We start from the raw sequence: 130,728 nt of genomic DNA, 5'->3' as shown, positions 1-130,728 counted from the left end.
TCGGATCCTCTATATTCGGAACCTGCCGTATAAAATCACAGCGGAGGAAATGTACGATATGTTTGGGAAATACGGACCTATTCGACAAATCAGAGTTGGAAACACTCCTGAAACAAGAGGAACAGCTTAAGCTTCTCAAGGAAAAATACGGAATTGATTACAAACCCACCCCCCCCAAAAAAAAAAAAGTGCTTCAGATGTCCTCTACAAGAAATGGGTTTCTGCCTTGAACTAGCAAACATCTCTGTGTTTAAAATTAAGCCTTTTTGCCTTGATGGAGATAATTTATTCTGTATTCTGTATTTATGCTGTATTCTGAATGTGGAAATTGGTTGGGACTAGGAGGCTGGCTTAAAGGCATTTTGCAAACGGGATTATTATTTTTGATCATTATTGTAATAATAGTTTTTTGATCAAAGCCAGCCAAAATTATTTGTAAGCATTAGGCATATCTGAAGAGAATGCCTTTATTTGAATCAGCAGTTAAGGTGTAGTTTAGTCTGATGCTGTGGTTTTATCTGCTACTGGTGAATTTTTGAAGTGATGGAATCAGAGATACAAGGTATACTAAGAGTTACAAGGTAATAAGGTAATAAGCTAAGTAAGGGTGCTGGCTTTTATATCTACAAGTGCAATATGCTTTTATGTAGCAGAGAGAAACTTTAACAATAATGTTGCTTGAGCGAGATGTGCATGTGACAACTTGGGAAAAGGGATATCACAACTGGAGTGCAACAGTGTTTCTATGTCTGGCAGAGTGAAATCTTTCAAGACCTGAGTTTAGACAGTCTAAAATAAATTGTTAGTATTCAGAAAACCCGTCTTAAGCCTCTTTTGCTTCCATAGTGTTATGGAAGTCAACTGCTATTGTAGAGAATTAATGATTTTTTAATACATATTAACAAATACTACTATTTTAACTTGAGGCAGTTAAGTGAGAAATACTCACGTGTAGCATTTGAGGGAATGTCAGCATAAATCGCACTTACAGTAAGACTGCATTTTTAATTACTGTACTCGTTAAGATTTGATGATGCCATAAGGCTAAGGCCTTTTATCACGGATTGGTTCTGAACTAAAAGGTGTGTGCACACGTAGATATGCACATTTGTGTTATTTTCCTTAATTGGCTACAAAATAATATAATTAGGTTGGGGACTAGATCTTGGGAATTTGTCTATTATACTTCTGTTTGTTAAGCAACGTGCATAACATACAGCACCCATGTAGGCTTGGCTTGTGGCATAGTTGTCAAATTTAGCATAGACATTCAGACAGATAAGCAAGGTACTCTTCTTGTGTGTATCACCTACAAGCCATTATGGCTTAGTGTGTAAATCTGTATGTAACTGTTGAAAAATCCACTTATGAATGTATATAGCTTAGAACTAATTTTTTCCCTTTGTTAATTCTTTGATATCAATGAGGTATTCTTCAGAAAATGTATGGACTGGTTGGTTGCATAAGGGCAGTTGTTATTTGGACAGAAAATTGTTAATGGTCAGGGATTTTCCACTAAAATATTTGCAAATATTCCTAGTCAAACACCAGTTTGGTTTCTTTTTGGGTTTTGAGCTTGCATTAGTCCATGTTCAGAACTTTAAAATTACCTTTGAATTTTTTAAACTTTTTATATCACTGGAACAGAAAGAGCATCTAAATTAAAGCTTCAAGCTAACTTTATTTTTCAAGTATTTCTGGAATTATCCTTCTGAACTGAGATTTTATAAGTTGGCTGTGTATTTTCCTGTGTTAAAACACTGTTATTGAAAATGGTCAACCAAGCCTATGTCGCCCAAAATAAAAACGGGGGAATTGTGGATAACTGGCTAGCTGAAAAGGGTCACATAGCCATAGTCCAGCTGGCTGGACAAAAATGCACATCACTCTCAGCTTATCTGAAGTAAAGCAAAATACACTGTCTTTGGCTGTTCTTGTTACACAATAACAGGAAGATTTCGGTGGGAAAAGAATGTTGCAGGTGGGAACAGAAAACTACAGAAGAGAAACTAGGGGCGGACTTGGTATTTAGGCAACTAACCAATAATAACAATAACTCCGTCGTGACAACTGACATCTACAGCACAGCAGGGAGACTCTTGAGTAGGGAATGTTAAAGACTCCGCTACCTATGTTTCAAAGTGGCCACTATACATGATAAATCTTCACAGGAGAACTAGTCGGCACTTCAGCTGATTGTGTCATGAGGCTATTGATAATGAAGCACAGAATGCTTCTTTTAGTGCTTGAACGCTTTGCAGACATTGTTTCTATTTTTTTTTTCCTTAATCTAAAATATCTGGCGAGAGAATCAAATTCAGGATGGGTATAAGATAATTTTTAGATGGTGCTTCTTTGCTAATTTTTACAGGAATAAGTTAATATAAAATATTAACGTAATTCCCGATGTCTGTTACAGCTAGCATTAAGAAGGGTCAGTTGCTTTCCTGAGTAGTTTGACAGACTTTACTCACTGTTTTATCCTAGTGAGCTGCCAGATTTGGGATGCCATAATAAGAGTAATGCAATTAGGTTTTCTGCACGTTGTCTGGTTGACTTCTTAGTTAAGAGTTTCTTTCCCTTTGGGAATAAGACTAGACAGCCTGTCATTTGCTATTACTAATTCTGCTTAAGATTATCACTGGAGCTTTTTTTGTAATTAGCTGTCTTAGTTGGCTCTTAAATTTTAATAGCCAATTGAAGCTACATTTTAGCCAAGTTCCATACCTAAATTGCATTCAGTCCATTAACAAAGTTGGTTAAAAGGCTCTTAAAAGAAAAGCCAATAGATGGTGGTTAGCACTTCCATGTTTGCAGCAGTAGCAGTACCAGCCTCCAGTGAACATTCTCAAGAAATGGCACTTCCTTCTAGCAAAGGAAGAGAACAAAGAATGACCAAAATTTGTTTTGGGAACAAAGGCTGATTATGCAGAATACTTGTAGAAAAAAAATAAAATTGAAGTGCGTCTTTTCTGGAAGAAGGTGGGGGAGATGCAGAAGGGAGAAATGAATGGTTCTGCTCAGACTTGACAGGTTCTGGAAAAGCCAAATAAATGAAGTTATGTTTTTCTCCATTTCAGCTGATCAAAATTATTAGCAAAACCATCTGAAGCACCTTGTGGTGGAATCGTCACCTTGCTGAGTTTAGTTTGTAAAACATCCTGCCAGACATTAAAAAAACTGTAAGCATGCCAGCACATAGGCTCAGAGCACCGCTTCTCTAGTTGATAGACCCTATGATTTTCTTTTATACTGAAGACCATGGCTGGATACCTCAGCCTCCCAAATAATTTAATGTAACATCAGTCTGAATTTTTTTTCCCTAATAACACTTGTTTAAATTAGATTTTTCTCCTCTTTTCTTTCTTTAAGGTGTAGACAGGAGATTAACAGCCTTTGGATCATCCCGTGACAAATAATGGCTTTCTTAGACTTTTCTGCTTTTTAAAAAATAAATAAATCTTTACTGCTGTGAAGACATCAAATATTAATACTACTACAGTTTTAATACAGAGTCTACTAGTTGCTGATGAGTTGTTTCATGGATGGTTTGCAATGCCCTGTATGTGTGACGATAGGTAAGTATCAGTGGCTTCATTGCAGGAGGTGTGAGGCAAACCCCAGATTATGTCTGAATAATCAGTGTGTGTGTGTATCTATCTATCTATCTATCTATCTATCTATCTATCTATCTATCTATCTATCTATCTGCTTTTACCAGCATATATAGTGGGACTTCTAAATTAGAGTTTCCAGAGTGCACCACTTCCATTGTTCAATAAGACGTAGAGCTGGAGAGCTCTTTGAACATGAGTTGGATCCTGTTGCTTGTAGCTGACCTGCAGTATCAAACCGACTGGAAATGCTCTGTGGCAGTAAGTGCCGGTTCCTTCATCTCTCTTGCTGTTCTGGGGGTGCTGGGCTCTCTGTGACGATGCAGTACTCAAAGGGGGAAGGAATCTTATCTGTCTGAAGGTTGATTTTCACGATGTCCTTTCTCACAGGTAGGGAGAAAGCAGATGTGGTGGGATCAACTTCTTTGGAAATTCCTAGAGTCCTAGTTGATCTCATGGATAGCTTTATGCAACCGCATGCTAACTCACATGCATTTCAGTTTTCTTCCCCCATATTTTCAAGACTGAGCAGCTGAAGATTTAGAAAGGTGATTCTATGAATTCTTGCTTCATTTTAGGCCTTCTTTATCTCTATAGATGATATCTCTATAGCAACAGTTTTGGGGTTTTGCGTGTTTTGTTGTTTGTTTTTTTTTTCCTTTTCTCAAGTGATACATAAAAAAGGGAATATACTATTTCTGTGACCTGTTCTTCCTGGATGCAGAGTAAGCCGGACAGCTTAGAAAAATGCAGCAGCTCTAATTGGATGCTACAGACTAGTTTTTCTCTGCACTGATGGGCCATGTTTTTAAACGTGAAGTCAACCAGCAGTATTGCACTTGTACTTCTTTCTAGTTGTCTGTGTTTCATTTTATCTCAATCCAAACCTGTCTTCTTTCAGACTAGAGCATATCCTGCTCATATAGGCTTTCATGCCAGATTTTAATGCCCTTGCATCTAGGTCTACTGCATACAAATAACTGAAGCATTTTCAAATGGACCTCAAGTTCCACAACTGCCTAAGCTGCTGACAAGTGAATCCTGACAGCTTTTTCTCCATCATTGTGAATGCTGCAACAAGCCAAAATTGAGGTTTTGCATTTTCTCAGGGATATCCCAAACAGTAAAAGAGTTGTGGAGGAACTGTTATTTGATGGGAGAAAGATTGCCTCCCGTATTTCTGCCCCTTGTGTTGGAAGGTCAGCTTTCCAACCCTGCAGACCTCAGCTGCTGTGATGGGTTTTCATAAGTATACTCGAAAGAAAAGTGACAAGAGCACAGTGAGACAGCTGTGAAGTGTAGTAGAAGTGAAAAGAAAATAGACGTTTATGAACTTTCCTGAACTAATTCCTTTTGCCAAACCACTCCAGACAGGAAGAAGCTGGCACAGTGGTAATCTGCATCTGCAGCTCCTGAGAGAAGGAAAATGCTGCTTTGGCAAATGGAGCAAGAAACCTAGAAAATCAAGAATTAATATGTTCATTTATAGAGAAGCAGTGAGAACACAGTAAGATGAAATACAACCAAGGAGGATGCATTTAGAAGACAAAAGAGCCCTGGAAGGGAAGGTACTTAGCTTTGTTCAGAATGCAAACTATAACACGCAGTTCTTGGAACTGGTGAGTTGCACAGCTGAATGTTAAAAGAAATTAGTTCATACCACAAGAAATACACAGTCTGTGCCTTGAAAACCTGAAGGTACTTTTCTTTTCTGCCAGGAGGGGAGTGGAACACCGGATCTACTTGAAAGTAAGTAACCCTCCAGCTAATTTTATCGATCTGCTGCTAAACTTCAACAAAAATAGTTTTATTAATAAACTGAATTCCTTTCTGAAAACAGATATATCTATAAAAAATAAAAATGCCTTTATTCCTGCTTTCTCACTAATCTGTCATTATGGAATTGTTTCCTTTGGAATGGTGAAGGTGGATCTGCACTAGCACATGTGCAGTCCCTGACTCGCTTCTAATAACGCTTGGTGATAGCCATAGTGACAGGTATAGAGCAAACGGCACCACATTCAGAAGACAATATGATGCTGAAAATATCTGGACATGGTCTAACAACTAGTTCCTTTTGTCACCTTTTCCTTATTCGCCAGCCCAGATATTTCCAAGGGGGAAACTTCTGGACCTTTTCTGGTGCTATAGAGAGACCTGCCGAATTCACGGCATCTGTGACAAGGGCTACAGCTTTCTCCATGACTTCGTGATGTTGTGCTGCCACTAAAAGGTCATCCATATCATGATACAATAACACAGTAGGCATAGCATTTCGGACAGGACTGAGTATTTTTGCAACGTACCATTGACACATTGTAGGGCTATTTTTCATACCTTGTGGCAGTCCAACCCACTGATATCCCTGCAACGGAGCTTGCATGGTGATGCTTGGAATTGACAAGGCAAATTTCGGGGCATCATCTGGATGTAACGGGATACTGAAAAAACAATCTTTAAGATCTAGGACAGTTAGATGCCAATGTCGAGGGATCATAGTTGGGGACGGGAGCCCGGGTTGGAGGGCTCCCATATCTTCCATAGCATCATTAATTTTTCTGAGATCATGGAGCAAGCGCCACTTGCCAGTTTGTTTTTTAATAACAAAAACAGGTGAATTCCATGGGCTAGTAGAAGGTACAATGTGTCCTTGGGACAGTTGTTCTGAGACTAAGTTTTGAAGTGCGCGAAGTTTTTCCAAAGGAAGGGGCCATTGATCCACCCAAATAGGAACATCAGTTTTCCAGGTTATTTTTAGGGTATTGCGCACTTCAATGGCCCCATCTAAAAATGTGTACGGATGGACATTCCCCATTGTGACAATATATCACATCCCCACAAAACCATAGGGACAGGCAGCACAAAAGGTTTAACAGAAGCCACATGTCCCTCTGGTCCTTGAATTCGAATTAGTTCCAAACTCTGACGACTGTTACCGGTCCCCCCTATCCCAGCCAGTGTCTGAGAGACATTAGTCAGTGGCCATTGCGGAGGCCATTTGGCTTGAGAAATTACTGTGACATCAGCTCCAGTGTCAATGATCCCATTCAGTGCTATTTGTTGGTCATTGTAAATAAGGGTACACTGATACATAGGTTGCTGTGGAGAAATGGATTGTACCCACAAAATGTGAGGTAACCCTGTGGATCCAAAACCTCCTCTCCTCTGCGGAGGATGGTCAGTGATAAGAGAGTTTACCCTTGCTGGAATCAGAATCAATTGCACTATTTGACTACCCTGAGGTATCGTACAAGGTGGAAATGGAGTCCGTGCCATGATTTTGATTTCGTCCACCCTGTCAGAGTCAATAACACCTGGTAAAACAAAGAGACCAGACAATGTTGTGGAAGATCTACCAATTAACAGAGCTTGTGTATCGGAGGGTAATGGTCCTTTGACATTTGTTGATAATAAATGAACCAAGGAATTGAGCAGTGTTACTGTGTGTGAGGTTGCCAGGTCCAATCTGGCGCTGCCTGAGGTTGCTGGACAGAGACTTGAGGTGTCGGTGCTTCTCTCCAAGGATGTTGAAATGTCAGCTGTGGCATTTGTGTCTGCGCGTGTCGCTGCCCCGCGCTCCGTGGTCGGTTTCCCTGTATCGGTTGTCCCTGGAAGTCATACTTGATGGAGTGTGAGTCAGCAAAGTCCCGCTCAGCTAGAAATGCATCAGTAGCATGGTCAGGATGTGCAGAGCACCTTGCAAAGCCCTTGGCCAAGAGGCAGGCTTTGGGAAATGGTTCTGTAAAGCCACCTGCGCTGGGCTTGCAGTTGCTTGCCTGCAGAGTATCTGTGTTAGTTGTGGAAGGCTCAGGAGTGCTGCCTTTGAACAACCCCTACATCCCTGATGCTGCACGATCCACAGGGACTGTGGGTAACCCAGTGAACTGGGATGCGGGTCTTCCTGATGGGGAGTTGGTTTGTATAATTCTCTTGCTTTGAATCTGTTCTTCCCTGGAGTAAGTCTGACTTCAGTGAAGTCACTCCTGATTGAAAGGAGTAAAATTGTGGCTAAGCCCTAAGTAATCGGGCCATGTGAGTTGTTAGTGGCTGAAATGCCACGTAGCGCTTTCTTGGAAAATGAGCAGTTTCCTACTGTCTCGCAGTCATTTGGGAATGTGCCACGTGCTCAGACTGTCAGAAAAGAAATAGCTGGTGTGCCTCTTGGTTTATTGGCACTTGTGTTATAAATGAACTGCTAATTTTTTCTGCTGGGTAACATTTCCAATTTGTTACTCTTGCTGCTTCTGATTTGCACGTTTCTGTTTTATGGCTCCAGTTGTACAGCGTGGGTGTTCTCGTGCCAGCCCACGTTCCCGTGTGTTCTTGCGTTATGGTCTGATGGCCTCTGCTGAATTGGGAACCACTGTGGCACTGACTGGCAGATAAACAACAGACAGAAATACTTCCATTTGTGCGTCCTACAGGCTTATTAATAGTTTATTGTAAAGGAAGAAGGAAGTAAGAAGCACATAAAAACATAGCAGAGCTTATTCTGTGTTGTCCTCTTGCTCTATTCACTGTAGCAGTACACTGTTTTCAGGCAATGCCAGCTCAGTCTGTGAGGTTTGTGAAATTCATTACTGATGCTCGGTGGAGACTGAATTAATGCTCATTGATTACTATGGAATACGACAGGACAGCGAGTTATTGCATTACTGAAATGAAGTCCTTTAAAATTCAGCCCAGCCCTGTTAGATGTTTTGTTGTGCACAGAAGCTATTCCACAAATACTTTTAAGATGACTCTTGTGAGGAGGAAAGGGGCAGAAGACCAAGGCAAATGGCCCAGCGCCACATGAACATGAAGCCAAGTGACTCATTTCAAAGACTCCTGCGAACCGGCAGGTGAGGGGGGCAGGCGCAGGGGCACCCCCTCTGCTGCAAACAGATCTTCATCCTCTGGTCTCTCCTCTGTTGTCACGGCCCTTATTTTCCAGCCTTTCTGATACCAGGGTTTCAGCGGGAGCTTTCCCTGCTTGGCTTGCCGTGTTACCTCATGCTACAAGGATCTTTTCTGTGCAGGTTGGCTGCTGCAAGGACTTCAGTGAAGCATTTGGGATAGGTTATGTAGGGAAACTGACATCTGAGTTTGGGGTTCTGGGCAGTTAGGGTTGATATTGGTGTGACAGTAATTACTGTTAGCCTGAGTTTACAAAGAGCCTGAAACAGCACCGAAGACGAGCAGCTGCTTCAGTCTCAGTGGGTGCCAGTTCAGATGCCAGTGGTGATACCTGGAAGGCCAGAGCTTGTAATTTACTGCTTGTCACAGGGGAGCACGAGAAGGGGAACCATCGTACGACTGTCTGTATCTTTCTTGAAATTGAGAGGGGAGTTGTATGAAGGATGAAGTCGTATTTGCATGAAAACCTATAGCTTGAAGCTGTGTCTAAACACAACAAACTTTAAAGCATAGATGGGATGCAACCCCTCTGTCATCCAGGCACGTTTATTTAGAAACCTGGTCTTAAACAGTCTGCTAAGGGTTTGCAGTTGCAAAGCAGAACAACATTTTGCACTGGTCTCAACTGTGCCCCTAGGCTGCAAGCAAGGGCGTAGCAGAGTTAGCGCCCTGGTAACACGAGGCGGTGCTGCAGTAGAGACTTTGCAACCTCTTACCCCCAAGGGAGGGCAATTCAGCTTTCAAAAGCTTAAGGGACCGTAGGTTCACAGTGGCACAAACAGCCAGCTTCTGCCTAGCACCCCTCTTGCCTTGGCCTTCCCCCTGTTTGGGCTGACGCTGCATTCAGCCTGGTGCAAGGTCCCACTTTGGTGGGGTGGTAGAGCGTGGCTGAAGGGTCAGCCCGCTCTGAAGTGCTGAGTCAAGCCTTGCACGGGATGCCATGTCCCACGGTGTCCCTGGAGAGGGGGCTTGGAGCATAATGTGCATCTGCAGGAATGGCGAGAGGCAGCTTTCTCTCTCGAGGTTGTGGTTGTCTCTGTGAAACCAAATCCTTGCTGCTTTAGCCTTGCCCTCAGGTCCATGGAGAAAGAATTCCCTTTCCTTGTTCATTGCTGTGCAGGTGGTCCCAGTGCCCCTCACCAGCAAGGGAGCTGGGAAGGCTGCCAGTGCTTGCTTTTGGGGGGGAATTATTTCTTGGGCTGTTAATTGCATTGATGTTGATTCATTTGCTCCTTAGCAATGACAACGACTTGACAATTACTTCCTTTTATTTCCTTCAAGTAGCTCCAGTTGTTGAAGTTCCTTTTTTCTTTATCCTCCTGCTGATCTGAACTTGCATCCTCCCCTGCCTACCCAGCACCTGAAAGAGGGAGCTAAGTAAATATGGCATGCCAAGACTTAATAAGGCAGGTAGCTTTCAATTGGCTTTGCAATGCCTTTGTTACAGTAGTGTGGCCAAAAGAACAACAACAACAAAAGCAAATAACATTCTTCATTTGCTAATGAGTTTCTGAGGATCTAAACAGTGCAGGACGTGAAGTGCCCAGATAACAGGTGCTTTAAATTCATATGGGCTGCCCACAGCTTTTATTTTAAAGGGCTTAGCTGCAAGATTGAGTACAAAATCGCTAATTCAGAACGACTTGCTGAAGATGAAACCCTTTCCTGAAATGCGGTATTATGCTTGCTGCAGTTCCCTTCCTAGTGTTTTACCTTCCAAATAGGAAAATCAAAAGCCCTTGTGCAGTTTCTAGGGTGAATATTTGAGATGTCTAGAAAAAGAGATTATTCTTTTTGTCTTGGATGGGGCAGCATCTGTGTTGACAACCTTAAACCCCAGCTGAGCAGGTGGTAGGCGAGGTGCTGGGTGGCGGGTGAGGCGCTGGCTGTCAGCGCCTGTGTTAGAGCAATAGGTACGTGTCTGTGCCTGGGCTGGCTGCCTTAGGGCCCTTCCAGGAGGGGATGGGGATGGGAGCAGAAATCCCAGCCGTGGAGGAGTCTGGATCAGTTCTGCTGAAGGGAGTTTGCTGCTGTATGCAATTCCTAAATCAAAGTGCTTGCTGCTTCAACAATGATAAAAATATCAAATTAATTAAAAGCACTGAGGAAAAAATCAGGGCAGCCAGTGAGTGATGAGAAGCAGAGCTTTTATCAGCTCATCAACAAGAGCGCTGCTGGGGGTAATGGCTCCTGGCCCTATGGCAGCAGTTTTACCACTGATTTCAATGGGGGCAAGGTGATAGTTCCAGCGCAGCGATGCCACGCCATACATCTGGAGACTGCTCTGCTCATCTCTACAGTAACATGATTTTGGTAATTTGATTTGCCTTCCTGCTGCTAAACGCCAGGCAGCCGGGGTGGGGGGGGATTGCCTGGCTCTGTTCTGCAGAAGGCAGTGGCTGGGAATGCACAGCCGGCTTTGCTCTGGTGGGGTGTCTGAGTGTCCCCCGTGTGCAGCTCCCGATGCCGCCTGCCTGGGGTGGGTGTGCTAACCAGGCACCCCGTCACTTACTCCTCTAGAACAGACCTTACAGAGGGGTGTGATTAAGGCATCAGCCAGAGCTGTCTCTGTGTCCCCTGGGGCTGGGGTGAGATGTAAAGGGAAACGGAGTTCAGACACAGGAAGAACTAACACCCTTTAACTCTAGCGCAGAGGTGGCGTAGGCTGCTGAGGGCAGGGGTGGAACTGTTAGTGCTTTTAAGTACTTGTGAAACCTCTTGCAAAAACAGTTTGGGTCTGGAGCTGAGCCAGCTCTGGTGTGGGGAGATGGGTCAGATGGCTTTTGAAGGGTGCGTGTCCCCAGCCTTGGCCCTATAACGCTGTGAGAAGGGGCAGGAAATACAGCCGTACCCTACACTGCCCTGACACTGCCGCAATTGTCTAATTCCGTACGTCACCAGCTTGTGAAGTATTTCACCAAAGACTGACCGTTGCTCACATATGTGGTGAAGTCCTTTTGAAAGTGCACCTGAGCATCGCCTGCCGAGCTTCAACGAGGTCGCCGCGTTGCTGGCACTGGAGTTAGTGCTGTGGCACAGCTGGGTTCTCAGTGGTGCTTCCAGTAGTCTGCGGTGGCGATCGAAGCAGGTTGCGTTAGTGCTGTGATCCCTTGCGTGAAGCGACTCTGTTTTGGTGCCTCGGAATCAAAGCATCAGGTAATTGTGGTGCTGCCAGCTTGCTGCGAAAGCGGGTGAATCAGTGAGCTTGTTTCTTTGCAAGTTAACAACCCTGTGCAAGTCATGCTACTGGAATGAAAGGTCATGAAGGTAAAAGGTACTGTTGCGTTACTGAATGATACTGCTACAGTCCTAGAAAACAGCAGTTTTCCTTCTGCCGTGGGAATGGTGCTAAAAGCATTGTGCTGAGATTGTTTCTTTCCCTGCAGGATTATTTCCACGAGCTCATCTGCATCACAGAAAGGGAGAAGTTTGTTGTGCCTATCCGAGCTATAGGTGCCCGAGCTATCCTGGACTTCCCCGACCAGGTGAACTTCTCAGCCTGTCCCGTCAAGTACAGCACCCAGAAAACGCTGCTGGTTTGCAACATTGGTAACCAGGTGGCCCGCTACTGCATCAGCACTCAGAGGTAGGGAGCTCATCTTTTTTTGTGCAAAACACTGTTCTGTGATAATATAGTTGGGAAACAGCGACAAAAAGGAACCAGAGCATGTGAGCTGCCGTGCTGCTGCCGTGGCTGGAGATGGGCAGGGCACGTGGGGTTTGCTGTTGATTATAGTGTTTGAAGCATGGCGCAACCTCTGCTAAAACTCTGCAAGCTGCAGAGTGGAGTTTTATAGTGCAACGGTGTCTTCAGAGCACAGTCGTGCAAGGCTGATTCTGTTAGATTGAAAGAGCAATTGTAAGAAGGCAGCTGGACTGCCCTTGGGCTGTGGAAGATCCTGCGGGGCAGACGACAGCTCTAGGAGCTCAGTTCCTGCAGACCAAGGGCAGTGTTAAGAAATGGGCAAGCTCTGAGCTGGTGGAAGGGACATTTAAGAATTTATCAGCAGCTTTACCAGCAGTTTGTCTATAGTAGCAAGTGCAATCAGAGATGATAGATCAAAGCAATTGGTATTGAGACCCTGACAAAAACCCTGTGGGGTCCAGAACCTGGTTTTCCAGTAGGTTTGATCTGGTCCCTGGGATCCAATATTCTTCATTAGAATGAGCTCTTAAGCGGAGATGAGCTGGCAGTGGCTTCAAAGCTGCACTACAGCCCCAAAGAGGAATGCCTTACAGCGGGGGCACAGGCCAAAGATGCAGCAAATACCTGGTGTGTGGGTTGGGAGCCTCTTGTAGAGCTTTGTCTCTCTCAGATCTCCTGGAAAGTGCTCTAGCACTTTGCAGTAGCTACCGGCAAGCTCCTTGATCTTCAGTGCCTTCTGAAATGGGTATGTGGCCCTGTTGGCCAAATATACACGTTCCTTGGGAGGCCACAAGCACGTGGTATTTGGGCAGTCTCCTGGTCAGGTGCCTGACATGTGCGGCGTTGTGGACAGCCTGTACTGTTCCTGTTGGTCTCAGAAGACAGTCACTGGTTTTCCAGTTTGCTGAACTGGAGAGGGTAGTGCCTTTTTGACACTGCACCTGCAAGGAAACCAGTTCAGCTGGCTGGTAGTTAGCTCCGAGTTGCTTGGTCCCAGAGGTCTTGGTGCAGGAGCTGACGTCCAGAATGCAGCAAAGACCTGCTGTCTGCCTTAGTGCACCTGAGTTGCTTCAGTTTCTTCCCCAGGAAAACAGGGGTCAAGAGCTCTTTGCTCTTTCTCCTGGGAAGCGTGAGGGTCCAAGAGGCTCCTACCAAAGCCTGGCAAGGCTGTTGAAGCAGGCTTCCAGGATGCTATTCAAGCAGGCTGCTGCTTGTCACTGTGGAAATACACAGGCAGGGCCTTGTAAATCCCTGTGCAGCTTCCCTCTGGGATTTCCAGATCTAGTCGTCACCACCAAAACAGATACCCAGTCGTGTCTGGCATCTCTTGGCAACGTCCTTGCCAACTCTTCTATTGAGTGATCCAGCGTATGTTGAATCCTGCTTGATACGATTTTTATGCTGAACTTCAGCAATTGAATGTTTCAGTCCTGATTTGCAACAAAGGGATGGGAAGCGTTACGAAAGCTTTATTTCAAACTACACAAGAAAGTACAATTCTGAATAACTGGATTGCATGTGCGCAGAGATCAAAAGCTGGTAAGATTTCCCATGTCAGCCAAAGGCATCGGTCATCTCTTCCATTTCGTTATGAACTTTTGAAAGCCAGTTTGAAATTTCAAACTGATGATCTTTGAATATAAGCAGCGTTTTACTTTTTTATTCTAATTAGGTCACCCCCACTTTCCTTCAGATTTCTTTTTAAATACTCTGAGGTTCCTGTCTTTTTGCTCGGGTTTTTTTGGTTTGGTTGGTTTGTTTTTTTTTTTTTTGGCTTTAAGTGTTCAGCAAAATGTCATAATGAATTCCTCATTGGGAACTTTCTTAAAGGTTGAGTTCCTCTAATGCCTGTCTGTCTACCATCTGCCTATATATATGCACAGGTGTATAGGAAATATTGGAAATTTGGGGAACATGTGAAATGGAATTGGGCTGATGGAGAAGATAAAATCATAGAATAACTTTGGAAGAGACCTCTGGAGATCATCTGAGCAAACACACTGCTCAAAGCAAGTGTCAAAGTTTGATCAGGTGTGCACACAACACGAAAAGTAAGACCAAGTGATACCAACCTTCGTCTTTCCTTCTCAAGGCTGTGCAAAGCCATTTATCCCAGCATCTCCCTGTACGTCCTGTGCTGCAGCCCCTAAGCTCCCTTTCCATAGAAAGGTTTTCGTGCCCACCAGCCTGTACTGCCAGGGATTCTTCCACCCCAAATACAGGTGTTTGCATTTCCCATCCCTCGGCTGCATGCAGTTCTGCTGTGTCCCCTGAATAGCAGCCCAGCAGTCCGGTATCTCGACTGTACTCCCCCAAGCTTGCCTGGAAGCAGATCTCAGTGCAGCACTGCCTTTTCCTGATGTTACATTGTGCTATGCTGTGCTACGGGGTTAGAGAGGATCTGTCTGAGAAGGTCCATTTAGGAATGTCCCATCAAGCTCTGGAAGCTCAGGAAATGATCCTACATGGCACAGTGCTAGGAGCCGCCTTGCATCCCTCCCTGCAGTGCCCATTATACTACATGGAGGCGTGGGATTGGAGAGTTACCATGGGGTGTACAGGGATGTGACAACAGAGCCTATGTGCAGGGAAAGAGGGAAAGAGAGAGCTTGTCAGATGCTGGCTCTGTGCAGGATTTTTTCAGTATGGAGATGGAGTCTTGGATGCTTTGACCTAACAGACTGTGTTTACTGGAATGGTTACAGTGCTCGACTTTGGCTTTTATACCATTACCAAAAAATTCTGTATGCCAAGATTAAATGATCTTTGGGTTTTTTTCCTGCAATAGGTCTTAGTTGACAGATGAGGCAATTCAAACCAGTAATTTTACTGTCAGTCTTGGGGTTGGAGGCAGCTTTTAATGAAATCAATTCTCACAAACTCAGATGATTTATAATGCAAATTAAGGCACCAATGGACTAAAGGGGTTGTGGTTGTAGAAGAGAAACATACCATGGGACGAAGTATGTTGCAGCCTCCTTGCACACTGCACTGACTAAACGTATGGTTGCAGGAGAAAAGGCAGCGCGGTAGTCGGGAAATCCTGAGCCACAGAATTGTCAGCGTTGTTCACTTGTCAGTTGTGTTTCTGACTTGTCAGGAGTATTTTGCCCGTGGTATCCTCATGGGATTTAACTTTTGCCCGGCTTTGTCAAGATGGGGAGCTGATGCCTGGTGAAAGCAAGCAAGATGTAAACACCAAGATAGATCACAACGAAATTGCTTACTAACCTGGTGTTGTTCCCTTTCTGAAGGGCAATTACGGGCAAGATCTCAGCAGGTTGTGCTGGGAAGGTCTCCCTCAGATTGGTGCAGCTAGATGAGTTTATACAAGCTGGGGATTGCAAGGCACCGCTGGGAGATCTGGACCTGTGACAGTTTAGATGTTGTACAACAAAGCAAACATACAAATGGGCATAGTTAAAAAGGATGTCAGAAGAAGAGCTATTAATAAACCTCCAAACCTTATCTTTCCTGTCTTTTCAGGAGCAGTAGTGATTCACTAACAGGGTAGATCTAACAGGACAAGAATTATCCTAAAGAGCAGCTCACAATTAATGGCTAAAAGGCCAGAGTTTAGCCTGCCAGCTTCATCTCTTGGCAGTGGCTTTCATGTGGCTATTAGTGTGTCAGGGACGTTTCCTTAGCATCTCTTATTTGTAGGCTGCAGGGAACAGCTTAGTGACGTGCACTGGAGTTCAGAGTTGAGGTTAAGCATGGACATTGCATCCCTCTGGGTCTTTGAGAACCAGGTCTACGTGAGGGATAACAAGCTCTTGCTACAGCAGGAACCAAGTTGTCCTGTGGGTACAGCGTGGGGTGGGAGGCAGGAGGTGCGGTGTCTGACTTGCGCTCTGTTTCTCAGTCCTGAGAATGAGTCCTGACCTCGGTGGGATCCTCTTCTCTGGTAATTTGAAGATGTGAAGGTATCTACTTTCTTGGGCATCCCCTGAAGTCATCCTCGGGAGTGTCATTCCCATCCCAGCTATCTGAGGGCAGGGGTATGCAGACAAGGGGATGGAGTAGGAAGGGGATGGGATGGGAGGTAGTGCTGAAGTGTGGCCCTTAACCAGCAACTTTTCTGTTCCAGCAATGTTTCTGGTAAAAACAACAAAATAAAAGAGGTGGGGGGGAATTTTTCTGTGCCTTTCCCCCAGCAGGCAGTGATCCCAGCCAAGCACCAGCAGAGCCCTGCCCAGTATAACCAGGCACAACCCCCAGTGCAGGTGCAGGGCCATGCAGAGCAGCCCGGTTCTGAGGCTGGCGGCGCCTTGGCTTTCCTCCTCCCTCTCAAAAGTCTCAGGTCCAGCACGTGAACATTGCAGGCCCAGTGCTTCCCCATTAGTCACTGGTGATGTTCTTGCTAGTTGTAATGGGAGCAGGTCGGGCCCCTAATTGCAGCAATACCTCCTTAATGAGCAGGAACTCCAGCAATTTCATCAGCTGTCACTGCTTACATGAACGAAGCTCAGCTTGCACATGGCTCCAGTTTTTCACATTATTTTTGTGGGCTGCATTCCCTAATCACTGGGAAACTCTGCAGAACATATTTTTAAGGTTAATTGACCACCAGCAAAGCGCTAAACCAAATAACTTTTGCTTTCTAAGTGAGGCTGTACAAGAGCCACAAAGCCCAGCTGCTGTTGTGCAGGAGCATGTTGCATCTGACTTTTCCCTGAGCATTAAAGGACTGAATTATGTGTCTGTCAGCTGAGAGCTGTTTACCTGGCCACAAATCATAATTGCTCTTGTTAAATCCAAAGTACACCAAAACCCTTTTCATCATTATTTCCAACGCATTGCACAGAATTTCTCCAGCGGGCCAAGCAAACAGTTACCAAGCCTGGATCACAACCCAGAGCCCCAGATTGCATTGCTTGTGAATACACCGAAAACCTCCTGTTAAACTTGCCTCGATATGCTCCTGGTAATGGTGCTTCATTTAGCTAGAGATTTAATTGTTCAGACTGTAAATGGGTACTCCTTTTGTGTCTTGTTTTCTTGTTTCTGTATCACTCTAATGTGCCTTTGCACTCCTACAGATTTGTCTTGGCTTAGGGCAGCTTTCATTGAAACACTGATAAAATGTGCCCTTTCTTAGGCAAAACCAGGATGCTTTCAAGGTAAAAAAAAAAAAAAAAGAGTTGAATTCTGCAACTTAAACTCCAGTTATTCTCTGGTCTTCAAGAAGAAATTCTCTTCTCCCTGTCTGATTTCCAGGCTGCAATCTCACTGGGACAGGCATTGTCTTGACATTTGTATCTCTTGAGGTGTATAGGTGGCAGGAAAAGACGGATTCCTGAGGAACTCAGTGTCAAGTTGTGCATGCAAATAACTCTTGCCATCTCTGTGCCCTTCAAAAACCCTCCTCCGATCGTACCGCTAGCAGTCAGACTCTTGAGCCTTGCTGCAGAGAACTGGATGCAGGGTATGGGGGAGATGAGGTCATTTTATAGCTTAGGGTCTTTATAGCTTAGGCTGGAGCTCTTCAGGAGTTGGGTCGGTGGCTCAGTTCCTGGCCCTGTATGTTCTCTTTTTCTGCTGCTGACTGTGGTTTCTTGGCCCCTTGCTAATACAGGTGAGCTGGAGTGAGCTAGACGGCAGAAGGAACGTAGTCCCCAAATGTCCCACAGTAATCCTGATGTGCCTCTCCGTGTTGCAGCCCTTTCTCTGTTGATCGCTCTGCTGGGACTCTTGGGATTGGCGATGCCGTGCAAGTAACAGTGGACTTCCACCCAGAGAAGACTGGTGATTATTCCAGACCCCTGACAGTTCACTATGACACAGGTAAGGTCTGGGCACTGCATGGTGCCCAGTCTCTGCGTCCTTCAGAACAGAGAAACAGAGACCTTTCAAAGCAGAAAAATGTTAAGTGCTTTGCAGACTACTTCTACAACCTTTTATTTCAAAACCTCTGTATGTTTCGGTGCTTGAGTGAGCAGGTAAGGGACAAAGGCTGAGTGTGCCCTTGTTCTGTGTGGCTGTGTGCCGGCCTCTCCCTGGGGGATGCTTGTGTCGGCTGGGTGCTCTCCACCCAGCCCCCCCATGACTGTCATCTGCCATCATTCCCTGTTGTCCTGGTCACCTTAACTCCCTCTCCAGGTGTATCTCCCCTGTCCCGGCTTTGCCTCAAAGAAAAGTGACAAATAGTTGGTGTTTAGGGGGGCTTTTAAAGTGCATCCCCTCAAGCAGGAATGAGGTTTTTTGGAATCCGGTTTTGCTGGGAGTTGCTGAGTCGGAGGCGGGAGGAACCTTGATTCTCCGTTACGGTGTGCATACGCACGTGTGAAGCTTCATTCCTTGGCGGTGCTATGTTTGAAGCACAACGTGGGAATGCGTGCCTCTGTCAGACTCGCTGCAATGCCGCTGTCTCTTACACATCTGTCCCCTGCACTGCTTCTACATTGTTTTGCCGCAGACCCTTGTTCTTTCTTTTTGCCCTCTACCCACCTGCGTCCCACAGCTCACGACATCAGGACTAATGCAGCCAGGACTTGAGGGCTCTTGGGATATGGGAGGAAGAGCTCGCTGCCTCCCGAGATAGGTGTAAAATTTATGTTAGGCTAGGAGAAGCTGAGATCAGGCCACAGAAACACCATCAGCTTTAAGCTTCACTCAAGAGTAAGTGGGGAATATCTTTAGGAAAAGGCGTCATGTTAAAATGCTTCTGTCGGCCTTGGCTCAGCAGGGGTACGTTGTGGTGCCGAACGAGACGCTTCCTCAGTTGCATGAAGGCACTTGGCGTGTGTTTCCTCTCGCCTGAGAGGGAGGTTTGGTTTGTCCCTGTTCCTCAGCGTTGGTCCTTGGAAGCGTGGTGTCCTAACCGAGGTGATACTGTGTGCTGCTTTAGCCCGGCAAAGAGCATTTTAGTTGTCTTGGGTTTGTGGAGTTACAAATGCTCCTGTATCTTCCAAACGCTTATGTAGCCTTACGACTTATTTCAGCTTTGTCTAATGTTTTCCAGTTATTGACATATTCACGGAGAATGGTTTATGCTCACTCAGAGGAGCTTATTGTTTTGGGTAACAGTTTCTAGGAAGAATAAATGAAATATCAGCTAGGGAAGCACAAAAAAGTGCCTTATTTGTATGCCTATACAGAATCTATAGGATGAAATTGAGAGGGATAGAATTTCTCTGGGGCAGATGAGCAGTGACAGTGGAGACTAGGGCCGTGGGGTTTATACTTTGTGACGGAACAGAGTGAGTAAATAATTAGGGCCAGGATCTTTGTGGCTTGCTTTGAAAAACCTGAGAGTCTTGTTCTTACTGAAACAGCTGGTTCCTCCGTAGTCAATCTTTGCAAAAGTGATTTGTGTGGGTAGGCCATGGAGATAAACTCTCTGCTGGCTCTGAGATGGGTGTTTTCCCAGGAACACGTGCAGCTCCCTGGGAGAAGAACCCAGGTTTTCATTCCTGCCTGCCAGTACAATGTGGCAGTTATTTTGAAATAAACTACGAATTGCGAAGGAGAGCAAGGGGATAATGAAGGGATTATCTCTCTCTAGGTTTGAAGCACACAGGTAAGTGAAAGGCTGCTGAGATTAATTGCTAAAGTGAAGCAGAAACGTTTAATCAATCAGTCTTTCGAGGTGTGGTGCAGAGCTTATTGCAGGAGTAGTGCAGAGCACCAGACAGCGTTCCCTGACCTCGCGCGGCGAGCCCTGGCTAATGTGTCCGGCACCACGGCAGGCTCCCTGTGACGCGCGTACAGAAAGCAGCTGGATTGCTCTTTCGGAGCCACCAACAGAGTGTTTATTAAGAAACAGAAGTGCTAAGAGCAAAACAGCAGTTTAAGGTGTTGGGAGGCGTTTCCCTCGCTTGGCTGTGTATCGGTACTGACTTGCTCGCAGGCAGCAGTAGTTCTCAATGGATCACACCCTTCTTAGGGTGACTTACGCAGGATCAGGTGAACATTGCTTAAATTTCTGCTGAAGCTGGGTCAGATCTGTCCCTAGCATTGCTTAAGCAAGCATGGAGCTCTTCCATGTGAACAAGTCACAATTTTTCCCTTAGCATATGATTTGGTTGCTTTAAATTGTGTGTCCTTTGGGCTGCTTAGGAGCACAGGTACTGTCCCCTGGATAGACTGTGTGTGTGGTGGCGGTTCTGTTGCTACAAATTTATGGATGAGTGTGGAGAAAATGTTTGCTGCTACGAGCGTAATGATTTACAATGAAAACTTGTCCTTCAGTGCTTTACATGCCTAAACTCCTTCTTTTCACCTGTGTACATGTGTCTGGGTGTGAAAAATCCCAGCTCGTACTGAAATGAGGGTGACTTGGGATGTTCTGGGCTCCAGCATATCCCTGCCCAGCACCTTAACATCAGATTATGGTACTTGAAAGGGTTTCTGAAACCTGCGTGCGAAGCACTCGTACAGCTTTGGAAAAGGTTTCAATTCCACTGAAAGTCCTGTTGGTCACTTGGCCTTTCCCAGATGACGTTCAGCCCACCCTGTGTGGACTGTGTGGATGTGGGAAAATAAGTTTATGGAGGTAAGTCCTGGTCTCAACCAAGTCAGTATTCATAAAGTTTCGATATTTTTTCAGCTGTCAAGTCCTGCTCAAGTGAGATGATGCCCAAGCTGCTTGCCCTGAGTGCTGCTGATTGTACACCAAACCCAGTTTGCTGCAGTAACAACATTTATTGCAACCTGGCAGCGTAGCACCAGCTTGGTGTTGGAAGGTGAGCTTTGTTCAGGGACACGTGGCTGAGGAGATGCATGACGGGTTCCCAGAGGTGTGACAGAGGTGCAAAGCAAATCCACCAGTCCAGTGCCATCCAGAAACAATAACGTCTACGGCAGGTGCTCCATGCAGGTGCAGAAGGCTGCCAGAGACAGGAGGTGCCGGAGAGATGCTTGGAGTTGTGAAAGGAGAATTGCTTCTCTACTCAGAGCTCCCTAAATGCTGACTCACATTAGACTCCTGTCTCCAAAGAGTACCTAGTATAGTATGATGGGTGGTCTTCAAGGTGTAGGACCAGATCCTGTGCCTGTATGTGGGTGCCTGCAGTGCCCACTGGCCCTTGTGGCAAGGTGCTACAACACGCTTCTAGCCCAGGGGATCTGTGGTGCGGCACTGAAATTCCTCTGTGCAGTTTTTCCCCATTGGTTGCTGCATCCCTTGGCATCTCTTTGTCAGCACAGAAAACTTCAGTAATTAGCAAAGCACCACTGAGCTTGTGCATGGCTGACAGACACTATGTATTGAGATGCTTTTATTGCTGTCAGTAATAAAAGTAATGATGCAGATGGCTCTCTTTCAGTAGCTCTGTGAGTCTAATGCAGAAGCAAAAGCCTGGGGGCAGAATCTCACCCTCTTTGAGGAGGGAGATCAGAACCCATACCCATAGGAGTATTTTAGAAGACAGCATACCCAAGAGGAGGCAGCCCTCAAGCAGGACTGTCTATTCCATTACTCTTCTGTCTCCCCTTGGTTCAGAGCCCCAAAAAGCGGTTTCCCCAAAAGAGAGGTAACGTGTGTGGCTCAGGAGTAGTTCTCGGTGGTTTTAGTCCTGCTGGAAGCCTCCAGCCTTGTGCTAAAAGCCTGCTGAGGAACCATCTAGGTGTTCGGCAGATGAATACCCTGTTTTCCCTCAACTTCCCACACAGCTTGCAGGAGGGCTGACAGCTGCTGAGCAGGAGCTGTGCTAAAGCAAATCTTGGCTTGTTTGCTGTGGATGGCAGACCCAGGCTCAGAGCATCCTTTGTGGTTCTGCACGCCCAGGGCACAGTTGGGGGAGTTCAGCCTCGGCTCCTTAATTACTTGCTTCAAGGGCAGGTAGAAAGTGCGAGCAGGGTCTGATTCTGGCTCCGTGGTTGTTAATCAGAGTGAGTTTTCCTGCGCTGGCTCAGTTCCTGTCCCCATAGGAAGTGGGTGAAGTCATGTCTCCCCTCCTGAGCCCTGGGCAGCAAAACTTGCTCTGTGCCAGATTCAGGTTATTCCTGTATGGCAGGAGAGAGCAGCTAAATAGGCTTCTTCAGTGCAGCACGCTGGGAGCTGGAGATGATGTGGAGCAGAGCTTGCCTTTCCCTGGGTCAGGGAGGGCTCTGGCTGCCTTGTTCCCCTGCCCCTGAGCTTTGCTGCCTGGCCCTGACAGCAGGGGGTCCCCAGCACCGTTTCCTCCCCATTGCTGCTTGCTAGGCGTGGGGCAAATGCCATCAGCCTCGTAGAATCATAGAATGATTGAGGCTGGAAAAGACCTTGAAGATGACCAAGTCCAACTTAACCCGGATTGCCAAGCCCACCGCTAAACCGTGTCCCGAAGCACCACATCTGTGTGTTTGTCGAACACGTCAGGGGTGGTGATTCCAGCCTGCAGCGTGGAGAAGCAAGCCCTGCCGGAGCCGTCTCCTCCCTGGCAGGGTCCCGCCAGCCCCCCAGTCCCGAAGGCTGGCCGGCAGCTGCTGCTTAGGCTGTCCGCACGCGGGGGGCTGCTGCAGGGGGGTTTGGTACTGAGCACTGGAGAGCTACTGGGATGTGTGGTTTGGGTTGGTCAGTAAGCGTGACGAGCTGGCCTCAGATCTTCCCCTTCCTCTAAGCCAGCACCAACACTTGCACGATAGACAAGATCTCCTTAGGGCAGAATGGCTGCAGAAGCGTGGCCATAGAATCCCTAAAGATCTGCACAATCCAGGCCTGGAATTAGAATTGTGCTGAAGTTGTTGCGCTGAAGTTAACAAGAAAGTGGCCTTGATCTATTCTTGAATCCTGAGACCAAGTAACTTTGTTGTACTAACAGGCCGTGGCTGTAACAAGCTGCAGCTGTCAGGGAAGACAGGCGCAAGGCCAAGGGAGATAGGGAGCGGGATGGGAATAAAGGGAGTAGCAAACCGCAAGGCTAAAACATGGCTAACGCAAGTAGCTGCATGGATAGAATGCTTGTTCTAATCATGATAATTAGTGGTGTGAGAGCAGCACGTGCTTAGGGGCTAATAACCAATTATATGTTTGCTTTGGGAACATGCTTGTGTATTGAGGCTGTATAAGAAGTATTAGAAGCCAATAAAGATGAGCAAGATGCATAACTCGTATTGAGTAATTTCTTGACTCTGGCAGACCCCTCTCCCAACAGTAGATCTGGAAGAACTGGCTGAGGATCACTGTATTTAGTGTGGCAGCAGTGCTCAGGGTGGCAGGGGATGTCAGAAGAGGATCTGGGTCTTCTGCCCTACACAGGACGGCCTGAGCCACTGCCCTGAGGTGCCTCAGCCCTTCTCGGTCCAACCACAGGCAGCTTCTCTGTGCTGCGGCAGCCTCTGGAGCTGTGAGTGATAACCGCCAGCTTGAGAAAACACCGAGGTTTCATCACAAATGGGGGGAAATGAGGCATGAGATCACAGGAAAAATCAAGGCATATGAAACACGATTAATTAGGGAGCTGATGTGGAGCTCTTCAGTCACCTGTGGCACGACAGAGAGTTTGATGTGGTGTGTTAGAGCCATTTGGGTTTGGTGAAGATGACGGTAACTACAGAACCAGGTGTGCTCGGCTGGCAGGAGGGCAAGCACAGCCTGTGCATCTCGGCCACGGTGGGAAACTGCAGTAGGGGCTGCATCGCGTTGCGTATGGGCCGAGGGGAATTGTCAGGGGCGTTACCGACTGCTCAGCTCCTGCACAGATCAGCATGGGGTTCCCAGCCGGAAATGTCGATGTGTTGGGATGCTGAATCCCTTTCTTCAGCTGAAATTGATGCTGGACTTAGCTGAATCGGCTTACTTTGGTAAATGAGGCCACCTCCGCAAGGGCTTGGCGGTGTGTTAGTGGCCACTGTACACACGCAGGAAGCTCATTAAATCCCAGCCCTACGTGTTTATTGATGTTTGAGGCTGAACAAGTAACGGCAGCATGGGTGTGCCATCACCTCTGGGCATCTCAGCTACTCGCAAGAGTAAAACATTACCTCGCTGTGATATTAGTCTGTGGTTTTGTGCAGACTTTGGAGAAGACAACCATCTCTGCATGCCTCTCTTCTCTTTCCTTTAAGAACCCCCTTTCTACCAAAGGTCCTGTCATCTTGCCAGGCTGGCACTGCCATCAGTAGCTTCTGGGAACTTGTTTGAAAACAAAATGAAAATCCTATTGACTTAGCCTTTAGATCAAGCCTTTTCCTTTGTCTTTTTTCTCTGCAAACCCACTGATGGATGTGGATAGGCAGCAGGGTTTAGCTGAGGTTCAGCCCTCGCTCTGTTGTGTTTCACGTTCCTGAGATCACTCAGGTTGCTGAGCCCTCGCGGTTTTTACCGACTCCAGCCGGAGCGGAGTAGGCTCAGGACTTGCCTGAGCAAACCCTCTGCCTCGCTGCATATTGACCTGAGCTGTGCCTGTGTCGTGCGGGATACCAGGGTGGGAATGCCAAAACCATTTCTGGTTTTAACCTTACTCTGGTGTGAGCGTTCACAGGGGCTCTGATGTCGCAGTGTGTTCGGTTGCTATCGAGCTAAATTCACGGCAACAGCCCCATAGCTTCTGGTGGCCACCGCTGTGTGCCGCTGCTGGTCAGGTCTGTAGCTCTTCATCGCCGCGCAATTCTCCGACCCTTCAACACCAGGCAGGCTGGTAGTGGCTTCTTACCAGTGCTGAGAGGTGGGGAAACCTTCTGCTTCCCTAAGCAGCAGCCTCTTGGCTCCAGAGCTTTACTGTAGTGCGTGAAGTGATGTAATTATTTCCGTTTGTGTTTAGTGCTAGCAGATGCAGACAAACTTGTTTTGTTTGGTGAGTTTTTAAAGATCTTGTTTCCCATGTTATCCAAAGGTGTAAGCCAGGCTCTGATGCCGTGGTTATTACAAGAGGCTGCTCTAGCTTTCCCTTGGACTGCCAGGCATTTAAGAACTTTGCAAAGGGATTTTCCTTTCTGCTTGTCTCGGGTCGTGAGTGCATGTTGTGCTTTTCTTCCTTCACTTGTGAGAATTCCCAGCAGGATTGGCTAGCTTCTGTCAGACTTTTATGTTCTTGTATGTCTGCTTCAAAGCAAGTGCAGGGTGGCATATACTGTAGGCAAAAAAAGGTGTAAATAGGAGTTCGTGCAATTATATGTTGACTTTGCATCAATCACAGCAGCACTGCAATGGACTGAGGATTGGTAACTAATACTTTATACAAATAATTGGTTATATAGGCTTTTATAGTTCAAATCAATTAGAATGATGGGCGGGTATAATTGGTCTCCAAAGTGTTCCTTTATGTCAGATCAGCTAACAGTTAACAACAGTTTCCTGTCTTTGTTCCCCTTTTCCACAACTGCTTGTAACAATGATTTTTCTTTATATATACTGTTTTAGATAAGGTTGTTAAATTTCTTGCAAACAGAGTATGGCCTTCGCCCCTCTCTAGGGCCTTGTGTTTCAAAGCCGATGGTCTGTCGCTTTGAGGGTAGAAGAAGAGAAATTAGGTTTGTGCTTCATTTGCTTGATTTTTTTTTTTTTTCCCCCATGGCTTTATATCTTCAAAACTACGTAACACCCCTTCTGACAAAAATGCTGCTAAAGCAACCTGTGGAGTTGACTGCAGGAGCACGGCTGGGGGGTGGGTGCTAAGAGGGCTATTTGGAGGTTAAAAGTCCCCTTTTGGCTGTTTTGTTCATCCCCAGAAGCAGACTTCCATGTGACGCCGCCTCTCCCGTTCTTAGCCTGTGAAGGATTTCTGGAAGAATGTAGTTCTCATCTCTTTGCAGGGCATCCTGGACTGCAGCTTGTCTCTTCTATCATCAATGGAAATCACTAGTACGTTCTTAGGTGCCATGAACCCTGGATGCATTTCAGGGCAGAACTGACCATTCATTAGTCTCCTTTCCTCGTGGATCAATCAGCGTTTGCTGAGAAGCAGAGGAGTAGCTTGACGGGTGATTGATTTATGAAGTGGCGTATTAAACATGCCTTTGCCAGGCAATCAGAATGAAGATTCCTGCTCTGTTTTTCCCCGTGGGCCAAAAGCAATGTTTCAGTTGATCAGGGACCCCAGCGTACCATGGCTGTAGTACCAATAATGATTAAAAATAGCCCACGGCATCCTGGATATGCGGCAGCGCTGTCTTGCGTTATCCAACAGTTTCATTGTCCTTTCAATCCATTCTGCGAGGGTCCTTCACGCTGGGCAGCACAAAGCCTCTGTGCTGGCTGCCAGATATTCCTGCGCTGGAGTATTTCATCCTGTAACAAAGCCAACAGCCCTTCCTAAGCACGGTGCGGAGGAGGTAATGGGTAATACTTTGGGTGCTCCATTACAGGAGGATGCACAACAAGGAGCCTGGTGGAAAGCAAAGTGACTCCTAAGTGCAGGAGAGCTGTCTGAAGAGCCTGCGACCTGTCCCGTAGACGCTGTGGCTGGTCATTGCTCTCCATCTCCCTTTTCCTGCCCATCTGTTGTCTCACGGTGGCTTGCAATGCCCTGGGGTAGCAGATCCTTTCCTTGCGATGGGCTGCATGGGCTCAGAGGGGGCTTTGCTGGGGACTTTAGCTGTTGACAGCATCACCTGTGGCAGCAGTGATGATTAGGGTGCCCTGAGCTTTGTTGTAGCCTGGGCAATGGTCCTGTAGAAACCCCTGTGTTGGCAGCAGTTATTTAATGGTGAGGTTTATAAACAAGCTGCTCCTAGGGCTGGAGTAACCAGCACGATGGTTTTAATGATGTCTGAAGGTAGCTCATGAACACTGCCTCAGAGGAACACTTAAAAATGACTGTCACTGCCCTGTGTTTTGCTCTAGTGCTGGAAATACAAACGTGGGGACTGACAGGTGGCCTTTGTCAGAGATCCAGCACACTTTGAAGATGATGCCATTAGCTTCCTGACAGCAAAACAGCTCAGAGCAGCGCTCCTGACTCTGATCGAGGTAGCTCTATGGGAGGTGCAGCAAAAAGCATATGGTGGGGAGGGCTGGATCCAGCTGCAGGGGACTCCTCTCGCTTTCCAGAGATTGCTAGCCTGGTGAAATGACTCCCGTCTCCGGTGGTGAAGTGGTACCAGTAGACCTTTGCATGCTGTTTGAAAAACCAGAATATGCTGGTGATGGTGAGGCAGTTGGGTATCGTGATAGTAGCAGGAGCAAAAGAGCTGCTCAGAGGGTCGATGTGGAGGTACAATGACACTCTTCTGAGTGAAGAGCTTGGCTTTCGTTGCTTGATTGTATTTTCAGTGAAAAAGCAGCAGGACCTGCCTCTTTTAGAAGAGGTGAGAGCCAGGCATAGTTTTCTGACAAACTGGGCAAATTAACTTAAACTTGCTTTCCCTGTTACCCAAATATTCTGAACCTGATTGTCATGCACTCCTAAGAAGGTTTAAAATCCAAATTCAGCAAGGAGAGAGTTACAGGGATAGAAGAAGAATATTATGGTGAGGACGAAAGGCAGCAGAGTGCTGTTTTGTTTCTCTTCAGCCGTATCCATCTGGCTACCAGATTCCTAATATTTAGAGCAGTAATCGATGGAGGAAGGTACTGGCTGTTGAATGCTAGGAACACATTCTTCATAAAACCTGAAATTTGTTTTGAAATCGTGTTCAAGGGTTTGCTTTGATCAAGGGAAAGATATTTTAGCTCTTCTGTAAATTCCCTCTCCTCCTGCACAACAGGCCCCACAGAGGATGGCCCAGTGCTGGATTTCTTACTTTCAGATAGTTAAAAGTTACCATGATGTGCTAAGATACCGGTGTCCATAGCCATGCAGATGGATGCTGGAATAAAACACGGTGGTGTTCCTGCTGTCTCAAAAAGCATCGTTCAGGAGTGCACAGCCGAAAGCATCTGCTCTACTGCTGTATAAGAAGCCTCTCTTTTAATTTCAAGTTCAGGTGTCGCTTTGTTCAGGTTGCAGTGAGCTGTGTCCTGCTCATGTAAGAATGTAAGAATGAGAGAGCTGACAGCCTGTAATAAGATCGTGTTGTGTAAGTAACGATAGGGCAGGTACGTCTGGCTTCAGTAAACGTGCTTTCATGGCAGCAAAGCATCCCAAACCACAGACCCATGGACATTACCCCGTCAAGTGAAATACCTAGGGCTACATTGCTGTTACAGTACAGAGATTGTTTTGTTGTGGTGGGTTTTTTTTTTTCCTCCAGACTTATATATTAAACAACCAAGAGTCTTAAATAAATGTCACATCTAATTTGGCACCCAGGACATGAAGCCTGCAGCTGCCCTGGGCCAACCCTGACAGCTCTGCTCTGTGTCAGTTTATCTGCCTGGCAGAAAGACCTGCTGCTCCCTCCTGACTCGCTGGCATCCGCACGCTCTCGTCTGTACCGGGGGGTTTGTGGGTTTACACAGTCAGCACGATGCCAGATCCTTCTCTCTGTGGTAGAAGGTGCTCCGGCAAAGCCCTCCAGCCTTCGGAAGCATCCTCGGTGCCTGCAGCCAGGAGTGTAAGTGCTCTCCAGGAGAGCAGCAGTAGGGGATGCTCAGCAAAGCGTGTAGAAGCAGGCAGTGCATGTGCTTTCTCCCTCGTGGGCCTTGGAGGCAGCATTTTTCTGTGCTGGAGGCTTTATTCACGTCTTTGTTTAATCGCTGCTGATGGTTTTACCTGCCAAGCCTTTGTCCAGTTGCTTTGTGGATTTATAGCGATGAGTGTCTGTAGGCACCTATGGCAGTACGTTCCAAAGGAAGGAATATTCCTTGGAAAAGTACTAGTACTACTTTTCTCTTAATTTTGACTAATACTATTTCAGGCCCTCGGGTTCCTGTTTTACAACAAATTGTGACAATTTTTTCCGCGTTAAGTTTTTCCCAGGCCATTCATATTTCTACAAACCTACCTATCTCCTATGTGGTTTCTAGGTTGAGGAATCCTGTTCAGTCTTCGTATAGAAGCTGCTCTGTACTTTGGAGAAGGGCAGAAAGAACAATTAAATTTCAAAGGCTTCAGCTTGGCTTTGAAGATCAAAACTATACCCATTATTTCAAGACCCACGTGGCCATGGGTTTAGAAGTGAGACCATGATAGTTTTCGTGGAGTTTATTTTGCCGTAGTTAGTTGTCCCGTAGAGCATTAGGTCATGTTTCCATGAACCGGAGTTGTACATGCTCAAAGCACTGTGCACGTCTCCCATTTCTTGGGTCCTGCTTCCTCTGCTTGCCAACGTATGCCGAGGATTCAGCGGAGGGGGAAGGCAAGGCTTATAAAGCACGCCTGCCTCTGTAACGCTTCTGAACCTCGGTTATTTTTGTACGCTGAGTTGTCTGTTATAGAAAGCAGGCTGTCCAGTCATGGAGACATTGTTGTTTCTCGCAACATAACTCATCTCTGGCCACGAATCCCTCCCACTCCTCCTGGGCTCCCTTAAGAGCAGAGAGGTTGAGGTTATACAGGCACGAAGGCTGAACTCTCCATGTGTGGAGGTGAAGGAATGGCTGCAGAGATCTGTTTGAAGGGTGATTCATTCCCAACCTCCCTCCAAGAGAGGGGCTCTCTTTCTCCTGGCACGACTGTGATTCGCCGCATTGTGTCCGGCTTAGGGTTTAAGGAGTCCACCCAGAAGGCAGCCAGCTCTCCCCCGTGCTGTTGTGTGGCAGCCTTGGAAAGGCAGGTCCATCCCCTGGCTGCCTTGCTGTAACCCGTGCAGCGAGGAGAAGGCTCTGCCTCGGCAGGGGGATGCTCTCCAGGGCTGGCCGGGTCGCTGCCTTTCTCAGCTGGGGCTGCCTCTGAGGCTTTAAACACGCTCCACAGAAGTGCCATTTCAATGGAGAATGTCTCGTGTTTGTGGTTTGCTTCTCACCTGGAAACCCTCACCTGCAACAGGCAGAGTAGGCTCGGTGCTCAAGTTTGAGCTTAGTTGACTCCCGGGAGTTGCTTGGTTGGGAAGAATGAAGGTTTGGAAGCTCTGGCAGCGAGGGCGCTTTGGTGGGGGTCTCTTCTGGAGGGTGAAGGGCTGGCAGGTGCTCCAGCAAGACTCCAGGCGTTCATCGGCTGCTGTGCGCAGCCAGGGGCTCTCTCCTCTTCGGTCTGAGGCGGAAAGCAAAGGTGTGCTCGCTCGGGTTGTGGGACAGCTTGGGAATGCTCGGTGTAGACTTGCACGCTCGGGCACAGGCACCGACAGGCTCCAGGCAGAAGAAATGGACTTGCAGGGCTGTGATGGGCAGGTGGGTGTGGGCCGTGCCCCACCGGTCTTGTTCCGACCTATCTTCACAGACCCACAGCAAGTGAGGGCACTGCTGCTCCAACACAGTGAAGTTCTCATCTGCGTCCCATCCTGCTGTGGACTGTCGCTTTGCCTGTTTCTCTTCACCTCCCTCGTCTGCCTACGTGCCCCAGGCATCTTGTCATGTTGGCAACAAGGGATCAGGAAAGACACAACCCTGGTGGCGTGCTTGCAGGAGACTCTGGGCGAGCCGTGACCGAGGTGGGGTCTCCTCAGTCACCTGAACGACTCAGATGCAGAATTCCCTGTGACCCGCATGGGATCACAACCCAAAGGCCACCTGGGCACATCTGAAAAAGTCTCCCTGTAGATAGTGTCACCTTGGGGATAAATCTTTACAAGCCCACCCAGAAATAAGGTGCTTAAGGTGGTGTCCAGGACATCCTTATGCTGTACACGTGCAGCTATCAGGATGTGATAAATGTATTGATCTGTGGAACTGCTAATATAGCTAAAGGCTGTGACACTTCTGTTCCTTGTGGCTTCCTCTGTTCCTTGTACTCCCATCAGCAAGGGTGATGAGCAAAGTCTCCCTTTTGCTTTATTCCAGGTGAAGATATTCATGCAAGCCTTCATGGAGCAGCTGAAGATGTCAACATCAGGCTAGACAGGAACTCTTTGACAGCTGGGAAGACCTACATCACGCTGTCAAACCACAAATCCATCGTCATCCACACTCGGAGTAAAGTCATAGCCCACTCCAGTGGAAGGCTTTTCTTACTCAAGAGGAGGAGGATCAGGAGAAGCTGAGGTTCGCTGGGAAGATTCCTTTCAGTAACACACACTGCCCAAGGGTAAAACTAATGTACAGCTTCAGAGGGATGTTGGTGCTTTTTTGAATGGCATAGGACAAGTAAACCATCCACGACATCAGGGTGTCCCCCCTGGGCTTCAGGGTAATGGAGCTCGGTGCTTCCCATTCCGGTTCCATCCATGTTCCAGCTGATGTTTTGGGGAGGAAAGGTTGATTGCAATGGCTGCATTTCCTCGGAGAGCAAATTCCCGTCTGTGGGAGCCCTAAATCAGTGAGGCCTGGTCCTTGGGCTCGCAGGGGGTCTGTGAGGCTGAGGAAAGTGTCGGCACTCCTTACCTGGGACGGCGTTGAGCAGTAGCACCTAACAGCTGCAGGCAGCGTACCTGCTGTGATATTCACTGCAGTTTCTTCCCCTCCAGCTCTGGTAGGACAGCAACCTCCTTCAGCCTGCTTTTGCAGTAGTGCGCAGGGCAGGGTGCTTTGCTGGCCCCGAACGTTGAGGCCATCCGGCTGTAGGATGCTGAATTGCCTCGCGCTGTCCCGGCTTCCAGCACAACGAGGTATCCCTGCCCCTTCTCCAGGGCTGGGGAGAGTTTGGAGGTGGAGGGTTCTGCGGGAAAGTCAGGGACAGGACTTGGAAGTGCCTTTGGGCGTCAGCACCTGTGTCTTCGTGGTGCTGAGAGGTGGGGCAGGCTCTCCAAAGGGTGTCTCTGAAGCTTTGAAATTCCGTTTGGGGCAGCAAGGAAACGCTTCTGGCCCAGGGGGAGGCACTGGAAACGACACTTCAAAGCTGGGGTGATTTAGGGAGTCCTTGTGTGACTTTTCAGAGTTGGACGGCTGTAGGTGTATAGGAGTTAGTCTGAACCCAGAGCTGATCAGGAAACTGCCTTCAACTGGAGCACTTTTTAAGGGCTTCTGAGCAAATACAGTTCAATGTAATTAGGTCAGAAATGCCTTGAAGGCCAAACCTAGTTTCCCACTGTTCTCTGTTTTTAATTGCACAGTGCATGACTTCTCTGCAAGATCAGTGTGTTAATAGAAAAAGTCTGTAGTTACAGAAAAAGTTTGTAGTCCCTGCATGCACAGGCTATCTGCCCTGGCTGAAACCTGACAGGATAACAAACGGTGATTGCTTCAGGCAGCTTCCCTATGCAGATGTCCCCGGAACCCCTTTGGAAGAGTAACCCAGAGAGGGTGCTTCAGGGAAACCACAGGCACTTCCAAAGCGTGGAACTAATGAGCAGGACATGCACGGGAGAGTCTGTGTTTAGTAGCCACCTTATAGCTTGAAGTGAGCGATTCTTATTTGCTTTCCAAATCCATTTTCCTCCTGCCTAACCCAATTGGAAGAGTGAGTTCCACCGCATTTTTTTGTGATGTACTGAATGTATTCTTTTTTAAAAGCAGGTGCCACCTTCTTGGCTTTGCTTCACGCTTTGTGCTGTCCCTTTTTTCTATGTACAAGAAACCCCACTGAAGACAGAGTGTTGATGGTTCTATTCAGCTGCAGGGGAACTGCCATGGCGGCTGTAAGAGAGGGGCAGGGCCGGGCGCAGGCCGGGGGGTTTATCCATTCTGAGCCCCTCGACCCCAGCTGCGCATATCTGACAGCCCTGCCTCGCTCACAGCCGCTGTCCCAGAGGGAACAAAGCCCAGGAGAGAAAGTTCTCTGTCGGCTCAGGGGAAGCACCATGCAGGGGTGCAGCACCCTCGTGTTGCAGCCAAAGTGATAAACGGGCCTTGCTTAGCGCAGCTCTCCGTGCAAAAACCTCCGTGGCTGCAAGGATCTCAAGCCTCGACTCTGAGCGCTCGATGGAGCTCCCTCCCAGCCAGCCGAGATTCCCGACCGTCCTGACGTGGCGCTTTCCCTCCCAGCAGCGCCCATGCCCATTGAGTGCCTTTCGCTTGCAGCCGGCTCTAATGCCGGCATCAACCCTGCACTCCAGTTTTTGGCCTCTCTGAGTGTTGCTCACTAGGATAGCCCCGAGAGTGACACCCCCCCACACCCACCCCCCCACCCCCATGCCGGCTGCCCCCATTGTGTCCATAGGGATAGCGGTTTGCCTGCGGGCATGGTGGGATGGTGTTTCTTCCAGGAACCACATGGGTGGCAGGGTGAGCCCTGGGGGGGCTTGCGCCGCCCGGGCTCACAGCTGGGGAGGCGGATTCCCCGCTCGCAGGGGCTGGGGGCCAGAGGGGAAGTGTTTTAGGGACGGACCGTGGGGGCCGGAGGGAGGGATTTGAGGGACGGACGCCGAGGAAGGCCTCATCCCTGCAGAGATGGCTCAGGCCCAGGGCAGGGCTCTTCTCTGGATGCCACGGGGTCGGTTGCAAAGGACCAGGCTGCCCCATGCAGGGAGCAGGTGCGTGCCGGGGCTGCCAGGGGCCCTGCCTGCCTGTTCCCAGCCCAGCCCCAGCTGGGGCCAGCCCTGCGCTGCAGCCCTGGGGCCGAGGCGCACGGAGCCGGGCATTGCTGAGGGTGCTGCACCCTGACGGGCCCCGCCACCAGCTGCCGGCTGCCCTGGGCTGCCCCTCGCTCTCCCCAGCTCTGCCTGCTGCCAGCGCCGGGGGCACCGCCACGGGGCTTGCCCCCTGCCCACAGCTGCCCTGACCCACATCTGCAGCTGTACGTGGTGCCCACATCGCACAGCTGGGGCGGGGGTGGCAGGTCTCTCTGGTGGCAGCCTGGGGCTGGGGCCAAAGCCAAGCCCATCCCTCGCTTGTGATCTTTGTCCCCAGGGAGAGCCAGTGCAGACGTGTGCTGCGCTGGGGAGTGTCCCGCGGGGAGGTGACGGCCGACTGCAGAGCAGCACTGAGACCCGCGCGACAGCAACGGCAGCCGGTGGCTGCAGAGCAGCCCAGGGGAGCTGGTTCCCTCGACGGGCCCCAAAGCAGCCTTCCTCAGCCCCAGCTTTTGGTGACATGTGGAGCAGCGCAGAGATGTCTCTCAGGCTTCCAGGCCTGAGGAGGCTTTCCTCCCCAGGGGCACTGTTAGAAATCCTGCTCCCAGGATTAAAGCACCCCTCCCCCCCATGGATCCGAGGCTGTGTATCCAGCCCCCTGGAGCTGGGTACAGGTGCCCTGAGCGGGCTCTCAGGGAGGATGGGGCCACCTGCCTGGTGGCTCTGACACAGAAATGATGAGCTGAAGCCCTGTGATGGTGGCTGGCCGGCTCAAAGCCTCCGAGTGCCTCAGCCTCTGTCCCCAGGAGCGTTTATCCCAGGCACTGTTTCAGGGTGTGAAAATGGGTGCCGGTGATGTCCTGGTGCCTCCGTCTGGCTCCCACTTCAAGGTTGTGATGCCTGAGGTCAGGGACCACCTGAAGGCCTTGGCAGAGATCTCAAGGGACTTTGTGTTCCATCTAGTGTTGCCTTAGGGCTACAATGTGCTGTGGTTTGGGGGCAACAAGGTTATGGTATGCCAGAGGTCAGGCGAGTTAGTGTCAAAGTGTGTTATTGTTATGGACAGAATCTGTGTTTGTTGGCCCTGCGTTCCTGGGGTTATGGCATTTTTATCTTGTCTTGTGATCTGTGTGGTGGGTTTCTTTGTGGAGAGTGCCTTTTTTCACCTCTATTGCCTTTGTGGGGTTTGGATGGGTGCCTTTGGTTTGCGTACAGAGTTTCTTCTGGTTGTTTTTCTGCTGTACTGTTGGATGGTGGTGTTTTTTCTGTCTTGAAACCATCGTTACTGGTCTAATATATCTCCTGCAGGTCAGGCAGTGTCACTTCTGGCGTGGTCTGACTCATTTCTGGTGAGTTGGTAGGTAGGTATGGAGGACTTGTGGTCCCTCCATGGAGGATGACTGCTAGAGGACTAAGAGGCAGATCTGTGCAGGGGTGAGAGGACTGCTGGCCCATAAGCAGTGACTGTCAGAGGACTAAGTGTACTTGAATTTACGTGGGCTTCCAAAGTCATGGTTGTTTCTCCTGCCTTGCGGAAGAGCCATGGGAAGTCACCAGCCACACGGAAGGATAAAGGGTTTCCCACGGCTACGTGGCTTTTTGGGTTTTGCTTTTGAATAAGAAAGTCCTGTCTCTACATGAGTAGAACTATAAACGGTCATTTTGCCAACTTTAGAAAGCAGGGAGCAGTATTTTTCTGCTGTGCCTCACATGGCGGCCAGGGCATGGTGAGAAACAGCAAGTGAGTTTCTTCCTGGAACCTTCTCCAGGGGAGCAGTGCTGCACTTGTCAAGGTGAGGGGTTTTTTGGCTCTATGTGATTGCAAATGTGAGGGGTTAATTTTCAGAACACAGATACTAGGGAGCAGAACATTTGTGCTGTGCCTCACATGGCTGCAAGGACAGAGTGAGAAACAGCAAGAGAGTTCCTGCCTGACACCTTCTCCAGGGGAGCACTGCTGCACTTACCCACAGTGAGGGGTTTTTTTGGCTCTGCGTGATCGCAAATGTGAGAGGTCCATTTTCTCACCACAGGAAGCAGGGAGCAGAACTTTTGTTCTGTGCCTCACATGGCTGCTGGGGCAGGGTGAGAAGTAGCAAGAGAATTCCTTCCTGGCACTTTTTTCAGGGGAGCAGTGCTGCACTTTCCCAAGCCATGTTTTTTGGTTCTGTATGGGTGTTAATGTGCTGTGTCAATTTCCTCACCAGAGAAAGCAGGGAGCAGAACTCTTGTGCTGTGCCTCACATGGCTACCATGCACGGTGGGAAGCAGCGAGAGAATTCCTTCCTGGTACCTTCTCCAGGGGAATTTCCCAGTTCCCGAGAGACTCCTGGCACTGGCTGCAAGGGGGCTCCCAGCCGAAGGGTGGGCCTGGGTGTTGTTGGGGTGGGAATTGGTGATGTCTCCTTTCCTTAGTCACGTTAACACTTTGGAATAACAATTGGATGCTTCGCTCCTATTGCTCTTTTATCATATCGCTCACAGTAACTGCTACTGGTTCCTTTTATCATATTGCATGCTATTTGCTTTTATTGCAATATAAGAAACTGCATTTGATATATTCCATTATTTGATATACTTGATAGATTTGATTATATTTGATGTGGAGTTCAGCTTTGCTGTGTATCCAGTCAGCCAGCAAAACATAATTCGGCGTAGTCGGCAGCGTACGAAGTAAAACTCTCTCTATTTAGGAAAAAAAAAATGTTCCTCGACTTGCTATTGTCAGGTGGGAACCATTGCCTTATGGTGTTTGGGCCAGAGTGGTCTGGTGGTGCTGGGCAGTTGGGCCATGCCAGGGACAGAGGGACGGGGGCAGGGGAGGGGGCGGGGGGAAGGGGTTTAGGGACGGGTGGGTGGGAATGGATGAAGGTGTTTAGGGATGGACCGGGGTGTGTGAGGGTGGGGCAAGGATGTGTGTTTGTGGGAGTGGGTGTATGGGGGGTGGGGTGTGGGGGGAGGTGGGGTGGGGGAGTGGGGGAGGTGGGGGTATGTGGGGGGGTGCGTATTGATACACGGGGGGGGAGGTGTTGAGGCTGTGTGTGTTATTTAGAGAACAGAGTGGGGAGTCTGGGGGAAGGGTTTTAGGGACGGATGGGCGAGGTTGATGAAGGCCTTTAGGGAAGGACGGGAGGGGAGGTGTTGGGGTTGGGGGAAGGACTTTAGGGACGGACCGAGGGTGGGGGAGGGACTTTAGGGCCGGACCAGGGTCTGGGGGAGAAGTTTTAGGGCCAGGGCAGGGAGGTGGAGGTGGGGGATGATTTCAGGAACAGCCAGGGTGGAGGAGGGTGTCAAGGGAAGTCTTTCAGGGTTGTTTGGGGGGAAGGATTTTAGGGACGGATGTGGTGTCTGGCGGGACGTTTGATGCCACCATATAGATTCCACCGTATATACATTTATGTCCAGGGATTCTGCTAAGGGGAAGCTGCTGGCTCGGCAAAGGGACAAGATGTCTGAGCTCCCCAGTTGCCACGCTCTGATTTGGTGTGTAGCTCTACGTTAAACACACCTGCGCACAAAGGTTAGGCCAAGCTGACTCTCTAAAGCTGTTAGAAGTGACGAATTAAGGGACCTCTCATCCAGGGAGTCAGCCTTGGGAGGGATGGGGAACAAAGAATGGGTGGGGAAAAGATCTGCGTTCTCTTCGGTGATGCAGAAAGAGCCTCCGGGTGAGGACGTTGTGGTCGCAGGAGGAGACAAGCCGATAGAGCGCTGCGATCCGCAGAATGTTGGTTGGAATTCGGACAAAGGTAATTGTTGTGGGGGGAGATCGTGACCTCTGACTCAGATAGCCCCCCGAGAGAGGGCAAGGCCCCGCCTGGGGAGCACAGGGAGCTAGTAAAAAACCTCAGCAGTGCTGTCTGAGGGTGTGTGCTCGTTTGCATTAAAGCAAGCAACTTGTAACCCATCCCGTGCCTGACTGAAAATGCGTGTGTAATGCGCTATGAGTGTGCAAGTGCTCTGCTGTCCATAGTGCGTACCCTCGAGGAACTGGGTGAGCACGCTCAGAGGAAACATTCCCCCGTGCTCCCAGCACTGCCATAAAGAATGCCGGCCTTCTGAAACTTGCAAGCAAGGCTTAGAGGGTTTTTCTCCCTGACCGACTTTATGGTATCATTCCCACCATACTGGAGAGAGCAAATCTTTTTCTCTTTGGTGGTGAAAGCAGCTTGGGGAGCGTCACTGAAGTGCAGCACTTTTTTAACCTCAGGTCTAAAGTGCCACTGGTCCTACCGGGGAATACATCCTTCCTCAGGCTTTCAGCAAACGGAAAGGATGCATCAAACCCACCCCACAAACATGTCCTGCGCTTTTTTTATTTTTCCTGGAACGTGGGGACATGACCCTGCTGGGCCATCAGGGCCACCTGCCTGGGAGCCAAGATGGTGCCTTTACATTCCAGGCTAAGAACTTACCTTCTTTTTTTCCTTTTCAGTGACTTTAGAGCCATCCTTAGGGAGGCTGTGTTAAGCTGGTTTACTGCACAGCTGGTCGCCAGTGGAGGGAAGCGGTAAGCTCTGCTAACGCCTTTGGTGTTTACTTGTTACTGTGTTGCTCATTTGAGTGATCTTCTCATGCCCTGGCAAGCAGAAGCTATCACTCCACTTTAGGCCTTGGTCTAAAAGCCATGCAAAGCAATATTGAAAGTCATTCTGAGATGTGGAACAGGCCCCAGTATACATTTTATAAAAGTGCATCTTGGCTGCTCTTTATCTTTGTATGGTTGTTTTTCCCTTTTCTCCAGACTGTTGAAGCTCTGAAAGGCGCCAATGAGCTGTTCTCCCTCAGTTTGCTCCTTTGCCTTTGGGGAGTGCTGTTCATGTTTTCTTCATGGCTTTGCAGAGGAGAAGATCCATGAATACACAGCCTTGCTTGAATTGATCTTGCTGGAAAGTGGTTGAAAGCTTATTGCTGCCCCATCTTGCAAATGGCATACATTCTGGTTCTCATTTGATGGGCAGCGTGTAGGCTTGTCGGATAACTGTAGAACGATTCAATTGCTCAAAGCAGCAATGCTGATAGGGAGAGTTTACGTACTTCCTTGCACAAAGCAGTTCTGGGCTTTTTTCCCTCTGCGTGTGTTTCTGTGCAGACATGTGTATGAAACACAGGTGTCTCTCTGTGCCACAGGTGGGACTGATGACAGCTTTTCATTTCATTTCAACTAGAATTTAAACAAAGATTGTGCCTGCAAAAGAATTTGAGCAGCTGTCCTTGTTTCCCAGAGCAAGCATCCAAGCACTGGGGAGCAGTTTGCAGGATCAGAACCTGAGCCTGCTCTGGGTGGTAAATCCTCAGGAGAGGAAAGAGAAACCCCAATTTTTTCAATACAGATCTAGTTCTCTTAATATTTTGAGCAGCAGAGGGGGGTGAGATGGGGCGGTGTGGTGACAGGAGAGGGACAGGAGAGGGACAGAGGAATGAAGAGAACAGGGGTGGATCTGGCCAGGGAGTGGAGGAAGGAAACCCCTGCTGAAGAGTCAGCAAACCATGAAGTATTCCTATGTGCTAAATTTCATCACACTAGCCTGTTTCCACAGCAAAGACTCCAAAGTTACCCAAAGAAACAAGGAAAAGAGCAATTGGTACTAGTGATGGCAAACACCATGGAGTTCTTGGCAGCATGAGGAAATAGATAACTACTGTAGGAAGTTCAATGACCTAAACTGATGGAAATAAATCTCTGAAACATTTAGGGCAGCTATTGCATAATTTTTATGTCTGTCTGACTATAAATCGATCGATCGATCGATCTTGCAGAAGACCCAGTTGCAAGACCCTACAGTAATATACCTCTGTTCCTGGTAATAATACTTAGCCCTAAGACTCAATATTAAAACTCAACCTTAAGACCTAACCCTGAGACCTAAATTTAAGACTTAAGCTAAGACTTAACCCTAAGACATAATCCTAATACCTAACCCTAACACCTAACCTAAAGACCTAACCCTAGAGACTGAACTCTAAGACTTAACCCTAAGACTTAACCTTAACACTAAACCTTAACACTTAAACCTAAGACTTAACCCTAAGACCGAACCTAAAGACTTAACCTGAAGACATAACCTTAATACATAACCTTAAGAATTAACCATAAGACTGAACCCTAAAGACTCAACCTTAAGACGTAACCCTAAGACTTAACCCTATAGACTTAACACCAAGACTTAACCCTAAGAACTAACCCTAAGACTTAGCCCTCAGACTTAACCTTAAGCCTTAAATCTAAGACTTAACCCTAAGACTTTATCCTGACTCAGTTCTAAGACTTAACCATAAGAATTAACCTTAAGAATTAACCTAAAACTTAACCATTAGGCCTATCCCTAAGACTTAAACCTAAGAACTAACCCTAAGACCTCACCATAAGAATTAACTCTAAGATTTATCCTTAAGACTTAATGCTAGGACTTAACCTTAAGATTTAATCTTAAAACAGCCAGAAGACATAATCCTAATACCTAACCATAAGGCCTAACTCTAAGACTTAAGCCTAAGACTTAACTCTAAGACTGAACTCTATAAACTTATCCCAAAGACTTAACCCTAAGACTAAATCTTAAGACTTAACCCTAACACCTAAACTTAAGACTTAAGCTAAGACTTAACCCTAAGACTTAATCCTAATACCTAACCCTAAGAGCTAACCTAAAGACCTAACCCTAGAGACTGAACTCTAAGTCTTAACCCTAAGACTCAACCTTAAGACTTAACCCTTTGAATCTATCCCTAAGACCTAACCCTAATACCTAGCCTAATGACTTAACCGTAAGACTGAACCCTACAACTTAACCTAAAGACTTAACCATAAAACTTAACCTTAAGACTTAACCCTAAGACTAAATTGTAAGACTTAGCCCTAAAACTTAACCCTACATATAACCTTAAGACTTAACCCTAAATCTTGACCCTAAGACTCAACATTAAGACTTAACACTAAGACCTAACCCTAAGACCTAAAATAATGACCTAACCAGAAGACTGAACCCTAAGACTTAACATTGAGACTTAACCATAAGACTTAACGCTAAGACTTAACCCTAAGACCTAAACGTAAGACTTAGCCTTGAATCTTAATCCTACGACTTAATCCTACGACTTAAGCCTAAGACTTATACTTAAGACTTAAACCTAAGACTCAATCTGTAAGACTTAACCTTAAGACTTAACCCTGAGGCTTAAGCTTAAACTTAACCCTGAGACTTAATTCTAAAACATATCCCCAAGACAACTCTAAGACTTAAACCTAAGACTCAATCCATAAGATTAAACTTAAAAATTAACCTTAAGACTTAAACTTAAGAATTAAACATAAATCTTAACGCTGACACTTAACCCTAAGACGTATCCCAAAGACTTAAACTTAAGACTTAACCCTAAGACTCAAAGCCTAGGACTTAAGATTTAACCTTAAGACTGAACACAAAGACTTAACCCTAAAACTTAAATTTATGAGTTAACCTTAAGACTTAACACTAAGACTTAACCTTAAGACATAACCAGAACACTTAAATTTAAGACTTAACCTTAACACTTAACCGTACGACTTAACCTTAAGATTTAACCCTAAGACTTAAATTTAAGACTTATCCTTAAGACTTAACCCTAAGACTTAAATTTAGGTCTTAACCTTAACAGTTAACCCTAAGACATAACCCTGAGACTTAAACCTAATACTTAATCTTAGAGACTTAACCCTTAGACTTAACCTTAAGACTTAACACTAACACTTATAATTAAGACTTGAGCTTAAGACTTAACCTTGTGACTCAACCTTAAAAACTGAACCTGAGACTTAACCCTAAGACTTAACATTAAGACATAACCTTAAGACTTAACCGTAAGACTTAACTCTTAAGATTAACCTTAATTCTTACCCTTAAAACTTAACCCTAAGACTGAACTCTAAGCCTTAAGCCTTACACTTAAACTTAAGACTTTATCTTAAGTCTTTACTCTAAGGCTTAACCCTAAGACTTCATCCTATCTTAACTTAAGACTTACCCCTGAGACTTAAAGATTTTAACACTAAGAATTGACCCTAGGTCTTAAATTTAAGACATAACATTAAGACTTAACCCTAAGACTTAACCTTAAAACTTAACCCTGAGACCTAACCCTAAGACTTAACATTAAGACTTAACCTTAAGACTTAACCAAAAGATTTAACCTTAAAAATCAACCCTAAGACTCAACCTTAAGACTTAACCCTAGGACTTAACCCTAACACTTAACCCTGAGACTTAGCCTTAAGAAGTAACCCTAGGACTTAACCCTGAAACTGAACCTTAAAACTTTAACATTAAAATTTAAGACTTAACCTTAAGACTTAACCCTGAGATTTAACCTTGTACGACTTAACCCTAGGACTTAAATTTTAGACTTCACCCTAAGACTTAACCCTAAAAGTTAACCTTAAGACTTAACCCAAAGACACAACACTGATACTTAATGTTAAGACTTCACCTTAAAACTTACCCCTAAGACTTAACCCTGAGACTTAATCTTAAAGATTTTAACCCTAAGAATTATACCTAGGTCTTAAATTTAAGACTTAACCCTAAGACTTAAACATAAGACTTAACCCTAAGACATAACCCTGAGACTTAACCCTAAGACTGAACCCTAAGACTTAACCTTAAGACTTAACCCTAAATCTTAACCCTGAGATTAACCTTGAGACTTAACCTTAAGACTTATCCCCAAGACTTAAAATTAAGACTTAAACTTATGACTTAACCATAAGACCTAACCCTGAGATTAAATCTTAAGACTTTAACCCTAAGACTTAATAGTAATACTTAACCTTAAGACAAAACCCTAAGACTTAACCCTAAGACATAAACCTAAGACGTAAACTTAAAGATGTAACTATAAGTCTTATCCTTAAGACTTAACCCTAAGACATAACTCTAAGACTTAATCTTAAGTCTTAACCCTAAAACTTAACCCTAAGACTTAACCCTAAGATTTAACCATAAGACTTCACCTTAAGACTTAACCTTAAGATTTAACCTTAAGACTTAACCCTAAGACATAACCCTGAGACTTAACATTGAAACTTAGCCTTGAAACTTAACCCTGAGACTTAACCCTAAGAATTATCCCCTGTTGCGACGGAGGGAAGACACAGTCACTCAATATGAGTGATCAGCAGACTTCATTTATTGTCCCTTACAGTCACCTTTTATGCCTTCTTATAATTAGCTCATACATATTACAAAAGTTAAGCTCATTATTGGTTAGTTGCCTAAATACCAAGCCCGCCCCTAGTTTCTCTTCTGTAGTTATCTGTTCCCACCTGCAACATACTTTTCCCACCGCAATCTTCCTGTTATTGTGTAACTTTTGCTTTACTTCAGATAAGCTGAGCGCGATGTGCATTTTTGTCCAGCCAGCTGGACTATGTCTATGAGACCTTTTTCAGCTAGCCAGTTATCCACAATTCCCCCTTTTTTATTTTGGGCGACATGGGCTTGGTTGACCATTTTCAATAACAGTGTTTTAACACAGGAAAATACACAGCCAACTTATAAAATCTCAGTTCAGAAGGATAATTCCAGAAATACTTGAAAAATAAAGTTAGCTTGAAGCTTTAATTTAGATGCTCTTTCTGTTCCAGTGATATAAAAAGTTTAAAAAATTCAAAGGTAATTTTAAAGTTCTGAACATGGACTAATGCAAGCTCAAAACCCAAAAAGAAACCAAACTGGTGTTTGACTAGGAATATTTGCAAATATTTTAGTGGAAAATCCCTGACCATTAACAATTTTCTGTCCAAATAACAACTGCCCTTATGCAACCAACCAGTCCATACATTTTCTGAAGAATACCTCATTGATATCAAAGAATTAACAAAGGGAAAAAAATAGTTCTAAGCTATATACATTCATAAGTGGATTTTTCAACAGTTACATACAGATTTACACACTAAGCCATAATGGCTTGTAGGTGATACACACAAGAAGAGTACCTTGCTTATCTGTCTGAATGTCTATGCTAAATTTGACAACTATGCCACAAGCCAAGCCTACATGGGTGCTGTATGTTATGCACGTTGCTTAACAAACAGAAGTATAATAGACAAATTCCCAAGATCTAGTCCCCAACCTAATTATATTATTTTGTAGCCAATTAAGGAAAATAACACAAATGTGCATATCTACGTGTGCACACACCTTTTAGTTCAGAACCAATCCGTGATAAAAGGCCTTAGCCTTATGGCATCATCGAATCTTAATGAGTACAGTAATTAAAAATGCAGTCTTACTGTAAGTGCGATTTATGCTGACATTCCCTCAAATGCTACACGTGAGTATTTCTCACTCAACTGCCTCAAGTTAAAATAGTAGTATTTGTTAATATGTATTAAAAAATCATTAATTCTCTACAATAGCAGTTGACTTCCATAACACTATGGAAGCAAAAGAGGCTTAAGACGGGTTTTCTGAATACTAACAATTTATTTTAGACTGTCTAAACTCAGGTCTTGAAAGATTTCACTCTGCCAGACATAGAAACACTGTTGCACTCCAGTTGTGATATCCCTTTTCCCAAGTTGTCACATGCACATCTCGCTCAAGCAACATTATTGTTAAAGTTTCTCTTTGCTACATAAATGCATATTGCACTTGTAGATATAAAAGACAGCACCCTTACTTAGATTATTATCTTATTACCTCATAACTCTTAGTATACCTTGTATCTCTGATTTCATCACTTCAAAAATTCACCAGTAGCAGATAAAACCACAGCATCAGACTAAACTACACCTTAACTGCTGATTCAAATAAAGGCATTCTCTTCAGATATGCTTAATGTTTACAAATAATTTTGGCTGGTTTTGATCAAAAAATTATTATTACAATAATGATCAAAAATAATAATCCTGTTTGCAAAATGCCTTTAAGCCAGCCTCCTAGTCCCAACCAATTTCCACATTCAGAATACAGCATAAATACAGAATACAGAATAAATTATCTCCATCAAGGCAAAAAGGCTTAATTTTAAACACAGAGATGTTTGCTAGTTCAAGGCAGAAACCCATTTCTTGTAGAGGACATCTGAAGCACTTTTTTTTTTTTTGGGGGGGTGGGTTTGTAATCAATTCCGTATTTTTCCTTGAGAAGCTTAAGCTGTTCCTCTTGTTTCAGGAGTGTTTCCAACTCTGATTTGTCGAATAGGTCCGTATTTCCCAAACATATCGTACATTTCCTCCGCTGTGATTTTATACGGCAGGTTCCGAATATAGAGGATCCGATTGACCTCTGGGGGCAGCCAGATGTTAGCTCGCTTGGCCGCTTGCATCGCCATGGTGCCGATCGGAGGGGGGGGGGGGCGGGGGGGGGTGCCGCCTTGGAGAGAAACCGCAACCGGGAAGGGGCCTGCCGGGCTGCGCCGCCGCTCGCCGCTGCCGCGGGGTCCCGGATGCTATCCCATACGCTAATAACCCGGGTAATTCCTTTTTACAATCTATGTCCTGCACGCTCCGCTTTTCTAAAAAGCATATGAGTACGTTACTTGTCTCTCCATACCTTCGTCAGCGCTGTTGCAGCCTTTGCGAGACTTCGGCGACGCGTGGCCGGCGGGACCCTCTGTAGGTGCTCCCGGGCGCGGGGACTGTGCCCTTCCGCCTCCTGCACTGCTTTCAGGACTGGTACCCGAATCTCCGTCGAACCGTGGCTCGCAGGTTCAGACCTCTCTAGGGTCCCTGTTCGGGTGCCATTTGTTGCGACGGAGGGAAGACACAGTCACTCAATATGAGTGATCAGCAGACTTCATTTATTGTCCCTTACAGTCACCTTTTATGCCTTCTTATAATTAGCTCATACATATTACCAAGCCCGCCCCTAGTTTCTCTTCTGTAGTTATCTGTTCCCACCTGCAACATTCTTTTCCCACTGGAGTCTTCCTGTTATTGTGTAACTTTTGCTTTACTTCAGATAAGCTGAGCGCGATGTGCATTTTTGTCCAGCCAGCTGGACTATGTCTATGTGAACTTTTTCAGCTAGCCAGTTATCCACAATCCCCAAGACTTAAACTACGGACTTAACCTTTAAGACCTAACCCTGACTCAACCTAAAGATTCAACCTTAAGTCTTAACCCTGAGATTAACCTTGAGACTTAAACCTGAGATTAAACCGTAAGACTTTAACCCTAAGTCTTTAACTTAAGACTTAACCCTGAGATTTAATCTTAAAACTTTAACCCAAAGACTTAACCCTAGGACTTAACCCTAAAACTTAACCCTAAGACTTCACTGTAGGACAAGGCCTCAAGGACAGGAGTCCAAGTACTGATAGCCTGATGAACAGAGACTTGTTAGAACCTGTAGGGCACAAGCCCTGGGAACCAAGGAACAAGCCAACTGCAGACCCCTGAGCCGTTACAGCTGAGGAGGCAGCCAGGGGGACAGAGAAACAAGTAGCCAGATAAGGGAACGGATGGCACCGATATGTAACTTTGTTAATCAAGAAAGCCACCTAGAAAGAAACTCCTTAACTTTGGAATAGAAATTATTGCTATGTCAAGATAAACTAATAAGTTCCTATTGTTCTAACGGTGTGCCTTAAGTATCAACCAATCAGTGTTTTTTACACTTAAGATTTAACCAATCAGTGTGTAATATGTAGAAAGTAGAAACGTATACAAGTGTAAGAAAATCACTAATAAACCGACAACTTGCTTGCATCAAGCTGCGTCCCGTCTCTTCATTCGCTGCAAATTGGTGACCCCGACGTGATCTGGTGAAGGATCTGATGTGGAGGGACTCTTGAATCGCCTGACTGAGCGACATGCAGCAAATCCCACAGAACTTTGAATGATCCGCTGAAAGGAAGCGGGAGCCGGCCTGAAATCCCTCCGGAGTTGAGAGGTGAGCTGTGGGAAATCCGTAATGGGGAATCAGGCTTCGTCCCCAGAAAGAGACGTTTATGAGCTTATGAAAGGTCTCCCTAACAAACATGAGAAAAGTATTTCTGAGCATGACCTTAAAGCAATGCTTAAGTGGGTGCAAGTAAATATGCCTGCAGTGACCGCAACTACAATTTTCACGCGGGAACTTTGGGACGACACAGGGGTGAAATTGTGGGATTCTGCGACAAAAGGCAATACTGAGTCCCACCGTCTGCTCTCTTCGTGGAGAGTTATTTTTGAGACTCTGAAAGCACAAAAAGAAAAGGCAGAGGAAGGAGAGGAGGAGGAGTCGCAAGCTCCTATAGCCCTTTCCTTATCAGCCTCTAAATCACAGTGCTCCAAACCCCTGGGTGTCAATGCAGTGGAGTATCTGCCAGAAGAAGATCCCTTTGACCCAGGACTGGTAGAGCCTGAACAAGAACCTGATTTATACCCTCCTGATCTACGTGATGTGTGGGCAAAAATAAAGAAAGAAGCCTTAAAGGAGGGGGATCTAGAAATGGCTAAAACTATAGTTGCTCCGGTCTTGTATTCTCAGGGTCGGGCAGGGGGAGCACGATGGGAGGCTCTTTCTTTTTCGGTTGTTAAAGAACTGCGCTGCACGGTTATGGAACATGGTATTTCTTCTCCCTGTTTTATAAGTCTGTTATCTTCTGTGTTTGATGCTTATGTCATGACTCCTCATGATTTGAAATCTTTAGCACGATTGCTGCTAACCCCGACTTAGTACACGTTATGGGAGTCGCACTGGAGAGGGGGACTGCAAGCACTCCTGCTCACGTACGTTAACCATAATGATGCTGCATCAGCTGCGCTGGCAATAGAGCATCTTGCGGGCACCGGTGCACGTGCTGATCCGGTAGCGCAGGCTCAACACTGCCCCCGTGCGGCTCTCGAGGCAATTAGAGAAGAGGCGAAAAAGGCTTTTTTCCAGGTCCCTGACGTACAAAAGCCACAAAAAGCTTTTACTAACATCACTCAGGAGTCTCGAGAACCTTACATGCAGTTTATTGATAGACTAAAACAGGCTTTGGAACGTCAAGTAGATAATGCGGAAGCTCGGGGTATATTGCTGACAAAACTAGCTGTTGAAAATGCTAATGTTGATTGTAAAAGGCTACTGAAGTCTCTTCCCAACCCGAACCCCACTCTGGTGGAAATGGTGGAAGCATGTAACCGAATCGGTACGGTTGACCACAAGTTTGAAGCTATGGCTGCTGCTTTTGCAGCAATGTGTGGTGTGGGGAATTGCTATGGTTGTGGTAAGCCTGGTCATCTAAAGAGAAACTGTCTTGTGAGGGCTGCGGGGAATAAACAACAACCTCCTGGTCCTGGAGTTTGTCCGAAATGTCAGAAAGGGCGTGATTATGCTAATCGATGTTGACCTAAGTATGACTTCCAGGGACAACCGATACAGGGAAACCGACCGCGGAGCGTGGGGCAGCGATGCGCGCAGACACAAATGCCACAGCTGACATTTCAACATCCTTGGAGAGAAGCACCGACACCTCAAGTCTCTGTCCAGCAACCTCAGGCAGCGCCAGATTGGACCTGGCAACCTCACACACAGTAACACTGCTCAATTCCTTGGTTCATTTATTATCAACAAATGTCAAAGGACCATTACCCCCCAATACACAAGCTCTGTTAATTGGTAGATCTTCCACAACATTGTCTGGTCTCTTTGTTTTACCAGGTGTTATTGACTCTGACAGTGTGGACGAAATCAAAATCATGGCACGGACTCCATTTCCACCTTGTACGATACCTCAGGGTAGTCAAATAGTGCAATTGATTCTGATTCCAGCAAGGGTAAACTCTCTTATCACTGACCATCCTCCGCAGAGGAGAGGAGGTTTTGGATCCACAGGGTTACCTCACATTTTGTGGGTACAATCCATTTCTCCACAGCAACCTATGTATCAGTGTACCCTTATTTACAATGACCAACAAATAGCACTGAATGGGATCATTGACACTGGAGCTGATGTCACAGTAATTTCTCAAGCCAAATGGCCTCCGCAATGGCCACTGACTAATGTCTCTCAGACACTGGCTGGGATAGGGGGGACCGGTAACAGTCGTCAGAGTTTGGAACTAATTCGAATTCAAGGACCAGAGGGACATGTGGCTTCTGTTAAACCTTTTGTGCTGCCTGTCCCTATGGTTTTGTGGGGATGTGATATATTGTCACAATGGGGAATGTCCATCCGTACACATTTTTAGATGGGGCCATTGAAGTGCGCAATACCCTAAAAATAACCTGGAAAACTGATGTTCCTATTTGGGTGGATCAATGGCCCCTTCCTTTGGAAAAACTTCGCGCACTTCAAAACTTAGTCTCAGAACAACTGTCCCAAGGACACATTGTACCTTCTACTAGCCCATGGAATTCACCTGTTTTTGTTATTAAAAAACAAACTGGCAAGTGGCGCTTGCTCCATGATCTCAGAAAAATTAATGATGCTATGGAAGATATGGGAGCCCTCCAACCCGGGCTCCCGTCCCCAACTATGATCCCTCGACATTGGCATCTAACTGTCCTAGATCTTAAAGATTGTTTTTTCAGTATCCCGTTACATCCAGATGATGCCCCGAAATTTGCCTTGTCAATTCCAAGCATCACCATGCAAGCTCCGTTGCAGGGATATCAGTGGGTTGGACTGCCACAAGGTATGAAAAATAGCCCTACAATGTGTCAATGGTACGTTGCAAAAATACTCAGTCCTGTCCGAAATGCTATGCCTACTGTGTTATTGTATCATGATATGGATGACCTTTTAGTGGCAGCACAACATCACGAAGTCATGGAGAAAGCTGTAGCCCTTGTCACAGATGCCGTGAATTCGGCAGGTCTCTCTATAGCACCAGAAAAGGTCCAGAAGTTTCCCCCTTGGAAATATCTGGGCTGGCGAATAAGAGCACACACTATTGTTCCTCAACCATTGCAGATCAATACCAATGTAAGAAACCTGCATGATGCACAAAAATTACTGGGAACAATAAATTGGGTTTGACCACTATTGGGAATTTCTAATACAGACTTGGGTCCTCTGTTTGACCTACTAAAAGGGGACACTAATCTTTGTTCTCCACGTAATCTTAACTCTGAAGCAGATACATCTTTACAAAAGGTTGCCTCAGCTATCGCTTCTCGACAGGCCCACCGATGGGCCCCTGAACTACCTTTTTACTTGATTATTTTAAACCCTGCTCGACAGCCTCATGCCCTGATATTTCAATGGGACCTTCAGAACTCAGACCCCCTGTCGATTATTGAATGGATCTTTTTACCTAACCAGTCTACAAAAACTATTTTGACACAACATGAAATGTTTGCCTCTCTGATTGTTCAAGCTAGATCACGCCTGTTAACCTTATCAGGGAAGGATTTTGTCTGTATTTGTCTACCAATAACAACAGTATACTTACAATGGCTTTATCAGCAATCAGACACCTTTGTTATGGCACTTGCCGACTATACAGGTCAAATAACTTCTCATCCACCTTCACACAAACTGTTTAACATTGACTTTCGTCTGATGTTAAAACCCAAAAGAAGCGAACAACCCTTACAGGCATTTACTGTCTTTACAGATGGATCAGGCAAATCACATAAATCTGTTCTCCTATGGTGGGATGATCAACGGAGACAATGGGACTCGGACATAGAGACAGTCTCCGGTTCACCTCAAATAGTAGAACTGAATGCAGTTGTTCGTGTTTTCCGAAAATGGAACGTACCACTCAACCTTGTTACTGATTCCACTTATGTTGCAGTTGTTGTTAAACGAGCCGAAGCTTCTGTGCTGCGGAATGTTTCACATTCACAACTTTTTACCCTGTTACATGAACTTATTTTCCTTTTGGACTCTCGATCTGCACCTTATTTTGTTATGCATATTAGGTCTCACAGCTCACTACCTGGTTTTCTTGCAGAAGGCAATCGACGAGCTGATCTATTGACGTGACCAGTTCAAGTATTGCCAGACCACATTGCACAAGCTAAACTAAGTCACTCTTTTTTCCATCAAAATACTGGAGCTCTTAAACAACAGTTTGACCTTACTTCTCAACAAGCGTCAAATATTATTGCTGTCTGTCCTGATTGTCAAAAACATTCTTTCCCATCAATTGCTGCAGGAGTTAACCCTAGAGGATTACAAAGCCTACAATTATGGCAAACAGATGTCACACATTATTCTGAATTTGGTAACCTTAAATATATCCACTCTTCCGTTGACACATTTTCAGGTGCCTTGTTTGCCTCTTGTCACACAGGAGAAAAGGCACGAGATGTTCGTAGACATTTAATGCGTGCTTTTGCTACTTTGGGTATTCCCTTAAAGATAAAGACAGATAATGGTCCAGCTTATGTTTCAACAACTATAAAAACCTTTTTTGCCCTATGGGGCATAACTCATATTACTGGCATTCCTCATTCCCCCACCGGTCAATCTCTCATTGAACGGTCTCATCAGTCGCTAAAACATCTATTACAAAACAAAAAGGGGGAATGGGAATGGCTATTCCAGAGGAACGGTTACAGAAAGCATTGTATGTTTTCAATTTTTTAAATTGTTCTTTAATAGATAACAACCCACCGACAGTTCGACATTTTACTGCAAATACCTCCTTCGAGGCACGGGTTAAAGCCCCAGTATTGGTCCGAGATCCAGAAACAGGTACAATTATGGGACCATATCCTCTTGTTACATGGGGAAAAGGTTATGCTTGTGTCTCCACAGGAAAAGGACCCAGATGGATCCCAGCAAAGAATGTACGACCTTTCCGTGAACCTTTACCGCAGACAACTGATACCGACACCGACCCTACAGAATGAAATAAAAACTGTGTGAGGATTTCTGTTTTGCATTAGTGTCAGGTAACCAAATTCAGGATATAGCATCTAGATTTCACTTTTTACAGCGCTTGGAATGGACAATATCGCCCTGGATTAAACCACTTAACAAAGGTAATACGTTTGGACCAGACCAGATCCCCAACGCACTGACGGCACCGCTAGCAGATATTATCTTCCATTACATCGACTTTCAACGACACTGTCATGAACCAGATTGGACAGCGTCTCGATTTCTACAGTTATGTTGCTATGAACATGGACCATCTTGTCGACCGTGGATCAAGATTCATCGTGAACTCTGTGATCACGATCGCTGGTGAGTTGTAAGACTAAGGGACAGATGGGGTCATTGGATGTGTTCTGAGTGTAATAATCAAATATTAAGGTTTAATCATATACAGTGGGCTGAACGTTTTATGGGAAAACCTCTTTTGGAATTAGAGGGAGTTATAGGGTTAGGTTCTGAGATTTTGCCAGACTTAGTTTTTGCAAATTTTTTATCATTGATTGAAAGCCTAGAAGTACGGGCTATTGCACGGTTGTTGTTTCAATATATTGTATTAGCAAGCAGAATTTATATTATTAACAAGAACATTACTGTAGGATTAGAGTGTGGACAATCAATTGCAGTGCCTCGGTCATGGACAGTACGACCAGAAGAATGGCTGGTTGTAAAACGACGATGGAAAAAGAAAAAGAGAAACAAGTGTTGTCAGTAATATGGATAATGATGTTCATACCTGGACCTTGGCCTATTGAAGGTGGCTCTTACCCCCCTTTTCTACCAAAGGTAAATGTTTGGGTCACGTTGGCGAACTTGACTGGACAGGATACTCTGTGTCTTGCTATGGCCACTCCGGATCAGCCTTTTTCCACATGTCTTGTGGGCTTACCATTAGATGAATGGCCTATACCTAGGGACCTTCAAAGTCTTTTTCCACCCAAAAACGTATCAAAAAATGTGACAGACAATTGGGATGTATGGATACCCCATCTCCCACTGGCCACTTTGGAACCACAAGAAACTGAACTCCTTGGTTCTGTAAAAATGGATTTTTGCATAAAATTTAACTACATGGGAAAGGATCAATCTAGGGCATGGGACGTTTCCCCTACTCATCCTGTTTTTAGAAATGCAAGTATCTGGTGTAATTACACTGCTAACGACTTGTCTAAATCTAGCAATGCTCCGCTCTCACTACCTGCTGGAGTATTTTTTATTTGCGGTGATAGAGCATGGCCTGTCATTCCTTCTCATATAAAAGGAGGTCCGTGTAGCTTAGGGCGACTTTCCGTCCTGACTCCTAACACATCTATGATTTTACAACATTGCTACTCTCGAAGGACAAAGCGTGGCGTTTATGCATTTGCCTCCGATTGTGATGATAACATGCAATTTTGGTCCTTTGGCCAACGCTTTATTGCATCTCTTCTGTTGCCTGGAGCTGCTGCAGGAAAGGCTCTGGCAACATTAGATAAGCTTGGCTGTTGGCTTGCCAAACAAACTAATGCCACAAGCAGTGCCCTGTCTGGTCTTTTATTAGATGTTGATAGTGTTCGCCACGCGACATTACAAAATAGAGCTGCAATAGATTTTTTGCTTCTGGCACAAGGTCATGGTTGTGAAGAATTTGAAGGGATGTGTTGCATGAACCTTTCAGATCATTCGGAATCAATTCATGCTAGCATCCAAAGATTGAGGGATGGAGTTTCTCATCTTCAACAAAGTGATACTTGGGATTGGTTAGATAAACTGTTCAGTGGTTGGGGCATTTCAGGATGGTTAAGAAGTTTAGTGAAGATGATTATATATGCTTTAGTTGCTTTTTTGTTTGTTTTATTACTTATACCTTGTCTTTTACAATGCTTACAAAAATTAATAACTCATTTGATTTCAGGGGTTCTTTTTGTGCAACAGGAAGGGGGAGATGTAGGACAAGGCCTCAAGGACAAGAGTCCAAGTACTGATAGCCTGATGAATAGAGACTTGTTAGAACCTGTAGGGCACAAGCCCTGGGAGCCAAGGAACAAGCCAACTGCAGACCCCTGAGCCGCTACAGCTGAGGAGGCAGCCAGGCGGACAGAGAAACAAGTAGCCAGATAAGGGAACGGATGGCGCCGATATGTAACTTTGTTAATCAAGAAAGCCGCCTAGAAAGAAACTCCCTAACTTTGGAATAGAAATTATTGCTATGTCAAGATAAACTAATAAGTTCCTATTGTTCTAACGGTGTGCCTTAAATATCAACCAATCAGTGTTTTTTACGCTTAAGATTTGACCAATCAGTGTGTAATATGTAGAAGGTAGAAACATATGTAATTGTAAGAAAATCACTAATAAATGGACAACTTGCTTGCATCAAGCTGTGTCCCGTCTCTTCATTCGCTGCAGCACCTTACCATCCAGACTGGGTGGAAGCAGCTCCCCAGTGTGGCTCAATGCCCTTTCGTCCTCCACAGCCGCCATCCGGTTGTATTCCAGGGCCACATTCCCCGTGTTGGACAGCATGGAACTGAAAAGCAAGAAGGAGGAGTGAAAAGACAATGACCAATAAATACAAAGCAAGTAGAAAAGTAACACTGCATGGTGAGCTTCTGGTACCCCTTCCTTGATGCTCAGGAGTATCTTTGTCCCCAGGCAACTCTGCCACGTCTAGACCACTGCCCTGGGCTACCCGGAGACAAAGTGTTTCAAAGTTTGGAGGTTAAAGAGGAAAGGGCAGGCATGGTGCCCAGGAGACTTAATCCAAGGGTCTTATTCTGGTCTTTACATCTCAGTTTGACATTATTTTGACTGCAAACCTGTCCTCGAGCAGATGAGGACAGGCAACACGCAATGGAAGCAAATCCATGGTTGTTGTCAGCAGAAAGGCATGGCAGAATTGAACCTTTCCTGGCACGCCTTGGCAGGACGGTGGCCACCATCTCCTGCTTGGCTTTACGTGCAGATACGCAGGCCCCAGCACCCTGCCAGGACTTGGACAGGATGAAACAATACATGATTTGTTTAAAGAGAAGAACAGCAGGTGAGACTGAACACAAAGCCCTAGAAGGGACTCGAGTCCACATGTGAGGCATCTCCAGGCGCCCAGGATGTGTGGAAGCTGAAACCTCAGAACCAGCAGGCAGCAGCACACACACCCCTGCCCCCACCCCCCGCCAGGCCTAATCACCCAGTTAGAAATTAGAAGAGGTTTATTAAGTGGCCAAACAATAAACATGTCAGTGTTTTATTTTTTGCCTTTATTGGCACTTTATTGCCTTTATTTTCACCAGACCACGAGCAGAAGGAGAAGCAGAGGCCACCAGAGAGCACGGCACAGCTCCGGCGAAGCAGGCACCAGGTCAGCCCTGGGCAAAGGCAGCTCCCACGCACGGGTCCCTGCCTGGCCTCTGGCTCTCACGGGAATGTCCTCGTCTGGAAGGGCAAGGTCTCCTTGCACTGAATCGTGTCCGTATCCAGCTTGAGCTCAGCGTAGTCGACAACAGCACTGAGGCAAAGCTCCACCTCACGGCTGCTCTCCTCCAGGACAGTGTGAGCTGGTTCTGGGTCTGTCTCGATCACCTCCAAACAGGAAAGGGAAGAATCACTGAGCAGAGCCTAGAAAGCCCGGCTGAGCAAGAGGAGGCTTTTGGCCTCCAAGATCAGCCTCGTACAGGGGCTAGAAAGGACCATTCCCATTTATTTCCCCGGGAAGGTGACAAAATTTAACCCTTCCATTACAGTGTTTGTTTCTACCGACTGAACACCATAATCACCACCATGACTGAGAATACACCCATGGGGACAATGACTGGGTCATAGGTACCTGTCCCTGTGTTTCAACCCTGTAGAGTGTCAGACCTTTTTCATGGCCCGCTACAGATCCAGCAGGCCTCTAAATTAGGATTAAATTCCCCTGTGGGAGTTCTGTGGATGGAGAACCCCAAGACTGAACAAAACCAGAAAGCACCTTTTCCCTCTTGTCTTAGCGGGAGGTGCTTTCCAGACACCATGTGTGGGGCAACAGCCACGCTGGTGAGGGCTGGGGACGGGCGTTTTGGAATGGGGACGAACTCACTAGGAAAGCCTCCGACTGCTGCTGCTGATGGGGAAGAAGTGTGGTTTACAGCTCTTAAAAAGGCTCAGAAACTAGGGAGGAACACGTGCCAGGTACGTGTGTGTGGCACTTTCTGGAGCGATGCTTCTCCAGACTGCTGCACGACTGCCACGCAGCACCTGGGCTGCTCCACAATGAGATATCCCACACAACATGGGCACCACCACCAAAATCTCTGCTATCGGTGTAGGCAGAGCTGACAGCTCACCCACCATGTGCCGGTGGGCTGGCCAGCGCACACACAAGAGCACTAGTGTGGCTCTCCACTCCAAAACAAGAGTCAGAGTGCAGCGCCTTAAACTCCTTGTTGGTGAAAAGGCACTGAATTCGATGAAGAAATTTTAACACCACAAAACGTGATAAAATCGTAAAATGTGCCCTCCCGTTCAACACAGGTTGCAACACTTCAGCTTTTGGCAGAGACCGGTAGTTTGCATGTGGCTAAACGTGTCTTGTCAAAAGACCTCCCCATTTTGTGTTGGTGTCACAGGTCACTGCATCTGCCTCTCCCCCAAAACGCACTGCGGGTGAACCTCACGGGTGGATTAAACGTCAGGAGGACGCAGGAGCTGCTCAGCCAGCAGAGATGGTGGCCTGCCAGGGGTTTTTTGTAGCAGCTCCGTTAGCTTTTCCTGTTTGCGTTTCTTACCTTCTTCTTCACAGGCCACGTGGCTCCTGGGCCCCTCATGGTGGTATCCACCCACTTGATGGTGCGCAGGCAGTCATCCCAGTCTTTAATCTGCTCCGGCGGCAGCGGGAAGGTGATCCTAGCCACCTTGCACTTCACAGGGTGCATTTTGAAGGTGACCGCAACATCCGATTTCAAGGTCACTGTGATGGCCTTAGCACAGCCAGCATGGAGGTGTCCCACCTAGGGAGAACCAGAGAGCCAAGACCTAACTGGAATCACTAGCAAGGGCAGGACTGACAGCAAAGAGATCGATTGATGTGGTGAGCAGCTGTGCCAGGAATCTGCCTCTTACCGTGTGTTCATCTGGGGTTTGACAGAGGAAAATACAAAAGATGCCACCTCCCGTAACACTGAGCCTTTTCTGTGGGGTTGACAGCCCCGTGCCAGCTAAGCCAGGGATTGCAGCTCCTTTGTGGCACTGAAACAGGCTCTCACCGGTACGTGGTGACTCCCTGCCAGCTCCTGGGAACCCGCCGGGCAGGGCTGGAGCAATGGGAAAAGGCAGAGCCATCCAAACTCACCTTGGGGGAGAAGTGAAATGGGGTGTCTGCCAGCCACTCAAACCGCATCGCCTCCGTCCTGCTGCGGTTGGTGATGGTGAAGGTCACGCTGTAGGGTTTCCCGATGTGACAGTCCCCGAACGGGATGTGATTCACTCTGGCAGCTGCTAGGAAGGAGAGCAGGAGGTCTCAGTGTGCCTGAGGTCCATCCACCCCCCTCACATCCACAGAGACAGGCGTGGCCAACTCTTCCTTGCTCCAAGCCTTCCTCCCTGGGGAGACGCAGTTCCCCATCCTACCGCTCCCATGGAAGCGCCCTGCCACATCCCTAAACCCGTGGCTGTGACTGTGCAGAGCCACGCAGCACAGCATGCACTGCCCCTCTGCACAGAGCCAGCACGCTCCCAGACCGCCAGGCCAGGGGGTGACAGCACAGGCTGCGTATATCGAGGGCACAAATCATTAGACACGGGCTTCATCTCCATAGCATACCATGGGCTGGCAGCCCTCCTTTTGGAGATACTCAGCTGAACGCGGGTATCTCTGACCCTTCCCTGCTAGCCTGCAAGCTTCTCCCTTGACAGACGATCTTCTCTTCTGCTCTCAAGCTGCCTCTTAAGCCTCTGCAGGCTACAGAAGGCAGCAGGATCTGGCTGCTAAAGCTGGACCGCAGGTGCGCGGCACAGGGTGAGCAGAAACGTCTGTTTTCCTGTTCCTTGATCCACCTGGGCAGCCTTTCCTCTCTTACCCTCAATTACGTCTTCCTCTAGATTGCCCTCAGCATTCTCCTCCTCCTCACTGTCTGCCACCAGTCCGTGGATGTTATCTAGCGTGAAGTCATCCTCGTAGCCTTCGCCCACCAGCTGAATGTCGGTCTCCTCATACGGGTTGTTCACCACCGACAAGTGGATCCTGCCTTCCACACGCTGGGCCAGGGTGGGTTTGAAAAGCACGTCAAACTCTGCTAATTCCCCACGGAGCAGGACCAGGAGAGCGGTGTGAGGCTTCCTCTCTGCACAGCAATGAAATCAGCGACAAGTGATACAGCTGTACCGCTGAAATATTTCTGTGGGGCGTAAGGGGTTGAAACCCAGCTACCTCTAAGCACAGGTTCTCCCACCAATGGTGCCAGACCCTCCTCCTATGCTCACAAGGCTACGACAGCACCACGCGTATCACTGCTGAAGTGCCTTAAACACAGGTTAACACCCAGCGCTCACTCAAACTGCAGTCAGTCAGCTCCTGCCACACGTAAAGCTGAGCCAAAGAATGGGTTTGGCTTCTGTTGGCTGGCTGTGGGCTCAGGGGCTGCCTCCATTCAGGCTGCTACTCCCACACGCAGCAAAGACCTCAGATGGTCCGCTCAAGTGGTGACAGCCCCCCGCAACTCAACCCACCATGTCCAGAGGAACAGAAAAAACTTCCAACCACTTTCTAGGAGGAAGCCGTGCGCAGAGTCCACATGAAAAGCTGGGGGTACAGAGAGCCCCAGCGAAGAAACAACATCTAACATTTGGCGGCTGCTTGGCCAAGCCAAGAGCAGGGCACACAGTTCTCCCCTGTGTGGATGACCGCGCTTCACACTTACTGGATTTACCTCCTGCAGGAGAGTCCTCCTTCACGCCCCCAGCTTGGTAGACGCATTGTGTGGTGGGCCTGGCTTTCAAGAAGAAAACTCCCGCTTCATCCAACAGGTCTATCGTCAACTGAGAAAAAGGAACACAGAGCACAACCACACTGCTGTGGGTACAGGGTGACACGTGGGTTGGCACCGTACTGGTGCTGGTCCAGCACGGGGCATCCAGCATGCTTCCCTGCTTCAAACACAGCTCTTAGCTAAACTTACAAAGTTCAAGTAAAACTAGACAGAAAAAAGAAGCGTTCAGAGGCGCTGGGATACAAAAGTAATGAAAAGAATTTTTCATTAAAGTGTAGTAAAATGGGATCAAATACAATCTAATGCAACTAGGACATCACACGTGCCCACCCGAGAATCAAAGCGTGAGAAGAGAGATGGGGGGAAAACACCCCACCAACTTTCTTGCGTTGTATTTAACTGAAAAGGATAGGCTAGTCAGAAAAATTGCATTTCCAAGAGGAACTCTCTTCCTGGAAATTACAAGTCAGTCATTTGCTTAAAAAGAATTTCTGAGAGCTGTTTCCAGGTCTGCCATGCTTCCTGGGACCTTTTCTCCACGAGACAAGCACTTGTTCCCAGACCAGAGCGTTCCCTGAGCAGGTCCTCACCTGGACAGGTAGGGTGCCACCATTATGAAGGACCAGAGGGAGCTTTTGTGAATCACCCAGCAACAGCTTCTTAAAGACCAGCAGAGGGTTCCCTCTCTTACTGTGAAGTACCGGGTGCAGGACTGTCACCCGAGGCAGAGTCCCATCTCCACTGACACCGAAGGTCAGGCTTTGCGCTTTAATTGCTGCAGGGCTGCAGGAAAGGCAGAGGAGAGATCGTGACGGCCGGCACTAACCAATTTCCCACCTGGCAAGCAACAAAGAGGGGCCACCCACTGCATTTTCCCTGGCTGGTGCTCCTGTACCCCACGACACAGGTCTCCTCCACCCCCCTCCTCCCATTCCAATCAGGGCCATTCACAAGAGCTCTGAAGAGCCAGAGCCTTCCAGAGTAGCAGTTAAAGAACATGTCACTGAATCGAATCATGCAGCACAGCAGGTAAATAATGAGGCGACAGGTGAGACATGGCAAATTCACTGGCTGCGATGATATGAGACACATGCAAAAAGCACGAGCGCAGCATGGAAATAGTATAAAAGCAAGAAGGGAAAAATAAATGGCACCATCAGTAATGATTATTTCCAAGGACGCTAAAAAAGGAATTGCGTACTAGAGCAGAAAGCTGACTTGTCCTGACTCAGCCACTAAACGGCTGGGGAAGAGCCGGTCAGAGCCCTGGTACACACGTCCCAGGACAGGGGAACTGGGCTCCTCTTTTAGAAGGGCTCCAGTCGCTCCTTTGACAGAGAATAGCTTAACATACCCCAGGTAATCACATACAATCATCTCATTTTAACAGAAACAAGGAGGAAATAATGCACGCTGGCTGGCTGGCACAGAAACGGCTTCATCTAAACCTGTGTCCTTGGAAAGCCCCAGCTCAACTGTTGCACATCTCCATTTCTTGCTGATTCACTAACTCCCAGCTGGCTACCAAATGCTGCACTGCCTTCACAGTCACTCGCAGAGGCTAAGCTATAACCCCTTCTCTTTCTACTCTGTCTAGTAGTTACCGCCTCCTCTATTCTCTAATGCTAAGCACTCTGCCTAAGGCTACCGAGAGCATCAGGGTTAACAAGAGGTCGGGGTCCTCCCAGAGGAGGGGCAGCCATCAGGCAGGTCCCCCCGCCCAGATTTCACAGGGGGAGTTACCTCGCCAGGACATCGAGGGAAGCCTCAAAAGTGCACTGGTAGCTCTGCATCATCTGTGGAGTGAAGGTCACCGTAGCAAAGGCGTGGGAGCAGCTGGGCACGCACATCCGAACAGGATCCACCTTGAAAATGTCACTGATGGGGCTGTGAAACTTGGGGGAACCCACAGAGCCGTGTTAGGAGGAAACATCCTTCAGTGTTTCGTACGCAGTCTTATTCTTATATGCGTCACCGGGAACAGCCCCAGACAGCGTGTCTCCCTTCCTGCTTGCCCTGGGCAGGCTCCTTCCATCGCAGGGGTGACTCCAAAGCGGTGCTGACCTTGCACAGGGAGCCCAGGAGCGCAAAAGCTGGCTTTGAGCACTGGGCAGCCACCCCAGCACACAAGGGAGGGGGGCACTGCACGGAAACCCCGCAACTAACCTCAAACTGGCCTTTAAAGAGAAGGAAAAGGCCAGGGAGCCTGAGGGAATGGTCTGCTTTGAGCCCAGGCACGTCAGGCCAGTAAAGGCCCCCTCTGAGCGGGCTTCCAAGAGATGTGCAGAAGGGTTTGGGTCTCCCACCAAAGACCCGGCCAGAGCGGTGAGCCAAAGCCTTGCTCGAGACGTGCCAAATTCAGAACTGCCACCCTGGCACTGCTGCTCCCCCCTGTAGCCTGACCTGCACGGAGCTGGACTAGGGCGGGCAAGAGGAAGCAACGAGTCTGGAGAACAAGGCAGCGCAGCCTGTAAAGAGCAGCGGTCACCTTGGCCTCTTGTTCTTACCTCACCGGCGATGGGTTTGATGGAAAGGACCACATTGCAGGGGACTTTGTTGACATTGTGGATCTTGAAGCGAGCTGTGGCCCGGTGCCCAACCCGAACGTCGGTGAAGATAAACTTGTTCTCATCTCTGACATACACACCCTTGTCTCGCATCGTCTGCGGGGTCTGGCAGAGGTTGACGTTGCTGCAGATTCGATGCTCCTCAAAGATGGACTCGATGTCATCAACCACAAATGCTGCGGAGCAGAGCAGAGGGAGGGCTGAATGCTGAATTCCTGATGAATTTTTCGGGACCCTGCTGGCCTCTCGGAAGGCTTGATAAACCCTTTCTGCCCAGGTCACTGCAAAACCCAGCCTTGGGCGGGGAGTCGGCTGCGAGGATGGAGCTCAGTCCCAGTCAAGGAGTATTGCTTTCCTTTTATCCTTCCATGCATCCCTCCCAGCCTCTCCCCGCTGGCTGACTTGAAAAGAACTGGAACCTCTGAGGATTTTAGGGTTTAGCTTCAAGGTCAGGGCGCCTCTCTTAACCAAGCAATAAGTTCAGGTGCTGACCAGCAGCAGGTCTGGCTGTGGGAACCTGTGGACGGGGCGTACCTGGGAGGCAGGACTCAGCCAGCAGGGTATAGGGGATGCCGAGGGGATTGTCCTGGGGGTCTCTGTCGCTGATATCGATGCGCAGGTGCTCCTCGCACGTCCCCAGTGATTCCGCAGAGCAATCCACCGTGATCATCTGCTGGCCCCCAGGAGGGATGGAACCAAAGCCAGGGTACACCGTGAACATGCCTAGAGTGAGGCGAGCCTGCAGAAAGAGTCCCAGGAGAGGCTGACGTCCAGCAGCCCAGCCTTGAGCATCCCCAGCAAGGAGTACGCCACTCCTCAACCTCCAGCCAGGCCGAGCCCCCAGTCCCAGGGCAGGGAGGGATGACTCCACGGCCCAGAGGCAGCCCCAGGACGAGAGGGACAAGCCAGGAGGAGCTGCAGGCCTATCCTGGCTGGCACAGAGGACGGAGTTTGGGTGTAAAAGGTGAAGGTGCTAGCTGGGATCCTCCAGCCTCAGGGGTAAAACAGGAGAGCAGAAATAACTGTGAGAAGTGACGGGAGGGAAGGGAGGGGACTGGGAAGACGAAAACACAAGGTCATCTGGTATCTATGGAGTGGGACTTCAAACAGGAACGTGCCCACATCTGTGGCATTCACAGTCCTATTTTGGCTAGCAGCCACCAAAACACGGGACCTGCTCCTCTCTCTTGACCCCACAACTCCAAGTCTGAGCCAGAGCACGGGACTGTCAGTGCAACTGAGCAGCTCCTGCCTCTGCTTGTGGCTGGGAGATGACGGACCTCCATCGTGCAGACCATGTCCCACCCCACTGTGTGACACGGAGCCCCCATCAGCGTCCTCCCCCAGCACCCGCAGCAGTGTGTCTTGGGGAGCGGGAGCCACCCACCTGCATGGAGGGGCTGGCAACCTTCTGCAGCGAGCGCTTGCTTTTCTTGGCTGAGGAAGTCCTTTGGTGTAAGTTCTCACTCTTGCCAGAGTGGGCAGATTTCATTTGACATCCACTAAGAGCAGAAAGCAGAAACACCCATCATGCTGAGCCCCCACCCTGCCTTCCTCTGAAGCCAAAGCTGACCTTCCCCTCCCCACAGACGAAAGCCTCCCTGCCCCTCGCAGCCCCGGCGGCACCTCCTGCAGCTTACAGACAGCTCAGCTGTATCACCAGCTTTGCCCGACACACGGGGACACTGAGGCACTTCTCCACTCCCTGTTCACAAGCAGGTGACGTGAACTGGACAATAACCCAGGTGTCTGGGCTGCCTGTCACACACCAGCCACGCTGTCGTGCCTCCTCAGGCAGGACAGGTGATGCAGGTCTTCTCTCACCTTTTCTCTTGCAATCGGGATGCGTCCTGGTCTGCTCGGTAGATGAGGAATTTAAAGTCAAGGCTGCCTTTGTTCTCCAGCATGAAGGTGCAGGTTTTCCTGCTGCCCTTCACCATGGCACCGAAGTTGATGAGCGAGGCGGGGTGAATGCTGTACTTGCTGAACACAGCTTTCGCCGACACCCTCACTGGGATGACGGCGACGGTCTCGCCTCCTCCGCAGATGCTGGGCTCCATCACCTGCAGCCAGAGGAGGGCTTGGTAAAACCAGCAAAGAGGCCAGCCTCTGACTCTGTTCCCTGATCCCATCCCAGGTCCCCATCAGCTCATCCTCCCTGTTTCAACGCCTCCTCCGGAGCCAGACTTTCAGCTCCGCTTAGGAAGCATCACAAATGTTTTCTGAGACATTGCTGTCACCTACGAGAATTACCCAGCTAAAGCCCTCCTTCCAGAAGGCACCTGTCCTGCTCACGCTCCCAAGACGTGCTGTGCCACCGCTGCCTGGCTGGGGCAGCTCACCTGGTAGTGCAGGATGGGTTTGTCCTCGATATTCACTTCCATCTTGGGGTGGAAGAACACCTGGACCTGCACAGGGCGCCCGGAGGCAGCCAGCAGGCCCTTCTGCGGCTGGATAGTGAAGTGGCTTGCCAGGTCTGGTATGGTGGTGCCTGCAGCTTTCAGCTGGAAACTGGGGAGAAAGGGAAGGAACAAAGACCTCTGCAGTTAAAAGTACAAGTGCCACCAGCACAGCCAGGACTTGACATAAGACCATAAAAAAATCAAAAGGGAAAGAGTCCAGCTCTGCTTGGGGAATCTCAGATCTTGAGAGAGTGCAGACCATCATGAGTGTTGCAAACTAACCTCGACAGCCAATTTTCTCATCCCCTCCTTTAAAGAGTCATAAAGAGAAAGGAGCTGCCCCTCAGAGGAAGGCAATGGATCTCAGCAGTGAGTGGCTTCAATTTCAGGGCCTCTCCTTCTGGTTCCTGCTCAGCTGTGAAGGACTTCTGGTGTGGGGCTGCATTCTCCCTTAAAGTCTTTGAGATTAGGGAGCCCGGGCTTTTTATTTAACCAGACCACGAGGCAGCCAGCACGGGAAGCGGTTCTAGCCATGGGCAGGAGGAGAAGGCAGGCCTGGGCAGATGGTGGCACCACGCGTTCACAGACCAGGCAGCTGGACCCACCTGTACGCAATCTCGTACTTCCCCTTGTTCCTCAGAGTCAGCACTTGCTTCGCATCATCCAGGACTTTCAGGACTCCAAAATCCACGGTGCCACCTGCACCTGCAGAAAACCCGCAGAGCCAGGCAAGAAACGGGGAGTATTAGTGAGCTGCTACAGACCACACCAAGTGACAAGACAGATATTTCAACACTTCCAGGCCCATTTCAATTGGCCTCTCAATACTGAAATGGGGCTTATAAGAAAGGTGGGGACAGGTGTTTCCTGGGGGGCTGTAGTGACAGGACAGGGGGCAATGGCTTTGAACTGGAGGAGGGGAGATTTACATGAGCTGTTGGGAAGAAATTCTTCACTGTGAGGGTGGCGAGGCACTGGCAGAGGCTGCCCGGAGCAGCTGTGGCTGCCCCACTCAAGGCCAGGTTGGACGGGGCTTGGGGCAACCTGGACTAGTGGAAGGTGTTCCTGCCCATGGCAGGGGGGTTGGGACAAGACAATCTTTGAGGTCCTTTCCAACCCAAACTGTTCTATGACACTGGGAGTTCTCAGGCAGCCCAAAACCCTTCTCAGGCAGCCCAAAACCCTTCTCAGGAAGTTTCCGTTCTTGGAAATTTTCTTTAGCTACTTTGCTGCCCTTGCTCTTCTTACTCGGAGAATATCTGCAGGGTTTAGCAGGTGAGGAGCTGGGTTTCTGTCTTCTTGCTTCCAAGCACTGATCCAACAACTTTATGTGCCCTGCTGAGCCCTCAGGAGCTGCCAATTGCTCGCTCACATCGCTGTGGTTTCTAAGCCCCCAGACCAACCTGCACACTGCAAAGCTCAGGGGCGAGAGACTCGAGGCTGGCTGTGCCCTGACAGCCCTTCACTCCACTCAACTTGCAGGATACGCGCTTTATGTGACCGGGCCACGCTTGCATGCTACCCCATCCCAAGCGCTTTGGTTGCTCACCTGCCAAGGCAAGGCAACGCACCCAGACTGCTTTGTTTTGGGGCATCCACTGACCTTTAGGAATGTTGATGATTGGAGCAACATCATAGCCCTCTGCAGAAATGAGGATATTTTCGGTCTGGACAATCCCCAGGATGTTTTCTGCATCTGAAACCTGAGGCAGCGAGAAACGAACAGTGCTTAGACCATCCTCTTAAATTCTTTTGGTAGACAACATACGAGTCCTTGTCTCTGCTGGCTGCTTCCACCATGGCCTCCCCTGCTTGACAAGCACTTGTGGATTCCCAAACTCTCCCAACCTGCTCATCTCACGGGCTGACCCAGCGAGATGCTGCTGCAGTAAGAAGCCCTACCAGCCCAGCTCGGCACTCCTTCAGCAGGGAGTGCTGCCGCGGAAGCACCCGGGGAGACACAGCGATGGAAAAACAACCTCAAGAATTGTGAGGTGTCCCAGAGCAGGTGGCATTGACCGTCAACCCTCTCCCCTTCAATCACCCAGCATCCTCACTGAAGTGCAGCCCCCAAACCACGGGGAACAAAAGCCCAGGGTGACAGCTTGTTGCTCTCCGTTAAGAGCCCCGGACAGGCTGCAGCATGGGCGCAGGGAGCACGCCGAGGTCTGGACAACCAAACAACAGCATTCAACCACGCACAGCGGCAAGGTGGCTGTAACGCGGGCTCAGGACACAGCGCCTGGTTGTCTGGGCTGACGCAGATGCTCAGGGATGCACCATGTGCTCTGGTGAACCCAGGCTGAGGCAGCAGAAGTTGGGGTCACAGCAGCCTTGTGTCCCTCAGGTGCAGCTCTTCCTGGCCCGGCAGCACACATGCCCCCTGAAGCTCAGCTATAAGAGCAAGTTCCTTGCCGCTAAGGGCCTGCCCCCCCGGCGATGCGGGTAGAAAGGAACCTCGGGAAGGCTCATCCTTTGTCCCCCTCTTTGCAGGGAACCCTTCAAGCACAGCCTCCACCCCAAAGATCTCGTTGCCCTGCCAGGGAGGGCACAGTCCCCCTCACCTCCAGTCGGATCTTCTTCTCAATGTTGAGAGCCTTTGTGGGCTTGAAATACAGATGCACGTCAAACTCCGTGCGCGGACCAACGATGCCCTCACGTTGTGACATGGAGAAGTCCTCGCCCAGGTTTTCCAGCCCACAGAGCCGCCAGGCCACAGGCAGCAGGGTGCTGTTTCGCAGGACCAGGGTCTTGCTGTCCTCCCTGCAGAGGCAGAAAGACACCCTGCACCAGCTGCTCGATGGTCAGGATAGGCCTTGCAACTGAATGCATCTTGGAGCAGCCCTATGCATTAGTTTATATATATATCTTTATCTATACACATCCAGTATTTATAGTATCCATAACATTAGTTAAATGTCTTCTCTGTGTCACAAGTCTCAGAGGTGAGGTCCTGGGGAAGGGCTGGGTGCTAACGGTGTATCCAACAGAAGGGACATAAGGAGGAGCAACTGCACTGCTCTCCGAACCAGCAGACGAGATACAAATGAATCAAGATGCCCATTGCACCACGTTGCTGGGGGGCTACAGAGCTTGCGGCTGTCCTGAGAGAACCAAGCCAGCAAGGAACGGTGAGCAAGAGACCGGGAACTGCTGGCAGAAAGAGGGACGCCAGCCCAACATCCAGCCTGAAGGGCCATGCAGCCAGCCAGAGAGGCTGAAGGGGAGCTCACCGACAGCACCCGTCCCCAGCAGAGGGGCCGCGGGATGACTGACCTGTGCAGAAGCAGCCTGTTGAAATGCACGCGCTTGGGGCTGACCCTCAGCTCCACCTTCACCCCCTGGCAGCACAGGGGGAAGACCACCGGCTCTGGGTTCTCCTTAATGCGGCAGACGAGCTTGTCTTCCACCAGACCAGCTGAAGTGGGGTACGCCCAAATGCTCAGCTTCTAGCCCCATCCCCGAAACAAGAAATACAGAAGAGCACTCAGTGAGCAGGAGGAATGGCTCCTGGGCACTTACACCAGTGCCTGCCCTACCTGCTGTCCCCTACCTGCTTCTCATTCGGTTTCAGCCTCATGCTGGGAGGTTCTACAAGGAACGTGTCCGCCTTGAGATCGCGCTCAAAGGAGAAATGCGCCTCTACTTCCAAGGGGGTGACGTTGAGGATGGTTATCGTCTCACAGTTGCTGGGATAGTCCAGTGCCTTGTACCTGTCCGCAAAAGGGGAGAAGGCTGCAGAGGAGACCGTCGCCTTCATCCCACACCAAGGAAAGAGCCATGTCCTGGCAGCGGGAGGCTGCACTGCAAGACCATGTTCCAACAAGCAGCCCAAGAAAAAGGATCATTTTCAGGGGCACACTGGGTGCTATGTGTGTCCATCCTTGCGTTACTTTGATGTCCACCCCTGTACTTGGTGCCTCCAGCCCAGACACGTGATGATGCACAGGCCACTTAAAGAGCATTTTACAAATTAGAAACTCAAAGATGCCTGGAAAAACAGAGGTACTGCAGGCACGTGGGTTCTCCCCCTTTCTTTGTTGGGTTTCCTTCCCTGCAGGGTAGAAAGAAATGCTCTTGGAAAGAGCTTTTAAAAATAGTTTAGCTTTTGTCTTCCAAAACAGTCACGAGAATGCCTTGTATTTCACAGGTTAGCTCAAAGTCTGAGGGAAGGAAATAGAGAGGATTCATTCCCAAGAGGAATGCTGAATTTAAAAAAAACGTCCCTTCCCTCGGGTATGGAGCAGATTTGGGAGTTAAAGGGTTAAAAAGCACAAACAGAAACCCAAGGCCATGCAGCAGCCTGACTAAAGATCCTCTTTTGGTTTTTGAACTGTTTTGATTTCATTTGCTTGGGTTGTCAAAATACCACTAGCTCTCCAGAGCTCCCATGAAGAGGACAACTTAATTTCTACTATTGATAAAAAAAGCTATGTTAAAAATAGAAATGCGCCAGCAGCTACAATGGCAACTTTTTCAGGCAGACTTTGTCCAGCATTGAGGATGGGGAAACAGAATTTCCATTTTCATTCCTCTGCAGATCCCCCACGCCCCCATATCGGCAGGTCGAATCATAAGGCCTTACTAATATTACAAACGGATGAATGTTTTACAAAACCATCAGCAGAGTAATTGCTTGTTCAGTCCACCTGTAGAGCTCAAAGCACTTTTAAAAAACACCATAAAGTTCATTTCGTAGGTGGCGAAGCTGAGATGTGGCGGGGGGACACAAGCTGCTCCAAGTGACCTTCAGGCTGGAAGCAGCACATGGCTCTGGCCACCAAGGCACCCACCAGGGAGGAAGATCAGCTCCGTCTCTCCCCTGCTCCTCCAGGACTCACTTGCCCATCATCTGCTCAAGTTCACACATCTGTGGCCCTTCAGCCCCCTGCATCTCCCAGGCCGGTCTCCACCTGGGCCTGCCCTGAATTGTGCCTCTGGGACGGCTCGTCCCCAGACGTGTCCGTGACAGCACGAGGCCCTGGAGGTGCCATCCCAACGTCCCATGCTGTGCAGGCAGCACATCAGGATGCTCGCTCAGGGCGGGGAGCACGTACCAGTCTCTTGACTTCCCACACAGCAGCGGTCCAAAGTGGAAGACACCCGTCTCCGTGACATACTGCTTGAAGACAATGTCATCGTCTGCCTTGCTCTTCCTTCGGTGGGGAAACACCAGCCTGGGCAGAGAAAACAGGGAATGAAGAGCTGTGAGATGCTCCAAGTAGAAAACCTGGTCAGAAAGCCGTAACCCTTACTGGTGGCCGCGGTACCAGTACTCCCAGCTCCAGGCATGGGACAAGATGCTGGGCGGCTCAGGCAGCACGCTCTGCCCGAGCCAGAAGGTCACCGGGGTACAAGGGGCAGCCCTGGCTCTGAGCCCAGGGGGGAGCAGCGTGGGAGGCTCCCAGGGGCAAGCCTTACCGTGGGTCTTGGCTGATGGTGGGGTACAGGCAGGTGCCCCTGCAGGGCAGCTGGTACAGTCGCTTTGTCCCCAGGATCTCGAAACGCAGCGTCTGCTCAAACTGGCCCAGCACCGTGGAGCTGAAGTGGACCTTCAGTTCCACCTCGCCGCGGGCAGGCACTATCCACCGGCAGCTGCTCAGCCTGGCAGTTAAAGAGAGGGCTTCAGACACGGCTAATGAGCAAACAAGACGAGGAGGAGGGTTGTGGACTCGCCATCCCACGGAGGCACCAACAGAGGGGCCCTGAGGAGCTGGGGATGACAGACCTCACTTGACAGGGTGGCCGCGAAGCAGAAGGATCTCCTCAGCCCTCAGCTCACCTGACATGTCTCGGCGGGGATGGGACCGTGTCCTCGCCGCTTTGGTGCGCCCCAGGAGAAGATACGGGTCCTTCCCTGTCCAGCCCCTGGAGACATCTCCTGCCCTGACTGGAGCTCTGCTTCTCTCTCGCAGCCTCCCAGCTGCCCGCAGCTTTCTCCTCGCTCGACTGGCTCCTCACAGGGGCGACCTGCTCCTCTGCGGTCTGAGCCACAAGGGGAGGGAGAAAACAGAGAGGTGAGACCTGCCCCGAGACATCCCCCTCCGGGAAAGCAAGCTGTGGGTTTGTTAACAATTAGGGGAAGCACTAAATAAACAACCACATCTGCCCAGGGACTTGGTCTTCCTCACCAGGTTTAGTTTTGCCTACAACACTCTCCTTGCCCAGGACCTCAAGGCAAGGCGAGGGCTTGAGGGGTTTTTTTAAACCGTTATTCTCATCTTACAGACATCACAGTGATCCTTCCCCACCCACCCCCCTGCCCTGGCACCTTCACTTTGGGCACAACGGGGGCATCCACGAGACTTACGGCAGCATTCTTGTCTTCTTCTGCAGTGGCGCCTTCTGGCACAACAAAGACAAAGTGCTTGAGGGCTTCTCCTGCTGCAGGGGCCATCCGCTCTGCCGGGTAGTGGATCACGGAGTAGAAAGCAGTAGGGGGAATGGGAAGCCCGGAGGGACCCAGTCCAAGGCTATCCAGGACCTAAAGCGTAAGAGAAAACCCTGTTTGTACCCCTGTCACCTTCATCCTCACACTCACTCCTTAAAGGCACGGAGCTTTCGGCAATGTGGTGGGGCTTTATTTATATGGGGCACAGCGCTTCTTCATGCCCAGTGGAGTGGGCAGGCTCCAGAGCAGTGCCAGGACCTACAAGTGGGACCTCGAGAGAAACCTCTCCCCGGAGTGACTCAGCTGAAGGAAACCTGAGCTGCCCTGCCCTGGGACCATTTGCAATGATTTCCAGGCTGGGAAATGCTCTCAACAGACGGGATGCTTGTACAGAGAGCACTCCTGCTTCCCACCCACCTGAGGGATGGTGACAACCTCCCCCAGCCATGGGGCTGCTGCGGAGCCATTGTGGAACATCATCGGTGGCCTGGACCGGGGCCCAGGAGCACGGTAGGCTCAGCCTCCGAGCCTCACAGGGCTCTACCTGCTCTGCCGCTGGCAGCTCGCTGCTCTCCAGGATCTTCCTAGTCATATCTTCTGAGCCCAGCACCTGGATGTCCAAGCAGGGCACCCCGACACCCTGGCCTCTGGCTGACCCTTTTGCACCTTCCCCTTCCAGCTGAGGTATTCTGGCATCCTCAAGAGCCTTCAGTTTTGCCAGATGCTCTTTCTCCAGCCTCTCCTGATGCTCCTTCTCTCTGTCCCTCCAGCTCCTGGGGCTGGATGCGTGCTGGGGCTGCTCTTCCGCTGGGTGCCGTGCGTCCTCGTGGTTCAGGGAGAACAGCAGGATACCCTGAACCCTGTCCCAGGATGCCAAAATACGCGCAACATCCTTCTGCGACGTCTCGTAGATATTAAACCTCAGGGCCAAGTTCTCGCTGTCACTCTGGGCCTCATTTTTTGTTTCCCCCTCTTCCAGGTCTGTGGGGTGTGCAGCCGCTGCCAGGTGGGCATCCATCAGGGTGACCTTGCTCTGCTTTTGCTCATCTTCCTTTGTGCAGCGTGCAACAGAGCCCAGGCGCTTCCTTACAGATCGTGTCTTGACCACCCCCTTGATGACCTCCGACCTCTGGCTGTTGGATGTGTTGGTGTTGCTGGTGGGACTGTTCATGCCCTGGGCAGGAAGAGCAAAAAAAGCAGGGAGCATTTCAAAGCACTGACTCAGGTGCTGTAGGGCAGCAATGATCTTTACAATAGCACCCCAAACCTCGCTCGAGACCTGTGCTAGGCACCCTACAAATCCCAGTTCAGAACATAGCTGGTACCCAGTTTAGCTCAACAAACCAAACTCTTCAGTGTCAGACTGATGAGGGGTCCTGCAAACCAGCTGAGGAACAGAACAGGTTCCCAAACCAAGCAGAGAACTTAAGACACCTCCTTACTCCCGTGCAGTCCTCTGGGTTCATTTCTGGTGCGCTGAGCATCCCTGTGGCTGGCTGCTTCTTTGCAAAGTCTGCCTGCTAATGAATACCTAAGGCCTGGGGGCATCTCCTGCCAGACATGTAGGAAAAGACCCCACATCCCAGACAGATCATGGCTCACAGGTGTAAGTCACAGGCAGAGTGGGAAGAAACGCTGGACTAATACTACCTAGGGCTTCAGTAGTCAATATGTGGAGTTACATGAAGCCAGGACTCAAAGGCAGCATGATCTTAGTAGAGCAGCTCTAGCAGCAAACCCATGGGAAGACACCCCGGTGCAGCAGCAGCACGATCAGACCCCGGTGGCTGTTTCCCAGCGCAGCCCCACATGTTGCTCCTGCCAGGTGCTCGTCCCCAGCACTGCGTGGGGCTCCCTGAGGCACGGCGCAGCTCCGTAGGAAGGTCCCCAGGGCTTTCAGTCATCTCTGTAAACAACCACGCACCTGCTTGACACCAGGCCGGCTTTTCCTCCTCAAAGCATTCTCTTGGTCTTTTCCAGTCTTTCTCTTCCCCTGCTCAGAATTCTTCAGCTCTTCCTCCTTCAAGCGTTCCAGCTCCTGCCGACGCTTTTCCTCAAGCTCTCGAGCTAGCTGCTCCATCTCCCTTCAGCAAGCCAAACAGAAAACACGCCCGAGAGTCACCACCAGAAGTCTGGGCTTGCCGCCATCCCAGCTGGTCCTGCACTTCATTCCCTGACCCTGAGGCCCGGCAGAACCGTTAGGCCATCTCTGTGGACCTCCCTCAGCCTGGGGAGGCTGGGAATATCCCAAGTGAGGAGAGGTGGGAGGGGACCTCCAGGGCCAGCCAAACCTCAGCCTTGCTTCATAAGGTCAGCCTGGGCTGAACGAAGTGCGGAAACACACGCTCGCTTTAAGCGGGTCCCCCTCCCAGTTTCGGACTTAGCCTGTGCATCCTCCTCAACCCCTGCGGCCTCCCCTCCTGGGCTGCTTTGGTGGATCAGAGCTTCTCCCAGGCTGACCTGCTGCTGCAGCTGAGGGTGAGCCCAAGAGCCACCGGCTTCTATGGCCGGTGTCGCTCAGGAAGGAAAAACCTGGGAGATCAGCAAGGACTTCCCCTACGGCAGGACTGGGATCTAAACCAAGCCAGCACGGCTGTGCCTCACACCAAGCCACACCACAACCCCTCTGGTGTGGGGAAGAAGGGGGTGAAGATGAGAATCAACGTAATTAACTTAGAGACACTTCTAAGGAGCAGCGGCCAGGCAAGCCCAGAGCCCAGGTGCTGGCAGCCACCGTCTAAACCCGCGGGCTCCCCGCTCAGCTGGAGAGAAGATGTTCTCTCCCGGGAGGAAGGGCCTTCCTCTGCTGGGAACCTGGGGGTGGAACTGCCCGCCTGGAGCAGACCCTTTCGGGCCTTCGCTCCGTGACCCCTCTGAGCTCAACCGAGGTCTCCGGAGCAGGAAAACCCTGCAGGGGCACCCTCCTGGGGAGTTACAGGCGCACAGACCTCTGCCTCCTCTCGCGCTGGACTTGGCGTATCTGGTTATGAAGCTGAATTTTCTGCTCCGCAGTGAGGGCATCATACTCATCCTCGTCCATCTCCCAGAGACGTTCTCTCTCCCTGCGGGCAGCTTCTTCCTGCTCCCGTCCTTCAGCCAAGGCCAGAGGAGAAACCATTAGCAGAGCTTGCTGTTGGGGGTGAGCTGCCAGGATTCACAGCTGTGTCCCGAGCCAGCCGATCATCCTGCCAGGAGGTGCTGGGGAGCTCACAGCCCTGCTCCAAAATTCAGATCAGCCCCTGAACTATCAACAGTTCACGGCGAGTTCCCGCGCCTTGCCTGGCTCCTGCGCACCAGCGTGGCGGGCAGCTGCTGCTGCTGCTTCGGTACTGAGCCACAACAGCTGGCACTTGTGCCCAGGCTTTCACGGTAGAGACCAAGGGAAGTCTTCACAGCCTCAGCTCTGCTCTGCTGCATTTTAAGCAACTGTGAGCTGAGCGCTGGCTACACCCAGGCAGAAGGTGGAAGGATTAATAAGACCACTTCTTACAAGCCCTGCTGGTAACCCAGATACACACAGATAAGGCTGAGTGCTTGACAGGGAAGATTTGAGAGGTGCGGAGATGAAAAGTCTCACCTTCCTGCTCTTTTGCAGCTGTCTCCCTGGCTTTAAAGGACACATAATCCTGGAACAGGTTCATGACATAGATGTGAGGCCGATTTCCAACAGCTTTGAGCAGGCAGAGGAGAGCAGATGCCATGTTGTGCGCAAAGAGGGTTTCCAGGCCATCAAACACCACGCCCTGGTAGCAGTCACTCAGCTGCGAATAAAGTTGAAAAGGAACAGCTTTTCTAGCCAGCTGTGGCACACACGGGGCTCTCAGCCAGTCAGTAAATGTCCACTGTCAGCAGATGTCAAAGGACACCAGCCATCGTTGTGTCCAGCGCATCGGCCCAGACAAGCTCTGATCTTTCCCCACGTTCTGCCACCTTGGGGCATCTGCAGCTTCCCCCAAGGATCCCTGCGTGCAGCTCGGGGCTCCTCCGAGAGCAGATACAGACCTCCTCTCCAAACTGCCTCGCTGCCTGTCTCTGCGGAGCAGGAACGCAGCATCTGCCCCCACCCCACCCCACCCCACGTACCTGGAGCCTTTCGGAGAGGATGGCCACCAGCAAGTCCTCGGGCAGCACGCAGCTCAGACAGCCCAGCCCTCCCTCTGTGCTGCCACCGATGCTCAGCCATCGCTGCGCAGGGACGCAGGGAAGGGGAGGGTGGAGATGAGAAATGGAGGAGCCCTGCAATGTTGAACGCCACAAGTAAACCAAACCACTTGGGTAACCCCTGAACAGTTCCAACTGCTGGGCTTGCAGCCAGGGTTTCCCACTAGCGGGAGGCTCGAACCAACCCTGCAGGCCAGCAGCTCCAGGGGACAACCCTGGAGGACACATCCCGTGGCTTGCAAGCCCCCGGCACAGCATCCCGCAGCTTTGCCCACTGCCTGCGGCCACATTAGCCAGGACTGCACTTTGCCAACAAACTGTTGAGGCCCAGTCGAGATTTCTGCCAGAGCACAGGGGTTTGTTCCCACCCCAAGCATGCCCAGCTGGCGCTCTGCACCACACACCCACACACCAGCCCCCACTATAAGCAGCCCCTTCGCTTCTCAGATGCAACAGAAAGGACCCAGGCATTACCCAGCGCAGATCACGCTTCACCTGGCAGCTTGTCGAATCCCTTCGATGCTGTTCCCGGGATTGGGATGCACGGCCATGCGGCTTCCTCTTGCTTGCTGCAGTGCTCACCGGCCTTTGGGAACTCGGGGACTGCAGGCTGCCGTCCTCCTCAGAGCTGGACTGGCGCAGCGCTGAGCTGTGCCCGGCCTTGGCGCGGCATTGCACGCTGAGAGAGACATCTGCATTGTGACCTGCAGAGGGGACAGATGGCTCAGCGGGGCTGGCGATGGGTGCTGCGGGGAGCGAGCAGGTACCTTCCACCCCTGGCAGGGACACAGCACTTGTCCCCCAGCCTGCTGGGCACTAGCAGCGCTGCTCTCCAGAAGCAGCTCCTGCCCTGCTTCCCTTACTAGCACGATAAAGCTGAGAGAGGACGGAAAGGCCAGAGAGTTTGTCGTGCACAGCCCCGTGTCCCTCCTTAATAAACATGCACACAGGTGACACTTTGCACAGCAGCTCCCCTATGGATCAAGCCAAAGATTCGTCCCCCAGCACCATCATTTTCCTTCCTTGCACCCATCCTGCCTTCTCCCGTGGAGACTGTAACGGGCAGCCCTGCCCCAGCAGCATCACCCATCTCCATGGAAGCTAAACCCTCTGCCTGGGACAACCCCACCTGGCACCCAGAGCCTTTTCCCTTCCACCAGCTCCCAACCACCCAGGTTCAAAGCTGAGCAATGTAAAACGTCCCCTGCCAAGGCCAGCGTCTGGCCTCACCCTGCAGAGCTCAGGGCAACAACTGCCCAAGAAAGTTTCCCCAAAGTCTCCAGTCTCACATGGAGCACAGCACAGCACGTGCCAGCTCCACAACCTGACAGTGTCAGTATAGGGGGAAAAAAAATACATTTCCAGAGAAAAAGAGCTCATCTGCAGTGCGTCTCATCCAAAACTCCTCCAAGAGGTTATTCTTCCCTTCCTCTCATGTCTGTGAAGCCACACTCACAGTCAGTCACCTAGAGCTTAATGAGCCACTTCGGAGGGTTATTCCTTGTTCAAGCGGGCAGCAGTTCTGCCTGATGGCCACAGGGAGCAAGCTGGATTCAGCTCGGAGAAAATGTGTTTATAAAGCTCTGAGAAAGGTATGGGTGTGCTTCACCACTCCCAGAAAAAGGAACGTGTGTCAAGAAGCCCAGAGGCAGTAAAAATGCCTTTGTCTGACCCCTCAAAACAGAGCTTCTTATTCACCCGAGCTGTGTTATGAAATGGCTCTGCATTTCTACACGCTTGCACCCGTGCTCCCCAAGAGACCCAAGGGCTGCCAAACTCCTCTGGAGCAAGCAGAAGCAGGTGGCCATGGTGGGTTTCCAAAGCGCCGCTCTGCGCCCAGTGTTCCTCCTTACCCTCATCCTCTGTCTCCTTGTGGCTCTGCTCAGCGGCAGCCCTGATGCACAGCTCCCGGGCACGGAGCCCTGCCGCGCTGCTCCCGTCAGAGATGGCTTCTGTCACCACGGCGTCGATGGACAAGCAGGCAGCGCCGTAATATTTGGACAGGGCGACCGCTGCCGCTGTCTTTCCTTGAGAGAGAGAGGAAGGCGGCTTGGTGACATTTGCAGGTGAAGCATTCTCAGGGACAGGCTCTGGAAAGCCCCCCCCAGAGGCTTTGCAGGTTTCAAGGATGTTCAGAAAGCACATGTCCCTTTAGGGGACACCACGAGGGAGGCAGCTTCAGCACGGTCAGAAGCGCTGAACTCCAGAGCCAGGTGGATCGCCTCCACCTCCGGTTCAGCCCAGGACTTTGTCCCTTGTGGTGTGACCTCAGCCCTGGGCCAGGACATTGTTTCGAGCCCTGGCCCACCACCACCGTTCGCTACCCTGTGCTGGTGGGTGCCAGCTGGGCGCAGTCTGGGGGTCAGCATGGGCTAGGGGCTGCTCCCATGAGGAAACACGGGCACCAGACAATGTGGTCCCATGCAGCAAGAGGGACATGGCCACCCCATCTGGGGGGACAAGAGCCTAGCTATAGGGACACAAGATGAGCCACACCACTGCCACCAGCTAGGCAGAGGCCTGGGACCGTTTCACGGACCAGCAGAGCTGTGGCTTGCCTCGCTTCGCTTCAACTGGCCGACCAAGCACCACGGCCCACCAGGATAAGTCTCTCCTGCTTCCCGCTCTCCTTGCAGCCAACAGCTCACGTACCTGTCCGAGGTGCCCCATGGACGATGATGACGATCCCTCTGCGGCTTCCGCCTGTGCGCCGTTCGGCAGAGATATCGATGCCCAGGTGGCGGGCGATGGCCCTACGGACAGGGCTGTCGGCCAGCTCTCCTGCAGCCTCCTTGCTGCTGCTGGTGCTCTGCTGGTGCTCTGCTGTGTAGAACCAGGTAGAAAAGTCAGCCTCCTGCCTCCCTGGGACCCTGATCGCCCTCCCCATCCCCTCAGATCCTGGGAGAGGAGACTGCTGCAAGCAATGTCACAGCCCAGATCTCATCGTGCCCGTCCTCGAGGCTCGCGCAGATCCAGCTGCTGGCGAAGGGGCCTGTTCAGAGCACAGTAAGTGGGGTGGCAGGAGGAGGAAAGAGCATCTGGCAACACCCAAGAGGCCTGGGCCACATCTTCCATGAACCCTCCCCACAGTCCTCATGGGAGTTTGGTCCCGGGTCCTGGTGCCTAAGGGGGGTGACAGGTGCAACTGGGCATTGGGAACAGTCCCGAGGGAGATGGCACCAGGCTGCAGTGAAGCAATGGAGGTGGCACTGAAGTCCACCGCTGGGGCCCTTTTGCCACAATGGACAAAATAGGTGAAGAGCTTCGGGTTACCACCCGTCCCGCGTCTTTCCTTAACACCTTCCTCCTCCTCTTCCCCACATTCAGATTCTGAATTCACCCTGTTGGACTGGCTTTCATCGAAAAGGGAGGGGGGAACGACCGAGCTACGGGGTGAGGTGCTGCCAACAACCCCAGCGGAGTGCTTTCTGCCCCCATCTGACAGGTGCCAGGCACCTTCAGAGCTGGCCGAGAAGGAAGGACGTGGGGAAGGAATGGCAACCTGCTCTTGGCCATTCCCACTTTGCAGGGCCACAAGCAAAAGCAAAACTCTCCTAAGGAGGGAGACTCCCAAGGCACCGAGGAGCCTGTCCAGGGGTATTCTGAGCTTGTGCTTGTGTTGCCGCGAAGGAACAAATCTAAACCAGCTCGTTATATTAGACTTGGTCCTACAGGCTGAAGAACTCATCTGAGCCTGCTCTTTGTGGCTGAGGGACACAAGGGGACACCCTGATGATTTCCCCAGTGTGTGGCAGTAAGATATGAGCTTGCTTTAGCTGCACTCAGAGCTGCGAGAGGATGCGTCTTACAAGCCACAGGTTTTCACCTAGCAATTCCTCCACCAAGCTGGGGAACAGGCGGCTGCTAAAAGCACGGGCTTTCCGTGGAGAATGAGGTCATGGAGAACTCGGGGTACGCAGCCTGGACTCCCTGCTGTGTCCACACTCAGGACAGACCATGCCAAACCCTCACCCTTGTCCTGGTCCGCTGGGTCCCCAGTCTTGGGCTTTGCTTGATCATCCTGCAGCCCCTTCTGGTCCTGAGAGTACTCCAGCACCTCTGGGGGCAGCTTCTCACCCGGGCCACGCAGAGGCAGCAACAAGGTGTTGCGGCTGTCGTAGTCTTTCAGCATGCGCAGGACCTGTGCGCGGAGGGACGAGAAACCACATACAGGAGGGGTTTCTTGACCACACGAACACACTGCCCAGCCAACCAGTCTTCTCCCTCATGCCTTCCTCCCAGCACGGACTACCCAAGCACCCCCCTCGGCCTGGCAGCAGGGCTGGCTGCCCCTCAAGTGCCACCAGGCTGTGCCCTGGGGACTGCCTCCATCTCCCTGGCGCAAGCCCGGGAATGCCACCACAGCACTGTGAAGCTACGGCAGCACGCACACGGGGACCAGACCTTCCCGCTCACCTGCTCCTCCTCAAGGTACTGCTGGTCAAACTCCAGCGAGTAAAACTCGATGGGAAACTCGCACGGGTTCTTCACCACCACTGTCCCCTCCGCCCCATGGCTGTATGGCAGCACCGGTCCCAGCTCAAGCACTGGGGGGCTGAACTCCAGCTGCGGCTCCAGACCTTGTCCCGAGACCTGCAGCTGGAGGTGCTGGCTGCTCTGGCAAATGTTAATCTTCAGCCTCCTTCTGTAGGACTTCTGAAAAGAGAGAAGCACAGAAAGGTCCTGCGCTAAGTCCCAGGTGACAAGGGCCTGGAATTCAACCCTTGCCCCAAGGTCAGCGGTGTCATCGGTACCTCTAAGGTGAATGGAAAACAGGTATTTAATTATAGCAGAGGCTGCAGCACCTGCATGCTGGCTCCGGGTAACTGGGATGGATCCTGGGTGAGGTGTAACTGGCTGTTTGGTGTCAGATCTGAAACAGTCTGTCACACGTTTTCACCCAGTCACGAGGGAGCGCAGCGCTCATGAGAAAGGTCCTCGGGGTTACGCTGCCCAGACACAGCTGTGGCACTGCTGCATCAGGCAAACACCAGCCACGCAAGAGGCAGATGAGCTCTCGCTGGCTAGAAATAAGGGTCATCTTCTCTGCTCAGCGTTTGGCTCTGGCCAAAGCCCAACACAAGCTGGTTGCATCCCTACTAGCAATTATACCGTCCCTGGGACTGTTCCCAGGCATGGAAGCACTTGTGTCCATGCTGTCACACACTGCCAGCTTCCAAGTCACTGTGGCCACATGCAAACTGCCTTTGGGAATGCTCCATCGCTTAAGCTGACTCCCAGACCGCGTGGGAACAAGCAGGCAGGTTGGGCCAGAGCCACAGGGACTGCTGGCAGTGTACCGCTACAGGTGACAGTCCCGCCGTGCCCAGGAAGGTGTCTGGCGGCTGTTTTGTCTGCTGGTACCGGCAGCAGGATTAGCCCAGGTTGGCCCTTCCAGGGTTGTCCCCCGCGAGCATGCCAGCTGCTCTGCGCCGGGGCGTTGCAGCCTGCAGATATGCCCACACGAGGTGGAAGGTGAGGGGAGACAGGTGGATCTCCTCCATGTGCCGAGAGGGAGCCACACCGCCGAGCCTGGATGCTCCCTGTGCAACTCCCCGTGGGGATTCCAAAGCGCTTCTCAGAAGTGCGCGCTACAGGGGAAACTGGGGCACAGCGGGTACGGGGCTGGCAGAAAGCTCCATGCGGAGGCCAGACCTCATCCCCTGCGCTGGGCTCTCATTTCCACACTGCCCTGCCAGACCTCCGCGGGGTGACACCTGCCAATCTCACCTCTTCCACGGGTGAAAACCTGACTCGCATGTTGCATCGCTGTCCGGGAGCGAGGGTTCCGGCCGAGGGCAGTGCCTCAAAGACACGGGGCTTGGCTTCCAACTCCTGCAGCAGCTTCCGACGCATGCTCGCTGACAAGCATTTGTCCACCTGGGCACAGAAACCAGGCGTGTGAGGTGGCCTTTGTGGGGACAGACTCTTGGTTCCTGCCGTGCTCTGAGATACTGCCACGGTGCGAAGAGCACCCACGTCCAAACCAGACGTGGCCACCATAACCTGGTGGCACCATAAACAGGAGCAAAGATGTGTAGGCAGGGCAGGCAGATGGGGAGGCACTGTCCTCAGAGGAGGAGGAATGGGTGAAGATGGCAGAGAAGTGAAGCATCAGCTAACGAACAGGTCCAGGCGAAGCAGCCTTGCCCCGTACCCTCAGAAGCTTCCTCAGCCGAGCTGTAGCCCAAGCGCCCAGGCAGCCACGGGGGCAGAAAGGGCAAGAGAGGCAAAGAAAACCCAACCAAGAAGTTACGTGTCACACCTTGTCTGTGCTTTACCTTAACAGGCTCGTGCACGGTGACGAACCATTGACAGGGGACCTGGAGCTGATTGTGGAGCTGGACATTTTCTTCCCGGCACTGCCCACACTGGACAGCGGAGAACTCCAGCCTGTCCCTGGAGAGGCAGAGGGACGGCACAGTCACGTCGGCACGGAGGCGGACATGGAACGTGGGGCCACCTGCTACCTAGTGAAGGACAGAACATCCAGCTGAGAGACCAGGTGACATCTGCTGCTGTGTCCAGCCTGCTGCCTGCCCCAAAAGGTGGTACCTTGATGGGCAGGAGCACGTCCACCTCTCCCAGTGGCAGGTTGGCGCTTTGTGGGTCAAAGCGCACTCTGAAGGTCTTAGTCTTGCAGCAGGGCAGGCACTTCACATGGTCCAGATCCACACTGAAACCTTGAACAGATGAAAATAAAGCAGCTGAGATACATCTCATGTCGCTTGTGTGTCACAAGCACGTTAAGGCCACGCAGGTGTCCTGGCTGGCAGCTCTGCGAAAGACCCCCTTGTATCCCCGGAGAAGCCTGCTGCTCTTTCTCCCTTGTCACCGCCCAAGGAGAAAGCATTTTCGCAGCCAGAATCCAAGGTCCACATGGTAAAAATGAAACCCATCAGGCTGAGCTTCAGCAATTCCTTCCTTGGGCATCTCAGGGAAGGATGCACAGACCTCCCCGAAGGAGAATTTCCAACGAAGATTCCCCCATGCTGCGGTGTTCCCTGGACAACAACTTAGAGAAGACACCTGACCACCCCTCAGACACAGCAAGTCACCGTTTGATGGGACACAGCCTTGCCTCAGGGCCTGTCGTGGAAGCCTGTTTTGATACACCAGAGGATCTCACAGGCTCTTTTCTCAATAAAGGCTCAACTGAAGGGCTATGACATCATGAAGTCTAAACAAAGCACTTCCAAACCACAAAGGGTCCCGTCCGTTTGCAACACGAGCCCACAGAGAGCACAAAACCTCGGCTGTCACTCATGGTAGCCAAGAGCAGAAGATGATGAGAGGTGACCAAGGTTATCAGCCCACCTAGTCCCTGAAATGAGGTGTCAGGGCAGTCCCAGGCAGACCAGGTCTCTGGGCACTGCTGGCCAGGAGAATTCAGGCTCTAAAGCACCGAGCAGGGGGCAGCCAGGAAGAAAAAAGCTGTACAAACAGGCACGCAACACGCCCCCACACACCCAGTGACTAAAGCTCATCTGTCAAGCCCACGGGAAGTCCCTCCAGCACTGGTTACCTGTGCCACACAAGGCACGTCTATCAGCGAGGAAGGACACAGGCAACCGCCCGGGGTTGGTGATCTTCACAAGGTGCGTGCGGACGGTACCAGGAATGACACAGCCAAAGTCCAGGATGTACTCAGGCAGCTGAACTCTGAAAGGAAGAGAGACATTCCTTAAACCACAGCCCGGCTACATTTCCAGGTGGACAGAAGACACAAATAAAGTGGGTATTTGCTGCTGTAAAAACCCAGCTCAAGCCTGTGAAAGCCAAGGCCTGACCACCTGGTAGTAACACTTCGGTAAGTCATGGAGGGTGCAGGTCCTAGGTTTTATCAGCTACCATTGGGACCTCAACACAAAATTGTGTTTAACTGGTCGCAGCTCCTCGGCTACAAAGAGCCACTGTGGCTAAGTCCACCAGACCTCCACCGGCCTCAGTGGAACTGCTAACCTGGTGTACAGCCCAAGCCTGAAATCGCTTCAGGACCTTGCAATGAGATTTGCCTGCACAGGCAATCTTCCCCGCTCTGCAGCCAGGTCTGTCCCCAGAGCAGCCCCGGGAAAGGCAGGAATCGGCACCGACAGCGTTCAAGGGCAGCTCCTTCTCCAGAGCAATCCCACTCGGGAAAGCGCATAAGTGGTCTGTTTTGCAGAGCATTTTCTTCCTGAACTGGAGCCTACCATGCCCCTGCCTCATCAGGAAGGAGCAGAGGGAAGGACCAAGTCACCCAGGCAAGCCCTACGGTCCCACCAGCATCTACACCCCCTGCTTTAGGGTTTCTCAGCCCGTGCGATTCCCTGCTGGCTTTGCTTAGCGTGGCCTGTTAGTTGGAACAAAGATGCCAGCTTTGAGTTGCCTCTTTCAGAGCTGGTCAGCAGGGACGGTGTCTGTGCTGTCTGGAGGGGCTGGATGGTCTGCACTGGACCCCCTCAGCACTAAGAGCAGAACCCAGCATCTGTGGGGAGCTGAGCACCCCAGGGTGGCACTATGAAGTGAGGACACTCGGCTGCTCACAAGGAGCACGTCAAAGCTACCAGGGTCAGACCCGTTCTGCAGTGCCCAGCTACTGCCAGCTCTGCAGACACCAGGAGCTCTCGGGAGCAGGGGTGCACTGCTGGGTGTCACCCTCGGGGCACCTGGAGTCTCTACTAACTTGAGAAGCCTCCGACGAGCACGCTGGTCAAAGGCCGCTTCCTCTGGGGGGCCGGAGCTGAGAGCTTTCTGCTGCTCCAGGGCATGTTCCTCTATCAGCAACTGCTCCACCTGCAGCTGCAGCTGCGTGTCCCACTGAGGCAAGGAAAGAGAGCGGCTGGTTAGCAAAGGTCCTGCCCAAGGCACAGGCTTGTCTCTGAGAGAGGATCCCACCCTGATCTTGTTGAGAGGGGCGATGGAGTCCCTCTGCCTCGCTGCTCAGCGTCTGTGACACCTCCTGCTCCCTTAGTCAAGACCTGATCTCAAGGGAAACAGACTCCAGCACCTTCGCCTGCCCAGTCACTGTCATAAAAGCTGATCTGGCCAGACAAACAGACAGGCAGGCCAGGAACCTTCCAGAGCTCCGAGTATTTGCCTGCCCCCAACCAGTGCCAGAGCAGCTTGGACAGCAGCTCTCTTGGAAAGGGAGCCACGAGAAAGCTGATGCCTCTTGGAGATGACCGCTGACAGCACAGCCCCAGGGCGCAGTCAGGCTGCTGCTGGTAAGCTGGGTCGTGAGCAACAAACCCCTCAGCCACGACCCGCAGCTCCTTCAAAGTGCCGGGAACTCAGTCACTTGAGCACGGCCTTCAGGAGCTCTCCCTGAGGCAGTCGGGGAGCTGGTGCATCTGCTGGAGGGACAACAGCCAGAGCTGGGCAGCCCCTGGGGCAGCGCTGAGCTGACACATGCTCGTGGCCAGGTGCGGGCAGGGAGGTCCCAAGTGCCAGCAGGGCCCCAGGAAGCCTGCTGTGGGGTGCCCAGGGCTCGAGTGACACAGGGGCAGGGTGGCACATGCCAAATGGGGCTTCTCACCTCGGTGTCCGCGTCGTCCCTGGGTGGCTCCGCGGCTGCAGCCTCCCCCAGAGCAACTGCTTCAGCTCTCTGGCTGTCCTTTGCCATCTTTTCTTTGGCCTCTTTGAGGACCTTCTCGTATTTTGCATTTCCTGGAGGAAGAAGCGATCCACAAATAGAAGCGTGGACGCCGTGCCAATCCCACTTAAGCTGGGAAGCCCCACTCCCCTGATGCTGGCCTCTCCCAGAAACAAACTCCTTGAGCAATCTATGGGAAGTGGATGCTGCTGCTCCTCTCTGAATCCTGACGTTCACTACCACCCACCTTCCCCCCTACAGAGGAGCATCCCATCCCCTGCAACGCAATGGCAAATCCAACCCTGCCAACATCCCTGCCAGCCCGCGTTACAGCTTCCCCAAGCTTTTCTGCCCGGCCGCCACCTTCCCAGGCCTCCGACAGATATGCTGGCAAGCTCTGCAGGGTGGTTCCTGGGGCAAAGCCCACATGGGCTCACCTGCTAGAGACCCAGGAAGCAACCCGAGGGTTGAGTGTTGCTCTGACAGCCCTGAAACCTCCAGGCTCGGTGGGGGTGGGGGTGAGCTGCCCTGTGGGCATATGGCATGGGGAAAAAGCCAGGGGACCTTCCCGCGGAGCAGAGAGGCAGTGCTCACCGCTGATGTTCCTGGGCAGGTCCAAGCAGATCCTGGGAAGGGTCCCTTCTCCTCTCAGGGTGATGCTTGCTAGTTCCAGGTGACCCACTTGAATCTGCAAAGCCCTGCAGAAGACTCCAGGCACTCCTGGCAGGTAACAGACTTTGAGCACTTGCTCCTTGCCAGGTCCAATGTAACCCTGCAGGGCATGGGAGACAAGAGAGGGAATGCACCAAAGAGCGTTTGGTGGGGGGACGGCTCAGGCGATAGGCACACTGAGAAGAGAAAACAGCTTCTCCTATGGAAGAAAACGTCAGACAACACGGCCTTCTAGCTTTCTCGTATCCTAAAAGCTCGAGCCTCCTACACCAGGGTGCAGTATGTCCTTCAGAGGGCTCGTAAGGCTGCATTCCCACAGCACAGACCGCCCTTTGCTCAGCGGGAGCGCAGCTCTGCTGCTCACAGTGCTTACCCTCTGCTAGCAAGAGCCAGACTGAATAAAGAAAAGCTCTTTTACCAGCTGCTGCGGAAGACGAGCTAAGGCCCATGCCCTCAGCAGGGCCAGCAGCTCCTCACACTGCACGTCAGTGGTTGCCAGGCTGCTGCTGAAGGGCCTGACTCATTCATCATCCCAACCAAACATCTGCCTGCGTGGTTACACCAGGGGTGCGTGAGCCTATCCAGACTCACAGCGACCTGCAAACATACATCTCTGGAAATGCAGGAGCAGACCAGGACAAATTCTAGGGAAGAAGGTGTTGCTGGGAAGGACATCTCCTCCCTGGGCTTCCAGAAAGGCTCTCCAAGCCTCAGGCTGGGCTCACACCAGCCACATTGAGAGCACATGGAAGCAGACAGCAGCATGGCTCTGGGTGACCGGGCACAGACGCAGACGCCTTTGGCTCGCCCTCTGCACGCTGGGCTGGACCCTCGGCTCCCCGCTCCCCTGCACGCTGCAGGGGAAGCCGCTGAGCGGGACAGCTCCTGCCACTTGGTCCCCTGAGCCCGTACTCCAGCGCACAGCGCAGCTGCAGCAAAGGTGAGCCCTGCCAAGCTGCCAGCACCCACGCTGCTGCTGCAGCAGCTGGCTGCACGGGTCCAAGCAGAGCTGCGTCTTCGGAAGCCCGCGGGAAGAGGGCATCAGTGTGTCATCCCTTGTAGGAGACGGGCATGAAAACAATGTGAAAGCCATTTGGCTTCCTCTTCCCCTTGCAAAAAGGGACAAAGATAGGAACGCTGCTTCAGCTCAAAGACAGCCACGCGGGACTAAGAAGCTGGGGCACCGGGATGCTGCAAACTCCTCTCCTGGCTGTTCCAGCCCCGATCCTCCCTGACCCCCTCGCTGCCCCACAAAACTGCTGCAAAGCAGCAAAGCTGGAGGAGGGACCAATACAAGGGCTGCTAAAATTTCTGGCAAAGCAGCTTCATGCCCAGGCAAGACAGTATTTCAGTCCTGCTTAGTGCTGGCAGGGGGCAGGTGGGGTTTCTTACAGGCAGGGACAGGGAGTACGTCCTGCTTGACCACACAACCTGGGGAAGGTGACCCTCACAAGAGCCTGCACCGTCTGGCTCCAGTGTCGGCACAACCACAGAGCTCAGCACTCGGGGTCCAAAGAGCTACCGAAGCCCTCGTGCCTCCCGCTGGCGGCTGCTGCAGGATGCCAGAGCCACCCACCAGCAAAGGCCATGAAGGGGCTCTAGTAGGACTGCGCTTGCTCGACCTTCTCTGCCACCCAGCAGCAGTTGCTTACAGCCCTGGCTCTCCGTGCCGGTTTTGTGGCTCTGTCTTCCTTTTCTTTTTTTCCACCCGCCCCACCACCTTTTTTCCCTATAACCCTCTCCTGGGCAGCCTGGCCAGGGTGAATCACTTGTGCTACTCACCGTGCTGGGCACGGCCAGGGGCACGCCGAGCGGAGGGCTGTCCGCAGCGGCTGCGCTGGAGCCGAGCACCACGTAGGTGAATCCCACCTTCCCTCTGTTCTGCAGGGTGACCTCCGCTTCCTTGACTTTGTTAAACAGCTGGAGAGAAGACAGAGGAGCGGGAAGTTACAGACGCAGGTCTGCTGCTGGGAGTCTCCTTCCCTTTTCCCTGGCTTGAAAGCACATGAACACAGCGCAGAAGCAGGGAGCGCAGGGGAGGTACAGGCACTGCGGTGTCCTGGGTTAACCTGGGCGACCCCCAGCCACAGGGTACCCCTTAGCCCTACGCAGGAACACTATTGACGGCAGCACGTAGAGGTGCAGTAATAAATAAACCAGGGGATACAAGCCCTCTGCTCTTTAAGGTGTCACCTAACAGCCAGCTGAAACAAAAGAGGAGGCATCGAGGCATTTCAGAATAAGAGGCACCTGCATACAAGTATTTGCAAGCAAAACAGAAGCAAAAGTAGAGACAGACAGGGCAACAGCCAAACAGGGCCAACAGCTGGAAGGGTCTGTGGGGATTTTAACTGAAAAGAAGTGCCAATTGTTCTGGGACATTCTCTCCAGCTGCAGTGACTGGAAGCCCAAGTTAACTTCCTCCCCAGTTTATTTTGTTGGTTAATCAAGAGCATTAAAAGAAAGCATCTCCTTGGACCTCAGGCTTTAGGAACGGATGGGCGGATGAGGGTCCTGGGGACATGTCCCTTTGGAGATCACCACAGGGTCCTTGCCCGTCCCAGGAGGCAGCGCTCGTGACCTTGAAGAGGAGGAAATCCCAACTACTGGGGGGTAGAGATGGCCATTAAAAAACAACTCTGATGCAGAACGTATCACCCAAAGGCAGTACTTCCAAGCGACAGAGCCAACAGAGTAGCTGGGAAGGGAAGAGCGCCCTAGACCTAGGTGGGCAGCAACGCGCCGGCGACAGTTCCAAGACAAGGACCTCTGCCAAGAGAAGCGTGCGGTACCTGCAGCCCGCAGTCGATCTCCGTCACGTCAAGGAAGTAGTTGATGAGCGAAGCCTCCCCACTCAGCGCAATCTCGTAGGTCGGGCCTCCCTCCACACTGCACAGTGCCGTGACACGGGCAGCAATGTTTGTGCGGCCAACGAAGGTGAATGTGACGCGCTGGCTCTTGCCCGGCGGCAGCACGCCGTACAGTGGCAGGACATCAAAAACCTGGAGGCAGGGGAGGAGAGATGGAGATGTCGAGCGTGGAAATTGATGCAGAAGAGCAGCCGTGGCTTGGAGCAAAGTACAGATGTGGCTGGAGGGGCCTCTTCATCACAGGCGAGATCACCCTAATCTCATTCTGCATCCATTCCACTTACCGGTGGGAGAGACCCTGGGAAAAATCTTCTCCCATACTAATTAATGTATTAATACACTAAATTAATTTGGGATGTCTCCTGGCAGCAAGACATTCTCTCAGCTGAAGAACTTGCCTTTAAAAACACTTTTTACTGCCTTCAGAAAAACACAAGACTTGGAGATGAGAGCCCTTGGAGCTGGGGGTGGACTCCAGCCCAGCTCGTCTGACTCCTGACACTTTTCACTCTCTCTCCGACCCACACACTGCTCTCGCAAAAGCTACTGCAAAAATTTCCTACCGAGCACCTGATGAGTAACAAGACGAATAACACCCTCCACAGGCACTGCACAGGCAGGACCCTCGGTCAGCCCTACATGGCCGGTTGCTTCAGCAGCGCTGCGCAACGTGCTGGGAGGGATGCGAGGCCACTCCGTGAGCAGCACCGAGGGCCACCAGTGGCAGCGGGGGCTACGTAACTGCTTGCCACGCTGGGAGCCCAGCGGGGAAGTGAGACAGATGCCCACTTACCTCCTCCGGTCCCGAGGGGAGGGGCTCCACCTCCACAAACCGCATCCTTTCCTGGGTCCTCACTGGCCTCCGACTTTCCAGCTCCACAGCAGCGGACGGCAGCAGCTGGAAAACAAGCACCATGGGCTACAGGAGGCAGCTGGCTGGGCTGAGGGGGATCACTGTGCTGCAGGCTCCACCGCCTCATCGAGCCAAGAGCAGCTAAGATGGGACACAGGCACACACCAAGTACGGGGACGCCTGTGCCATTAGCCGAGTGTGGGTCCAAGACCCGTGCAGATGAGACACGAGGTGCAGGTGGAGCCCGTGTCACACCGGCAGGCGGGCTCGGACCCACCGGCTTGCACGAGGAAGCGGGGTGCTCCCAGCACCCTGTCCTGGCAGGGACCTCGAGGGCACGTTGCACCCTCATGCCACCCCAGCTTTGCTCACTCCTGCCCAAGAAACGCACCAAACACCCCACCCCTGGACAGCTCAGGTTCTCCATGACAATAATAGGAATGCAGCTGCAAGCGAGAAGTGTCAAAAATGGGAAATAAGGACTTGAGAAGTCCTTGGCACAGCTGTCCCATTTCAGGTGGTGCTTAGCTTTCCCCTTGTGCACTCATCAGTGCTGGAGGGCTGAGGATCGCCATTTCTCTCGAATAACACCATCCTGAAAAAGGCAGCTGAAATGTTTTTCTGTCTTGCAGCAGCTGAGGGCTGGTGTTTAACCTCAGAGGTGCCATCCTTTAAACGGAACCTCATCCCTGGGCTTCTGACCCCTATTTATAAGCAAGGGCTTTGTGATTGCTCTTGAAGTTTAAGAATACCTGCTGCTTCGGTAACATGAAGGAGGGCTTTGCGCTGGGGCTCTGACATGGGCAGGGTATGTACAGCACATCCTCAGACCTAACCAGAGGCTACATCTCTCCAAGGAGATAAAGCACTGGGGAGGGCTGAGCCTTCTTACATCTCAGTGCTCTTTCTGTTGTCTCCACATCTTCCAGCCTGCAAAGCTTTGCCAAGGGCATATTCCCAAAGACGCTAACCCACATCTTTCCCAGGCTTATGGTCTCCCACCTCCCCAGGAAGGCTACATGGGCATTGCCTTGATACAGTGACACAAGCAGAAGACAACGCTGCAACCCAGATTATCCTTTGAAGCAATTTTGGATCCTACCTAGCCATATCCCCTTGAATTTCCCTGCTTTATCTGTGCATACATGGCAACAAAGCAGGGCACAAAAATGATTTCATGCTTCTATCTGAAAACATTCAGCCGCGCTATTCTTTATGCCTACCAGGTATCCTTTTTCCTGATTCAGAAAACACATGCAGAGCTACAAGATTAAAACCACTGATATTTAGATGTCAGCAGGTGCGACCCCCCTCCTTGAACTTAACACCAACTCCGGCACTTTCAGAACCTCCTGTGCTCTCCTATATCCTTTTTTATTGCCCCAGGAGCAGCCTCTGTCCCACGCGATGCAGAAGGCACCATCAGCTCCCACTAGCACCGAGGCCAAGCTCCAAAGCACCGAGGCTCACCAGGAAGGTCAGCAGACCAAAGGCTGTTTTCCATACTAAGAGGAAAAGACAGCAACTTTGTCAAGTCTCCATTTATAAAAAGGCAGCTCTGTGGCCATCGCTGCAATACCAGGGCTCGGGCGAAGGCAGAGACGTGACAACGGGTGGCTCTAGCTGGGGCTGAGAAGGTGGCACATGGAGACCAATACTGGGCAGGGCTTGACAGAGGAAGGGAACTGGAAGCCTCCACATCACGGTGCAGGTAAAACCCCTCCTTTCACAGTGCAAAAAAAACCCAACCAAAAAACCCCAACCTCACCATAGGTCAGGAGGACCTGAATGGGCTTCTCCAAACAACACTACCCTACTTGTCCCTCCCCATAAGCCCCGTGTCCAGCTGCTGGCCCTGCTGCCCAGCCCACTCTCAAGGCACATGGCAGCAGGGCAGCAAAAAAGGGACGCTGGCACCAGCACGGCTTTTTGGTGGCAAGCTGGGGGAGGCAACGCAAAACAGTGAGTGTACAAGAAAATCTACCTTTGCTTCCAGGGAGTCCTCTGCATCTGCTGGCTCTTGGGCAGGATCCCCCACTGCTCCCAGGGCTTCAGCTGGCTCCTCTATGCATCCATCAGTGACACTGCTCTCTGCAGATGCCGAGTGCTCCGAGCAGGCTCCCTCCTCCTTTGGTGGCTGGGGTTTGATGAAAGGTTTAGGTGCTGGAGGGCTGAACCTGGAAGAAACCGTAACTTCAATCATGAAGCTGCAGCAGGAGGGAGGAAGACCTGGAGAAGCAGTTCTTTGGCAGGACATGGCCCCTGGGTGGGCACTGGTGCCGCCAGCCCAGGAATGGATCCGACCTGGCAGCTCCAGAACCAGGATGCAGCAGGTCAATGCTGGGGGCTGCCCAGGGACAACGCCGGTCCAGCAGTGGCAACTGCTTGCAATGAGGAACTGCAGATATCAGAGGTGAACACCTTGCAGGGAGACAAAAGGACAAACTGCACAAAAAGGTGGGACTGAGACACAAAGGGGCAGATCTGGATGGTGATGAGCCAGCACAGACCCAGTGCCGCAAGGAGGTTTTCAGCTCTTCTAGGTATTCACCCTGAATTTTCCCCTGGGCGGTTACGCACAGCTGCGGGTCAGGACCAGCAGCGGCGATGGCAGGAGCAGGGACGGAGCCCGCCGCCTGCTGTGCCTGAACCCCGACGGAGCCGGCACGAGCCCAGCACGGGACACCTTCGCACACGCAAGGAACACGGGAAGACACGTCAAGCGGCTCCAGGCAGAGACTCACAATTAAACAGCCCATTGATCCCTGATGAGCACCAAAGCAGCCGCGATTAGTGCTTTGGGGAAGGAAACGCTGGTCATTTTTAATCAATCTATTCCAATCGCGACACCGAGATTCAGCTCCCTGCCGTGCCGCAGGTACTCCCTGGCTGCAAAACAGCAGCTCGAACCGCACCTCGCGCCAAAAAGGCTGCAGCTCTGCTGAAACGAGCTTCTAACCGGTGTGGCACGTCCTGATGCCATCATTACCTCCCCAGCATTTTCTAAACACAAACTGTTGGAGGACAAATTTGACAAACGGTTCAGCAAAGCAGTTCAACCGCTCGTTTTGCAAACAGAGCCGAGTTTATCCTTTGAGCAACAGCAGCCAGTAAAAAGCGTATGGGTTAACGTTTTCAGAATTCCCAAATGACTCCAACTATGGTCCCTGTATGAAATTGCAGCAGGTGCTCACAGTAGCTCTGCTTGGATTTCCAACGCCACGTGGAGGGACGCGCTTGGGCCATGCCTACCTGCCGCTGTTCCTATTCGTAAACGTTCCCCCCGCAGTCAAACACGGCACATTTTTTACAGCTGGGAATTCAGTGCCTTGAACCACGGGCTCCAAACAAAGATTTGTCTTTAGTATCTAAGGCTGGTTTTCGTTTCTGGATTACAGGCTCTGCTCTTCATAACCTGGAAGAGATCCCGCCTGACTTGCCCTCCCTACAGCGACATGCAAGAACACGGCTTCGCCCAGGTGAGCCCCTGACAGCCCTCCCTCCGCCTGCTGCTGGGACGCCACGGGGACCCCGAGCGACAGCTCGGCACCATCCGTGGGGAAGAACAAACCAGGGCTGGAGGGGATGAAGGCGCTCGCTCAGCCCTGCAACGCATCGCCCACCTACGGTCCCACCCACGCAACCTCTGCTCCTCTCAGCCCAGGCACCCGGGTGCATGTTGGGGGGCCCTGACGGGCGACCAAACTGCCCGACACCTCCAGCGGCCGCTGACTTGGGCAGCTCCGTAAGGATGAGATAAATCCAGCTCAGCTGGGACAGTGGTGCTTTTGGGCAGCCTGCAGCTGCACGCTACCTTTCCCTGGCGGCAGGGGAGATGCCCACAGTGTCGGGCCACCAAGAGGAGCACCTCAACACCCTCCAGCCACGCACCAGCCCACGCACCCGTTGGGCGCCTGGGTCCGGCCGTCATCGCGGCAGCTGTGCCAGAACCGCTCGCTACGATGCACATGGTGAGGAAATGAAACCGCAGCTCTTAGAGTAGCTCGTGATAAATAATGCGGCTTAGTAACAGCTCCCGAGGAGAGGGAAACCCCCAAGATGGAAAAGCCATAATCATTTATTAAGGTACCTCTAGTTCTACAGAATGGTTTGAGGCAACTTCACCAGACCGTGGTGCCTAGACAACAACAGTATTTTTCCCTCTAAAGTAGAAGCCCTCCGGGACCCAGTGCTGGGAGATGATGTGATTAGCAAGTCCTGCTGCAGAGAAGCGTGAAGCAGCACAGCCAGGGACTCTTTCCAGTGGGGGAAAGTCAAAAAGAACAACAATGAGCATCACATGAAAAGGAAGGGAGTGAGGAACCCGAGATGTCAACAGAAAGCTGACCCCAAGGACACGACATCTTCCTGGCACTGAAGGAAAGGGGGTTGGTCCTGGGAAAGAAGGGCAAGATGATGAGATGTTCGGCATCAGCCCAGGCTTGAGGTAACCCTTTCTCAGAATCGGGACCTTCTGGGCAGCCTCCAGCACTTTCAGAGCAAGGCTGTGAACGCAGGGATGAAGGCAAGGAGCAGAGAGCGGCTCCTCCACCTGCAGAAGGCACCAGCCCCAAAGCAGAGGGGCCAAAGGGCTGCGGAAGTGCCTCCACCAGCACGCTGGAGCGGAGATGAGGAGCCTCCTGACATAAGCAGGTCAGCCTGGGGCTGGAGGGGCTGACAGCAAGGTGTTAACCCCCCTGCGTCCATCTCACCCAACCTGACCACCCGTCAGATGAGACAAAATGGATCCAGGTATTAACAGGGGGGATTCAATGGCAGCACAGGCACACTGACAGCAGGGAGAGAAGAGTCCTTCCTGCTAGGGCCAGGACAGCCTTGTGCCACCCACCATCCAAACCGTTGAGACATTAGGAAAAAAAATCATCTCAGCCTGTCTCTTGGTTTCTGAGCCTCCTAAGGACACAGCTTCACACCACTCCCCACACCCACCTCCCAAAATAGAGGAGCCAGAAATCACACCGCTTCTGCAAACCGCACGTGAAGATTCAGGCAGGATGACGTGACCTTGCCAGCTCAGGCTGTGCGAGAGCCACCACCAGCAGGACAGACACCCCAGAACGGTGATCGGAAGGCCCGAGGTCCCTGCAGGTCCTGCCAGCACCAAGGACACGTGCCAGGAGCCACCACCCCTTTGCATTAAATGCAGGAGTTTTAACAGCGCTGAGGCTGCTGCCCTGGTGCGTGGCACCCACATGCCCAGCATCCTTGCCCAGGCCCCCAGGAACCACACGCTGGTGCATCCCTTAGGCACAGCCGCAGTACCGGGGGAAAACAAGCCCCCCAACAAAGCCCCAGCTCTGTCACAGGGCAAAGCACCAGAGACCATGCGCCCCTGAGGCATCTAAACAGGCTTATGGACCCCGACGATGCACTTTGATTTGTCCTGCAGGCCAACAGACGCAGATTGAAAAGGGACTTTGGAACAAGCAAGACAGCTCAAGGGTGTTTGAAACTGAAAACAAAACAATGTGATACAGAAGTAAACTCAAAACCTGCCCAGTGCACCCTGTGGGAACACGCAGCTTGAGCTGGGCCACCTGGCCAGCAGCTGGGGAAGGTGGTGGTGATGGTCTGCCCTCGCCAAGAGCAAACTCGAAACTGCATTTTGTCCCAATGCCCTGATGCCTATTTCTTTGCTAGGATAAATTCCTCTGCTGAGCTAAGATTTGTGCATTTACTGAACCACCCGTTGACATTCAGACCAGGCAGCGCGGAGACAGAGAAGCAACATCATTGCAGTGAGATCAGACACCTCCAACTGTCACTGTGCGCGCCCTGGAAATGACTAACCGCACAGCAACGGCTGGACTGTGTTGCTGATACGATTGCTCAAAGTAGCAGCAGTGACTAAAGAGTAAGGAGGAAAAAATGGGTTGAACAATTAGAAGAAACAAAAAAAACAAACCCACTTTAAGCACAAATAGTCTTGTCCAGGCAGAGAAACAACATTTTTCTCTCCTGGCCAAAATAAATGTGTGTGTCTGATTGATGCTGGGAGTCTCTGGCAATCAGCTCCAGCAAGGTTAGAAGTGTGGACGCTTCAATTCTATCGATCTCGCCTTCACGAGACCTGATGTTTGATTCCCTCGATGTCAGACCGAGTTAGTTTGATCTGATAATTTAGAATAGCAACAGTGCTTAATGTAGACCAGAAATAATATCTGACATGCTGCCCTTCTGCTGGGCTCTTAATGAGCAATCTGAGGTGTTAATAGCCTGGAGACCATCTTCATTTCCAGCCCTGACATGGAGAATCACATGGTGTCTGCCGAGGGACCCAGAGCGAGCACATTACTGCTTAATTAACATGCAGTGCAGAAAAGGGAGCTGTCCTAACGTCCACAGCACTAACGAGCCAGCAAAGGGGCTATGCCAAACCCTCTGGAGCAGGGGCTGCTATCCTGCCAGATGCTCAGGACCCTCAGCTGCTACCAACTCAGAGCTGGGTGACTCAGCGTCTGCCGGAAGAACCTGCAGGCTCAGGTCCAGCAAAGCCAACTTAAGTGGAGATGGGGGAATTAAAAGCTGAAAACTGATTCAGCAGTCACATTTCCAAAACCCTAAAAAAAAAAAAAAAAAAAAAAAAAGAGTCGATACAAACAGGCAACTGGCCAATAAGTGGCCCCAGAGGAAATTCATTCCACACAGGCTTTGCTCCAATGTGTGTGTTTCTCTGTTATCATAAAATATATGCATTGTTCTATCATCAACGTTAGATTTTTCCCTTAGCTTGTAATTAAACCCTAATCTAATTTACCAGATGACAGGGGCTTCCGAGCAAAGCTTACAGCCCTGTTACTCTTTCCCTGTCCACCTCCTTGCACCTGCTTTTGCAGACTTTCCCCTGCATTTTAGGGTCTGTTCTTGAAGGCGCCGCGCATGAAGGGCCACACCAGACTGGCCGTTACCTGGTAAGACCCCGCTGTGAACGGGCTACCCCAGTGTCCACAGCTTCTCCCCCAAGCCCTCCTCACCGCCATGGCTAATGCCAGTGCCCAGTCTCCTCTAAGCCAAATTCCAACTCCCTAAACAAAACTGTTTATTTATGATCTCTGTTATTTGCAATAGCAGCACTTCAACGCGCAGTGGTTAACTTTGCTCGGTTTCCCAGGGCATTATGGAAAAACCAGTTGCTACTGTCATTAAAACCGCCCAGACTAGGCTTCTGTACTACGCAGAGAGGCCACAGCGGGAGGAACTGCTAGAAATGTGTTTATAGATGTGCTGCAGCACCACTGCAAGAGTGCTCTTGGGCTTGGAAACCACTGACCAGGGCTGGATGCCCTGCCTCCCAAGGATGCTCAGACAAGCGCTCCCACCGACACCTGCAGCTGGACCTACAGCCCCAGCAGGATCTGCCGTTTTGGTGAAAAATGCTGAATCAACTGCACATCGCATTCACAAAACAGCTAACAGACAAAAACTCCCTTCTCCAGGGTGGTGTTTGCCTCAGGTCACCAGGGTCTGCGAGCACAGCTCTCCACAGCAGCTTTCCTTCCCGGGGAACCAGTACGGGGGCTACAGCAAAGCAGCAGCAAGGGACCGGGGCAGCAGCAGGTCCTTCTGGTGGCAGCGCCTATGTAGGCTCTTAGGATGAAATGACAACGTACAGGGTCGGCAGGGATGGAAAACCGGTGATGTTACCGTCCACCTGCCTAAGCGTGGCTTTGTAGCTCCAGAGGCACAGCAGGACTCCAGGGTATGGGCTAAGCAAAAAGCGTTAGTAGTGTCATACAGCCCCAGCTCGGCTGGAGAACAGGGTCTCCCCCCCAGCGTCCAGCTGGCGGAGATCACCTTTTCCCTGAGCATCTAGCCTGACCACGGCTGGCAGGTGTTATTCCCACCAGGGAGAGCTGACAGCTGCTTGCCAGATCCCAGGCAAACGGCCTGGGTCTTCGCCAGGTACAGACAGGACACTAGGAAGAAGAGCTTCAAGGAGAGGGCAACGGTGCACATACCTCAGCTGGCTCGCGTGGCCGCCCGTCAGGAACGACCAGTGGTACCAGACGAGAAGCGGGCTGCAGTTGGTCATCTCAATGTAACGCTCCACCTCAGTGTCATTCAAGATGCACCCAAAGTCCACGGCCATAGTCTGGAACTGGAGATTGGGGAAGAAGACTTCTCCCCGAACAGTGACCTGCTCCTCGCGAGGATGCTCGAGCAGCTGTATCTTCAGAGCCTTCTCTGCCACCCAGCTATTCAGATGCTCCTCGTGAGCAGGGTTAAATCCGATGGAGAAATGACGTTCCTCCCCTACCTCCAGCTTCATTGGCTGCAAGGAGATTAAAAAGATCAAACACCTTCCCGAAGGCAGAGCTGCCCTCACAGAGAGCAAGCTGCTCTTGAGGTTGGCTGAGGACGGCTGCTGCAAGTCCCAGGAGATACCTTTACTCCATGGCTTGCCCAGCCCTAGGTGCCTGCTCCCTTCTCCTCATGGCTTTGAGCCACGAAGTATCTTCCCAACTCGGGTATTTTTGTTTCTTCCAGCAGCTCGCTTCAGATCTGATTGAGTTGGGGCCAGGCTACTGCTGACTCTGCAGAAGACACTGCCAGAGGACTTCCCAACAGGAACGCACCGCCACATCCCTCCTCCTCAAAGCCCACCGCGGGAAGGTCCTGCTCACCTGGACAGCTGCAGGGAGGGGCTGCTGGGCCGCATCACAGACTCTGAAAGGTTGATCTAAGGCCAGGACGACGCTCAGCGGCAGGGAGGACATGTTTTTTAAAGAAAGAGGCTTATGCTGTAGGCTGAGGACGTCACTGGGTAGCTACAGAAAGAGGAGACAAGAAAAAAACAACCTGAAGTGGCCACGCACCTCCCTTCCCTTCCGACGCATTTCAGAGTTTTCAACCCCAAAATTGCACACATCTCTTAGTCACTGTATTAGTTTCTACCCTTCTACAAGGTTTTTCTTTCAGAACCTCAGGTGCTTTTCACGTTTAGAAACCACAGCATCCCCCAGGGGGCAGGGAAACAGTCTCACATACAGACGAGGGAACAGCACCTTGAGAGGAGGCAGCTGCTTGACCAAGGTCAAAAGCAGAAAGTGAACCCAGAGCGCTTGTCTCCAGTTTACCCTCTCTTGGGCAGAATGGCACAAGACGATTTTCACCCCCAGTCATTTCCTACAGCCTTAGTGGCTCCAGGAGCCTCACAAAAGCAGGGATGCTAGTCAGAAGAGAAAAGCAAGCAGGATTTGGCCTGGAGCAGAGAGCCTGCAGTAGCCTAAGGTTAGCTTGGAACATTTACACGCACAAACAGCCAGCTAGAAACCTCAACGGTCTGGTTGCAACGTGTGTCCTGCTGTCCCTGCTCCAGTGACAAAGTGTCTGTAGCCTCACAGTTAAGCTCAGCCTAAGCTATTTCTTTCTGTTTATGCATCGCTCTGGCCTTCCTGCAGGGTTCACATCAACTAGGCAGCGGTTGGGAAACTAGTTCTGGCTGTATCGATATCCAACAGCTGCAGCGTCATAGCACTCGATAAACTAGAGCACAGGGCATCAAGCAGAACACAGGCAGACATCAGGAACAGCTGAAAAGCTTCTCATTAAGTGTGAACCACCCGCTCACAGGATTTTGTGCTTCTCTGGAAGCCTGGGAACCAGAGGAGAGGCCTGAAAATACAGAAACTAAATAATGAACCATCTTCTCTGTTTCAGACACCGCGTGGGAGAGGGAAAGATGATGGAGGAGTCAGGACCCAGAGACTAAAGGGCTCCTGTTTTGCATCGGTGTTGTCATCACTGCAGCTGAGGGATGACTGCAGGTCCTTTGAAGGAGGTGAGGCTGAGGGAAACGCAAAGAGCCAGCATCCATGCCAAGAGCAGGGAAGGCAGAGAGACAAAAGATGACAGTTTTCCTTCACCAGCCTGAGGAATTGGCAGGAAGCTCCATTCTTCTCAGCTTCCCTGCAGGATCGGTGTTCAGACATCCCCATGCCTTGGAGGAGCCTCAAAAACCTCCCTTCATCTTGACTACACAAATGCGTGTCTCTCTGCAAGTGGCTACGATCCCCCCTCAGCGCAGCAGCTGCAATCTCAGCGTTACTTCGCTGAAGTCAGAAAACCATCTCATCGCTAAGAACATCCTCACTTACTTCACAAAGCACCTCAGGAAGGGCGAGGAGGGGTTTAGCATCGCTCAGCTGCAGCGATCGGCTCTCCCCCCGGCAGCCCCAGCGCACAAGGTGGCTGTGCAACGGCCACGCTGCGCTCGCGGGTCCCACTGCCTCACCTGTGCCCTTGGCGCAGCAGCTCCATCCTGCCTCCACCTCGAGAAGGGCAGAGCTGTGACTGTCCCCGACCCCAGGGCAGCGAAATCACCATCTCGGCGGTAGAACCATCTCGTGGTAACGGCCAAAGCTTGCTCTGGCTCGAATCGATAGCTGAAGCCCCGTGGACTTGGGGAAGTGGTTTAACCGTCCCCATCCCCCCCGTGTTTAACAGGCACGCACACCCTGCAGGCTTTCGGCCATCAGCCACGCTCTTCAATGCCAGGATGCAATCCTGAGACTTACCTTCTCCACCCGGAATGCGATTTCTCTGGTAGACACTTGCAGAACGGGATCAACGAACTCACACGTGATGTCCATCTGCATTATCTGTGCCTTCCCCGCCTTGCTCCCCACCACAGCGTGACACAGCAGCCGCTCCTTCACCACCTGCATGCAAGAGTCACGCGTCACCCAAGCAGGTGCTGGCAGGGCATCCACAAAACACGCTGCAGTTGCTAGCCACCCAACCACGGACCCTATTCCTGCCGCAACTTACAGCCACTGCCCTCCTCAATAGCCCCCTCCTCTTGTTATGCTGCATCCTGTTTATGAGGGCACTCAGCTAGGTGAGCGATCAAGCCTTCTGCAAGCTGCCACTGAGGCAACCCTTGCAAGCACCTTTCAGATCATTAGGAACAGCAGGAGCTTCCTGAAGATTCATTCCACATTTGCTTAAACACCTGGGCCCAGCGGTCCCAGAGCCAAGGAACGTACACCAGGGTTAGCTGGCAGCTCCTCTGCAGAGTGGGATTTCCCCTGGCCTGGAAAGAAGGGCCCGGGGGGGAGAACACCCCGTGACCCTGCTGAGCTGCCACCCAAGGATGCTGCCAGACCCGGCTGCCCTTGGGACACCAAGGCTGGCTGAGAGTCTGGGGTGAGCTGGTATGGAAATACCGACAACAAGTCAAGCTGTCAATTATAACGGTCCCTGGGAACACTTTCCCACGTGGATGAACGTCACTCTGACCATCAGGGCTGGCACGCACTGTTTTTCTCCTCCAGGACTCAGCGCTAGACAAGCCTCTGCCCATGTTTGTCTGCAGAGGAAAAATGATGCTGCTCTCGGACTCTCCCTCTCTTCACAGGTTTAGTGCTTGGGTTTTTTTAACTCACTCTTCACCACATCTATGACCTCACATGTTTTCATTTATTTACAGCCTCTGCTCCTAGCCTAAGTGTAACTTATTTTCTCCGCCCTTCCTTTCTGCCTCAGCACACGACACCCTGTAACCTGCCCTCTGCTTCTGAAGCAGCAACATTCCCTTCAGCCAGCATTTTGGTACCAGCGAGCTGGGTTTATGGTGACTATGGAAACACTGATGGTGGCCAGCAAGGAAAGCAGCCGGTGCTGCCATGGTAACTTGTGGCATTAAAACAGTTTCTGGAAAGCGCTTGCTCCTTTTCCCAAGGCAAATGTCAAGGGGTCGGAAGAAGCCCCAGCGGAGGTGACCTGGTGGGGAGGGCGCAGCCCTCGTGGGGCAACTCACCTGGGGAGTGCTGGAGGAGCCTTCCAGCACCATCTCCACAGTCTTGCCCGGCATCAGCTCTGTCCTCAGTGGTTGAAGCTTAAACACAGGGCAGGCAGGTTTGGGGCTCTGGAAGGAATCTGTGCCCTTGGTGTTACTGACGGCACGGAGACGGTCACGATGGCTGAACATGGGGAAGCCTTCTGTTGACCAACACAGCTGGTGGGTGCGTCGTCCTCTGTTTGTCACCTTGAAATGGTAACAGCAGCGATCAAAGCTAGAAGAAGAGATGGAAAACGTTATGGGGGCTGCTATTTCCCAGTGGTCACCCAGCTTCAGCACCCCAATGGCGTTATCTGACCGCACGCTCAGCAATAAAACCACCTCTGAAAAGGCTGACCTAGCTCGAAGCTTCAGCCAAAGCCAGACCCCGGCTGGCCCTAAGTTCAGCAGCCAGCAGCTGGTCAGTTTGTGTACAGCAAGGAAAAGCTTCGCAAAGATCCGTCACCTCAGGTACTCGTGAGCAGAGCATCACCCTTTGGTGCTCAGCACTCAGAGGGTTTTCCCAAGGTGCGTCCTGCAGGTCTCCCTGCACCAGGCACGAAGCTGGTCTGACCTGGCTGCAGGTGGGTGGACGAGCAGCTCTGCTGCCATTTCACCTGCTCCTGGGGAGCTGCTGCCTCAGGTGGCTTCCTCTGAAGATGCTACTGGGGAGCTGGCAGGGTGCAGAGACTCATCTGGAGCTCTGGGCACCAGTTATCCCACCGCCGGGGCCCATCTTACCCCCCCCTCACTCCCCCATCTCTTAGGGAGCATCCAGCTCTCCCTGCCCCCAACGCATCAGCTGAACAGGGCAGCTGGTTTTGTGTCTTAGGAAGGTAAATGCACTGTGAGAACGCAGGATCAGCATAAGCTTCCCCCAAGACAAACACAGCAACAAGACCCGGTCTACCAGCTGAGGGAATGGAGTGACAACAAGAGATTGATCACTACAGCTAGATATAAACTGAAACGAATATTCAATGGAAATTGGTTCCATTATGTAAAGAAACACTAACTGCAGGCCAGCGTGGAATAATTATTCTACCCTCTATAAATCTGAGCACCACCAGGAACAGAATTGTTCCTACAACAATTATTGGGTTTTTGAAAGGTACAGAACACGTGGCTTGCAAAATGCACGTCTGCCACAAGCAGCTAAACACCAACACAGAAGTGACAGATTAGAACAAACGAGTCTTTGAAACACGCTTTACAAATGATGTGTACAAGGCTTAGTATGAACCGGGTTTCTGTTGTGGACAGCGGCAGATGAAGGCTGGGGGAAGCTCTGGGTAGGTGCCTGATTTGTGGCTCTGGGAAAGCCCACCTCATCTGGGATGTCACCTGGGTCCCCCCAGCTCACCTGGTGGCAGCTCTGCACCCGCTGCCAACGGCGGCTCCCAACTAGCTTGCGGGCAAAGACACGAAGGGGGGCAGAGGACAATGACACCAATCCCACCCACGCTCTCCCCTCCACTGTGCAGCCCATCTGTGGCTGCACAGAGCACAGGGCACGCTGGCCAAGTGCCAATCTCCCTGTAACGTCCCTGCTTACCTGGGGGGCTTGTGGGTGCATATTTAACACACCCCAGCACCCCACCCCACCCCACTAATCTAGCCTAAATGCTTAAGGCAGCATCAACCTCCTCTTTCTAGCCCAAAATTTAGGTATCGGAGCACTGTGGAGCCTCTTTGCAGCCAGCAAAAGGAACAGGCACTTGGAGAAGAGTATTATTCTCGTCCCAAGAGGACTCCGACAGCAACAGCGCTTTGAAAAGGCTTATTTTTTCTCCCATTTATAAGAATGTAGCCAGTTTCAGGCACACGCACTAGGATCCGTGAATGCCCCCTTCCGAGCTAAGCTCTTTCAGGTAGCACATGCAATTTATCCCACCCAACCTCAGCCAACTTCTCCTCTTCTCCCGCTCAGAGCTGCTCCTGCAGGCACCCTCGCTCGCTTCTGCCTCAGGCTGCTGCCGCCGCAGTGCTGGCAGACCGCAAGGAACGCAGGCAGGGGAAACGAGGGAAGAGCGAGCGCCTCTAATAAAGAGCGGCCCAGCAGGGGAACCGGGGAAGACGAGCAGACTGATGGATGATACAGGGCAAAGAAACTCTGCAGCTCCTCCAGGACTCCCAGGCAGAAGGGAAATAAACCAGCACCATTAATTCAGTCGAGGAGTTGCTAACAAGCTACCACCAAGGTTTTCCACTCTTGCGAGAGAATAGTCCATAGCGAGTGGAAAGGTAAGCAACGTTATTGCAAACAGAAATATGTTTATACTTGTAATGTAGCATTTTCCAGCAGGAGGCTTCTAGGACCTGCTGTTTTCCTCCAGCTCATTCTTTGATAAAGTACAGAAATAAATATATTCCAACTAAAAACAAATCGGGGACAATCTAGCAACTGGTTTTTTCCATTTTGGTCGTTTCTGAGGGTATCTAACAACTTTCAAACGGCCATAGAACACTCCTAAAGGAGTTCCTGTGGCTTCGGTGAAGCAGAGCCAGGACCTCGAGCACTGAAGAACAACTAGCCTGAAGGACTACAGCAAAACTCCTTGCCGAGCCCACGTGGGAAGCGGGAGCCGAGAGATCCCTACCTGAAGTGGAGGCCCAAGTTGAGCTCTGGAGCAATGGGTTTGTCGGTGACAATCGTCGTGCCCGTGCCAACAGCCTGGACAGGGATGACGTAGGTGTGGCTGTTCTCTATGGACACCTTCACCTCATCCTCAAATCTCTCGGTGTCGTCCAAGTTTGCTATGATGGCCACAGACACCTCGCTCTCGGGGGGGATCACTCCTTTACTGGGTTCAATCCTCCAGCGCGAGCGTTTGCCAGCCTGTAAGATGAGCCAAACAGTAACTTAGGATGGAAACCATGGACCCTGGTCTCCTGCGGGATGCAGAAAAAGGATTAAAGACATGAGGGTAAAAACCATGAAGGCTTCCTTTCCCCAACTCGGAGCTACAGTGCCTGGAAACAGCACCCGTGCAGGAGCTCATACAACCTCTATTTTACCCTCCCTTAACAGACCCACTTTGTTAACCCAGCTCTGTCTGACCCAAGGGATGCTCACCCTCAGGAGAATGCTATTGTCCCTCCAGCCTCCCTCTTGGAGGGCACACCCAGGGAAGCCACTTGATATCTCCTGGCTTCCCGACAACGGCGGCCGGCTCTGCCGTAAAGGCTCCAGGCCAGAGGAAGCCAGGACTGCTCCAGTCCCCCCGCAGCAGCCACACGGCTGGGGGATACTGCTGAGACCCCAAAGAATAACTTTGCAAAAGCGGTTGATAAAACCCCAAAGTCTTCTTTCCCAAGAGTCAGGCTTCTCAGCAGCCCCTCAAGGGCTGCAGCCCTCTGTTCCCACGGATCATCACCTGCAGTGAGGTGCCCCAAGGCCCTCTGCTTTGGCAAAGTCAGCTCTAAGTGTTTATAGCAGGGCAGCGAAACAAGAAGCAGAAAGAAAACCACAAGACATGTGCCCTGTGGGCACGGCCTGGGCTTCCCAAGCACTCTTTTCCTCTGGGTCCTCACGGGCCTCCCTCTACGGATGGGGCAACAGAGGTGCTGGACCCCTCCAGCCCACCTAAAGCCACATTCACAAGGAGCAAGCTCGCAGAAGAGAAATGCACGCAGTGCTCCCGGGCCAGCAGGAAATGCACTGGGATGCAGACACGTGGCTTTCAGGTGTCCATCACAGCATCAGTGCTACATGCATCACAGTTCAGCACTGTGTTTGGGATGGCAGGCACCACTCATCCAAAACTCTACAGTACTGTCGAGAAGAGGGTTACTTTCCTTTTCTTTTTCTTTTTTTTTTCCCTTTAAATAGAAAACAACGGTGTGCTCAGAGGCCTGACATGATAAAAGCAAGTGCTCGATCCAGGTGAAGTTAGCTCAAGTTTCCGTCCGTCAGGCTGGCAGCTCTGAGCTCTAACAGGACACCAGCCAGCCCAAGGGAGAAGAGCAGCAGAAAACCAAGCAGCACTTTGAAGTCACAGAAACATTTAAAATAACACCCCAAAATGACCTCTGCTGACAAGGTGAAGGCTAGCTGGAGGCCAGGGAAGCGATAACTTGCTGAGCATTCAGGGTCCCAGCAGCAAGCATAGGTGCTCCAGCTACGCTAACTCCTTAGGCTGGCTGTGCCCTCCATGTAGAGCAGGTCAGGGCTGCATGCCTGCATCCCATAACAGAGCGTGCCAAAGGCATCAAAACGATTCCGGGCACCAGCAACATTTATACACTCAGCTCCATTTCATTTGTCCTCTAGGGCTTCAAAAAAAGAGTCTTGAAAAAAATTTTTAAAAAAGCAAGATGAGACTGGGATGGAGGCAGGTGGCTGCCACGGGGTAAACACTGGGGCCTCACTGACCACGGAGGATTCCCACCAACCCTCCCCTGTGGTCCCTGCAGCTGGTCGCTGGCCTCGGAGGCATCGGCTGCGCTGCCGCCAGCCAAGGGCTACCCAGCCAGCTCATTCACACCGAGCCAGTGGGCGTCAGGTTTTCACTGACGTTAATGTACAACTTCTCCTCCGATTCACGCTGACACAGGGTAGCTTGCTTGAAAAGGAGACCCGATAGCGCTGCTCCAGAGGTGAATCTGCAAGTCTGCTATCTGACAAAGCTCATTTATCACAGCTTGGCAACAAGCCGGGCAGGAAATTGTACCCAAGGAACTATTACTGAGGAATAATGACAGGCTGTCTCGATGGAGCCAGACTCACAGTGTCCCGGGGTGACCCAGCGCAGACCCACCGTGCCCTGCCAGGCCAACAGCCCACTCCGGAGGAGCACGATTTGCATCGCGTCCTCATCCTTTCCGTTAGCATCTGGTGTGGGTCCCAGGGGCAGCACAGTGCACCACTGAACAGGAGACCTGCCAGGACCAAAAGGCTCTGCCGGACCAGCTCCGCTCAGGTTTTTAGGTCAGCTTCTGCCTACACCGGTCCAGGCTGTGTCCCAGAGACAAGAAATCCCTTGGGAACACGCTAAAAGCATCCATCCCCCTGCTCTGAAGGCCAAAATCTAACTTCTGACAAGATCCCTGCTCCTCGCTTAGGCTTGAATGCTCCAGAACACGATGCAATAGCTGCACGTGCTGGGCAGACAAAGACAGCGGCTATTTCTGTCCCTGCAGGAGCTTGTACCACTGGACGCCAGAGTCAGAGCGCCAGGCAAGGGCTGGCATCAACCGCTTCGAGAAGCTCAGCGCTGAGATCGTTAGCTTCTCCTGGGACAGATTTCATTGGGAATAAGAGCTGCCAACGTTTGCTTCTAGCGGGCATCAGCGCGCATCAGAGACGGACGGCTGGATGGCTGCCCCAAGGGATGGCTGAGGAGCCACCACGCTGCCCTCTGCAAGTTACTTTGAGCCCGTTAAGTGAAGTCATCTGGTCATTCCGGCCTTGCACGAGTGAAAGAAGCAGCAGAACTCAACATGAAAAGTGCAGCTGTACTTTACCAAGCCATAGCTCTGGCGAGAGAGTGCTCACACCTCGTCAGGCGGATCCACCGACCCCGGTGGGGGTCACGCACGAAGGGGAAATAACCCCTCGCCACATCAGCTGCGCACGGAGCCTTGTCCCAGGGGCTTTAGCTGTCCTAAGGGGCGGGAGCCTGTGCTCTTCATAGCAGAGTGACTCCTCACCCGCACAAACTGCCAGTGGCAGAAAGAGCCCAGAAGCACCCTAAGGCCCACAGGGTGGGGATCAGAGCACAAGGCTGGCCGGATGCTCCCACCAGCCACCAGCCTCCTCCTGGCACCTCGGCACCAGCATCTCCTCGGCAAAATCAGGGGGACCGCTTTGGTTGAGCCTCTGCCCCAGAGCACCAGCAAGGAGATGTTTTGTGAAATCGAGGCAGAGCCTCTAAAGCCAGTGAAAAAAAAAAAAAAAAAAAGAAGAAAAAAAAAAGAATTAAAGTGTGGCACTCACTGCCACCAACAACGGAGCCCAATTTGTCACACTTGCTTCAGCTAACAGCAGCTGCTGAGTGAGCCAACGAAGCTTGTCTCCATTTGTGTCCCCTGGCCATTGCTCAGCCCTCCAGGTCCCATCTGCCCTCCCCGCTGGGCTGGGGAGACCAGTGCCACCACTCTGCACATTGGGGCTCTCCAGCCAGGACACGGACACGGCTTGGCCAGCTGCTGCCAAGCACAGGATTGAACAACCAAAATCCTCCTGCTTTTCCCTTGGGAAGAGAGCTCAGCTGAGTCACTCTGGCCTGTAGCAGCGTAACTGCTTTGAAGACTTCTACCCTTCTTGAACCCTGTTGGCCAGCGGGTGCAGCACAACGTGACAAGTTCCCTTTTCCTAGATGAGCAGAGTAACAATTTCTTCCATTACTGAAACACAGCAATTTTGAAAGACCATGAACCCATAGAAGATACCGGATGCCATAAAATCCAAACTCTTCCCTAAGGCCAGGTTTCAGGCACCTTTTCCAAGGTCTCCTCCAAACCTTTGCTCCCCCTTTTAAGGCCCACGTGCCCTGGACCTAAGCCTGAGTGACACTGGGAGGGACACAGCCTTCTACCTTCCTTGGCTTTTGGTACAACCCCTCACCAGCATGAGATTGGACGCTCCTGGCCACGAGCCATGTTCACGACTGATGCTGTGTGTTTCCAGGCCCTGTCAGCTACAACAAAGGGCTCCGGCAAAACCAAACTGGGTGGAAATGCACAAACTGGTACTGCTGTATAAGCAAAACACAGCCTTTAAACCCAAACCAAGGGTTTCATTCTAAAGGTGAGCTTTTGGAGCACCATGAGGCTCTGGTGGGACAGCTCAGGAAAGAGTTAAGCCTATCCATCTTCAAAACTTCTGCTCACCTTGGAAGAGGCCACATATGCAGGGCTAGTGCTGCCCGTACCCTGGAAAGTTAATTTAACCCTGATTTCTAAACAGCACTGCAGATATCATGAGAAGGGCGCAGCACTGTCTGCCTCTGTCTCACTATGAGCAAACACTGACAGGCTGGCTAATTATTCAGCTGCTTTGGGGGCGGGGGGAGTGATTTACAGTAGATTTGAAAACCACCCTCTTGCTGATTGAAGTCTGCTCCGACTTCAGCGAGAGTAGCAGGGGAGAACTGCAGACAATGCTGATGTGCTCTTCAAAGCCTTCGCTGCCCGCAGCCTGCACGATTTGCTCAGAGAGCAACAGAATCGCCCGTCAGCCAGACCCAGAAACAGAGTCACTAAAGCAGCATCGGCACCATTTGGAAGTTTATCTCCGTGTTTTGCGGTCTTTCCATATGGCCATTGCATTAATAAAAGCAATGTCATCAAAAGCTTGAGGGAATAAGCAATGAAATTAGTAAATGAAACAAATCCTGCACTACAGGGGAGCAGAGAGTATGGGAACTGTGTGTTCTGCCCTTGCTTACACCGCACCTGACCAACAGCCTTTATATGCTGCCTGAAAAATCCATGGAGTTATCCACAGCGAATACCAGTGACAAGATAACCAGGTACAGCTTTTTTTTAAAAAAAACAAAACCAACCAACCAAATCTTGGTCTAAGTTGAATGTGGCAGCAGCTCATCCCTGGGAATGCAGAAGGGGATCTGCACTGAGCCACCAGGCACCCTCCTGAAGACAACCCAGCTGGCTGTACAAGCACTGCTGGAAACCAGGCAGCAGTGAGCTTCACCTGGAGCACAGGGCTCTGGATCAGGGAGCTCAGGGCTCAGGCTGAAGGAGACAGGACCCCGCATTACGACTGTCATGAGACGAGGAAACCCCAAGGAAGGTTTTCTCTCTCCTCCTTGTTACAAGGCACTGGGAAACCATTTGCCACCCTGCGGTAGCACATAACAGACCCAGCACGGGGGTTATGCAGGCAGAAGAAAGCTGCCACTGATTAAGAAAAATTACACCCTAGGCCTGTCTTTTCTTTCCTGATCACAGAGACGTGATACGCAGCTGCCTTCTGTGATGCCAAGAGATGACAACCTTAGCAGTCACACAAAAGATCCCTGAGAAGACAGCATGACAAAGAACAAGTAGGAAATGATCTAAGAACGATGCTTTTCCCTTTCTGCAGGGAGAGCAAACACTTCCATCAGGCCATAACAAGCCTTTGGCACTTGTCAATACGGCAAAAATCAGACACTTCAGAAGGCAGGAAAAGAAAATGACAGCGGAGCAAGGAGGAGAAACAGCCACTTTTGTCAGCAGGTTACATCAACCCCCAGCTAAGCTGCAACAGCTCCTTCATGTTGACCCATTGCTCCAGTCATTTTTACCCAAGACAGACACAAATCCCCCCCTCGCTGGATCCAGAGGATTCCCTAGCAGGCTGGGCTGCCTGGCAGCTGGGAAAGCAATCTGACAGGGAAAAGCACACCCGACAGACACAGGATTCGCTGGGTGAGCACAGGACGACACACTGGTCCCAAGGGTCGCAGATCTGCAGACACCCTGGCAAGCAGGGATAAGCCAACCGAGGACGCAGGTATGCAGTCCCTACACCCCTCTTCCCACCCAAAAAGCCCCATCTCAACGCACAGATTTGGCGGGGTTTTATTTATCTTCATTGGGTGGCAGAGATGCTCCCTGCTGCTCCCTGCAACTGAGAACAGAACAGACACAACTCACCCAGCAGAGAGGAGAGGGGTACAGGGAAGCTGGTGCCTGAGGGGTACTGCAAGTGATTCCTGAAGTCACTATCCCAAAGTGAAGTTCACCACAAATCATCCTGGCTTGCTCAGGTAATGCTCTTGTCTCCCCCAAAGCAAGCAGCAAGCTTGCCTTAACAGGAAGAGCAATTTTCACTCGACGGTTAAGAGTACCATCGAGGTGGCAGCACGGCCATCTGCATTACAGCATTTTCCTTTTCTGTTTCCAACAAGACACCAGCCTTTCGTTTGCCCTGTTGCTGCCCCTTCAATTAACCTCATTCAGTTTGTCAAGCTGCCCGTCAGTGCGCATAACATTCTCGATGCAACGCTCCTGTGAAAATTTCAGCCAATAACTCGCTCTTTCGAGTGGAGACCATGATCTCTGAGCCTCACAGCCACCGTTTGCAGATTGGCCAACAAATGGGAGACAGGGAAATGACGGCTCACCACCCTGCAGCAACCTCCAAGCAGGAATCAGAGCAGCGGCTTTGGCGCTTTAGAGGACACAAGGCTTGGGTTCAGGGACACGGGGGAATGAAGGATGCCTGTGTCACCCATCGGCTGGGCTAAGGCACAGCCCAGCCTGCTCCGCTCTCAGATGGACACGTGCACGTCACCCTGACACCCGACTGCATCCCAGGCTTTATCTCCACAATTATTCAGTCCCCTCTGCTTCCCGTCAAGGAGCTGCCAGGCAGTGTAAGGCAGCCAAGGGCAAAACTTCAACTGGGGCAGCAAAAGAGCAGCAGAGCAGGCAGCTGCTGAGGGCCAGGGCGCAGCTCGGGCACATCTCGCCCACGCCCACGCTGCTCCCATCAGGCAGCCTCAGCAGCACCGTGCCCGGAGTCTGGCTGAAGAGCCCTTGGTGAAGCGGCTGACGGAGCAGGTTCCCAGGACCTGCCTCCTGGCACGTCTCCATGAGAGCAGCAGCTGCCCTGAAAAGCAGAGATGCTCACCATGGGGGAACTCGGCCCCGTGGAGTCAGCAGGGGGGAGCATCACACACACACAGTCACAGGGCGGCTGGGGCTGGCGAGACCTCTGGAGATCATCTGGCCCCAGCCACTGCTCAAGCAGAGCCCGTCTTCATTGCAGGGAAAGAAACCGTCCCTGAGCCGCCGCGTATTACTGCTCTAGTGATCGATCAGCCCCAGGATTGGCAGGGATGGCGGTGAAGCACGACAGGCTTTATTGCCCAGTCCCATGGGTTAGGGCCCTGAGGCAACGGAGGGGCAGATGTACCCTGCAAGCCCCCCGGCGACACCGCGAGCTGCCCGGGGAGGAGGGAAGGCATTGCACCGGGGCAGCAGGACCCCAACAGCTCTGCGGGTCACTGCCTGCGACAGGCATGCAAACCCATCATTTCAACACCAGTACCAGCCATCCCTGGTGGCTTGCTCTCACCACAGATGGCAAGCGGGTTTTCATGGTGGATTCAAAGAAAGCTGCCCTGGGAATCCCTCCCCCACTTGGAGGTTACCGTTGTCCCCCAAACAGCTGGAAAAGCCGCAAGGAGGAAATTCGTCCCCCTCCTCCTTGGCCCAGGGGGCTGAGCCTGGCCTCTCACACGCTGCCTGATGCTTTACCCGCAGACCCAGCCAAGCCCACAGAGCCAGGCCTGGGTGAACCAGCTCCACAAACCCAACCCACCTAGCGTGGAGCAGAACAAACCTCCCCCCAACCCTGTTTTTAAGCCCCTCACAGATCCCACCTCCAGTGAGCGGCACATCCCACCCAGCCTCCGCACGGAGCCCTCCCTGGCTGCACCAGCCCTGCCCCCCCTGCCAGGGCAGCGACCCAACCTCCTCCTGCCACCTGCCACGCAGCTTGTCAGCTGCAGCATCCATCAGTTCAACGGCCTTTCCCTGCGGCTGGCCCCCGGAGATGCTCTGCAACGTGACGGAGCCCACAGACTCTGTAGCTACACAACCCTTACCGTTCTGTGTTTGTGCAACGCCACAGCTGGTTGGGCCCCCAGCAGGTGTGAAACTCACCTCACCACAAGCAGGCCGAGGACAAACTTCACATCCCAGACTCTGTCACAAACAGCAGTCTGACACAAAGCAAACGCAGACCTAATGGGGAAAGTGTCGGGAAATCCATGCCCTTCCAGGAGCAAAGGGCCACAGGGGCCTCTTGATCTCTGAGCTCCAAAGACACGACTCTCCGTTAAATACCCTCCAGAAAACAAAGGGAAAACCTGTAAAGATGATCCAGACTCCTTTCTGCACAAACGTCTATGCAAGCTGTCTACTTTACTGAGGGCTGCCCCAGCTAAAACTGCCCCCAGAGCCAGGCTCCTCTCGCTGCGTTGGGACGGAATATCTTGCTTTCTCTCTGAGACAGCAATATGGAAACGCTGCATGTAAAAATCAAGCCACAGGCTGCTACAGACCAGTCAATTTTCATTGGGAAACAGCCCCACAGATACTTACCATCTCTACACAGAAGGATGCAGGGATGACAGCCTGATTGGAGAGGTGGAGACTTTTGGACGCATCTTGCAGAACTTCAATACTGCCAAAATTTATCTCCCTCGGATGCACGTAGACAACTGGTCCTTCTCCAACGCTCACTAAAGAGACATTCTGCTCCAGGAAGCAGGTAGGAAAGAAAAAAAAAAGCAGAGGAAGTTAAAAAATACGAGACAGCTCTAAGGGTCCTCCTCGACGAGGCGATAAGTACGGCTGTTGGAAGTTTTCAGCGTTGCAAGGCTGAAACAGAAGGCCCGGGGCAAGTGCAGGCTCGGGAGCGATCCCATCTGAAAGCCACAAGCTCCCGTTCTCGGGGGACAGAGAAACCCTGGGTCCCACGCTTTCCTTTCCAGACCTCCTCCACAGTTAGCTCTCCTTTCTCTGCCTTGTGCCTGCTCCCGCTCCTTCTGCCGCTCAGCCTTGCCCCAAACCTCCCTGACCGCTGCTGCTGCACAGCGACACTTGGACAGTTACTTCTCTGACATTCCCAAAAATGCACCTCTGCAAACCAGCACAAGCCAGAAGCGAAGCAGGCTCTTCAGAGCAGAGATCGTGCAAGTTATGGCCTCTGATGTGTGCCTAGGTGTATTGCCGGTATGACATGAATAACAGGCATTAATTATTCATTACATCATTCAAGCGGTGTTTTTTCTCTTGACAGTCAGACCCAAAAAGCTTTCTCCTTGCAGAACTGGCACAGACTACTGGAGGAGGAACACAGATCCCTTTGCTAAACCACCTTCCCACATCATTAAAAACAATGAGAATTTGTCCAGTCTTGCTGTGGATTTCACTGGTTCCAAACACCTCAACACTTCAACAGGATCTGAATGCATAAAACTCCCAATGCTGACCAGACGCTGTATGATTCACTGGAGGGCACAGAGTACGATTTAACCGAAAAAGAAACCAGCCTCCACCGTGTACAACCTTTAATGATGTCTGGCTCAAGGAAGTGGTATTGACAGCTGTCAGAATCACCAGCCCAACTCAGCCAGAAGCAGCAGCAGCATCCAGAAATGCTCATCCCTTGACAGGGCACTGCTGCGTGCAACTAAGCACCAAAAAAAATCACCTACCAAGGCTGGGGCCTCAAAAATAAGGAACTGAAGCCATGCACGACGATGCATGTCTGGGTGATGCTGCCCAAAGCTCCCAGGAAGGAGGAGCTGCAGGGAAGAGCTGCGCCTCGCCAGCCAGCTCAGCTTCCTGGTGACAGCGGGACAGCAGCAGCAAAGGTAGGGCAGAGCCCTTTGGGGATGAGCAGAACAACATCTGGAGGATGCCCAGGTGAGCTGGCTTCTGTCAGACTGTGTACTAACACGACGCATCCTCACCACCAAGGAGAGGACTTCAAAAACCCCAACCCCTTTGTCTACAGGGTTCTTAAAAGGGACAAGAAAAATGCCATGCAACAGCGTTACAGGCAACATGGCACAGGGAAAGGAAGGCAGCAAGAAGAGATGGCAGCTCTGCCATCGGCAGTATTGCCACAGCTACAGACACAGCCACCAGCCACCCCCCCACGCCCCCCCCAGCACCGCTGGCTTTGTCAACAGGTAGGTCATGTCACATTTGATCACTTAGGAACGAAGAGCATCTGACCCTGGCGGACAGCTGTGCTCGAGTGCCCGCTTATTCTGACAGCGGCCAGCTGCCAAACCCCCTGCACACGAGGCACACGAGGCTGCCTTGCCACCAGTAACGCCAGGGCTGGGATTTACCAGCTCCTTCATGCAGATGATACACACCAGACTGGAGCTGGCACGTGGTCACCTGCAAACAAAATACCTGACAACAGAGCTGTGGAGGGACTCTGCACAACCTGGATGAAAGATCTGTACCACATTCCGCCTGAAACGGTGGTAAAGACCAGGCATCGACACTGGGCACCGCAGCCTAAGGCAAGAACGAGCTTTGAAGTTCTATTGGAACACGCAGCCATTCCCAAGGTCAGACTTGCAGCCGTACGGGTAGGATCTGCCACCAGCGCAGGACGTGTAACAAGACAGCCAGCTCTTCTGCCAGCCCAGAAAGCTTTGGGTGCGTCAGCTACCAGGGAACTGCTGGAACTGCACTGCAACCAGAAGACAGACCTATAGAAAATGCAACGCATCTAGTCCTTTCTTTAGGGACAGCTATGATTCTCCAGCTGAAATGCTCGCCCTTTGGGCAAAACATCGACACGTTCACGTCCAAATAGAAAACATTAAGGTAAGGTCAACTTTCAATTTATAAATTGTTAGCCCAAGGGTAAAAGCTTTTCAAGGGACCTGCAGCTCAAAAACCAGGTGACAGTTAAACAACTGGCTATTCCAGTGGGGAGAAACCCTCCTCTTCCAGGGAAGCATGCCTTCTATCTGCGAGCAACTGTTTTGTCAAACGTGAGACTTCCCTGCAAAGCCTGCATTGCCTGGCCTTGCTGTTGACTGGTTTACATGCACATCCCCAGCAGCCTGGGGTGAGATGATCAGTAGCATCCAGGGGATTTGGCATCATCGTTTCAATTCATTTTATAAAAAGTTTATATCCCTGCATTTGCTTTCAAAATGCCAGCCTTCCTTTCCATTACAGAAAGCTTCAGGTTCTCAGGAATCCTCTGATATCCCCTTCCATGCTCAGAGAGAGGACAAGACATTTTAAAACAGCTGCTTCAAAAGTTAATCTCCTTTTAAATTCAAAAGGTTTTTAAATTAAATTATTAACTAAATTTGTTCTCTGTTTCAGCCAGTGGAAGCCAGGACACCACATACAACATTCTCTTGCCTACACTTTGTTGCTGCTGTACATGCCTGAATGCCAATGTCTTGTAGGAGGCTTTAGTCCAGGAATGCTTCACCTCACCCCTTCCCAAGTTTGGTAGGGAAAAAAAACCAACAAAAACAGTCTGTGCTCCAGATGCAAGCAGCGTGGAGTCTCATGCATCTTTGGCTGGGGCTTTTGGCAAAGAGATACGATGGATATTTCTCAGGCGGGATGGACCTGACTTTCATGAAAGCTTAAATCCAGCTTTACAGAATTCATCATTTCAGCACGGCCTCCTACACCGCCCTTGCTTTAGCGGCATGCAGCAATGTCCCCGTGTGCTCCTGAACAAAAGTTCTAATGAAGCAGCAGTTGCTGCTCATCTAATAATGCAGGAGAGCGAGAGACCCAGGAATTGTTCTGGGTTTCAGGCTGGGCTTGTTATCCCGCCTCACACGCCCATAATTAAACACATCTCAGACACCTAAGAGGACACCACCCTTCTCTAGGTATTAGCTGTTACTTATGCCACAAACCCCTTCTTTCCTTGTCCACACCAGCCACATATTATGACCTTCTCCCTTTCCCTGGCAGAACCCCTGTACACTTTATGCCCCACCAAGATGAGTCACACAAAGGCACGCATCTCGCCTAGCACTCACCAGCGGGAAACTTTCATTCCCAAACACTGAGACACTAGCAATAGTGTCCTGCCTTCCTATCGCCTGGGCTTCCAGCGTAAACGGGATCTCCACCGAGCTGTGAGGCTGGATAATCCCACACGGCACAGGGCTGGAGTACCACACAGCAGCATCCTCCTTGTGCTCCTGTAAGGGACAGAATCAAAGACAACAATTGTCAGAATGTGACAGAACCTCAGAGTCTGAGGAAACTTCAAGCTCCTTAACATCTACCACAGCAGCAATTCACCCACATTTTTAAAAATCCCTAGGAGAAAGCAGAAAAGCGCAACACAAGGTGCAAGATTTATATGGGGCTAAGTAGCATCCTCACAGGGTCCAAAAGCTGCTGCACCCACAAACACCCACTCCGGTGCTGGTGGCCTCCTTGCAGCCGCTTTTCACAACCTTCAAAGTTCTCCTGCATGAAAGCACCCCAAAGACTAGAACCAAAACTGCTTCCTAAAGAGTTCAAACCGCTCCTGAAGTTCATATTCAGGTAGCCTCCCGTTCTCTGCAAAACTTGAGGTTTGAACACTAAACAGCAAGGTCTTCTCCAAACCCCCTTTTTTTCCTAATAAACCCCTCGATAACGATGTTGGAGGGCAGGAGGCGAACGCAATGCCAAACCTGAGGAAGGACTGCATAGCAGCCTGGAAGATCGCTGTTGTTCACAAGGGTCAGTGTCCGCTCGTAAGGGAATTTCAGAAAGCACCGTCCGAACCTCAGAACAGGGCTGAGCACGTGCAGCGGAGGAACCACACACCTGGGTGAAGAGATGACCAAAGGGAATTAGAGACACTGAGAGACTGTAGAAGTTGTTCACTCCCCAAACAGCATGAAATAGAGACAAGGCATTTGTCTCTGCCAGATAGACATTTCCTACCTCTACAGCAATCACTCACCTCTAACTTCTTTTTTCTCAACAGCCTCTTGTAAAGGAGGGGCAGACCCCGAGACTCCCGTGGCAGAGGCTGCCCAGTGCCCTGCCCCAGTGCTCTCTCATCAAGCTTTGCCCCTCCTTTGCCCCGGGAGGCCGGCAAGGACCCTCCCACAGTCCCAGCAAGGCACGAGCTCTGCGGGAGCCTTCCCGCTGAGGATCAGCGCTCCCCAAAGCTCAAGGAAAACAAGACTCCAGCATCTCAGTAAAAGCAACTCCCTCCTCTCCCGTACCGCTCTCGCCCTGCCTGAAACCTCAGCCGCTTGCCCCCGCGATGGAGGGCACCAGCACCGCCTGCCTCTCGCAGTGGGTGACCAGCCTCTCCCAGCTCCTGCAGCTGCCTGGGTCCTCCACCCACCAGCCCACACACTGACTCTTCCCATTCCCACTCGTTTTACAAAATTGCAGCCCAGGCACCGCCTGGCTGACCACCTGGGAGAGGGAACAGCACCAGCGAACTGCGTCCCTCTTGTCATTAAACTGGCACCCGCTGCGGCGCAACGCCATTGAGCGTGGCTGCAGCAAGAGCAGCTTTTGGCTTAAGTCTGGGAATGTTCATGCTCAAGAGAACCAGAGAAAGCTGAGCTCACCTGCCACACCAAGGACGAGTTTCCCCTTTAGTTTCCCCCCACCAGTCCTGCCATAAGCCCCTTTCCCATTTGCACACGCCTTCACTAACTGAGCCAGACCCCAGCTTTCAGCAGGCTGCTCGCCGCCTTCCAAACAAATGCTGCATTTTGGGCCAACCCAGCACAAGCCCACCGCTTGCAGGGAGAAGCAGGGGCAGCCCTTTGCAGATTCGTTACTCCTCAAGTCCCAGACGACAGGCCAACAAGGAATATAAGCACTGTTGCCTTCAAAACAGAACAAGAAAGGCACAGCCCTGAGCACTGAGCACAGGTGCTTCTCAACACGGCCGCTGGCAAAGCACGGCTGTGCTCACAGCGAGCTGGGCAGAACCAGCTCATGAAGCACCATTTCTCCTTTGGGGCAGCAGCCAGCACACCACACGCCAGGCAGCGTGCTGGGCCTGGCTACGCGGGGAAAGGTGGCCAGCTGCAAGGAAAGCACCGGTACCTGGCTGTGAGAGGCAGCGCCAACACCTCCTGGCCAACACCATCCACGTCCAGCACCAGCGCCAGCTCGTATTGCCTCACCGTGTTGGAACACAGGGTGACCTGGTAGAGGAGAAGAGCAGCGTCAAATACTTCAGCACTCCCAGAAGCCATCAGCCACGCACGCGTGGTGTCCTGCACTTCTCCTTCCACGCTAAGGAAAGGGAGCGTTTTGCCTTGGTTCTGCTGCTGCTCCACGTGTGGACCACTGCCTTTCCCAGGAACAAAACTCTGCTGACAAACCCCACCTGTGAAATACACCTTGCACACCAGGGCACGTGTAAGCTAAATCAAAGCACAACTCATGGTCTACTCACCACTGTATTAAGGGACCAATTTTTCATCCCAACTACAATAGCGGGAACCCAGGGGAGATCTGTTGACTTTCCCAGAATGAGTTCAGCTTTACAGTGGGAAGCTGAGGGCAAAACGTGGCCCAGCAAAAGCTGTGCAGTTTGTTCATGGCTGCTGGAGCTTTCTCAGCCCCCGCTGCAGTGAATGCAACTCATCCTGCTCAACAGGAGAGGAAAAATAAGACCGGGAAGAAAAGCAAACTGCTTTATGCAATGGCATCTCTCTTTTCAACAGCCACCTTCCGTCCTCACCCTTCCTCGGCCCCCTTCAAATCAAACAAATCGCTCTAAGCAGCTCAGAAACACACGCACGGCTTCTGTGCTTGACCACACGATACGTGATCCTTGGCTTACGACTCTGGAAACAAAACGCTGCTCCATCCCAGAGTCCCTCAGCTAACAAAAGCCCATCTCTTACTTGGTTATGCCCAAAGCCAGCAGCGCTGCAGCCCTCGCGCGCGTCACTGACGCTGCAGCTCCACCTGTTGAAGCACGTATGGCCGGGCTCATCCCATACCTGGATATCCAGGGCTCCTTGGGAGCGGATGATGCCTTTGCAAGGCATTATGGTAAATTCCATTGGCTTGACGTGATGTTGGGCTCCCTTCCTCCAGGACAGGCAAGCGTTGTCTGAAATCTGAGCAAAACTGGTGACGCTGCGCTGTCCCGAGCCATCGCCAGGAATGCGAAGGTTGAAAGTCACAGGCACCAAGGAGGTGTTAGTGAGGCGACACGACAGGGTGTGAGGAAAGCCTGGGAAGGTGAGACAAATATCAGTTAAGTCCCCAGTTACGCTGTGATTCCTGCTGCAACTCTCCTGTTAGGATAAAACCCTGCTTGGAGTTGAGCTCTTGTCAATGTGCACGGCAGGTAACTGAGAAGCTCAGGGAGGAGCGAGTTGTGGCTGAAGTTGCCTTTTCTCTCGACGGCCGAGCTTGCTTCCTTGGGCAATGGGCAGCGGTGCTGGTGCTGAAGAGCACAAGTCTCTCCTTAACTGTGAGGAACCCTCTCACCTGCCCCCAAACCAGCCCCAACTCTTTCTCACTGACGAGCGTGCATCCAGACAGAGCATTTATCCTGAAAATTCAGCCTGTAAAATTCCCCATTAACTCCATGAACATTCCCCCGGTTTTCAATATATGAAAGTAGCAGATTTTCCTTACTGTAGCTTCTCTTCAATAACAAGGAAGGACGAAATTGGGCACTACAACATGATGCACAGCACTCTGATGCAGCTTCCCTAGGCAGGATCCTTAAGGCAGCTCCTGTTTCGGGGCAGCCAGACTGAGCACAGCACGACTGAGCACAGGACAACTCAGCCCACCCCACTGCAGGCAAACCTGACGCTTCCTTAGAAACGAGCAGGAACGTGTCTCGCCTTACCTAACAAACGGGGACATCACATCCTCGCTGCCTTTGATTACTGCCCGCAACGCCTAACATCACTTTAGCTCTGACACTTGCTTTCCCTAATGGAAAACCAGTGATACAACCACACTGGGTGGCAGGGGATGTGCTGCAGAGGCAGGACACCAGCCCGCAGCTTGCTCTGGAGCGGACACCAGCTCTGCCAGAAGGAGACACCTCCCATGCCCTGCTTACCAAGCGCTATTTGCATACAGACAGGGAGGAAAACCACCTGCAGGCACAGCAGAGGTTTCTCCCGTGCCCATCAGCAGTGAGCATTGCCCACCGCCAGCAATTACTCCGGCCGGGGGGCAGGGGGGGCACAGAAAGGACACGCACAGACTGCACAGCCCCAAATGGGACCGAAGTCGCCAGAGGCAGACAACAGTCAGCAGCACAGTTACAAGAAGCAAAAATACAATAGCTGCCTTCAGCTGAAAAGGCCTTGTTAACGAAATCAGATTAAGTAGGATGAACCTCCTATTACACAACCGTATTCCTGCCCAGTGCGTTTCTTGTGGGTTTATTTATTCAAAAGGAAACACAGCAGTGGCAGAGTGGTGACGCAGGGAGAGGGGGAAGTGGCTCGGGGAAGGTAATGAGCTTACTTAAAAAGCCCACAAACATCATGAAAACACAGAGGCATCCAGGGCGCAGAATGATAACGGCCCTTCAATCAATCCACAATTGATTTCACATTTAAGCTTTAGATCGTCTCAGTAAAAAGCCTTTTGTGAGACTCGAGATGGAGAATCAGAATCTGCATTTCAATGGAGACACTGGGGCTCAGCCACCCGCTCCGTCAGCGCTTCAGCTGGGGAAGGAGAAGGAGCCCACATCTCTGGGGACATCAGTGCCCAACGCAGAGCTACTGCCTGGGCTTATTACCGGGCAGGTGATAACGAGGAGCCCTCACGGCACAAATCAACATCTCACACTAAAGGTCAAGTGGGGTAAGCATTCGCCCCGAGCAGCCACAGGCTAGCGTGTGGCTCAAACGCCCTTCTCCTTCAGCCCCAACCCCCGGGCCCTTCTGGGACAAGGGCTTTCACCATCATTCTGCCGCCAAGGATTGGCGGGCTGGGGCTGAGCAGGCTCTGAGGGCACCAGAAAAATACTGGCTTGCTATTCCTTTGGCCCTGTTTGCTCTCACAACAGCAAAACACCACCTGAGCAAGCGGCAGCCCTGCTTTTAACACCCTGAAGGCTGCTGTGGAGGAACACAAGCGACAGACGCTCTTCAAGTGCTTCATTTCAGTAAGGCACAGACCTCCCCACCGGCGGTCCAAGCCCAGGGCACACTCACCAAAGGAGACATCGCCGAAGTGGAGGGAAGGTACATTGAAATGGAGAGTCGGTCCAATGACACAGCCCCTGTAAGGACAAAGGCAGAGGAGGAACTGGCTTGGTTAAAAAGAACTGCAAAGCATTCAGCTTTTGTTACCACCGGGACAGATAAAAGCTGGTCTCAGCACCACAGTGGGTTTCAAACCAACCCGTCACCCTCGTGCTCGACTAAGACATTAGACAACACTTTTTTCTCTGCTCCATCACCAAATGAGGTAGGTGGGAGATGATTACCCAGAGATGGCTACAGATGTGCCCACCAGGCTCCTAGAACCCTCCTCACCTGACAGTCAAGGTCACAGGCTCAGGGGATCCACCCACACTGAACCGGAATTCTTCTGTGAATGGCCCCAGGATGGTGGAACTGAAGGAGATCCGGAGGATTTGGAGGCCATCTGGTGAAATGATGCCCTCCTGGGGGTGGAAGGAGAAGCAGGAGCCCAGAGCCGTTGCTGGAGGAACCAAGCTGAAGGGGGCATCGATGACTCCTTTGTTAAACAGGATCGCCTGCAGCAGCAAGAAATCAAAATGGAAATACATGAGGAATCTTCCTTCCTTACAGAAGGCTGATTTCTTCTCTAATTAGACATCTATAAAAGGGCAGAAGATACTGTGTGTTGCTGCTTGGCTGAAGCTAAAGAACACGCAACGGGACAGGTTCTTCCTTTGGGCTTTTGCATGCAGAACAGCGATAACTTCACAGAAACGGAGTCACCCTGGGTTTATTCCACTGACACAGAGCAGTCCACTGGGTCTTGCAGTGCAGAGGACGTGCTCAGCATCACCAAGGCGATGCAGACCTGCCCCAAAGAGCAGCAAAGGGCGGTCGCAGCATTACTAGCGCATCGCCACCTCACTGCTTCTGCTCCAGACGAGCCCAGTCCCGCCAAGGGCAAAACACATTCAGCTCCCATTGCCGCCAACAAGCTCATCTGATGTGGAAAATACCTCGGGACAGCCCTATAACCAGCTTCAGCAGCACTCCCCGGCTCTGCTAGGGTACGTCAGTGAGGCTCATTTTATTCTTTTCTTTAATCTGAGAGTCTCTTTGTCTCTGCTCAACCAGACACGTCAAGAAAGGGCAAGAGTGAGGTGCATGGCAGCTCCACCTAGTCTAAAGAATTTCTCTTTCACAAATATTCGCAGCCATCATCTGCTAATTTACCATTATTTACTGTTCCAACAAGCGACGCAATCCTGCGGCGCTTGGTGAGATTCAGCTCTCTTCACGTTCAGCAAGGAGCGCCCACACCTGCCTGTGAGTACCAGCACGCTGCTGGTCACCAGACCTACCCAAAAGCAAAGCTCTACAGTTTCCGATGGCTGCAGGTGACATCCTTCCATTTCTGCGCTCCCAACTACCTGATCTGGAGGTTTTTTCCCTAATTTCTGTCCCCACAAAACCTGTCAGAAAAACTGAGACAGAAGCAGACATACAGCCCTTATTTTCCAGTTTTGCAGCTGCTGTTGAAAACATTCACCTATTCCAACTCTGCACTGGTAACTGGAAAACTGCTCATGTGTTTTACACCTTAGTTACAAATTGCACTTCGGGATCCTATGCTGAGGTTTACCTCCAGTCTGGCTGCTCCATACAGCACCTACAGTATCATCTACTTATTCACATTTTCTCAAGTAATGAAAAAAAAAATAATTTATATAAATAGACTCCTCCATAAAGTATCAGCATTAAAAATGCATAGAGCGCACAATATTTTGGAAAGAAAACCCCTTAACATGTCCTTCCCTGCCACAGTCAAGCTTTTGAAAGTGTCTGGCACGACGTATTGACTCATTTTCTACCTCTTTCAGTTGCTGTATTTTTTTGGGGGGGTTAGATTTTTGGGGTTTGGGGGGTTTGTTTTTTGGGGTTTTTTTGGGGGGGTTTGGGTGGGGGTTTTTTTGTGGGGGTTTTTTTTTTTTTTTTTTGACAGAAAACTTGCCACCATGGGTGGGGGGAGGGAAAGCTCCTCTGCTTCATTTCCAGAACTGCTCTGCTCTGTTCATAGAGCCAGAGGGGCACCAGGTCTGAAGGGTGGCAGGAGGCTGCTCAGCAGGGACAGCGCTCCCGGTGCCTGCGCGGGCAGCTCTGCGCGGGGAGGCTGCCCGGCTTCCCTCCGGCGCCAGGAACCAGCTGGATGCACTTCACTGAAAGGTGTTTGCAACGGACTCGAGTTGGAACACAACACGTTTGTTCCAGCTGCTTTTTAACCGCCAGGGTACAAAGGTGCAGTGACTCTAGGGCTGAAACAAAAGCCTCTGGATCCCGACCTTTTTGACCCGGTGTTGCTTTCATGTGTCAAGGGCTGGTTTTTCTGCACGAAGCCTCCCAGCTGGTCTCAAAGGGAGGTTGCCAAAAAGCAGCGACTGGGGCTTTGGGAACAACAGACACACCCTTCAGACCCCATCAAAACTATCCAGATTCCGCAAAACCTCCCACATTTCACTCACGTCAAATATTCCGTGCTCACAACTGCCGGCGTTGCCAGAAATCCCACAGGCCCACAAAGCTCACTGCTGCCCCAGGAGCCATCAGGATCCACCCCAACCCCAGCAAGCCCCACTGCTCACCTCATAGCTCTGGGCTGATCCAACAAAAACCTTCCCGATGTCCAGCTGGTCAAAGCTGAAGCGCAGCTGGGGCCCTATGCCGCTCCCTTTGATGCGCAGGGGCAGCCTGGTCTCACGGCCTGGGGAGAGATCGCCATGTCAGGACAGAATTCCTTCTGTTCGCCTGGATTTTCCAGGCAGCCTCGGAGTCAGTCCCTGACTCCGGGCTGGGTGGCACCAGCACTAGGTGCTCTGCGAGAAGATACAGGACCCCTCTCTTCCCTCAGAAGATATACTTTGGGGCTGGCTTCTCATTTTTAACCGAGTCCTTGGGCTGCTTTATAACTTAGCAATCACTTTGCACCCTGAAGAAGATATGCTGCGCATAAAAGACGATTTCGGAATTCCTTCCCATGCACTTAGACAAGCTTTGAAAGCCATTCAGTGAAGGCACAAAGCTCACAAAACAGAACCAAAGATAAAAACCTGCTGTCTGTATCGCTGCCATCAGAGACGACCGCACAGGAGCTGAGAAGGAAGAGCCCAAGCACGGCCCAGCAGCCGGCTGACAGCCGCACCCCAGCAGCCTGCGGAACCCTGCGCAGTTACCGTATCAATAAAAAGCTGTTTCCTGGCCTTTGCATCCGCCAGCTTGGAGCAGTAAGGAAGGGATCAAAGCAGCTGGGTTAGTGATCTCAGCACCCTCCAGAATGGGAGCCTGGCTGCTGGGGACCACGGGCCTCGCACCTCCTTCCTCTTAGATGGGGAAAATCATTTCCCTGGATGGAAACCTGACAGGGACCTCCCGCTCTTGAAAACCACCTCAAGCAGCACCACACAGACGGAGAGGAAGGACAAGGTAACCTGAACCACGGAGCTTGCTGCAAGCATTCCCTGCCCCGTGCCAGCACAGCAAAGCCATCACCTCTGTAAGGGCAAAGGCAGCGTAACTCGGTGGGTCAGTGATAACCGCTGCCAGCAAAAGACGTGACAGCACTTCTGTCAGCCAGGAGGAGCATAAAGCTTGTCTAGCAGACTGCTCGCCCCGTGCTTCCTGGGCAGGGAGCTCACCCTGCTGAGGGCAGCGAGCCCTGTACAACACTACGCAGATGCAGCACGGACTTGGAGCCACGAGGTGACTGGTCCCACGCAGGGAGAGCGGCACACGCCTGGTACTTTCACAGACACCCTGCGCTCAGCGGGGCTCAGCCACCTACGGTCTGGCAGCGCCTGGAGAGCGGGAGGTGACCCAGGGGCAGGGAGCACGATTCACTCAGCTCCTACCGCCTCAGGAGCCTGGCAGTGCATCCATGGATCCAAGGCTCAGCTTGCAGGTCTACAGGGGCTTAGTGCTCGTCCACCAAAGCTCTTCTGCGGCGCAGCTCTCTGGCCTTTACAAACACCTTGCAGCAGAGCAAATGCCTGGTAGGAAAGCTTATCCCCTCGCTGCTTTGGCTGCTCTAGAGCCATCAGTGGTCAGAGCCAGGCATCCCAAGCCCTGGCTCTGCACAGACCAGCTGGAAGCCACAGGGACAGCAGGAAGGTGCCGGCGCTGCCCTTCCTAGCAAGTCCACGGGGACCAAGTGGGCTGGAAGAGTATTTGTGCCCTGCCTTTGCGGTGGGTGGCAGGAGGAGGAGAAAGGAGCCGTACCTGAGATGTCGCAGTAGACTGTTTGTTGATAGACTCGGGCTTCTCGGGGTTTGAAGATCACCTTAACTTCAATTGAAGAATTTGGCCAGACATCTCCCTCCTAAAACAGAAGCAGACAACAAACCATTTATCCTCAAACACTACATTTCTTGTTTGCAACCACAGCCCTGTAAGCCTTTATTTAGAGCATCAATGAAGAGCAAGAAGCAAACAGCACTTATCCAGGTTTGTAAGACTTTGGAAGCAGCTGCAAAAAATGTCAGTCCCTTACCTTTACTAGCACCTGGTAAAGGCTTTTTTTTTTCCTTAATTAGGGTTCTAATAAAGGAACCCAACTGGCTGGCTTCAGCAAATCAAGCATTTCTTCAGAAGTACCAGCTGATCTAAGCACAAGGCACCTTTTTCCTCCAACCCTTCCCTTGCATCCCTGTCTCCCTATGGCCATGGGAATGTTTTACCCAGATCAGAAGAGAGTCAGCAAGTCAAAGGGATTTTTCCACTCTTCGTTACAAACGTGCTGCCTCTTATACCCTCAACCTGTACGTGCATGTAACTCTTTAATGGATTCTGGTGAGTCAGGGCACTCGGCACCAAGTAGAACAAGCCCTCCTGCCTGGGGAGCAGTGAAGACCAGGTTCCTCCTGCCCTGTGCCGCCAGCACTGAGCCAGCTTGCAGGCTCCTCCAGCTGATGGATGACCTGAGAAGGGAGCTGAGAGTCACATGCAGCCCGGTTCTCTCTGCAAGGTGCGTACATCCCTGTTTCCCTGAACACAGGCTCAAACAAGAAGAGATGGCATTTGCTTACAGCTCCACACCTACTGCAACGAGCAAGCTCTTTTCCTTGCCAGGCTCTTGCTCCGGGATTTAAGTCCGGCCCATGGTACCAGTGTGTGCGCAACCGCTGCTTCCTCAGGGTCTTCATTCTCTCCCCCTCTCTCAGAGTCCTGGCACTGGTGCTCAGTCCCAGGGAGCCTCGTCATGTGTTTTCAGAGACATCCCTGGCTTCTAAAGGCTCTTGCTTCTTGCGACCAGTTTCAACAAAGGCACCACTGACATTCCCCTCAGTCCCCAGCACTACAAATGCTTCCTCATCCATTTGTTGGCATAAATATATGCGTCTCTGACAACCGTAATAATATTTTAAAGCAATGAAAAAAATAAGGAAGACCACAAAAAGAACAGTTATTTTTCTATGCACAAAGCTTGATTCTGCTTGCTGCTGGGTATTCTCCGTACTTTGTCCAGAAGAATCTTGAACTGACTGGAGCCTCCAGCACTGCCGCAGCATAAATATTAAACAACTATAATACCTCCCATCAACTTAGCACATAGAGCTCAGAGGCCAGCCCCCACAAAAATTAAAGAGCTATGACATGCTGAGTTACTGGGCTGCACCTACAATGATTCCCTAATGCACAGCCTGCTCAGAGGGAAGAACAGGTAGAAAGAACTGTTTCCAACTCCAACAAACCAAGCGTAAGAACACAGAAGAAACAATAAAGTCACCTGGATTTTTCTCAAAACCTAGAGAAAACACTTTGCCAGATCAAATGGACTTTGTGTTTCTACCCAGCGAGCAACTGGAGGAAGATGAAGCATTACTATACGATAACACACTCGCTTGAGGAAGCAAACTGGGGACACCAGCCTGCAACCCACAGTCAGCGTACGAGACAGCAGATCCCTCGGGTCCTGCTGGGATGCTGCACAGACTCAAAAGCGTCCAGAGAGTAATCTTGAATTTACAGGAATAAAAGCCTTTGGGGTGCTGCTCCAAACAACATAAGCTCTGCTACGACACCTGGAGCTTGCCTAAGCCGAGCCACTGAGAAGAAACACTCAGATGACGGATTTCCCTGGCTTGGCTAATTAGAGTCTAATAACTCACCAGCGCTCCTCACCCAGCTGCTCGCTGTATGTTTAACAGACTGAATTCAGTGGTCTCACCCTGGGCAGGCAGTCCCTGGGGGGGCGGAGGGTGGGGTGTGCATTAGGCAGCTGCTTGCATTTGCTTCCAGCCTGACAGCTGTAGCTGAACACACACCCCGGCTCACCGGCGTTCTGCGCTCCTCCTTAAAGGGCGCTGCGTGGGCTGAGCTGCCCGGTGGTGCCCTTAGATCCTCCAGCTGCTGGGGTTCTCTGCCCAGAGAGCTGCTGACAGCCCTCGCTCGGCTCCTGCGTGACAAACTGTGCCTTGCCAGGCTTACCAGCACCACCCGCCACACAAACCATCGCTGCTGCTGTGCTGAGGAAGGACGTTAATGAAATGCTGAGAGTAGTGACGATGCTTGAGGTCTTCATCTTAGAGGGGCACCAAGCGGGGAAGGAGAGCACATCCTGAGCCTTCAAACCAAATCTCTCCTTCCACTGGGGCTAGAAAACAAGCTTCTGGCAGCCTAAGGCAGCAGTATCAGTCTTTCAGGTCAACTATCTAACAAAGTACTCTTTTGCTGCTCGTTTCTGCTGGATCACAAGTCAGTGGTACTCACTGGTCTATTTTATGTGCCGCCATCAGATATATTGGCCTTGTGGACGCTTCGGGGCAGTTTGGTTATTACTCAGAGACTGACAGAGGCAATACATCTCCCGTTAATGGAAGCAAGTGTAACACAATTCATAAGCGAAAACGAAGCTAAGCAGGAAAGGAAGAAAATTAAAAAGAACCATTGGCCTGGTGAATATGTATCTGCTAACAACAGCGCGCTTTTCCAGCTGAGTGAGTTTAGCTGACTTTGGGATTCGATGAACTCCAAGGCCAGCACATCTGTGACAGAAATACAGCCGACATCTCCGATAAATCAAATCGGAGACACGCTCAGAAAGCCAGACTTACACAACAGCTTGTCTCCCACAGGCTTGGATGGCTGCTCAGAATGTTCATGGTCACATGCTAATTCCAAAATCACTGCCTCCTTTTTTGTTATTATTTTCATCAGCAAGTTAACCCCATACAGGCTGAAATAACCCGTTGCAGCTTCCACAGAGAGCAACACCTGGCAGCTACCGGCCCGCTTACACAGCAAAGCTGCTGCACAAACCCTGCAAAGCCACCCTGCCCAGAGAGCCTTTCCAAGGCTATCGTCCCTCCAGCGGCCTCCTAACCTCTGGGAACCTCCAGCCGCTTCTTCCAAGGGTTTGATTCTTTCTGTAGGGTGCTCCCAGGGTGATAGGTGGGAAGAGCAGCAGCCGCTTTTGGCCAGAAGGTCCGAGGCAGCAAAGTCCAGGCTCTGGCGGGGCCCCTCCAGCAGATTTACACGGCGCTGCCAGAAGGGGCCTGCCCAAGCTAAAAGTTACGGGGCTGTCACCGGGGAGAAGGTTGTGGAAGTCGGCGGCAGTGCATTCTTAGATTTTACACTTGATAAAGAGGAAAAAATACTAACATTTGATGTGAAGACACCCATATGCCGGGGGGGAAGACAGACACCAGCGAAACTCTGAATGTGAAACTCATTGTTCCACAGATCATGGAATTAATGGGAATCAGAAGATTGATAATGCTGGACAGGACAGAAGGGAGAGGCTCCTGCAGTAGCCCACTTACGCTCAGTCCTAGAGCAAACTATAACATCAACACAGCCATTCAGGAAAGGTTTCCACTCAAGACTTGAGGCCAGGCTACACTCTGGCTCCGTACAGCGCTACACGGAGCACCAGGACTCAGTGGGCAGCCAGGCTGCTGGACCTCACCCTAATGCACTTCAGGAGCCCAAGAGCAGGTTAAGCTCGTTATGGAGGTATAGTCGGCTGTACTGGAGCAGGAGCCCTGGGACACGCTCCAAAACCGGCTGACACACTGCAGGATGCTCTTCATGTTCAGCTGATCAGCTCCCACTCCCTGCTACAGCCCTGCTGCTCCGACACAGGCTCTTGGTCACATCACACTGCTCTCAGCTGCAGCGGTGTGAAACTGCAGCTGTGCTGACATGGGGGGCTCTCAGCCTTGTACGGGCTATAGGAGCAACCAAGAAGAGAACATGATCCCCTTCCTTAAAAATAAATAACAAAACAATAGTTTCCCCTATTTTACAAGAAAGAGGCTAAGATTATTCTAGGGTTTGCTCCAAGATGAGAAGGGATTTTACACTGCTCAGACAGCAGGCATTCATCATCTCAGACCATGCAAATATTCAGAATCAGGGCTCTAGTTAATTGAAGGACATGAGGTTTTGTTTGCATAAATACAAAAGTAAAAACTTTTCTCTAAGCGTGCAATAGAACTCAAAAAAGTCCGTTTAAACCCGCCAGCCTTGCGTGCAGGCTCACAGACGACACTGGGAGGGAGATTCAGGCACGGTCTAAGTCCAGATTATATGAAGGGATTGGTCTTGCCGCAATTAAACTTGGGCTGAACTTGCCCTCCTTTCCATAGAGGACCTTTTAATTCTTCAGTATGTGAACTAATACTCATGGTTAATCCCCACACACTACGTGTAAGGAGTGCCCTTATATATAATCATCGATACCTCAGAACACTGTCAGGACACTTAGGAAGTGCCCTTAATTTACAGCCCTTGCAGCAGAGCTCAGCTTTAGGCAGGCTCTCAACGCCTGCCCGGAGCTCGCAGTTTAGAAATGCTTTTTGCAACAACCTCTCCCAGCCTCACTAGAAACCTCACGTCTCCCTCTAGGCACATCAAGATGCTGATGCGGGGATCTGCCAAGCGACCTCATTCAGGGAGAAGGAAGAGGAGGAAGAGGAGGAGGAGGAAGGGAGGTTCTCAGCTATCACTTACCACGGGCTCAATGGCAAAAATATCATCAGAGAAAAGCATAGAGTCTTCCTGCACCTTTGCCCTCTGGTTCTGGAAGGCACGGGAGAGAAGGGCAAGGCGCTCTTGGAGTGTGGGGTCCACCGCGCGCTGCTTGAGAAAAGAATTCCTCTCATTCTCCTCCTGCTTCTGCAGCCTGCGACAGCGCCTGCAGCCGTGGGGAGAGACAAACCAAGCAGATCATTTAATAAACAACATATTTGCAGAGACTGTCATGTAAGCGCAGGAGCAGCAACGCACTGGGGGAGGAACAGCAGCAGCAGCTCAGCGAGGGGCTGACCCCAAGCCACGGGGTCCCAAGCAGATCAGGTTATCACTCCTGCACTGGCACGGCAGGCACTTTTACGCCACACTCACAAGCTAAGAAGAGGGGTTTGAAAGCTAGCAGCCCTCAGGAGAGCCTCCTGGCTCAAAGCTACTGCCACGACTAATGCACAACCCCACCAACACCCTCAGATGGCTTTGCCGCCCATAGAGGTGCTCGGGGGAGACGGATGGAGATGAAGGAGCACCCACTGCAGTGCTTCACTGGGAAGCGGAGAAGCAGCCGGGCTTCAGCTGCAGGTTACCAGCATCACTTGTTTATCTTCCCTTTTGCACCGGCAGGGATAAGCGAACTGGCTGCTCCGTTGCCTACACTGCCATCCAGCAGAGGATCCCAGAGCACTTGCAAAGCAAACTAATGCATTCGGGCATCGCATCACTTGAGTGAAATTAACGAGTTTAGGTGCATGAAGCCAGAGGCCCTGAGAGCCTTGCCTGGCATTGAAACAGAGCAAGGTCTTAAAAAGATTCGTCAGGATGTGTTTGGTACTGTGCTCTGGGTGATGCTCTCTTTGTGTTGAGGTAAGAGAGAGATGGCAGGGCCTATTCCCTCCCACTGACCACGTTCAAGTAGAGGAATGTGCTCTGAATGATTAGAAAAGGTAAAGGCCTGTACTCTGAATAATTAGGAAAGGTTCCATTGAGGATGTTAAAGGAAAACCATGAGTCAGAAGATCATTGAACAAAGAAAGTTGAAAGGTTTACTCCACCTAGATCCCACCTATTATGAATAGAATGATTAGATGTCGAAATCAAATGAATATGTATGTAAAGATGTTGTAACCTCTCACAAAAACTGTATAAATTACCCGACTTTTCACTGAAAACTTCGGAGCTGGTTTGTCCGGTGCGAATCGGTAGCTCCCCAGTGTTGCACGAAATAAATACCTTTGCTGCTTAAAGACAAAATTAGTCTCCGAGCTGTTACTCTGTGCCGTTTTGGCATCAGCATTAGCCAATAAAGAAGTCAGCACCAGCACCTCTGAATCCAAACCCCTACATCCAGCCTTGAACCACTTCACCTTTTTCCTCTTTTGGGCCTTCTCCACAGAGCTTTGACACAGGTCACCTCTGCCTTACTTGGTAGTTGTAGCAGCGATCACTGCAGCGTTGAAAGCTCACAACCGAGAGGTGAGGAGGGAGCACTGCTGCAGAGCACTTGCTTCCCAGCTGGCACGTTGCTGTGCCCCCTTCACGCTCCAGTCCCCTGGCCACCAAGAACCAGCAGGTGACTACTCGAGGGGGGTGAGGGGAAGGCTCCGTACACAGAAAATCGAGGCAACACGCTATAAACAGGACAGCAGTCACCACCCAGCTGAATTCCAATACAATCAGCAAGGAAACACAGTCACGGACGTTCCTAGCGGCACACAGACAGAGCCTCGGGCAGATGCTGTCACCGGTGCCAAAAATACTTTCTTTGGCTCGCTCCCAGTGGAGTGTCGTGGGAAATGTTTCTCCATGGCTGACCTACAGCGCTGTGCATGAGGAGGGCTTCCAGCCACTGACATGAGCAACCCTCAACTCAGCCTTCAGCAACGGACAAGAATTCCACCACTACATCCCAGAAAGTCCTGCAGGAGGGAGACAGAGCAAGCCCCTGGGTAGACCTTGTGACGAGCCAGGTCTTTCTGGGTGACAGCAAAGCACAGGCTGCTGCACTGCCTCCTCCCATTGTCAAAGTCCTCTCTGCTCTCAAAAGATCTCAAAAGCTGCTCCGACAGCAGCACAGTGGCCTCGGAGCCATGACCACCCCTAAGACTGCAAGTAAGGAAGAACAAAGCGCCCTGGTCACAGTAAAGAACACAGGCTGGCATGAGATCAAGCGTCACTGCAAAAAAATTGGGGAAACACGTTAACTCTGGCGAAAGCTGGTTGCTTCTGAGGGGAGAGAGGATCACTCAGGGTCCTGTCTGAGACGGGCAGCTGGGGAGAGAAGCGAAAAGAATGGCACAGGGAAGTACTAAGAGAAGGTCATGAGATTTTTTCCTTTAGCACACTGCGCTTGCACCAAAGTCACACACTGTGCAATTAAAAACAGAGAACAGTGGGAAACTAGGTTTGGCCTTCAAGGCATTTCTGACCTAATTACATTGAACTTTATTTGCTCAGAAGCCCTTAAAAAGTGCTCCAGTTGAAGGCAGTTTCCTGATCAGCTCTGGGTTCAGACTAACTCCTATACACCTACAGCCGTCCAACTCTGAAAAGTCACACAAGGACTCCCTAAATCACCCCAGCTTTGAAGTGTCGTTTCCAGTGCCTCCCCCTGGGCCAGAAG

At 51.0% G+C, this 130,728-nt stretch overlaps 2 protein-coding genes across 3 annotated transcripts; both read right to left on the bottom strand.

Moving 5' to 3' along the window:
* Positions 1–50,872: 50,872 nt before the first annotated feature.
* On the bottom strand, positions 50,873–128,303 carry LOC308057408 (hydrocephalus-inducing protein homolog; the record flags this gene model as incomplete). The annotated part of the gene is made up of 54 exons (XM_080411522.1): positions 50,873–54,792; positions 55,977–56,198; positions 56,540–56,682; positions 57,267–57,530; positions 58,116–58,224; positions 58,766–58,958; positions 59,919–60,070; positions 60,683–60,918; positions 61,277–61,715; positions 62,076–62,244; positions 62,567–62,805; positions 63,085–63,253; positions 63,750–63,849; positions 64,748–64,847; positions 65,709–65,907; positions 66,421–66,593; positions 66,698–66,857; positions 68,202–68,321; positions 68,566–68,872; positions 68,925–69,129; positions 69,455–69,628; positions 70,080–70,865; positions 71,439–71,619; positions 72,484–72,625; positions 73,113–73,296; positions 73,619–74,400; positions 75,550–75,723; positions 76,349–76,618; positions 77,528–77,837; positions 78,113–78,352; positions 79,427–79,576; positions 79,978–80,166; positions 80,252–80,379; positions 81,222–81,358; positions 82,362–82,606; positions 83,214–83,344; positions 83,865–84,042; positions 85,725–85,862; positions 90,655–90,679; positions 95,645–95,986; positions 96,213–96,454; positions 98,204–98,347; positions 99,448–99,703; positions 102,069–102,307; positions 110,530–110,682; positions 113,976–114,140; positions 114,624–114,759; positions 116,011–116,111; positions 116,919–117,154; positions 119,115–119,182; positions 119,439–119,662; positions 121,727–121,845; positions 123,357–123,456; positions 128,091–128,303. Coding segments are annotated over 54 exons (11,166 nt in total), but the record flags the coding sequence as incomplete, so codon positions are not given.
* Positions 83,190–92,518, bottom strand: LOC308057407 (hydrocephalus-inducing protein-like). 2 transcript variants are annotated; one of them, XR_013925261.1, is made up of 4 exons: positions 89,650–92,518; positions 87,606–87,710; positions 85,725–86,944; positions 83,190–84,042 (listed from the first exon to the last, which is right to left on the bottom strand). XR_013925261.1 is itself a non-coding variant. In XM_080411521.1 (3 exons), the coding sequence occupies exons 1-3, from the start codon at positions 89,920–89,922 to the stop codon at positions 86,666–86,668; spliced, it is 657 nt and encodes a 218-aa protein (XP_080267647.1). In that variant the 5' UTR covers positions 89,923–92,518; the 3' UTR covers positions 85,635–86,665. The 2 variants fall into 2 exon arrangements, 1 of the variants encoding a protein (XP_080267647.1); XM_080411521.1 differs by lacking the exon at positions 83,190–84,042 and having other exon boundaries at positions 85,635–86,944.
* Positions 128,304–130,728: the final 2,425 nt, after the last annotated feature.

The sequence above is a fragment of the Falco punctatus genome (assembly GCF_963210335.1).
Source record: "Falco punctatus genome assembly, contig: scaffold_88, whole genome shotgun sequence".
Taxonomy (NCBI): Eukaryota; Metazoa; Chordata; class Aves; order Falconiformes; family Falconidae; genus Falco; species Falco punctatus.
Note: the sequence above shows the minus strand (reverse complement) of the source record. Positions and strands in the feature narration are given on the sequence as shown.

Excerpts from the sequence above, each read along its gene's own strand:
- LOC308057407 (XM_080411521.1), bottom strand. The coding sequence starts at position 89,922 with ATGTCCTGCCAAAGAACTGCTTCTCCAGGTCTTCCTCCCTCCTGCTGC. Across the intron at positions 87,711-89,649 it reads AGGACTCCCTGGAAGCAAAG|CTGCTGCCGTCCGCTGCTGT; the intron begins GTAGATTTTCTT and ends CTTGTTTTCCAG. Across the intron at positions 86,945-87,605 it reads TCCCCTCGGGACCGGAGGAG|GTTTTTGATGTCCTGCCACT; the intron begins GTAAGTGGGCAT and ends CCCTGCCTCCAG.